At 43.6% G+C, this 144,179-nt stretch overlaps 1 protein-coding gene across 4 annotated transcripts; it reads right to left on the bottom strand.

The window, feature by feature from the left end:
* Nucleotides 1-38,268: 38,268 nt before the first annotated feature.
* Nucleotides 38,269-129,346, bottom strand: SLC1A3 (solute carrier family 1 member 3; the record flags this gene model as incomplete). 4 transcript variants are annotated; one of them, XM_080714013.1, is made up of 9 exons in its annotated part: nt 38,269-38,473; nt 41,556-41,690; nt 46,237-46,431; nt 47,167-47,400; nt 50,610-50,902; nt 53,652-53,694; nt 57,112-57,316; nt 102,078-102,215; nt 129,166-129,346. In XM_080714013.1, 9 exons carry the CDS (start codon nt 129,344-129,346, stop codon nt 38,269-38,271), a joined length of 1,629 nt encoding a protein of 542 aa, XP_080570139.1. The 4 variants fall into 4 exon arrangements, with proteins under 4 accessions (XP_080570139.1, XP_080570140.1, XP_080570141.1 ...); XM_080714014.1 differs by lacking the exon at nt 41,556-41,690; XM_080714015.1 differs by lacking the exon at nt 102,078-102,215.
* Nucleotides 129,347-144,179: the final 14,833 nt, after the last annotated feature.

Raw genomic sequence — 144,179 nt, 5'->3', positions numbered from 1 at the left:
GAAAAGAAAACTTCTCAATGGGCAGAACTTATCAGTGTTACCCGAAAATAAAAATGTTCAGAACCCATGCCAACACAGATTCATTGATAAAGGCTAATGGAAACAGATTAGCTGGATGGCCAGGGATTTGGAAGGATAAAAGATTGGAGGATTAGTGGTAAGAAGGAATGGGGAAAATGTATGAGAACAGAACTTGTAGGATGGGCACAAAATGTGAGCACAGGTGTGACCCACGTTTTTCACAATAGGGTGCATATTGAGAAGAAATTGCTGAAAAATTGGACACATGGACTTGTTTTGTACGTGTAAGTCTTTCCCTCCAGTCTGACAGATTGTTTCCTCACAATTAAATCCAGGGTATGCATTTTTGGCAAGAATGCCTCCCAACCAATGTTGTGTCTTTCTCAATGCAAAACACCAGGAGGCACATAGTATCAGTTTGTCCCCTTGGATTGGAATTTGAGATCGTCACTGAACGTTTTGAGCATCTTGGACCAATGAACCCAAAGGCAAAGAGGGGTCACTATGATGCCAGCCAAGGGATTAATCCCAATAATCAAGGGGGAAATAGAACTGCTGTTATATGACGGTCATAGCAGGGAGTACGTTTGGAACCCAAATTATCTTTTTTCTTTTTTGTGTGTGTGGTACTGAGGGCATTCTACTCCGATGCACCCTCAGCCCTTTTTTATTATTATTTAAGAGCAAGGTCTTACTAAATTACTGACAGCCTCACAAAGTTGCTAAGCGAGGCTGGCTTCAAACATGTGATTCTCCTGTCTCAGCCTCTCAAGTACTGGTATTACAAGTGTGCACCACCATACCCAACTCCCAAATAATTATTTGATAAAACTCAAAGTAATGTTATGCCCAGTTGTAAAAAATTACATTTTAAGCCGGGTGTGGTGGCGCACGCTTGTAATCCCCGCGCTTGGGAGGCTGAGACGGGAGGATCGCACAGGTTCAAAGCCAGCCTCAGCGCTTAGTGAGGCTCTCAGCAACTTAGTGAGACCCTGTTTCCAAATAAAAATATAAAAATAGGTCTGGGAGTATAGCCCAGAGGTAGAAGGCCTCTGGGTTCCACCCCCAGTACCACCAAAAAATTTACATTTTATTAGCATTATATATTTAATATGTATATGTAATTATTTATATATTTAGCATTAACTTTTAATGTTAAGACTGTAGAGAACTAGTATAACCAGGATTACCAAGATTTACTAGGAATGAAGATTTGGATAACTCCATTAACTAAAAACCTGGTCTAGCTATGATGCTGACTGAGGGTAAAAGTAATTTATAATGAGTTGTGGAGGAAAAAATTATAAATTCCAATGATAGTCTGTGAATGGAATGAGAGTATAACAACTACCAATATTTTCTTCCTTGTTCTGTTACATACATTAAAAAAATTTTCTCCCCTTTCTTCCCCTTCCCTCACAATTCTATGAATTGTCCACTGATGGTGGTAAGCTTTACAAGGTAATTTTTGTGTTATAGAATATCATGATGAGACTGTGTCTAAACTAGGAATGGAATGAGTGGCACCCAGACATAGATATAGAAACGTAGGGGACTTTGAGCCTATCCTTTTTTTTTTTTTTTGGTGGTACTGGGGTTCCTGGAAGTCCTTCTACCTCCGGGCTACACTCCCAGACCCATTTTATATTTTTATTTAGAAACAGGGTCTCCTAAGCCAGCGCGTGCGGCTGGCTTCGAACCTGCGCGATCCTCCTGTCTCCGCCTCCCAAGCGCGGGGATTACAAGCGTGCGCCACCACGCCCGGCCTGAGCCTATCCTTTTATTTGGGAGGTGAGTGCCTTTTTTTTTTCTTCAGGAACCGTTATATTAATAGTGCTTGGAAGTTTAAATATTGGGAGAAGGTAAGTTTGAATGTTAAGTAAATAGAGGAACAGTCAATGGAATTTATGGTGGATTGGTGCCCAATAGTCAAGTTTTCTTCTTGGAGAACTTCTCTCAACTGAAAAAGTTAAAAAGTAAAAAATTATTTTTTCCTGGACTCTCTTGCAGCTCAGATTATAGATGCCATGTAAGTTGAGCCAGTTAGACTCATGCTAGACCTGAAAAGCAGAAGTGAGTTAGAAGCACTATTTTTGCTGCTCTTGCTTTTTTTTTTTTTTTTTTTTTGCCAGAAAGTTTAGTTATGGAGGGATTTTTTTTTTTTTTTCTGTAACAGCATTCACATAGACACTTGGGCCTGGTCACTAAGTTGGTGGGTACTGAGAGGCTTCCCACAGGCATCCTTTCTGTAGGTATGCATCATGGCCAGTATGGTGCAACTTTCTGATGTGGCAGTTTCCTTACTCTAGCACCTTCCTGATATTGTTTTTTGTTTGTTTGTTTGTTTGTTTGTTTGTTTTTCTGTATGTGTGGTACTAGGGATTTACCCAGGAGCATTCTACCTCTGAGCTACACACCTAGCCCTATTTTATTTTGAAATGGGACCTCATTAGGTTGCAGATGGCCTTGCTAAGTTGCTGAGATGGTCTTTGAACTTCAGATCTTTGTGTCTCAGCCTCTCGAGTACTGGGATTACAGGAGTGTGCCTCCATGCCTGGCTGCCAGCTGCTTTTGATCACACAAGAGGCAGAAGCACTTCTGGTAACCATTTCTATATTGTGCCTTTTTGTTCCTGAAAGCTTGACTTGAGGGCCATTTCTCCAGTTCTCCAGTGATTCAGCAAGCTACTTAATATCCTGTAGTAAATGTTTTTCCTGCTCACACAAGGTATGTTAGATTCAACATACATTTTTTGTGAGCAAGCTTGCATTTAAATGTCAACTTCCATTTAGCTGATCAATGCAGGGATTTAGGAATCAACTTTCCTGCACCAATATTTTATATGAGGAATAAGCAAGATTTGGCTATGACTTCCGTATTAATCATGGTTACGCTGTCTATTCTTTTGGAGAGAAATCTGTCAAAAATTATGTGTCAGTTTATGTTTTTTATTTGTCTTTTTATTGACATTTCAGTCTGATAGGAAACAGTTATGAGTTGGACATTCTGAGTTGCTGAGGCTGGCCATGAACCTGCGATCCCCCTGTCTTGGCCTCCCAAGTACTCAGATTATAGGCAAGCACCACCACGCTGGGCTGGATTCTGTATTTTTAAAGACTCCCAAAGGATTTCAATTTGTAGTCAAGGTTGGGAATCACTGTCATCCAGGGGTGGAGGGAGAGAGAGAGAGAGAGAGAGAGAGAGAGAGAGAGAGAGAGAAAGAGAGAGAGAGAGGGGGAAGAGAGGAAGAGAAAGAGAGGTGATTTCTTAGTTATGGATGAGTTGGAATTGGGAAGAGATAATATACTAGTAAAGTAGTAAATTTATAATCTTAGTGAGAAATTTGAAATAAAGTCTCACTGGGCTAAAATGTCGGTGCTGGCAGGGCTGAGTTCCTGTCCTGGGACTGCTGGGGGAAATGTGTTTTCTTACCTTTTTCCAGCTTCCAGAGGGTGCCTGCATGCCTTGGTTCTTGGCCCCATTCCATCTTCAGAGCCAGCAAAGGCTGGTTGCTTCTCACAGTGCTGTCTCTTTCTTTCTCTTCTGCTTCTCCTTCCACGGTTCAGGACCCTTAGATCACATTGGCCCACTGGGATAAGCCCAAATAATCTTGTCAAAGCCATATATTTAGAATTAGCCTGCTGGGGGGACTTCTGGGAAGATGGCGACCGAGAAAAGCAGGGCTTAAAAGCCCCGCTAAGAACCACTCTCCATTACCACAAAATCAGCGCCTTTCATAGCCAGAAAACACCATCACCAGAGAAACAAAAAAATCACCAGGCTCCAGAGAGAAAGCGGACTGAGAACAGAGCTCAGAGCCACAGAGGAGATACACCGGCCTCACGCCCGAGGACACGACAGCAGCGCCATACTGCCGGCGGCAACGGTGAGTTCACCGGACAGCTACAGCAAGCCGAGGTGAGCCGCTGCGGAATAGCCAGGCGGGATTTTTCAGCGCAGGGAGCATCTAAAGCTCCCAGTGGCTGAGCTCAGCACACGCTGCAGGGACTCAGAGTGGAACTCAAAACCAAGAAGAAATACGCCAGCCTCACGGCCGAGGGCGTAACAGCGGCGCCATATTGCCACCGGCGGCAGCAGCAGAGCGAATTCACCGAGTCCAGTACAGCTACATCTGCGTACTCAAGAACAGTGAGTCAAATTGCGGGCCACAGAGGAGAAATCCCAGTATTGTACTCCCTGGGACTTGACCCAGTGGGGGAGTGGCGGTGGCAGAGATATCACACCATAGAAGAACGTGCAACCTTGCACCCCCCATAGTTTAAAGCAGCCTCTATCGACTCCCTGGGTCGGAGACTCTGTGATACAACCCAGTAAAGGAGTAGTGGGGTCTGAGATAATACAGACTCGAGATCCAGGCAACCTTAAGTGAAGTCATAGTGACCCAAGGGAAGAACCCAGAGAAGGCACAAACTTCCAAAATCATGGGAAAGAGGAATAACAATGGAGCAATGAATGCCCACAACCCCACAGCATCAGAACCCGATAAAACAGAAAATCAGAGATTTCTAGAAGATCAAATCAGAAAAATAACTGTAGAAATAATAGAGGTGCTTCGAAAAGAACTCAGAGAGAGCCAAAAAGAGATAAAGGATGCAATTAATGAAGTAAAGGCCTCAATTCAAAGCACAAACAACCGATTAGAACACATGGAGAACAGAATCTCGCTCTTAGAAGATGAGCAATCCAAAAATGAACGCATAGTTTCTAATCTAGAAAAAAATATCCGACAGCAGGAATCTGACATTGAAGAAATATGGGCCCATTTTAAGAGAGCTAACCTAAGAATAATTGGAATAGAGGAGGGAAAAGAAAGTGAAACCAAAGGGATCAACAATCTCTTCAAGGAAGTAATAGCAGAAAATTTTCCAAACATAGAGCAAGAAGTCGATACACAGGTCCAGGAAACTTATAGAACTCCCTTTAGACAGGATCGGAGAAGAGGATCCCCACGCCACATAATTGTCAAAATGACCAATGTGGAAGCCAAGCAGAGAATCTTAAAGGCAACAAAAGCAAAGGGCCAAGTGACATTCAGAGGCAAACCAATTAGAATCACTCCAGACTTCCCAAACCAAGTCATGAGAGCCAGAAGGGCTTGGAGTAACATATTCCAAACTCTGAAAGAAAACAACTTCCAGCCAAAAATTTCCTACCCAGCAAAGCTTTCTATCAAATTAGATGGGGAAATAAAAAGCTTCCATGACAAACAGAAACTGAAGGAATTTATGTCTTCAAAACCAGCGCTAGAGAAAATACTCAAAGAGAGTAACCACAAAGAAGAAATAGGTAACACACACCAGAACCAGAGAAACAAGAGTTTCCATCCAACAGTCAACTAAGATTGGTTATCTGTGGAGATTCATTATTTATGTTAGTCTTTTACCTATCTCTAAATGGTATTGTTTGCCTTTATTGTTGTTAATTTTTAGGATTTCTAGTTGGAATATTAATATACCTTCAGATATAGCATTTGGAAATATTTTATCCCATTCTATTAGTAACTTTTAACTCTGTTTACATTGTCTTTGGATATACAATATGTTTTTTATTTTTTAGGGAGTTTGTATACTTTTCTGTTGCCTGTGCCATTGAAATCATATCCAAGAAATCACTGCCAATTTCAGTGTTGTGAGGTTTTATGACCCAGATTTTCTTCTAAAAGTTTATAGTCTTAAGATTTATATTTAGGTCTTTTATCTATTTTGAGTTAATACTTGTATATGGGATTAGGTAAGGGTCCAATTTTATTCTTTTCCATGTAAGTATTATTTTTCAACAATATTTAGTTAAAAGATTATTATTTCCACCACCAAAGGTTCGTGGAAACCTTGTCAAAAATAACTTGATAACATAGGGAAGAATTTAGCTCTAGGCTTGTATTTAACTCCAGTGGTTTATATATCTGCCTTTAGAACAGTACTACACTGTTTCAACTATTGTAGCTTTATATGGTTTGAAATCAGAAAATATATATCTTCTAGCTTTGTTCTTTTTCAAGATCGTTTTGGGTATCTAGAATCCATATTCCATATTAGGATAGATTTTTTTCTGAAAAATAAATATATAAATATATGATAGTTTCACCTAAAAAATAGGAAAAAAAAATATTCTCTGGTAAGAAAGAAAGCAAAAAGAAATATTGAAATGTTATCTTTAAGTCATCAAAATCTTGGCATCAGACAAATGAAACTGTTATGTGAGATTATCATTTTTAATTTTGGATAAATTGCTATAATACTAGATGTCAACCACTATGCCAAGCATGGGAAGGAGGGATGGGGAGAGAATGGGGTGGGGATCGGGTGGGGGCTGACTGGGTGATGTGTGCATGTATGTCTACAAAAGTTTGTATCCCACTATGATGTATGAATACAGTGCACCAATAAAAAAATAAAAAATAAATAACCCTAAAAAAAAAAAGAATTAGCCTGCTGGACTCTGTTTAGACAATCCCGAGACCCCTGGAGAAACCAGGCCCAGTAAGACGCTGGGTTCTGGGCGGGGGTCGCGGGCGGGGCACGCCAGATGGGGCCCGGGTCGCGGGACTCTGGGCCCCTGCCGAACTGCGCGTAGCACGCCAGACCCCTGGAGAAACCAGGCCCAGTAAGACGCTGGGTTCTGGGCGGGGGTCGCGGGCGGGGCACGCCAGATGGGGCCTGGGTCGCGGGACTCTGGGCCCCGGCCGAACTGCGCGTAGCACGCCAGACCCCTGGAGAAACCGGACCCAGTAAGACGCTGGGTTCTGGGCGGGGGTCGCGGGCTGGGCACGTCAGATGGGGCCCGGGTCGCGGGACCCTGGGCCCCGGGCCGAACTGCGCGTAGCACGCCAGACCCCTGGAGAAACCAGACCCAGTAAGATGCTGGGTTCTGGGCGGGGGTCGAGCACAGGGCACGCCAGCTGGGGCCCGGATCGCGGGACTCTGGGTCCTGGCCGAACTGCGAGTAGCTCGCCAGACCCCTGGAGAAACCGGGCCCAGAACAGAAAAAGATAAAGAAAAATATCGGAGAGGTGGTAAGAAAGCCGTTATGGATGCCAGGACACTGGAGATGCAGACAAAACTTATCTAAATGCATTGGAACTTATGGAAAAATTTGCCGTGAAAGAGGACTGCTATTTCTCTATATTGTTAAGAATCTCAGACATCACATATAAGGAGAGAGTTTAGCGGAGACCAAGGAGAAATGCGGTGTTGAAAGAGTTCTTCGCGATGGTGGTGGAGACTTGTATTCAGGAGAAGCAGAAACTGGATCTTACCAACTTTATTTTTTTGGAGAAATTACACCAAATGTCAAATGCTACCATCACGCATGCTTAGGAAGACTGGACAACATTCAGAGTGGAAAAAGAGCCTGGGAAGGATTTGAAACGGTGGAGGCAGTGGCAATGCCAGTGGCCAATATTCGGGGGAGGAAGAGATCTGATACATTACAACTAGAACCTTTGAAATAATAACCACAGAGACAGTGATCGGAACCTGCTGAGGGGTTAGGCGGGCGCCGGGGCCAGTGGCCGACATCGGAGCTTGCTGTGAGGCAAGGCCACTACTGAGGCCTCCGTGGCCGGGATTGGAACCTGCAGAGGGGTTAGACCGATGCTGGGGCCAGCGAGGCCGGCATTGGAGCCTGCCATGATGCAAGGCTTGTGCTAGGGCCTCCGAGGTCGGGTCCGGAACTTGCTGAGGGGTTAGGCCGGTGCTGGGGTCAGCGAGGCCGGCATCGGAGCCTGCTGTGAGGCAAGGCCAGTGTTGGGGCCCCCGAGGACGGGACCGGAGCCTGCTGAGGGGTTAGGCCGGTGCTGGGGCCAGCGAGGCTGGCATCAGAGCCTGCCATGAGGCAAGGCTGGTACTTGGGCCTCCGAGGCCAGGATAAGAGCCTGCCGAGGGGTTAGGCCGGTGCTGGGGCCAGCAAGGTCAGCATCGGAGCCTGCCGTGAGGCAAGGCCGGTACTGGGGCCTCCGAGGCCAGGATAAGAGCCTGCTGAGGGGTTAGGCCAGTGCTGGGGCCAGCGAGGCCGGCATCGGAGCCTGCCTTGATGCATGACCAGTGCTGGGCCTCCAAATCCGGGATCGGAGCATGCCAAGGGGTTAGGCCGGTGCTGGGGCCAGCGAGGCCGGTATCGGAGCCTGCCTTGAGGCAAGGCCGGTACTGGGGCCTCTCAGGCCGGGATCGGAGCCTGCCCAGGGGTTAGGCCGCTGCTGGGGCCAGTGAGGCCGGCATCGGAGCCTGCCTTGAGGCAAGGCCGGTACTGGGGCCTCGAGGCCAGGATAAGAGCCTGCCGAGGGGTTAGGCCGGTGCTGGGGCCAGCGAGGCCGGCAGCGGAGCCTGCCGTGAGGCAAGGCCGGTACTGGGGCCTCCAAGGCCAGGATAAGAGCCTACCGAGGGGTTAGGCCGCTGCTGGGGCCAGCGAGGCCGGCATCGGAGCCTGCCTTGAGGCAAGGCCGGTACTGGGGCCTCTGAGGCCGGGATCGGAGCCTGCCGAGGGGTTAGGCCGCTGCTGGGGCCAGCGAGGCCGGCAGCGGAGCCTGCCGTGAGGCAAGGCCGGTACTGGGGCCTCCGAGGCCAGGATAAGAGCTTGCCGAGGGGTTAGGCCGGTGCTGGGGCCAGCTAGGCCGGCATCGGAGCCTGCCATGAGGCAAGGCCGGTACTGGGGCCTCCGAGGCCAGGATAAGAGCTTGCCGAGGGGTTAGGCCGGTGCTGGGGCCAACGAGGCCGGCAGCGGAGCCTGCCGTGAGGCATGACCAGTGCTGGGGCCTCCGAGGCCGGGATCGGAGCATGCCGAGGGGTTAGGCCGGTGCTGGGGCCAGCAAGGCCGGCATCGGAGCCTGCCATGAGGCAAGGCCTGTACTGGGGCCTCCGAGGCCAGGATAAGAGCCTGCCGAGGGGTTAGGCCGCTGCTGGGGCCAGCGAGGCCGGCATCGGAGCCTGCCTTGAGGCATGACCAGTGCTGGGGCCTCCGAGGCCAAGATCGGAGCCTGCCGAGGGGTTAGGCCGGTGCTGGGGCCAGCGAGGCCGGCATCGGAGCCTGCCGTGAGGCAAGGCCGGTACTGGGGCCTCCGAGGCCAGGATAAGAGCCTGCCGAGGGGTTAGGCCAGTGCTGGGGCCAGTGAGGCCGGCATCGGAGCCTGCCTTGAGGCAAGGCCGGTACTGGGGCCTCTAGGCCAGGATAAGAGCCTGTCGAGGGGTTAGGCCGGTGCTGGGGCCAGCTAGGCCGGCATCGGAGCCTGCCATGAGGCAAGGCCGGTACTGGGGCCTCCGAGGCCAGGATAAGAGCTTGCCGAGGGGTTAGGCCGGTGCTGGGGCCAACGAGGCCGGCAGCGGAGCCTGCCGTGAGGCATGACCAGTGCTGGGGCCTCCGAGGCCGGGATCGGAGCATGCCGAGGGGTTAGGCCGGTGCTGGGGCCAGCAAGGCCGGTTTCGGAGCCTGCCATGAGGCAAGGCCGGTACTGGGGCCTCCGAGGCCAGGATAAGAGCCTGCCGAGGGGTTAGGCCGGTGCTGTGGCCAGCGAGGCCGGCATCGGAGCCTGCCGTGAGGCATGACCAGTGCAGGGGCCTCCGAGGCCGGGATCGGAGCATGCTGAGGGGTTAGGCCGGTGCTGGGGTCAGCGAGGCCGGCATCGGAGCCTGCCGTGAGGCAAGGCTGGTACTGGGGCCTCCGAGGCCAGGATAAGAGGCTGCCGAGGGGTTAGGCCGGTGCTGGGGCCAGCGAGGCCGGCATCAGAGCCTGCCTTGAGGCATGACCAGTGCTGGGGCCTCCGAGGCCGGGATCGGAGCCTGCCGAGGGGTTAGGCCGGTGCTGGGGCCAGTGAGGCCGGCATCGGAGCCTGCCTTGAGGCAAGGCCGGTACTGGGGCCTCTGAGGCCAGGATAAGAGCCTGTCAAGGGGTTAGGCCGGTGCTGGGGCCAGTGAGCCTGGCATCGGAGCCTGCCGTGATGCATTACCAGTGTTGGGGCCTCCGAGGCCGGGATTGGAATCCTGCCAAGGGGTTAGACCGGTGCAGGGGCCAATGGCCAGCATCGGAGCCTGGCGTGAGGCAAGTTCACTCCTGCGGCCTCCAAGGTCGGGACCAAAGCCAGCTTAGGGGTTTGACTGGTTCAGGGGCCAGCGAGACCAGAACCGGGGCCTCCCATGAGGCAAGGCCGCTGCTTGAGCCAGCGAGGTCTGGATCAGTCCACTGAGTAGCCAGGCCACTACTGGGACCATCAAGAGTGGGATTGGTACTTGCAACGCAGCATGCACAGAGAAATATCGCAGAAAATATAAATCAGACGCTTCTCTTAATCAGCAATAACTAGGAGGAAAAGGGCAACAGGAAGAGGTTGAGCTATAGAAAGGGCCCTATAGTGAAGCAACTAATGTGACCAATCAGAGGGTATGTAATACTGGAGGACGGAGCCTCTTTAAAACGCAGGAGGTACATAAACAAATGTATCAAAGTAAATCACCAAAGAAGTGTGGGATGGAGGGAGGGGGAGGGAATGGGATGGGGGCTGGAGGAGGGCTAATTGGATGATGTGTGCTTGTATATCCTCTCAAGTCTTGTACTCCAATGTGATTGATATATGACTACAATGCACCAATTTAAAAAATAAATTAATTAAAAAAAAAAGACAATCCCAATTTTGTTGACAATATCCAAAGCATCACAGTCAGGAGCCAGTGGAACATATGCCTTCTTCTCTCCACCAGGCCTGATCAGAGCATTGACCTTGGCGACTTCAATGTCATAGACTTTCTTCACAGCCTGTTGGATCTGGTGCTTCTTGGCCTTAACAGCAAAATAAACACAAGAGTGTTGTTGTCTTCTATCTTCTTCATTCTGACTCAGGGGTGGGGGAACTTGATGATGGCACAGTGGTCAAGCTTGGTTCTCCTGGAGGCGCTCTCTCTGGGGTATTTGGGCTGTGTTTGGGGCTGCAGTGTCTTAGGCCACCAGAAGGTTGGTGATGTGTGGATCTTCTTTTTGTGGCCGTGGACACCTTTCAATACTGCCTTCTTGGCCTTCAAAGCCTTTGCCTTGGATCTGGCTTTGGCTGGGGCAGGAGCTTCCTTCTTGGTAAAAGCGGTGTCAAAAGCAATTGATTAAAGCAATTGATTATCTTAATTCTACCTTTAACCTTACTTCCCATTTGCCCCAGACCTGAGATATTCATAGATTCAAGGGATTAGGGTGTGGATACCTTGGGAAAGGCACTATTTTGCATACCATAAGGACTTAAGGGACAAGGGCATAAGGAAGAGACACATTCAGGATTCTTCCACGGTTTTTTTTGTATCAGAAGAGATAACCTGAAGGTTCTCAACTCTCAAATATCACTACGCTAAGCCGGGCGTGGTGGAGTACACTTGTAATCCCCAGCTATAGGTCTGGGAGTATAGCCCATGGGAGTGTATTCTGGAGGTAGAAGGGCTTCCAGGAACCCCAGTACCACACACACACACAAAAAATTACTATGCTCTTAATTCAGAGGTGATGGGAAGTCTGGTAGACCCATACTTCTGTAAAAAGCAGGTTTAGCCAGACTGGCTTGCTATGAAATTAGATCATAATATGGGATTATTTTCCCCACCACGTTCACCTGTTTGCAAAGTTATATTTCAGTGATTTGAAACTTCTTTGCAGTCACCTGGATGCTTGGCTATAGATGATAGGAGGATGGGAATGTGCAAACCTTCTAGTTTGCTCACCTACAGCTTCTTGTTAGGGATCAGGAAGGCCTCATCACACACAGGTCCTGCAGACTAACTAACTGATTTATTTTGTTTTTAAAGAGCCACTCAGTATTAACCATTCTGAAATGAAAATTATTCTGATGGCATATGTCCTCCAAAAGCTATTGCTTTGTATCCAGAACCTGCCTGCTGCAGGCAGACTCGCCTAGCACCCCTGGGACATCTTTTGCAGCTAATCCATCCAGGCAGGTTCATTGGCAAGCTCTTGCTCATGAGGATAGTTCTGAGATTTTTTTTTCTTAGACCTTACCAAATGACTGCTATTACCTGCTTTGAGTATTTTCTTTTTTTCTTTTTTGCATTTCTTTTTTATTGGTATACTATAGTTTCACATCATATTGTGGATCATATTGACAATGGCGTACATTCATACAGTACTTGGTGCCCTCCCCTCATCACTTTCCCCCTCCCAACAATGAGTGTCCAGGCTGACTATGCCACATTCACACTTATTCACATATTCGAATGTAGCTCCTCCATTAATCAACCTCAGTCTTCTTCCTCTCCTACCCTTCTTTTCTAGCTTTGCTGAGGTTTCCCCTCCATTATCTGGAGTCCCTCTGGTATCCCTAATGCTCCCTAGTTTGGGCATATTAGAGGAAACATATTTCCCTTCTCTTTCTGTGCTTGGCTGATCTCATTTAACATAACATTCTCCAGATCTTCCCATTTTCTTGCAAATGACATGATTTTGTTCTTCTTTATTGCTGAGTAGAATTCCATTGTGTGTATTTCCCATAATTTTCCAATCCATTCATCTGTTGATGGTGACCAGGTTGGTTCAATTTTTTGGCTATTACGAATTGTGCTGCTATGAACATAGGTTGCAAATATTACTATAGTTCTCTAATTTTAACCCCTTTAGAAAGATACCCAGGATGCTTTGAGTATTTTCCATGTCAGGATCCTCAGAGCTGTGATCCATGGCATAGAATGCTACAGCTTAGCACTTAATCATGGGCATGCTCTAGCAGACTCTCCAGTTTCTCCAGATTCTGTTTCTCCCCAACTTTGTCACCGGTCCCCTGCTGGTATTCACTCTGCTATTTGCTCACCTGATCTCAAAAGCCTCTGGAGCTACCCTTAAACAGCATCTCTGAATACCTGCTAACTGAGTCCTTGGCTGTCCTCTGTGTCCCCCTGCCCCCACAGGAGCCATGGTAATGGAGAATGGGGGTGAGGTTAGGCTGTAATGTCAGGAGCCACTGACTCACTGGCTGTCCCCATCTAGACTCTCAGGCCCTCAGCCTTATGTCCTGGTCCCTGCATCTTCCTAGTGATGCCAGCAGCTCCTCCCTTCTTTCCCTGCAGCCTGAGCTCCATCTCCTGGGCCCAGCTCCTAAGCTGCTGCTCTGGCTGCCTGGAAACTTCTCTCTCTGGCTAAATTTGAGGCACAATTATATCTCCTATAAGCTGTCAGGGATTTGTATATTATTTACTTTTTATTTACTTACTACATTACAAATATGTATAGACTATCAGCAATATAGTATATGTAATATAATTTATTTACGTATTATTTTCTTATTCCCTAAAGCTGTCAGGGGCTTTCCCCAGTCTCGACTTTCTATTTTTATTTATATTGTCTCCTCTGATGTCGATTCTTTATTCTGTTCTAACTCATATAATGCCATAATATTGTACATGTTGTTATTGAAAAGCTTTTCAAATCCTCCACGGGCCAATACAGGACACAAATAAGTAGAAGAATATTAATGGTTCATGCCCTGCTCCCCAGGGAAAGATTGGTGCTAAACGTGAGCTGTTTATTTCACTTCGGCACATCTAAAAGCAGGAGGGCGGCACAAATGTCCCCCATTTTACTCTGGCGATCAGGGGAGGTCTTTGGTTGCCTGGTTGGGAGAGGGAAGCTTTGCCTACTCAGGCACATGCTGCAGATATTCCAGATAGCTAAATGACCCGCGAAGCCATAACACCAGGGTTGAATCTCAGGGATGAAGAGCGGATGAAGAGCGGATGAAGAAATTCAACATCCAGATCTTTCAATTTTTCAAAGAAAATAAATAGAGTTAACTGCATTTCCACCCATGGGATGTGCTTTCTGGCATGACTGAAAGGGCGTGATGGTCTTAGCTCAATTGGCCGTACATCTAACAATTAGATAAACATGGGCATTTTGGATTGTGCATCTAGGAGGTAAGTTTATCCTGGGGAGAATGTGTAAAACTTGTCTGATCGTTGTTCTCTTTCTTTCTCTTCCCTTCTTCTGCTGCCCCGTCTCTTTCTGTGCAGTCCTCTTGGTTTATCCCCCTCCCTTTCCTAATCCTGGATGGAGTTTCCATGAGGGCCCCACTGTAGGGCTAATAATAGTGGCTGCTGCTATTTATCAAGCCCTAACCACTTGCCAGGCAGTGTGTGGAGCACCCTGGATACATGACCTCACTCATTCCTCCCCACAGCCCTCCAGGAGCTGGGCGGATTTGTGTAATGAGCCCCGTCTGACATGTTGCTTAATTGTGCCATTATATCCTTTGTTGGCACTCTAAATAATACAGTTATTGGTATTCTCAACCTTTTAGTGATTGATTTAAAATATATTGGTAAATATGATGCTGGCCACTAAGAGGGAAAACTAGCAGGCAGACTGTGGGGAACTGGAGTTACGCTTTTTTATTATCATTCTTTTAAAAAATCCCTTCCCTGAGCAGCAATTACTGGGGGCAAATGAAAGTTCTAGAAACCATTGTTTCACATGGAAATGTTACTGCTTCCTTCCCTGAGTAAACAGGTTCTGGTGAGATAGAGCCAGGATGAGTAAGAGAGTAAGCTGTAGGAAGGTGCTAAATTTGAACTCAACCTCTCCCGACAGGCTCGATACTAATCATCATTAGCAAAGCTTAGTCACATGAGAAAACAAAATACCAAATCTCTGCACCGTACACTCCCCAGGTGAGACCTTCCAGGCGGTCTCCGGAAGATCCAAACTTTTGAGTCGGAACAAATGAACCAGGAGAGAAAGGCAGGTAAGTGGAGGCTGCGATTTTAGATTTTTTTTTCTTCTCCACCTTGCCCACTGTCCTAGAAAACCCATCTGTGTGCAGAGATCTCCTGCTTCACAGGTAAAGCCCTGGCTGTCCAGGTGGCTTTCAAAGTCAGAGTCTCAGGTGCTCGGGGACTGGCGGATGTTCCACTGTCAGGCAACCCGACTGTCACCCGGGGCACAGGGCCAACCTGCTCAGGCACGAGGGTGCCGGGGGAGCAGAGCCTTGCATCAGATGCTGAAAGTCTTTCATCAGGCTGCTCTGATGAAGAGGCTGGAACGAGTGGAGTCCTAAACTGATAACTGATGCAACAGGGCAGAGGAGGCTGGTAGTGCTGGGAGTTACGTACCCTCACTGAAAGGAGATTAAAGATGGGAGGGAAGATTAAAGGCCATATCTTGAGGTCCCCACTTTAAATTGTAAACTGCAAGCTGGGCGTGGTGGCGCAGGCTTGTAATCCCAGCGCTTAGGAGGCAGAGACAGGAGGATCGCGCAGGTTCGAAGCCAGCCGCGCTGGCTTAAGAGACCCTGTTTCCAAAAATAAAAAAATAGGTCTGGGAGTGTAGCCTGGATATAGAAGGGCTCCAGGAACCCCAGTACCATCAAAAAATAAAAAATAAAAAAATAATAAATTACCAACTGCATGCTGCCTTAGGACATCCCACTTCTTTTAAGATGATCTAAAAGGGAATATAATTAAGTTATTTAGAGGAAAAGGGATGAGGGATGTTAGATAATACAAATTTATCAGAATATTAACCTTTCAGCTGGGAGTGGTGGCGCACGCCTGTAATGCCAGCATCCAGGAGGCTGAGACAGGAGGATCGCAGTTCTCGGACAGCCTCAGCTACTTAGTGAGGCCCTTTGCAACTTAGTGAGAACCTGTTTCAAAATAAGGAATTAAAAACTTGGGCTGGGGGTGGAGCTTGGCGGTAGAATGCCCCTGGACTCCATTCCCAGTATTGCAAAAAGTAAAAAGAAGAAAAAAAAAAGAATATTAACCTTTCTTGGTTTTATTAATGTTTGGACAGAAGTTTTATTGTTCCTGTTGTTATAAATTTGGAAATAAAAGCTTCAGTGTTTAAAAATAACAACTTCCATTGGGCGTGGTGGCTCACGCTTGTAATCCCAGTGCTTGGGAGGCTGAGACAGGAGGATGACGCAGGTTTGAAGCCAGCCTCGGCTACTTAGTGAGGCTCTCAGCAACTTAGTGAGATCCTGTTTCGAAATAAAATATAAAATAGGTCTGGGAGTATAGCCCAGAGGTAGAAAAGCCCCTGGGTTCCACCCCCAGTACCACACACACACACACACACACACACACACACACACACACAACTTCCTATGGTGCCACTGCCTCCTCCTTCTCCTTCTTCTTCATCACCCTATCTCCCCAAATACCAGGTTCTAACCCCTAAAACCTATAAATGTTACCATATACTGGGAAAGTATCCTTGCAGACATGACTAAGTAAAGGATCTAGAACTGGAGATATTACCCTGGATTACCCAGTGGGTCCTGAAAATGTAATCGCAATGTAATTCTTATAAGATGAAAACAGATTTGACACACATAGAAGAGAAGACAATGAGATTCATGGTGGCAGAGGTTGGAATGATGTGGTCACACACCAAGGACTGGCAGCAGCCACTAGAAGTGTAAGATACAAGGAGCAGATTCACCCCGAGAGCCTCTGGAGGGAGCATGGCCTTGTGGACACCTCGATTTTGGCCCAGTGATACCGATTCTGGACTTCTGGGCTCCAGCACAGTGAGAGAACATATGTCTGTTTTAAGCCACTCAGCTTCTGGTAACTTGTTACAGCAACCACAGGAAACTAATACATAACCTGAACCCAATGGGTTAGATTGCTTCAGGGAAACAGAAAATAGTTAACAGGGATTGTCAGTGGGTTTGGAAGTGTGATAAGGGTGTGAATGCAACTTCTGTGGTTTATTTATTTATTTATTTTGCAGAAGTGGGGACTGAACCCAGTTGCATTCTACCTCTGAGCTACACCCTCAGCCCCATTTTTTTCCTTCCTTCCTTCCTTCCTTCCTTCCTTCCTTCCTTCCTTCCTTCCTTCCTTCCTTCCTTCCTTTCTTTCTTTCTGTGGTACTGGGGGTGGAACCCAGAGGCTTTCTACCTCTGGGCTATACTCCCAGACCTATTTTATACTTTATTTGGAAACAGAGTCTCACTAAGTTGCTGAGAGCCTCACTAAGTAGCTGAGGCTGGCTTCGAACCTGTGTGATCCTTCTCTCTCAGCCTCCCAAGCGCGGGGATTACAGGCGTGCGGCACCACGCCTGGCTTATTCTTCATTCTGAAACAGGGTCTCACTGAGTTGCAAAGGGCCTCACTAAGTAGCTGGGGCTGGCTGTGAACCTAGATCCTCCTGTCTCAGTCTCCCAAATGCTGGGATTACAAGTGTGCACCACCACACCCGGCATGTGGTTTATTCTGTATATTTCCTTTTCATTTAAATATTTTACGAGAGGACAAATTTATGTACTATTTAAAAATATATGGGGAAAAATTTAATATGCATGTGTGAAGGAGGAGGGAGAAGTTACTGAGGATTGAACCCAGAGGCATTCTACCTTGGAGCTACACACCAGCTCTTTTTATTTTATTTTATTTTGAAACAGGGTTTTGCTAAGTTGCTGAGTCTTGCTGCTAAGTTGTTGCCAGCGCTGATCTTGAACCTGCAATCCTCCTGTCTCTGCCTCCCAAATACCGGGGTTACAGGAATGCACCACCATACTCAGCATAATATATGTCTTTAGAACATGCAGTGGCCAGAGAACTGTAAAGGATTTCCCTAGCATGTTTCCAGGATGTAGTCTTGATTCTTTGAGATCTGTAGGAAGAAAGACTGGGACTCCTTTATACACAGTCACAGTGTCATGACCAGACCTCAAGTGTTAGACTGTAAAGAACTATATAGGTCTTACCCAGTATGGCTGTTTTATTGTGACGTTCCTATTTGTTTCAGATTTCTAACACACACACAAGCTCCTCCCAGGACTACGTGGGATATAAACAACATTTACTCAGCTCTTGCTTTCAAGAAAATTACATATTGGCTTGGGAGATAAGATAAACGGAAAGAAAGCAGATGATCTGCTATAGGAGAGATAGCACCATAAGCCCAACACTATGTGATTAAGTTCTCAAAGAGCCCAGTGAGTGCTGGGAGGTGTCGCTGCGGATGCAGATTGCGGCGGAGCCGATTGTGCAAGTGTAAATCAAACAGGACTGCTTTACTCTCTCCACCCAATTCTGAATGGTTGCTTCTCTCTTGGTTCCCACCACTTTCCGATCGTTAACTATGAGATGCACTGGCAAACATTTATCCTGAGCATGAGACGTGTTAATGAAATCCTACCAGGCGCATTTACCCCGGTTCCCATTCCCACTGCAAACACTGGTGTGCTCAGCCTGAGCTGTAACATGTCCACACCCACCTGTCACTTGGGAATGCAATGTGCCCAACATCACGTCACCAGTGAGAGGCAGTCAGGAGCCTGCTCCCCAGGCCTGCTGGCTTAGCCCCTGCCTTGGGGAATGGCAGGGCAAACTAACAGTTGAGTATCTACTATAGGCCAGGCACCCTGAGTACTTTTGCATACATTATTGCATTTAATCCTCATGAAGATACTTATAAACAGCGATTACGATCCCTAGTTCTGTAGATGAGGAAGAACATGGAGGCTCAGAGAGGTTAGGTAAGTTGTCTAAGGTCACATAGCTGGTTCATAGCAATAGAGCTAAGACTCAAGCTCAAATCTTTCTGACTCCAAGTTTATATCTGTTCAATAATTTCAGGTAATAATAAGAATAAACTTCTCTCAAAATGTAGTGGTGTCTGACTTAAAAAGCGGTCCTCGGTGATCTTGGGAGACTGTACACTTTGCCTGCCTGGCTCCAAATTGGGCATTTCTGCTCTCACGGGTTCCCAGTCCTATCATTTCTCTTCTGGGGTCCTCTTCTACATCTTGGTCTCTTTTACTTTTATATTTCAGCCATTCAGTAACCTCGTCTTAATTTCCATCAAGAATTTTACAATCTCCATAGGCCTCTCCTGATAGGTTCCTTCTGGCACTGTAACTCATATTAAAGTTATTTTGTAGCCAGGAGTGATTACATCTATAATCCCAGTATTTGGGATTAAAAGTATTGCCATACTTGGAAGGCTGAAATAGGATGGTAGGTTTGAGGACAGCCTCAGCAATGTAGTGAGAATCTCATCAATCTAGTGAGACTCTGTTTGAAAACAAAAAAATAAAATAGGGTTGGGGATGTAGCTCAGAGGTAAAATGACCCAGGTTCAATCTTGGGTGTGCTTCTGTTTCTTTCATCCCTTTCTGAATTTCCTGAGAGTAGGAACCATATATCTTCTACCCATCTTTGTTTCTCTCATGGAGCAGGTGATCAACAATTATTGCTCCACTAGAAATCCTCCCCGGTTCTTCATAGAAGCCCCCCAGGACCTCTCCTCCCAGCTGTGACCCCATCTGTCACCGTATCCTCAGGTCTAACCCTTTTCTATCCACCTGCCATGTCCTGAGTTCAGAGGTAACTCGATATGTAAGACTTTCCGCTATGATGGCAATTTTCTATCCAGTGTCTATTCTACGTTCTACACGTTCTGTATAACGTTCTGTGCAATATTTTATGTAAGTCAACAGGGTCGCGCCTAGCTACATGTGGCTAATGAGCACTGGAAACATGGCTAGTGAGACTGAAAAATCAACTCTTAAATTTAATTTCTCTTTAAATGCAAGCTCAACATTATGGTGTGAGACAACAACGCATGGATAAAAGTATATTGAAAGTAAATTTAATTAATTAATATTTTGTGGTACTGTGGATTGAATTCAGGGATGTTCTACCTTTAAGCTACACCCTCAACCCTGTTTTATTTATTTATTTTTTACTTTGAAACAGGATCTGGCCAGGTTGCCGAGAGTCTCACTAAGTCGTTGAGGTTGGTCTTGAACCTGCAATCCTCTTGTCTAAGCCTCTCAAGAACTGGGATTGCAGGTAGAGTGTACGATTATGCCTGGCTTCAACGAATTAATTTAAACAATTGCTTTAAACAACTTATTTTAATTAACTTAAATTTAGACAGCTATGGTCATGTTGTATAATGCAGCTATCCACACACGGAATAAACACGCTCCTCAATTTGAAGCACAGGCTTGTGTGAAGATTCTGCAGGATTTCTGGTGGAGTTCACAGAAATGGAGTATGATGGAAAGCTGTACAATTCATTTCCAGGCAGGTCATGGCTCAGGGTTGTTCTCAAGTTGTCTCAAGCAAGTCATTATGCAATCCATCCATAGACTAACGTGTGGGCACCACCCATTGTCTGTGGGGCGGCAGCTCCATTAAAATAAGCTTCACATCTATAAGGGAACCAAGCGGTCTGTTATTGAATTGCTCTAAAATTCCTTCAAAGACATTGAAATGCTAACTGGAAAAGAAAAATCCTTCTCGTTTTCCTCCCTTTCCATTCTGTCAAATTTAATTTTCTTATTTTCTTTTCCTGAAACTGGAGTAGCTGTCAAGACGTATTGCTGGAAGCCAAATTTGTCATTTTATCTTTGGCAGTTGAAGAACTTTGATTTTTTTTTTTCTTTCTAGGAGTAATGCATCTCCACTTAGAGGGCAGCTAAGTGAAAAGGCACTCCTGCAGCAGGATTTGTTCTGCTGGCTTCTTTCAATACATCAAAAAGACAAAAATCCCAGCAGCCTCACTTAGTAATAATGCCCCGAAATTACTCAGAGTCATCTTCCACCTACTTTCTTTGTCTCTACTATCTAATATGTATGCGAGTGAAGAAGAAAATGAACACTTTTACAGTGTAATGTTCTGCTTATACATATATTGTCAAAGCTAATTGCTTAAGCAAGATGTTTTATTTTTTATTAACACAATCGAGTGCCGGTGAATATAAAGAAATGATGGTAGAACTTCACAAGTCTTTTGCATAACAGTCTCAGGCATAACCTTTTCACATGCTAACACGGATAATGGGAATACAAGGTTTGATGTAAGCAATGATTGTCCTTCAAAATAGAGATTGTCCTTCAAAATATGTCCTTCAAAGGGCATATTTGGTAAAGAAATTCCTTAGCTGGGCTAAGTGGCACACACTTGTAATCCCAGCATTCGGGAGGCTGAGACAGGAGGATCATGGTTTGTGGACAGCCTTGGCTACTTAGTGAGGCCCTTTGCAACTCAGTGAACCCTGTTTCAAAATAAAGAATAAAAAATAGGGCTGGGGGTGGAGCTTAGAGGTAGAATGCTCCTGGGTTTCATCCTCAATACCACACACACACACACACACACACACACACACACACACACACACACATATTCTCTGAGGTTCCTCTCTGCTCTATCAAGTTAGAAAAATAGGCATTAAAAAATCCCACTTGCAGAGAAGGAAACTGAGACCAATCATTTGAGGATTTTTACTTTCCCGACACAAGTGGGTATCAGCAATGTTGAATATTCAACACTCTGTTAACCATCTAACATCCGGCACCAGCCTCAAAGCACATGAGGTACCTCTTCAGGCCAGTCATCTGCTCCCAGCATGGACATGATCTTGAGCTTGTGCATTTGATGTTAGCAATGGGTAATGAGAAACCAGAAAAAGATTTTTTTATTACTACTATTTTCTGGTACTGGGAACTGAACCCAGAGGCATAGCCCTTTATTTTAATTTTTTAGTTCTTACTTTGAAACAGGGTCTTGCTAAGTTCCTGGGAGATTACAGGTGTGCACCACCACATCTGACAAGAAAAAGATTTTTATTGTCTTCCCAAAGTTGGCCAAGAAGCAAAGGGTGAATACTATATCATCCATGCTTTGGCAATGTAACCAGCATGTTTCTCTCTCCGGATTCTCTCTCCCTCTCCCCTCCCCTCCCCTCCCCTCCCCTCCCCTCTTCTCTCTCTCTCTCTCTCTCTCTCTCTCTCACACACACACACACACACACACACACACACACCCCTTCATCCCTCTCATGGGTGGACCCATCATGACAATGCTATTACCGGGCAGCTCCACTACACTGACACCTAAGCGGGCCTCTTGGAGCTTTTATATGACAGGTAACCGAGGAAACAAGAGTGTTAGAGATGGAATAAATGTTCCATGAACATTGTGAAGGCCCGATTCAAGGAAAGTCTCCTCTATCTGAATCAGAGCTGCCTTTAGCTATAGTGGTTCTTGACCTGGAGAAGGTCTTTCCCAGAAGGCATTTGAGAAGGTATAAGGGTGTTTGGGGTTGTCATAGCAATAGGAAAAAAAGAAAGAGAAGGTGGAAAATAGGAAGGGGAGGTGGAAGGGCAGAGACTTACTGGCATTAGTCTCCAGGGTTCAGGGATGCCAGATGCCTGCAGGTCTCAGGGCAACCCCACCTGATGTACTGTCTCACCCCAGATGGCATTACCACCTGAACTGAGAGGCACCCCAGAAATGCTACACTGGCCATGGACCGTACACAACTCATCACTTATCTGTATCTGTCTCTTTGAATGAGTTCTCTGCCAGGCACGGGGCGCCCCACTGAAGCAGAGCTGGTGGGGGACTGAGCACATTCTGCCACAATAACATCACCAGGGAGGCCACAGGGTATAACGGAGGCCCCAGCGAGACTTCCCGAGGGCCACATCACCTCCACTGAAGTGGAGCTGGAGTCAGCAAGGAGATGTGGGCAGAGTATTTGGAGGCCGGGGGACAGATGGGAGGGAGGTGAGGTTTCTGGGCAAGGAGCAGCATGTGTCACTAAGGAGTGGGGTCTTGAGGGCACAGTGTCACGGGGATAACCTAGGACATTCATCCGGCTGTCACTTCCAGTCTGATGTGGGCAAAGGTTGTGAATGAGGAGGCTCTCATCAGGATTAGACGAGAAAATCCATTATCAAGAGCCTAGCACTTCATAAGCATATAATAAGATGGGGTTATTATAACAGAAGTGAAGAGTCAGATTTAGACCAAAGGTGAGCAGCATGCTCTCTTGCTCAAAAGTTTTGTCCCAAGACTCATGGCTTTGGGCAGCCTATGTAATCTCACCCCAATAAAGTGGGGGAAGATGATAGTTTGTACTTAAGAGAGTTGAGAGATGGCAATATCTCAGAATGATATCTGGCCCAGAGTGAGTGCTCCATAAATATTTACTGTCATTTCAGTGGAACCCGTCAGGCAAGCAATGATGGGGAGAGAGTGAGGGCTCTAGATCTGGAGGGTGAGAGGGCGCCTTAAGTAAAATGACAGGAGGAGGAAGGGACCAATGTTTTGTGAATGCTTAATAAGTATCAGAACTTAACATTGAAGGAGTTGTTTTGAGGGTAAATGAAATAAGTCATTTAAATTCCCACTACAGTTTTGTGTGGTGAGCTGGGGATTGAACCAAGGGGCATTCTATCTTTAAGCTACATCCCCAGCCTTTTTAAAAATTTTATTTATTTATTTATTTGGTGGTACTGGGGTTCCTGGAAACCCTTCTACCTCCGGGCTACACTCCCAGACCTATTTTTTTTATATTTTTATTTGGAAACAGGGTCTCTTAAGCCAGCGCTGCTGGCTTCAAACCTGTGCGATCCTCCTGTCTCCGCCTCCCATGCTCAGGGATTACAAGCGTGTGCCACCACGCCCGGTGATACCTAAGGTTATTTTATTCTTTCATTGGAAAAAAAAAAATCTCGTTGGGAGGCACTAACCTGCTAACTCATAGTATGAAAAATGACAACTCAGGAAATTATCCCATGGTGTGTTTTAGATGGAATCCTGGGTGTGCATTGCTTGACCAGAGCTGGAGTAGACCAAGGTGGGGACACCTGCTCTGAACGCAGATGTGGACTCAAATCACAAACCCACCTTGAGTAAGTTACCAATCGATCCTCTAAACTTCAAGTTTCCGGTGTTGAAATGGGTGGAATAAGGCCTATTTTTAGGACTGTGTGAGGTGCCTGGCATATAACAGGCTTTCCATATCTGATTTCCCCTTCCATACTTGAAGTATTTTTTATTACATGTGCTGAGAGAACTTTAAAGTTTAAATAAATGAATACATTTTTGATGTGGAAGTGGGATGAGGTACTACACCCAGCCACCAGAAGCCATGTGCAGGAATCCTGCCTCTAGCTCAGGCTCAGGGAGGATCCCAGGCTGGGCTGGGCTAAGCGCTGCACAGAGGCCTGGAGAGGGAGACAGACCCAGTCTATCATGTTGCTGCCCCTAACCCTCCTCGTCCTCCTCACGGGAATGTTTTGCTCTTTTTTTTCCTCTGATAGATCTGGGCTTGGGTGGTAAGCCATAGGTGCCCCAAATGTTGACGAATCAATGTATAGTGATGAATAAGTCCACACCCAGAATTATGCCAAGGAGTCCTACGAGGGAGAGAGGAGCTGGAAGAACAGACTCCCTTGTTTTCAGGGTCATAAGTGCCAGTCACCAGGGAACTGGGATTTGCTTTGTAATGTGGCTTACACAAGCATTTATTTCCAGAGTGTGGGAGTCTCATAGCTCCCTGAGGAAGGGAGTAATTTCCTTGCTCTCCACTTCCTCTGAACTCCTAGTATGACAATCCACACCATCATGGGCATGGTTTCCTCCTTATATTTATACATAATCTTGTTCACTACAGCGCAAATTCCTTGGACCCGTCTTACGATAACAAAGCCTGTTGTTTTGTGACTCCCTGCTTATGCACTCATGGTCACCTACCCTCAGAGTCCTCGTGGAAGGTAGATATTGTTATACTCATCTTACAGGTGAGGTGACTACATCCCTACGGTCACGCCTTACTGAATAGCGGAACCAGGCCTCAGGCCTGCCTGCGGCTGACTCGCTGTGTACCAGCGGTGCTCATAGCCTCCCTCTCTTCTTGGACCTGCACAGCTGTGATCTCAGTGCTCAGCATGTCTGCAGAACTCAGTAAACACATGCTGATGGTTAGCTGGCTGATAGACCCAGGACTCTGCACCCTGGTTCCCTACAGACAGAGGAGCCTGAAATGCAGGGTCCAGGTTGGAACTGAGTGTTGCAGGATCCTGGGCCCATCCTGTGGGGGCACTGCTTAGCAGAGAGGCAGGGCAGCATGGTATATTAGCTGGAGGCGACCTGAATCCTCAGAGTGAGAGCTGGGTAGCCGAGGAGAGAGAGATGTGTGGAGGGGGACTTCATGAAGAGGATAGGGAATAGAAACCACCGGTGGAGAAATGTCCTGAGGCTCAGGAACAAAGCCCCTCTTTAAAGGACACCTGCAGATTCCTGCCTGGATGTGACAGAAATGGTAAGGATGCTCCTACTAGCTCCCACACCTGGTCAGCTTTATAACTCAGCCCACTGTGGACTGACTTCACTCCAAAGAAAGACATCATTTCCAGGGACTGATGAAACTTCAGAACCTAGAAGCACAATAGAGATGATTTGCTGCCATCCTGTGGCAAGAACACTCTCTCCAGCCATGTGAAACAAAGCGAAGACAAAAATAATAGTGGTGCTAGTAAGAGCAATAGCCAGGGGTGATGTAAAAGCCTTCCATCTGCTGACCAATCAGAAGCAACAAGGCAGTGAACAGCCAGCGTGGCTGTGCTAGTGCACTGATCTTCAGCCCGGAGAACAGCTATACTTTATTGAGCATGTTTATAGCTAGGCATGAGTTAAGTATGACCTGATTAAATCTCCATAAAACTCTTAGATTCCAATGCTATTTTCCATCTCCCAGCAGGGGATGCTGGTTTTAAAGAGGTGAAGTTAAAGCTGGGTGTGGTGGCGCGCACTGGCAACCCCAGTACTTGAAAGGTGGAGACAGGAGGACTGCAGGTTCTTGGCCAGCCTCGGCTACTTAGGCCCTCTGCAACTTCGCGAGACCCTGTTTCAAAATAAAAACAAAAAGTAGGGCTGGGGGTGTAGCTCGGAGTTAAAATGCTCCTGGGTTCAATCCCCAGTACTGCAAACAAATAAATAAGTGGAGTTATTATCTCAGGACACAGAATGCTTAAGAGGAGGGGTCTGATTTGGACAAGGAGCCTCTACCCACAGAGCCAGTGCACAGGTTCAGCTACCTGGGTCGGCTGGTGGGCTCAGAACTCACAGCAGGGACCATGGGGGGGGTGGCAAGAAAGCCTGTGGTCTGCACAGAGTCTGCGTAGCTGAGACAGGCGAATAAGAACATCTTTTCCTGCTGCTTAGATTTCTTCCTCCCCAGTGGTAATCAGAGAGGAACCATTGTTGCTATTCTGGTCCCAGCTTTCTATCTGGGCAGAAAAATGAGTAACTTCTTCCCTATGTCAAGGATTTCCTTGATCTTTCTGGGGAGGGATTGGAAAAATTCCCATTACTTTTACTTCAATCTCTGTCTCTGTCCCTGTCTCTCTTCCTCCCTCCCTCCCTCCCTCCCTTCCTCCCTCTTTGCACTATTAGGGATTGAACCCAAGGGCATTCTATCTCCAAGCTATATCCAGCCCTATTTTTATTCTTTATTTTGAAGCAGGGTCTCACTAAGTAGCTGAGGCTGTCCGCAAACTGCGATCCTCCGATCTCAGCCTCCCAAGTACTGGGATTACAAGCGTGCGCCACTATGTCCAGCTCCTCTTTTCTTTAATAGGACTCTTTCATGAAGAAATGATGTGACTTGATGTAGGCTTCACCTTCCAGGGGCCAGAAGGCCCGACCTGGGCTTCTGTAGCGTCTGAATGGGGCGACGCCTTCTCTCCCGCTCCAGTGTGGGCCTGTGGTCTGCGGTCTTTTCTCTCATGGAGCCTGTGGAGTACAATGAGGAGGTCCAGGGTGACCTGGCAATGTGACCCGGGTGAGTCCCGATCTCAAGGGAGGAAGAAATGGAAGAAATTATGGGAGAGAAACTAGGCCAGACATAAAAGGCCAAAGTAGTTTGGATTTCACAAATGAATTAATCTCAAAGAGAGAGAAACAGGAAGTAGAAAAATTAGCCTTTGAAAAATCTGTTGTATTAAAAAAAAAACCCAGTGAAGAGTCTCTGTGACAGACCTTATTCTTCTGTAATAACTACACAAGACTGGAGAGGGAGAGTTGATGTGATACTGTCTTTTTCTTATCATAATATGTTTTCTGTTAAGTCACCCAAGGCCACTCTTTTGCCTGAAAAAAGAAAGGGGGATCATTACAGTAAGAAGAAATTGAACACATTCAGATTCTGATTCTGAAAATAAGATTTTTGTTTTTGTTTCTTTTTTCTTTAGTGCTAGAAATAGGCCCCAAGGCCTTGCACATGTTAGGCAAGTCCTCTGCCACTGAGATCTACTCCAGTCCTCAAAATAAGGTCATGTTTCAAGGAAATACATTTGAGAGTAGGTATTATGGAGGGAGATTTCCTAAATTCTCCTATTTCTTCCTTTACTTATCAAGAGCTAGGCCTTGTGAGCCAGACTACGGGTTTTCACCTGGAGGTTCATACAGGAAGATAAGTGGGCTGCAGAAAATCCAACACTTCCAGTTCAGAGGTGGCTGGATAAAGAAGGGACCCCATGAAGGAAGTTTCTGGCCCTAAAGAGCAGGTGTTTAGAAGCTGAGGGGAGCTCTAATCCCGCTCGCAAGCAATGGTGTGGGATGCTGTATCTGAAATGCTGTCAAACTCACTCCTCTGAGGCAAGGCTGTCAGATTGAGGACCGGTATCTAATGGGGATCCTTCCACTGTGATCGCAAATTGTAGACCTAGATGAAGAATGTGGAGAAGAAAGAGGTAGTAGAAAGACGGCGGTGTACTGATAGATGCTGAACATTTGCATAGGAAGTGTCTGGGTGGCCCAGAGGAGACTGGTTAAGAAGGCAGAGACTGAAACTGTCAGTCTTTGCCAGAAAACAAGCAGTTGTGTGAGATATTGTCCAAGTCACTCTTGTGGTGCTGTAACAAAGTACCTGCTACTGGATAATTGATAAAGAACAGGAATTTATTTTCTCATAGTTCTGGAGGCTGGGAATTCCAAGATTAACATGTCAGCAGGTTCAGCAGGTTCAGCAGTCAGGTGAAGGCTGGATTGGGTTCTCCAGAGGAGAGGGGTGATTTGTCCTCGTGGTGGGTGGGTAAGGGCCCCAGTGCTGCATGAAGTGTCCTTTATAAGGGCCTCAACAAGGCCGCTACTGGGGCCTCCGAGGCTGGGATCAGAGCCTGCCGAGGGGTTAGGCCAGTGCTGGGGCCAGCGAGGCCGGGATCAGAGCCTGCCGTGAGGCTAGGCCAGTGCTGGGGCCTCCGAGGCCAGGATTGGGGCCTGCCGAGGGGTTAGGCCGGTGCCGGGGCCAATGGCCAGCATTGGAGCCTGCCATGAGGCAAGGCCGTTACTGGAGCCTCGCCGGGGTCGGAGCCAGCTGAGGGGTTAGGCTGGTGTTGGGGCCAGCGAGACCAGAATTGGGGCCTCCCATGAGGCAAGGCCGCTGCTTGAGCCAGAGAGGTCTGGATCAGTCTACCGGGTAGGCAGGCCACTATGGGGGCCGTCAAGAGTGGGATCGGTACTTGCAACACGGCATGCACAGAGAAATATCACAGAAAATAAAAATCAGATGCTTCCCCTAATCAGCAAAAACTAGGAGGAAAGGGGCAACAGGAAGAGGTTGAGCTATAGAAAAGGCCCTATAGTGAAGCAACTAAGGTGACCAATCAGGGGGTATGGAATAGGGGATAATGGAGCCTCTTTAAAACGCAGGAGGTACATAAACAAATGTATCAAAGTTAATCACCAAACAAGCATGGGATCGAGGGAGGGGGAGGGAATGGGATTGGGGCTGGATGAGGGCTAATTGGATGATGTGTGCTTACATATACTCTCAAGTCTTGTGTTCCAGTGTGATATATGATTACAATGCACCCATTAAAAATAAATAAATAAATGAATAAAATGTGAAAAAAAATAAGGGCCTCAATTCTGTTCATGAGCAAGAAGTCCTCAAGACCTACTGACGTGTGTGTGTGTGTGTGTGTGTGTGTGTGTGTGTGTGTTTGTTACAGGGGATTGAATCCAGGGGCATTCTATCTCCAAGCTATATCCCAGCCCTATTTTTTAAAATAGGGTCTCACTAAATTGCTGAGGCTGGTCTTGAACCTGTGATCTTCTCATTTCAGCCTCCCAAGTACTGGGATTACCAGGACAGTACCCCAGGGCCTAGCTCTTAATTACCTCTTAAAGGCCCACCTGTTAATACTATGACATTGTCAATATCTGGATGTTGGAGAAGATATTCAAATAAAAATAATGGACCTTTTGACTCTCAAACCTCCAAGCAGCAACCCACCACACCTAGAATGAAGTCCTCATCCGATGGGCATGGTGGTGCATAAGATAGAAGGATGGCAGGTTTCAAGCCAGTTTCATCAATTTATCGAGACCCTGTTTTAAAAATAAAAAGAGTTGGGAGGATGGTAGCTCAGAGGTTGACTGCCCCTGGGTTCAATACCCAGTATGAAAAAAAAGTCATCCTTCCTGTGGTCTGTAATCCCACTGGGTGGACACTGGGCCTCTGTGACTCTCTCCCTGCCTTGCAGTTGCTCTGGCCTCCTCCATGTACCGCCCCAAATCTCATACCTACCTGCATACTCAGGGGCTTTGCACCGGCTTTCTCTTCCCGGAGTCCACCGGCTTGGTGTCTCCCTTTGTTCAGGTCTCTCTGCACACAACATCTCCAGGAAGTCTTCCCTGACCATCCTCTTTAAATAGCACTCCAGTCCCTCTCCAGCCTCCCCTGGCTCTATTATTCTTCAGGGCAATGATTACACTGATCTGTGTCTTAGTCAACTTCCGGTGCCATAACAAAATACCACAGGCGGGTTGCCTTAAGCCAATAGAGATTTATTTCTCATAGAATGGGAGGCTGGAAGTCCAGGGTCAGCGTGGCAGGAATGAGCACATTGAGATGTGGGGAGGTTAAGTAACTTGCCCAAGGTCCAGAGCTCCCAGGCAAAGCCAGGATCCGGACTGGGTTCTATCAGCCTCAAAGTACATTTCTTTTTTGATTCTGGATCAGTGTTCTTCAACACTCGTGCACCTCAGAACCTCCTTGGGGAGGCTTATTAAAAACAGGTCGTAGGCCGGGTGTGGGCGCATGCTTGTAATCCTCGCGCTTGGGAGGCAGAGACAGGAGGGTCGCGCAGGTTCGAAGCCAGCCGTGCTGGCTTAAGAGACCCTGTTTCCAAATAAAAAAGTATAAAATAGGTCTGGGAGTGTAGCCCGGAGGTAGAAGAGTTTCCAGGAACCCCAGTACCACCACCAAAACCCAAAACAAAACAAAGCAAAAAACCAGGTCGCTGCAAAGCCAGCCTCAGCTACTTAGTGAGGCCCTCCACAATTTAGTGAGATCCTGTTTCAAACTAAAATATAGAAAGGCTGGGAGCTCAGCTCAGTGGTCGAATGCCCCGGGGCTCAATCCCCAGTGCCAAAATAAAAGTGGGTGTTGGAATTTTGAGGACCCAACCAGGAGGAGGCCCTCAGCAACTTAGTAAGAAAGGCCCTGTTTCAAAACAGAAAATAGGGCTGGGGTATAGCCTGGAGGTAGATCAATCATCCCTAGGTTCAATCCCCAGGGCCAGAAAAACAAAAAGCAAAACAAAGACATCAAAAGCAGTATCTGCTGTTCCTATGTCTCAGAGAGCCCCGCAATATAAATTCCTGGATTGCTGTAATGAATACAGTACTGTCAAGCTGGAGAATATGCTTTAATTTCTCCATGAAGAAAATAATTTTTGTTATCTCTCATCCAACAAAAACTAGATCTCTATGAACCATTAACAAAACAAAACAAAACAAACACAGATCTCAGGGCTCTGTCAGTTTCTGCTCGGGTCTCTCAAGTTGGAGCTGAGCTTTTGCGTTTCGAGAGAGTTCCCTCCTGCTCCAGGGGCCACACTTTGGGAATCGCTGTCAGGGACACAGATTGCTTCGGGTCCCTTTGCCCTTGGACCTTCGAAGGGATTTCTGGTTCTACCGCCTTGCATGAGCCCACAGCAATGGATTTCCTGGTGTCCGGTCTCCACGGTCGGCCTCGGCCACCGGGGGGCAGCAGCAGCCCGGGCAGGGCGCGGCTGGGCGGTGCGGGCGGCGGCGGGGAGGCCCTGCGCGGAGGGACAGCGCCGTTTCCCCGGAGACTCTGGAGAGGAAGCCGGGTGGCCTCAGAGCGTCGGATTGTGCCCGTCACAAAACCACCGCGCAGCGCGGGGCCGCTGCGAGAGCCAGGCTGCACAAAAGCCTGGGGGAGGCGGCGGGGAAGGCTGCGGGTCGGGGCCTGGCGGGGAGGGCCTCCCCGCGCACAGTGGGGCGCCCCCTCCCTCCCCAGCGCCCCGACCCGCCTGGCCTTCATCCCTTAATGAGTCGGCTTCCTTCTAGTATATTCACAATCTTCCCAAAGGCCAGGAACTAGGATATGTATGGTATATTAAAATCTATTTATAGCAATATAAGATCGTTTTAGCTGTCCATAGATTAAACAGTTTTATGTATAACTTATGTATGTTATCTATAACTATATATAATAAATCTTTATTTACCATCTATCTATCACTTTGTGTATGTGCTACTAGGGATTGAAGCTAGGGGCATTCTATCGCCAAACTGCACTCCCTGCCCTATTTTATTTTTATTTTAAAACAAGATCTCATGAGGTTGAGAGCCTCCTTGCTGAGGCTGTCCTCAAGCTTCTGATCCTCCTGTCTCAGCTTCCCAAGTACTGGAATTACAGGTGTGCGCTTCTGTACCCATCTTATATATAATTTATATAAACTACACTGAAGCTGGGCGTGGTGGCGCAGGCTTGTAATCCCAGCGCTTGGGAGGCTGAGACAGGAGGACCGCACAGGTTCAAAGCCAGCCTCAGCTACTTAGTGAGGCTCTCAGCAACTTAGACCCTGTTTCCAAATAAAGTATAAAATAGGTCTGGGAATGTAGCCCAGAGGTAGAAGGCCCCTGGGGTACTATTCTCAGTATCACAAACAAACAAACAAACAAACAAAAGCTACATTGAAGTTATATAACTTCATATATATGGGCAGACTTGCACACATATATTTTATTGGATTTTCATACCCATTTAAGAAGAGAAAGGTGAAGTTTAACCTATCATTCGCTAAATTTACTTGACTATTTAACTAAAGTCCACTTTAGCTGAAATTGTCTCCCACACATGGTATCTGACATGAAAGTTGGTTTGGAGCTGGGGAAGTTCATCCACCCCCTCTGAGACCAGATGGGGATACTGAGGTACAAGGCCATCACCATCCTGGGCCCCACCCCCTTTTTTAGCCTAGCCGTGCTAGTTTTCTCTTTCTCTCTTTCTTTCTTTCTTTCTTTCTTTCTTTCTTTCTTTCTTTCTCTTTCTTTCCTTCTTTCTTTTTTTCTCTTTCTTTCCTTCCTTCCTTCTCTTTCTTTCTTTCTTTCTTTCTTTCTTTCTTTCTTTCTTTCTTCTTTCTTTGCTGTACTGGGATGGAACCCAGGGGCATTGTACCTCTGAGCCCCCCCCCCGTATTTATTTTTTTTATTTCAAAACAGGGTCTCACTGAGTTGCAAAGAGCCTCACTAAGTAGCTGAGGCTGTCAGCAAACCGCGACCCTCCTGTCTCAGCCTCCCAGATGCAGGGATTACAAGTGTGCACCACCATGCCCAGCTGCTATGTTAGTTTTCTAACAGATGTGCTGACAAGTTTGTTTTCTACTTTTATGGTTAATAGATCCTCAGGGTTCAAAGAAAAGAGAGCACTACAGTTGCAAGGCCGTGGAGTTGGTGACAGTTTCTAGATTCGAGTCACTGACAATTTCTTTGTGGGCGAGGTCCTCCCCAGGACAGACCAGTGATTAGTTCAGTGTACTGGGTGGAGCTGAGTCCCTGGTGATCTGTATTTCCGCCTGTGGCAGCTGTCTCAAAGCTCCTGGCTGGCCACTTGCAGGACTTTTTGTGATCCCTTGAACCTAAGGCACTGGAAAAGAAATCCTGACGTTGTCAGTGGAGACCATCTTTGAGTAGATTTTCTGCTATCTTTACTGCGGCTGTGTCGATGTCGTTCTTGGGAAGGAGTTTATGATTTTATTTCCTTCTGTGGTACCAATTGGCACCCTGCTGCTCGTATCCTTTAGCCGTGGCTGACACGGGATTTTGTGGGAATGATTCCCATCCATGGAGTCTGGCGTTCCCTGAAGAACTTTGACAACTGCCCCCTTCTTAACTTTACAGTGATCATTTTTGAATAGCACCATATGAAAGAATTATGGGTGCTTTTCTAAAAGAGGCCCGCCCCCAAATGAAAAAAGTGTGTCTGTCCCTGGAAAGCAATCAGCCCCGTAATGGATTACAGAAAATATGTTATGTTGGGGTGAGGGGTGGGTGGGAATAAGGAGTGAGAAAAGAAAAGAAGAAAATAGGAAAGAAAAAACAGATGTGAACCAAAATATTCCAGGCATGGATAACTGAACATTGTTTAGTTTATGGAAGACAGTTCTGTGAAGTCTTAAGGGTGATTCATCAGGCTTTTAAACTGTGGCCATACAATTTACAAGCACATAATGACTGCTAATGTCCCCAGAACAAATAAATAGGAAATATCATAGTCGGAAATGCCAGGTCTGGAGTGTGAGTGTGAGTGAGTGTGAGTGTGTGTGCACTTCCAGAGAGAAAGAAAGAAAATTGGAATGATCATAATAATGAAAAGAACTTACGCTCAATATGCAAGCTTTCTCACTTATCCTATGCAATTTGAGGCAAACATTACTTTAGGTGTATTTCACTTTCACTTGTATATAGAGGCCTTATTCCCAAATAAAAAAATTTCAGTGTCCAATGCCATCTTTTGCATACTTAACAATAATACACCATTTGTTACCTAACACTTATGCTTAAAATTTATTTGCTACTTATCTGAAATTCAAATTTAACCGGTATCCTGTATTTTATTAGCCCATCCTACTTAGTGGTGTAGAATTCAGCAAAACGTGAATGTTTCAAAATTGGAGGTGAAGATCTTGTGGGCGGGATGAGGGGTGACCGCTGGAAATGTAACCATGCCACCTTCAGGGTACTGTCAGTGGCTGGGAAGCCTAAGTGACGTAATGGGAGACGAGATTCCTCCGGGACAGGATGCTGAAAGATGGCGGGAGAACACAGGAAAGGCACGGGAGGGAGAAGGGAGGCTGCCCAGAAAAAGGCGGGGCTCCTTTGGAGAGACTATTGCAGAAGCAGGGAGACGAGACGGAAATGGGCACTGAGGAGCTTTAAACTGCTTGCTGGTTTTCAGATTTACCCTCCCTGCCCTGCAGACCTGGGCATGCCTTGTTTCTCAGCGAGTTCTTTAAGAGGCATTTCAAGCCCCATCCTGGGGCGCGCTAAGAAATGGGCCCCGCGCGGGCCCCGGGCTCCCCCTGCTGGCTGCTCTGGGTGTCGCGCCCCCAGGCCGGCCTTGCTCAACCGGTCCACTTCGTAGCTCCCCTCTTAGGAAGGACACGACCCATCAGCTCCCTTCACTCTTCCTTCCTTCTTTTTCTGTCTGCTTATTCATTCGGAGTCTGCCCTAGACACGACACCTCTCAAATGCTCTGGCCCCAGGACGAAGCCACACAGAGCTGGGCATTGTTGCCCCAGTTCTGGGACCACCCGGGTGGGAGAAGGAAGCCGGATGACTGACAGGGACTCGGGTCAAGTGCCCAGCAGGCGGCCCGGAAGGAGGCTGAACTGCGAACCCCCAGGCAGGGTCCCCACAAGGCGCCCCCTCCAGCAGGAAGCCGGCACTTCCTCCAGGCTCGCCCAGACTCTCGCAATTCACAGCGCTACAATGTCTGTTTTCAACGTGCTGTGTATGAATAAAGGCTTGGGGAAGGGACTCCTGTTCGGGTTGGACAGTGGTGGTCACAGGATGAATCTGGGTAGGATGCAGACCCTATGAAGGGTCTAGGATCTCAACAATTTGTTGTGTATTTACTTTGGAAACATTAAAAAAAAAAGGCTGTTAACCTAAAAACTTTTCATGGTCCCATTTCTGAACGGATCTGTGGCTGCTACACCCAGGCATCCATGGCTGCTCTTCTGTTGCTTTGGTTACGCAGGAACCGAGCTGCCATGGTGTTTAGCCACAGCCGCCTTTGTGCCATCTTATCCAGGCGGAGGACCTGCTTCTCAAGTTTGCACCATGGAGGCCTGCAAACCCAGCCAGGCTGCAGAAGATTAGGACGCTGGTCACTGGAGGAGAAGTTTTCTAGCAGTGAATTGACTGATCTTCTGTGGCACTTCCCAGAATGCTTCTCGGGTATCCAGAATGTCCCACAGGTATATGGGTATCGAGCCCCTCAGGACAGTCAGATTTCATTCCCGCAGGCTGTCAGCCGCCTCCTCTTTCCCAGAGTGGCTATGCGAGTATCACGCATGCCTCGAAAAAAGTTAGGATGTATTGATCAAATACAGAGGCTTACAATTTTTTGGGGTCATAAGGTCCTGTAGAGAAACTGATGAAAATTAGGAATTTCATCCTTAGTAAGAGGCAATGGACAAAACTTTCTTCACAGTTTCAAGGGCTATAAACCCACAGTAGTCTTCATGTGTATGGCCCACCCCACTTAAGAACCTTTCCTCTCCCTACAGGTGGAGGCTCAGGCTAAAGGGTCTCCAGACGCAACTTCAATCAGGAGAGTTCATGACATTGCCTGTCAGCTCCTTATTAACCTATCTTGTCCCATCATCCCAGATGTGGAACAGCAATAAAAACTTACATATGGCATTTAATAGGTAATAATAGAAATATAATTATAATAAAAGTCATAAATAAAAGCTTTAGATTATGGTTTCCGACCTATTTAAATGCACCTATGTCAATTTCATTGAACTGCTCGCAGAACTGAAAACTTGGGACTTACTGGGTTAAAAACACGAGGGAAAGTGGTTGTGCACAAGTCATTCTGAATCAATAGAGCAGTTCACTAGCACCAGGGCTGTTTCTGAAATACCCCTTGCGACCTTAGTTCTCGCACATGGCAGCAGTAATGACAAACATGGATCTATATACTTTGGAAGTCAGACGGGAAGTCACTTTTGTTTTTGTTTTTGAGTGTCCTACTCTGATGGCATTACCCATTTCCATTCCCAATACAGCAATGACTCCATTTATCCGAGAAGCTGGAATCTGACCTGGACAAGTGAGTACAGGCTGTCACAGCAAAGTGGCTCCTGTTTCCACCTCCCATTTTAGGAGCCAAGCAGGAGAACATGCCTTTATTTATTTCCTTGTGGCCAATGTCCCAGCTGGTTCTGCCAGGATTTCCCCTGCTGCGTGGCATCCTTCCCCAGCATGCCCTGAGCTCATTGCAATACTTCCATGAATGAAAAATTCATTTTCCTTTGGGGGAAATGAATAAAAACAACAGGCAAAGATATTAATGTAAAACTATTTTTTCTTTATTGAAAATGCACCTACAAAGTAATGCTCCCCAGTCTGTCCGTACTGGGTGTGTGTGTATGCAGAGCCTGTATTGGACTGGGGAGAAGATCACCCTAGAGGACCTGCTTTTTTAAGAAATGGTTAGTATAAAAAACATCACACTGCGTAACAGAATTAATTTGACATGATTAATTTTTGCTCTACTAACCTCATGACAGCCACGTACATTAACTTTCGTAGTGTTTTTCTCAGATAGAGCCTTGACATTAAATGCTTTACTCCCTCGCAACCTAATGTTAACTTTTATATGCACGTAATGCTCGAGATCGATATGGAAAAAATCTCTAATTGTGTATCGGAGGGTGTGTGTCTAGATTTTCAGTTTGTTAGCATTATTAAGTCCATTCTTCACCATTTTGGGTCAGGAACTCAAAACACAGCTGGTATTGTCTGACAGCTCCCGCAGAGTCTTTGACTGGATGTTCCTTAGGGGGGAAAAATTAATCTCCTCTAAACCTGGGAGCCGCCTTGCCCCAAACCAGTGCTCCTGCTGCTTTTTCTTGCCACCAACCTCGCTGACATTGTCTTCCTACAGATTCATCTTCTACCATTTCTCTTGGGAACACAAATAAAACCAAAGCAGACCCCACTCCAGGGGAAAGTTTTGAAGGATTTGGCAAGTGGAATTCCAACACAAAGAATTATCTTGTTTCTCTCATTCTATGAGCTTCTGCTTAAAATACAAACACATTTCAAATTAAGAGACCACCTAGCTCATGGACCTGCAGGAGAGGGCTCATTCACTGGACTTTTTAGGTATGTGTAAGAAGTGGCCTTATATTTGGTATGCACACTTTTGGGGGGAATGCTTTAGAATTGAAGAGAACGAGTGTCTTTTTTTGAGGGTGGGGGTGGGGGAGGGACCGGAATGAATCTTTTCTTTTTCATTCTTCCTTAAAGAAGACCTAGACTCTTGGCATTTTAAAATCCTCTTGATGATGTTAGCCGTGCTGTCTTCCTTGCTTGTCAGTGTTTAGGGAGACCACAGGTGCATGCCTGCTAGCTGCTAGTCTTCTGTTTATTTCCTAAAAGCTTATTATCAGGGAGGAGTGGTGGGAAACCGTCTTCCCAGAATACTCCCTTCGGTGTGGGGAGAACAGACAGGAAGTGAATACTTCCCCTGCTGGACAGACCTGGGCAGGGGGCTTCATGAGTAACCCCCCTCTGGAAGTAGCCCTCCCACCTGGTGACTCACATCCCTGACATTTTGGACACTGGACCAGGGAAATCACTCGCCATCCTGCCCCTGGAGAGAAGTGCTCACTCTCCTTAAGTGGTCTTTCTGAAAGCCCCACTCTCCACGGAAGGGTACTTGGTACAGGATGTTCCAAAGGGAAACAGAGGTCAGGTGCTTTGATGACGTCCTGGGCAGCGTGGGTGAGAGGCTAGAAGGCACTGGGGATGTCACCCACTTTACAGAGGTGGACACTGTAGCCGAGGCATGAGACGTGACCTGTGCGAGGCCACACGGAAACTTCACTTTCTGCCCCTCTTCACAGCTGTGCTATGTGCGATGTGTTCTGTCCTGCTACTGCTGAAAGGACACAAGTCAGAAGAGAAAGGGAGAAAACCCTTCCCCTGTCCCACTGACAACTGATTGCCGTTCACCGAGTTGCTACGTATCGAGACTACAACTCAATTGAGTCTTGAAGGCCTTTTAAATTTTTTGAAAGTCAATTAAAAAGAATTTAGCCTACTCTCTGTCTGATTCTTAAACTTGTTAAAACAGTCACATTTACGGGATCAGGGGCCACACACACACAGGTAAGGTCTGATCAAGACTATTTTTGATCCCAGTACCTTATTAAGGAAGACTACTAGGAAATACTTTTAAAATTCCAAATGTGGGATGGAAACTCTCCATTTTGGCTGCTGGAAAACCTCCCGGGCGTTTGGATGAACACTTTCCAATCCTATCAGAGTAGGGAGGAAAAGGGAGGGGGGCTCACTGGAGAGAATGAGCCATGGCGAGATGGACACATTGCATCGTGGTCTCCAAACACCTGGCGCTCACGAAAGCATCTCCTCCTCTTGTTGGTCTACATCTTGCTTTCGCTGTCGGCAGGCTTCTCGGTTTCACTGTCCTGGGCAATCAGTTGGTATGGCTTCTTCATTTCATTCTCCTCAATCACCGAATTACCCATTTCAACATCCTGGTTCTTCAGTTCATGTCGTGACAAGTGCTCGACAATCCCGGCCCCAAGGGAGTCACCCAGCACGTTGGTGGTGGTTCGGAGGCGGTCCCTGGAAGGGCGGGGGTATAACAGAGGCTCCCGTGAGCATCATAAGATTTCTTTTCTTTTCTTTATTTTTTTGCAGTACTGGGGAAGGAACCCAGGGGCACTCTACCTCTGAGCTATACCCCCAGCCCTATTTTTTATTCTTTATTTTGAAACAGGCTCTTGCTGAATTGCAAAATACCTCCCTAAGTAGCTGAGGCAACCCTCCTGTCTCAGCCTCCTGAAGGCTGGGATTACAAGCGTGCCTGGTTATGAGATTTCAATATCTATGATGAACTGTCCTGTGAAGCCTTTAGAAGCATTTCTTACAATTCAGTTGGGCATATTTACCACCTGCATGGTTCCATGCTTCTGACAGTAGCTATTAAAAAGTTAGTGCTGGGTGTGGTGGCACATAACAGTAATCCCAATGCTTGAGAGACTAAGATAGGAAGATTACAGGTTCGAAAACAGCATCGGCAACTTAGTGAGACACTCAGGAACTTAGCAAGATCCTGTTTTCAAAATAAAAAAGAGTTAGAGGTATGGCGTAGAGGTGGCGCTCCCCTGGCTTCAATCCCCAGGACCATGTGCACACACAAAAGTTATAAGGATGCACACATGATCAGTTTTCACTTACTTGGTTGAGCTAGAGTCTTAGCAATGGGGAATGACTTTTCTCATTTAAAAATTCTCTTTTCTCCAACTCACGTTTTTTTTCTTTTTTCTTTTCTTTTCTTTTCTTTTCTTTCTTTCTTTCTTTTCTTTTTTCTTTCTTTTTTTTTTTTTTGGTGGTACTGGGGATGGAACCCTACTAACTCCGGGCTACACTTCCAGACCTATTTTATATTTTTATTTGGAAACAGGGTCTTTTAAGCCAGCAAGGCTGGCTTCGAACCTGTGCGATCCTCCTGTCTCCGCCTCCCAAGTGTGGAGATTACAAGCGTGCGCCACCACGCCCGACACTTTTGTTTTGTAATACTAGTGATTCTCAAAATATGGTCTAGTGCCAGGTTTGGGAGTATAGCCCGGAGGTAGAAAGCCTCTGGGTTCCACTCCCAGTACCACCCACCCCCCAAAAAATAATAATATGGTCTAGAGATCCCTCCCTGGAGGTTCCTGAGGTCAAAACTACTCTATGATAATAATAAAACCAAGCGCTATGGGCATGTATGCTCCTATGACACCATAGCTCATTATCATGTATAACTACAATGCACCAATAAAAGGATATCGACATATACTAAAGTGCCACTTGCCCCTTCTACTTCAGTCTTATGACTTTATAGTGGAGGTTTGCAAAGCCCACAGAATGTGGGATATCACCACACATTGGATACAGAGCACTCGGGATGACTCTGGTGGGCAGGATTAAGTCAGACTTACAAGGTGTGAAACAATGTCTTTCTTCTTACTAAATTTTTGATTTGGAAATGGTTACTTCTCACACACAAAAGAGTTCTTTATGTTAATGCATAATGAGTTTACTATTTTAACCTTTAATTTAAAAATTTGAAAGTTTTTTTTTTTTGTGTGTGGGTTTGGGGATGGAACCCAGAGGCATTTGACCTCTGAGCTACACCCCCTGCCCTATTTTTTATTCTTTATTTTGAAACAGGGTCTCACTAAGTTGCAGAGGGCCTCACTAAATAGCTGAGGCAGTCTGCAAACCGCGATCCTCCAGTCTCAGCCTCCTGAATGCTGGGATTACAAGTGTGCACCACCACGTCCAGCTGAAAGTTTTTTTTTTAAATGACAAATATTTATGGATATAACTCACATAGATTAAAAAAAAAGCTTTTATGGAACCCAGTAAGGTGTTAAGATAAAAAGACTTTGAACACACTAACTTTATGCAACTTAAGTGCTCATGTTGAACCAGTGGGCTGCGAATTTGCTGTGTGTTATAAAATGACAAATATTTATAGATATAACTCACATAGATAAAAAAAAAAAAGCTTTTATGGACCCCAGCAAGGTGGTAAGATAAAAAGACTTTGAAGATGCTAACTTTATGCAACTGAAGTGCTCATGTTGAACCAGTGGGCTGCGAATTTGCTGTGTGTTATTTCAATCCTCATCATCCTAGAAGGAGGTCGAGAGCATGAGCACCCCATTTTACAGAGGTGGAAAGTAGGGTGTCTGTGCAGGCTTTCCCATGTCACACAGGGCTAAGACGTGATCCTAGTGACTGAGAATCATGCTCTGCTCCTTGGGCTTGGTGCACACTAGTGGGCCTATGTGTGTGTGTGTGTGTGTGTGTGTGTGTGTGTGTGTGTGTGTGTGTGTGTTTGTGTGTGTGTGTGTGTTTGGGGATTGGAGCCAGGGCCTCCTGCATGCTAAGCAAGCCCTCCATCCCTGAGCTACATCCCAACCCTATAGGGCTCTTTCTGGTCACTAGTCTTGGTGAAGCTAGCATATGTTGACTTCAATACCCCAATGCATTCTAGGTGTTTGCTTTGGGCACCCAAAGGAGAAATTTTTTAAAAATGTAAAAGAAATTGTGAGACACCGGAGGCAGAAAATGTCCTCTAGAAGGTTGGGGGAAGAGGGTGCAGGGATGGTCCCTAGAGGTTAAGTTCAGATGGTGGGGAACTTTCCCTAGGGCCCCAAATCAATTCCATTCAATGCTATTAGCTCTTTTCCATTATCTGCAGGGCCACCTCTCGCCCTGTGGGGCTCAGATAGGAACACCTGCCCTGCATTATGCCACTGGAATGGGAAGCTCGAGGAGGAAGAGCCTGGGTGGGGTGCGGGGCCTGCAGTCCTGTTCCAGCTGCTCTGGAGATGTGTTGTGCAATTCAGAAAGGGCCTCGCTCATTTATTCTGGCTCTGCAGACAGCAGGTTGCCCAACTCTGAACGGCTTTATGGAGTGAGAAGTAGAGTGGCCAGATGTGCGCTGAGGCTGACAGGGGAGCGAGCACACATGGCATCCTGGGCTTCGTCTCCAGAGGAGAGCCAGGGCTCAGGCAGCGGGCACAACTCAATACAGGCCAAGCTGTCCTCTGCTCTGGGTTCTTTGGCAGGCATGCCAGGCTACCTGGTACCCTAGAAGGACAGAGGGGATCCCACACCACGAGCCAGAACTCCACACGTGTGTACTCACAGGAACCAGTCCACTGCGATGATGAGAGTGATGTCGTCAGTGGGCAGGCCCACGGATGTCAGCACGATGACCATGGTGACCAGGCCTGCCTGAGGGATCCCGGCCGCCCCGATGCTGGCTGCTGTGGCCGTGATGCTGTTGAAAGAGCATCCAAACAGGACACTTTTATCAATCTCCCCCAGTAGAGAGCACTCGGCCAAATACACAGTGCCAGTGCCTGGCTTCTCAGGTTAAGAGAAGGGAATGTGCTTTAGAAAAATGGAAATGAGCTTAAAAATATCACTGCGCTAATAATCATACTAACGGATGTGTATCACAGACTTACTGCATGCTGTCTGACGGGTTAAGCCTGGCCTATTTCATCTGATCCTTACACCACAGTCTTGTTTTTTCTTCGTCATACTGGGGATGGTACCCAGGGGCATTCTACACTCCTAGCCCTATTTTATTATATTTTTATTTTGAAACACGGTCTTGCTAAGTTGATGAGGCTCTTGCTAAGTTACTGAGGCTGGCTTTGAACTTGTGATCTTCCTGTTTCAGCCTTCTAAGCACTGGGATTTTAGGTGGGTGCTCCCAGGCCCAGTCATATTATAGCCATTCCCCCTCCCCCACAGTACTGGGGATGGAACCTAGGGGCATTCTACCTTCAAGCTACACCCCCAGCCCTAATTTTTATTCTTTATTTTATTTATACTTTTTGGTGGTACTGGGGGTGAAACCCAGAGGCTTTCTACCTCCAGGCTATATTCCCAGACCTATTTTATATTTTATTTGGAAACAGGGTCTCACTACGTTGCTGAGAGCCTCACTAAGTAGCTGAGGCTGGCTTTGATCCTCCTGTCTCAGCCTCCCAAGCTCGGGGATTACAAGGGTGCGCCACCATGCCCAGCTTATTCTTTATTTTAAAATGAGGTCTAGGCCGGGCGTGGTGGTGGCGCACGCTTGTAATCCCCGCGCTTGGGAGGCAGAGACAGGAGGATCGCACAGGTTCGAAGCCAGCCACGCACGCTGGCTTAGGAGACCCTGTTTCCAAATATAAAATGTAAAAAGAGGTCTGGGAGTGTAGCCCGGAGGTAGAAGGGCTTCCAGGAACCCCAGTACCACCAAAAAAAAAAAAAAAAATGAGGTCTAGCTGAGTTGCAGAGGCCTAAGTACCTGAGGCTGTCCACGAACCGTGATCCTCTTGTCTCAGCCTCCTAAATGCTGGGATTACAAGCGTGCGCCACCACGCCCAGCTTTCATATAGCCATTTTTAAATTAAAAAAGTGGTGGCTCTGTTCTTTCATGTCCTTCCAAGCATTTAGTAAAGTATGGAATGCCATAGAATTATAGTAATAATTTGTTTCTAATAATTGCCCTATCCAAGTGGAGGGGTGAAAAAAGACTCAACTTGAAAGATTAATGTGGCCAGAAAGAATTACATTTATTCATTCAAGGATAAAGTGGTATATATGCACAATGGAGTTTTACCTCCACCTTTAAGAAGAGTAAAGTTATGTCATTTGCAGAATAATGAATGGAACTGAGAATGTTATGCTAAGTGAGATCAGCCAGACTCAGAAAAAAGGCAAGAAAAGTGACCTCGTGAAAAAGAAGAGGGACCTGCACAGTAGTGGAAGAGGGTTGGGAGGGAGGAGGGAAGGGAAAGGAGGGGCCAGGGAATGAAACAGACCCCATTATGCTTTATGCACGTATGAAAAATAATATACCCCTGGGTGTTATTTATCACAATAAATCCTACTGTTAGGTCTAATTAAAAGGGACCAAGAAAACATAAAATAAAAATCCAGAGAAGAGAAAAACTGTTAATTCAAAAGGAAGATGACTGGTGAACAGAGTCTTGTAGTGCTATAATTTTTCTGTGTATGTGATCCATGTGGACCTGGTTTGTCAGTGCGCTCTCTGTCTAAGATTCAAATTGTCAAATATTTATTTGATGGAGTGACATGAGAATGTGAAAATGTTTTTTTCTTTGGAAATGTTTTATACATAGCTAAGTATTATCTAGAACAAAAGTGGTATTAATAAAGTAGTAAGCCTGTGGCAGAAAATGCTCATGGCTCTGCATGTTGTAACTGTTGTATGGTGCTAGAGTGTGTGTGTGTGTGTGTGTGTGTGTGTGTGTGTGTGTGTTGCTGGAGATTGAACCCAGGGACATTCTACCTGAGCTACACCCCTACCCTATTTTTTATTTTTTATTTTGACACAGGGTCTCACTAAGTTCTGGAGGGTTTCACTAAGTAGCTGAAGCAGGCCTCGAACCCGGATCATTCTGTCTCAGCCTCCTAAGTACTAGACCTGGATAGTGCTAGAGTTTTTAGCCATTGCATGGTCACCAGAATGAAGACTCTACTTCTCAGCCTCCCTTGGAGCTTAGACTTAGTGGAAGTGATGGATAAACTTGGAGGCTGAGCCATGTCCTCTTCTCCCACTGGTTAAAATTTGTTGGTCGTGAGGAGCCATCCTAGATTATCTGGAACTCTGGAACCATGCCTTGGTCCCTGACACTACAGAACACCTACCAGCCTTGAGGGCTTTGCAGAGCAGAGTGAAAAGAGCACTTCTTTTACCTTAAGTTACCAATATTGTTGACATTTAAACTCTGTCACATGCAACAGAACCTTTTTCCTAACTTAGGGCTTTTTATTAAAGGCATGCTCAAGAATAGGAGATGGGGTTTGAATCTGGAATGTTCCCCAAAGGTACAGGTGTTGGAGGCCTGGTCTCCATTGCAGCAGTGTTAAGAGGTGGAGCCTAGGGAAGGTCACTGGGTCATGAGCTCTGACCTCATCAGTAGGTTGATTCATTAATGGATTCAAAATTTGATGGTATCACTGCTAGGTGCTGGAAACTGTAGGAGAGAGGGTCTTGTTGGAAAATGTGGGTCACTGGGGGCGAGCATCTTGTGATGCATCTGGTCTCTGGTCCCTTCCCCCCACCCTCCTGCTTCCTGGCCATCACGAGGTGGGCAGCTTTGCTCTGCCAAGCCCTCCCCACCATGTTGCTGCCTCATCACAGGCCCCAAAACAATGGAGCCACAGACTGAGACCTTGGAAACCTTGAGCCAAGATAATCTTCCCTCCCTTAAGTTTCTTTCCTCAGGCATTTTGTCATAGTGATGGAAAGCTGACTAACATAACAGGATACAGGTGAGCCGAGAGACTGATCTACCAGCCTCTAGTCCCCTAGGTCAGTCAATGGCCTTTAGCCACTGTCAGATTCTTTTTTTTTTTTCCTCCAATGTATCCTCTAAACTACTACCCTTTTCTAATACCATACAACATATATACAGAGTCTAACATAACTTATTTTCAAATAAACATAACAAAAATGTGGGGTGATTGATAGAGGTTAAAAAAAGCCCACAGAATCAGATGCATGGCATAAATCGGGATTTGATCTTGGTCTTTAAGAAAAAGCGATAAAAGATATTTGGGGGAAGTTGGGGAAGTCAGAAGTATTCTGGAAGTACTTTTTAGACTAAATTCTTACTACCCTGGTTGTATAGAAGGATATCCTTATTCTTAGAAGATGTGTGCAGAATGACGTACAGGTAAAACGTCATGATGGTGGAAAAAGACAGTGGAAGAAGTAGAAATCCTAACAATTTTTAGATTTAGGTAGAGGATATTTGTTGTAGTAATGTTTCAACTTTCCTCGACTCAGGGCAACTTTCACAATAAAAAATTGCAAAAAGCAAAGCAAAACAAAACAAAAAATCGACTTATTTTGATCTCCAAAATATATTGTTAATAATAACTGAAACCAAACCCCAGAACAATGCAAAGCAGAGGCTGACCTGGATTATGAGGCTTAAAGTCCTCTGTTGCCATTAGATTTATTAGTCTCCTGTGCATAGTAACTTTCAGTTGGCAAAAGTTGGGGAAAGAGTTATATTTGCACGTACACATGGACATGTGTGGGCTGTCCTTGGAAGGATGTAAGAGAAATTGGCAAGTAATACTGGTTGCCTTTTTAGAAAGAAACTAACGTTTGGGGGAAGGTATGGAAAAAAAATTGACTTTCACTAAATAACTCAAATATAACAGTTAAAAACACTTTCCACAAAAATCAATTTTCAGTCTTACTCATCACTATGATCTGTCATCTAATGCAAACTAACCCCAGAGGAAAAAAGTTAATCCAGTTTTTCAAGTGTATTTTTCATCTTCGAATACTTTCTATAAAAGCTAACCTATCTTAATGCTTTAAGACTTCAAAAATATACCCATGCTATGTATTTTGCCGACATTAAAAAGAATAAGCTGGATAAATTTATAAGTGGTAGACTGATAGGCAAGACAATCAAGGTGCACATAGTCTGTATGGTAGGATTAATTACAAAAAAGAAGTGTATGCACGTCTATGCAGAGGAAAAGTCTTCCCGAACAAAACATAAATAATAGTCACAGAGAGACGCAGAGTGATATGTGGTTGGTATAAGTTTTATATTTTATATGGTTTGGCATAACTTTATATGCATCTATAGTATTTGTCTTTGTTATTAATGAGTGGGCTCACCTAATATAAGGATAATAAAAATATCTAAATCTAAAAACTACTCTCCTGCCCCTGTTTATGTGGGATCCCCTCTAGATGAGTTTCTTCTGTGGACCTTGATCACCCTCTCCTCTGGTAGAGCCCTTCTCAGGAAGCTGTGTAGCATCTTTCCTGGTACCTGATTGTGATAATCTGTCCGAAGTTCAGGTCCAAGTTGTTAACCTGAGCGATGAAGATGGCAGCCAGGGCCTCGTAGAGGGCGGTCCCGTCCATGTTGATGGTGGCGCCCACGGGGAGCACAAATCTGGTGATGCGTTTGTCCACACCATTGTTCTCCTCCAGGCACTTGAAGGTGATGGGCAGGGTGGCAGAACTGAGGACAGTGAAATGGTGTGTCAGCGGAGCGCTCTGGGGTTCCCAGTGTGACTGTGTTCAGGCTTATGAACAGACAGTTCCTTCCTCTCCCGTGTTCTAACTTAAAGGGAACTAAGTCAGCACTTGTGTAAACAGGGGAGCGGGGTTCGGAACAGTGCAGTCCCTCACGGGGTCATCTGACAACTCTCCTGCTTCTGGGTTCCTCTGGGACATCATTGTATGTATCCGCCCAGAGTCACTTGCAAGCCACTCTGCCATTTCTCTCTCAGGCAGAAGTCAAGAATGGGAGGCTATGGGCAGGGGAGGGGAGCACTTCCATTTTGTCTCCCTACCAAGGATATACAGGTAGACAGTCCCTAAATCCCAAATAGATATGAGCCATTATCAGAGGTGAAGAAGACATTTCATCCCGAAGTTAAAAAGCAACAACAAGATGCCTCCACCTCAGCATCAAGGTCAAATTTCCTCTTTCCTTCCTCCCTTTTCTCTTTTCTTTTTCTTCTTGTGATACTAGGGCTTGAATCCAAGGGACTCTACCACTAAGCTACAATCCCAGCCCTTGAAATATTTATTTTTATTTTGAAATAGAGCCTCACTAAGTTGCTGAGACTGGCCTGGAGCCTGTGATCCTTCTGTCTCAGCCTCCCAAGTACTGGGATTACAAGTGTGTGCCACCACGGCCAGTGAGTTTTAGACATTTTCTTAGAGGAATAAACCAAATGCACATACACACCTTGAAGAGGTCCCCAGAGCTGTGACGAGCGCTTGGAGCAACCCTCCAATGAAAACCCAAGGGTTCTTCCGGGTCACCAGGAAGTAGAGGAGGGGCAGGACAATGACTGCGTGAATGAGCAGGCCCACAATGACCGTCACCGTGTACATAGCCAGCTGCCCCCCAATCACGCCCATGTCTTCCATCTCAACGATTTTCCCCGCAATCAGGAAGAGGATGCCCAGCGGGGCGTACCTGTGGAGAGCAACAGGTATACAAGCTAGTCCTTGTAAATCACTAAGTAGGAGAGAGAGAGAGAGGAGAGAGAGAGAGAGAGAGAGAGAGAGAGAGAGAGAGCGAGAGAGAGAGAGAGAGAGAAGGGAGGGAGAGAGAGAGAGAGAGAGAGAGAGAGAGAGAGAGAGAGAGAGAGAAGGGAGGGAGAGAGAGAGAGAGGAGAGAGAGGGGAGAGAGAGAGAGAGAGAGAGAGAGAGAGAGAGAGAGAGAGAGAGAGAGAGAGAGAGGAAAGAAAGGGGATTTCCAAACTTCACCACCTGGGTACTAAAAATATAAATATTTTTTGAATATTGCTGAATCAGGCTTGCTTCTCACTCTGAATTGCTCTAAGATGCACCTTTTATTTTTTTCTTTCCCTCCTACACCTATGAAAGAAGGTGTCTACAGAAGGTCTCCTCCATACTAGATAATTCTTCTACTGCAGCTGGGTAACTTTTCCCATGCCCCCCCCACTCCCCTTTCCCCCTGACCCCTACTAAGTACCCAGAACTGCCACAGTCACCATATTTATATCCAGACTACTGGAAGCCTTTTCCATATCATGAGCTGCTTCCCATGTTAGCATTTCAGAATTACAGCCAGCTCTCCTATGGCAGGGCCACTTACTTCCTTTCTTTCACCTATGTATAGGTGGAAGAAAGTAATAAATACAGCATGACTTAATACAGTATGACTTAAATACAACTTAGCAGTTTTGTTCAAATTACTTTTTTTTTTTTTTTGAGGGTCTGGGGATGGAACCCAGGGGCATTCCATCCATCACTCCAGAGCTATACCCCTGTGTGATTTTTTATTCTTTATTTTAAAACAGGGTCTCACTAAGTTGCAGAGGGCCTCACTAAGTAGCTGAGGCTGTCCGCAAACCGCGATCCTCCTGTCTCAGCCTCCCGAATGCTGGGATTACAAGCGTGTGCCACCATGCCCGGCACAAATCGCCTTTTCAATTTAAGTAACTCTAAGAGGAAATTGTATGTTAGAGTGAAAATGAAAAACGAGTGCCACTTGCTATAAACAGGAGATAATAAAAATAAATTGAGAGCTATTAAATTCATAATGGGCATGTATGTACCACCATAATCAGGTTATAGGTGTTCTAATTAAGCAGCCCCAGGCTGCTACTGCCATTTAGGCTCTGCAGGAACAAACAACTGACCACAAAATGACTTGTACAGACTGAAAAAACTCTGGTGGCTCAAAGGCCCCAACACCCAGCTTTCAACTCCCTCTGTCTGGTGTGTGTTGTGAACTACAACCAAACTCACTACCAAACACAGGGAAGCCAGTCACCCTTCAGGAGAAGGGTCTGCCGGAGACTGCAGAGGGCTGGTTACGAACTGCAAAATACAATGCTTCTTTCAAATGTCCTTAAGAAATATAGGCCAGGAAGTCATAGGAGTACCTGTTCTCAGAAATGCAATAACTCAATGTTGAATGTATAGGCAAATATACAGCTAGGAAGGCTACATGTGAAGTTCATTCAGCGGCCTTGAATGTGCTTCTTTCATAAAAGAGGCAGAAGGTGGAGGCGTTTTAATAATATGAAGATAAATGTCCACTTTCAGCCCTGCCAGGATTTCAAAGGAGCCTTCCAATTGGAGGCTCCCGCGGAGACCACATTCTGACCCGTGTCTGTGCCCACGCTCATATCCATCTTTTGCAGACTCCTAAAAACTGGATTTCTTTGGGCTCTGATGGTACTGAAGACAAAGGACATTTTTAATCAGGTTGGTGAGTGAGCACTTTTCATAGCAATGGATGCCTTCCTACCTCAGGTGCCAAAGAGGAGTCTGGATATTAAAAATAAAGAATAAAAGAAAAGCAACCCCCATGTGAAGTCTCTATCCGGCACAGGGCTTTCTCCCTGCTGCGGAGAGCTGACTTTCCAAGGTCAATGTCCACTTTAGGGTTTGGTCTTTTCCTTTGTCTCCTGCTCCTCACGTAATTAAAGAAAGTTTTGTAATGAATTGTGACTAAGTGTTCCAGAATACTTCCCGAGTCCTTCTGTACATTGCAGCAGAACTGCCGTGCAGGTTTCATTTTTAGGGCTCAAATAGAGAGGAGACCTCAAATGTTCTGATGGTCTATGACCTCTACGTTTGTTTTTCCCTCTAACTGGGAATATTTTTCTGGTACTTTGTGTGATTGGCTTCTCTTGGTCATTAAGGTCTTAGCAAAGGTCACCTTGCAAGGCCTTTCTGCACCATTCAAGGCAGATTTCAAGCCTTCTCCTCAGTCACCTACTATTTTATTATTATTTTTTCACAGCACTGTGATGAAAGCATCTGGTTAATTTATTTGTTTGTTTTTATTTTTGTAGTACTAGGGATTAAATCAAAGGTCATTCTACCTTCAATTTACACCTTTAGCCCTATTTTATTATCGTTTTTAAAATCTTGCAACAGGGCCTCACTAGGTTGCTGAGATTCGCACTAAGTTGCTAAGGCTGGTCTTGAACCTGTGATCCTCCTGTCTGAGCCTCCCACGTACTGGGATTATAGGTGTGCACCACTATGCATGGCTTGTTTGTCCCTCTTAAAAATATGTAAGATCCAGGCCATCCTTGTATGTTCCCTTCACTGCTGTTTTCACAGTGCCTGGCACTCTACGCCTGTCATATAGTAGACACTCAGTAAATACGTCTAAATGAATAGCTTAATAAATGCACAGCAGAGGAATGAGGACTTGGATTCCATAGGCAATGGGGTAAAGGAGTTGCCATTTTTTAAAAACAAGGAAGTAAACTTATTAAGAGAGGCTTTGCAGAGCTGAGTGTGGTGGTGCACACCTGTAGTCCCAGCACTTGGAAAGCTGAGACAGGAGAATTACAGGTTCTAAACCAGTCTCAGCAACTTAGTGAGACTATCAGCAACCTAAGGAGACCTTGTTTCAATATTAAAAAATAAGTAAATAAAATTAAAAGGGCTGAGGGTACAGCTTAGAGGTAGAATGCCCCAAGTTCAATCCCCAGTGACCCTCCCACATACACACACACAGGAGGTTTGGAGCTAGGTCCAGGGCCTCTACAGGCCCTGGATTGGTCTTCTTGTGCTTACCAAAGTGACATCATTGCAAATGGCCCTTCGGCCTGGTGGCATCTTCCTTAGTACAGAATAAGTCTCAAAGGCAATAAGCATTATACACAAAACTATATAGCAAATGGGAATACATACCACATTATCACCGCTACCAATCTCATGATGGCTTCATTAAGACAATCAAAAAAGTCCCTCAGGGCTTGGCCCTGCTCCTTCATGTTTCCAATCACAAAACCGAAACACATGGAGAAGACAACTAGTCCCAGGGCATTGACGCCATTCACAGATCCTGAAACTGGGACCAGCTCCTCCTTGATCCGTGTGAGGGTTTCCATGGCCTCTGACACGTTGTTTACCACAGCACCCACGAGGGTCTCATTGGGCTGGATGGGTACTTTAAAGCTTCTCTTCTCATAGTTGGTTTTAAACTTAGAAATAAAAGGCACAACAGGAATTAAATAAAAGTGATCTTAAATTTTTCTTCATATTTTTCTGGTGTCCAAATTTTCTAGAATGGTGCACATTACTTTGTATTCAGAGCATAATGGTATAGGAATTATCTGTCTATCCTATAGTAAACTTATATTCCTTAACACAGACAGACACATTCACACACTCGATTGCATATAAGTCATAACACGCACATGCACTTGAAAATGGAATAAATCATAATAGGAAAGTGCTATCTGGTTAAAGGTATTGGACTAAACACATGTGTTTTTGCTCTTATCTGAAACACCAATAACATCATAATAATGGGTGTTTTTTTTCTTTTTGGTGGTACTGGGGTTCCTGGAAATCCTTCTACCTCCAGGCTACACTCCCAGATCTATTTTATATTTTTATTTGGAAACAGGGTCTCTTAAGCCAGCGAGGCTGGCTTCAAACCAGCGCGATCCTCCTGTATCCGCCTCCCAAGCGTGGGGATTACAAGCGTGGGCCACCACGCCTAGCTATGAGAACCTTTTTTAAACTTAATATACTCATGTTAACATTGGATAAATAATAGTAAAAAAAGCCATTCAGGGATTAGACTCAGTTGGGAAACATCAGTGGATAGTAAAAATGAAAAAAATCTAAAAACAACCTGCCTTCAAACCATTCCTGATATTACCAGTTCTCAAGAACAGGTGCCTGATGAAGAGCTGACGATGCCCACACACTTTGTTTAAATTCCTAGTGGCACTTCCCTTCTAACTCAGGAGACGGCCTTTCCCTATAGCTTCTGCATATTCGCCCCAGGCAGGAGATGCTGACAGCACTGCTGTGGCCACTTGAAACTATCAAGCCCATCCCTCTAGGATTTCAATGCGAGTAAAATTTCTGGTCCTGACAGTGATGGTTGCAAAGCATCAGTGAGAATAATAATGTATTGATGTTGACTGGACCTGGAGTCTAGGAAAAGAAAGAATGGCCAGACATGAAGAGTGTGGCCATTTCTTTGCCAGGAGTAAGTGGGAGACTTTCTGCTCCATTGGGAAACCATTATTCTCAAACAAGGACATGGCCAGCTGTCAATACCGTGGACACATCCCTGGACAATCAGTGGCACGGTTGGTAATTTCAAGCAACAAAGAAGGTTCTATTCCATTCAACTCTCAAATGTCTTTGCTCTGTCGGGTGCTTATGCATTTTGCAGATTGTCCATGGGAGACTTTCAATTCTGATCAGCCTTTTCAATGCCTCCAACTCTGTCTCCCTTAGACACAGTTTGGAGCCTACTTAGAAACTGCAACCTCATTGGCATTCTGGTCTAAGCCAAGTAGATCTGGGGAGATATATTTGCTTCCCCTTCAAAAATCCTGTAAATGCAATCCCAAACCAAATACAATAAATCTGCACAAGTCAGCACTTTTCTCATCTGAAAGATCTAGAAATCAGCGTTTTTGATACCACCCAGTACCAGCTGACTAACTGGAATAGTCAGCCCCGTGGTACTGGGCTTGGCTGGTAGGATTAAAAGGAGTTTGTTATTTATGGTTATTGTCAGTTTTGAACAAAGAAAGTTAGATTTTGGCCTCTTAGGCTTTTCTTTTTTAAAGAAAAGATTCTGCTTGAATTTTGCAATGTGTGCACGCATTACCCATTAAAAAATAATCTTAATAAAAATTTAAATGGAAAAGACAAAGGGGGGCTTGGATGTATAAAACCCCATTCTCCATGAGGTCAGGGTTTTGTTTTACAGATCCCGAGCCAAAAGGTTAGGGCATTACAACAGAGGTGAACTGACACCATCTGGAGATGTGTTTGGGAACTACAATTTAATCCAGAATGTCTGTTTCTCCTTCCATATTTTGGGCAACAAATTTTCATAGTCAAGTGAGGTTAGAATGAACTGAATTTTATCCTCCAATAGTAAAACATATCTGAACCCAGAACGCAGAGGGCTAAGAGTTGCTTAGATCCAAGGCAAAAAGTAACTGGACCTCACTGTGGCTTCCAGGTAGACATCTCATTGCCCTGCAGGTCACTTTCTAGGAAGTAGGATGGAATAGCAGGAAGACGACTGGTAGTGAACACACTGGATCTGAATTCTGCCATTGGCTGCTTGTGAGAACCCGTGCATATTACAGAACCCCCTGTTCTTATAAACAAGTGGGCTCTTGGGTGAAATGAAGACAGTGATGCCCATCGTATTTACTTGAGGACTAAATATAACAGTAGTTCTCGGCCACAGCAGACATTCTGCAAACGAGGATGCCATTCCTTTCTGATAGGGTTCTCCTTCAGAATCTCTAAGGCCCTTGGTAGACCTGTAATGAACAGTCCAACCGTTTTTAACCCAGAAATGGGAGTAGCCTCTCTAATCTTTTTAAAGTAAGCTGTTAATATATTTTATATTGAAACATGCTTTGCTTGCTGGGCTTTTGTATGGGGGAGATGGGGAACAGAGAGAGAGAGAAAGGGGTCTCCCGATTAGCCCTCTTAACAACAACAGGGACTCAGTGTGCTATTTGTTTGTAAGACACACTGCATCTGGCAACTAAGCCTTGGACACAAGGTAAGAACCATCTCCCCCTAAAGTTCCTAGGAAACCCTGGTTCTTCCCATGGATTGGTTGGCAAGAGAAGTGTTTCTTATTGCAGAAAAATAGGGTCAGGGGAGGAGAGGATCCCACTTGGTTTGGTGTGCCAAAGAGGGATCTCAAAGGTAAGTTAGTGGCTGTTGAGTATTTACCTGTTTAAAGCAGGCTTCCACCAGATTTGGAGGGAACATGTTCCTAAAAAGAAAATAGAAATCACTTGAAAACTTTCCCAAATAGTCAGTTTGCCCTTTAAATACCATTTCATTGTTGCTAAGGTAAAGATTGTACTGGGTCAAGTAGTAAAAGGAAAAAGAATACAGTTCTGGTGGGTTTTATGGCTTGAAAGAGAAAATATAATTATCGCTAGGTGTGGCCCCAACTCAACTTGACTGTCTTCTTGTTAGCCCATGGGATTCTTCATTCATCTCTTGTATCATCAAAACTCAGCTCAGCCTAGTAAGAATCAAAGTGAGAAGGGAAATGCCTTTTTTTATTTTTTTGCAGTACTAGGGATGGAACCCAGGGGCATTCTACCTTTGAGCTACACCTCTAGCCCTATATTCTTCATTTTGAAACAGGGTCTCACTGAGTTTGCAAAGGGCCTCACTAAGTAGTAGCTGAGGCTGTTCATGAACCGGGATCCTCCTGTCTCAGCCTCCCAAATGCTGGTATTACAAGCATGCGCCACCACACCTGGCTGGGAAATGCCTTTTATCATCAGTGCTGTGGCTCTTGAGGTATTATCCAATAGTGGGCATTCTGGTTATTGTGCCATGTGTCTAGGGACCAAATGCTTGAATCAGAAATCATGGTGGGCTATGGAATTCTGTTTCCCAATGTCTTCCCAAAGACCTTCTTGGGCATGGGACATTGGCACTGAATTGCTGGAGTCTCTTTAGTGGCCAGTGGAAGATGGCCCACACGGTTTAAAGTTGAGTCCCAGCTGGCAGAGTTTGTCACTTGCTCAGAGACTGTCAGAGCGGTTGTTTGAGTTTATTGTGTGGGGGGACAACATGACAACATTCTGGCTGGTTAAGTTATGAGTGACACTGGTCAAGTCATGGCATCCATTTATGTATGTCTCTGTTGACTCAGTGAAAGAGGAGACTGGATTAGATTTCACTGGGGCTCCAAGGTAGAAGGAGGAGGATAAATGACCCGGGCAGTTAGCTGCATACAGGATTCAGAAGTTGTATGTTATTGAACTCACACAGTAAGGCTATAAACTTGTCCCTTGCTTCCTACTATCCAGACTGTCCCGTTTCCTTTTCCTTCCCATCTATGCTCTATGGATTTGTTTCTAAAAACCTTGACTGTTTAGGACAGACCAGGATAAAGTTGAGGACTGGGTGGATCAGTAGAGTTCTACACTTGTCGCTGGGACAGAGTGAAGAACCAACCAGATGGGAGACAACAAGTTCCCAATTTGTCAAACAAGGGTAGAAATCACAGAAAAAGAGAACACGATGAAATCCTCCTAATTCAAACTAGCCAAGGGTAAAGTTCATGAAAACATGTTGCAAAGCTTTACTTTAACTGAATGAACCAAATAAAAACAATTACTGGGAGCCAACTTGGTATGAAATGATACCATAGGTGGTTTGCTACCTTCGGATCATTGTGATTACCTCCCTGAAATGGGCTTTCATGGAGAGGCACCCAGGGTTGGGTGATATAGACAGTGCAAAGTCACCCATGGTGGGATTGCGAGGCGCTCCTGAGGAGACCCTCTGCTTCCCAGCTCTCTGGAATTTAACTGCATAGACCCACTCCTTGAGATGGCATACAGAGTCAATCCCTTAAAAGAGCTTCCTTCAGAGGATCAATGGGGAATCCTTTAGAATGAGTATCGTGGATGGGCAACCCAATTGCTTTGTAGGTGATTTATGAGGAACGGAGAAAAAGGCTGTTTTGGGGGAGCACAGGCTGGTGGGCTTCATGGTGGGGGAAGACAAAGCAGACAGGGATGTCAGAGGTCTGTGCTCAGATATTTTCAATTTGCCCTTCTTGGTGCATTCTCTGTTCTTTTCTGTGCCCTGGAAGGTTGACTCCCATGGACCAGAACATAAACATTCTTTTGCCTGCTGACCGCCCATTGGGTTTGTCCAGTGGCTTGCACTGCCAGATCAGAGGGCAGAGAAAGAGAGTCCATATGTTCATTCTCCCATCTCTCTTTTCGATAGGTCTGGAGGCAGCTCCCTTCCTCCAATTAAAGCTTCAGTTCCTACCCTTATTCCCTTTCTCAAGGCTACAGCTCTTTCTGGATTCCAGTAACAGCTCTCTTCCCTTGTCCCTTTGTAGCCAGGGATGATTGCAAAATAGCTGCCTATGGTTAATCCTTTGGTGTCTCATCAGACCTTGGAGGCTCCCCTAAGTCTGCCTGCACCTTTGCAAACCTTCTGCAATGTTTCTTCTGAATATACAATATGCTTGCTAGACCCTGACTGATAGAGGACAGGTATGTAGAGAGAAGGCAGAAAAGTGTCAGAATCCAACTTTGGCTCACTTCACATCTCTGTGAAAGGACAGCTCTCACCAGATTCACTTCAAGTGTCAGATGAGACACATTTGTAGTCAGTATTTGGTTTGTACAGAAAACAAATGCTGAAGTCACCCTTTAATCTTTTACTATTGACGTACCAGATCATTTTTTCATAAGTGGTTCAAAAGGAAACGCTTGGGAAGGTATGACCATCTGGTCCCTAAAGTTTCTTCTGACACTAAGTTGTTTGGTATAATGAACACGATACTGATCATCAGTTCTAAATTAGGAGTCCAGTGATTAGGTTAAAAACTAATCTTATGTCAAGCATGGTGGCGCACACTTGTAAACCCAGTACTTTGGAGGCTGAGACAGGTGGATCACAGGTTTGTGGCCAGCCTCAGCTACTTACTGAGGTCCTCTACAACTGAGTGAGACTTTGTTTCAAAATAAAGAATAAAAAAAATAGGGCTGGGGGTTTAGCTTGGAGGTAGAATGCCCCTGAGTTCAATTCACAGTACCCAAAACAAAACTAAACAACCCCTAGCTTTAAAGGGTAAGACTGAGCTAGACATGGTGGTGCATGCTTATAATACCAGTACTTGGGAGGCTCAGATAGAAGGATTATAGGTTCAAAGTCAGCCTCAGCAACTTAGTGATGTCCTCTTAAACTTAATGAGACCCTATTTCAAAGTAAAAAGTAAAATAGGGCTGGGGGTATACCTGAGAGAGAGAATGCCCCTGTGTTCAATCCATAGTACCAAAACCAACCAACCAACCAACCAAGAGAGGGTGGGTAAGACTTGTGAAAGAGTATGTTAGAAATTATTAATATTCCAATATCCCAAAGAGAACTACATAGTAGAGGGAACTTGGTGTTGAGATTCTGAATCCTAAAAGCAGGGCTCTTAAAATCTACCTTCTCCCCTTGTTCTCACTTCTTGCGATAAGATCATAAAATAGCTCCTTACTTCAATTTCCGTTAGAAAAAAGTAAAGACAGGACCTTCAATTCAAACCTCCCAAGGCTGGTCAGTAAGATGCCTCTCCTAGGATTTGATTAATTTCCCTAAATACGGTGGGTTTGGCTAGTCAGAAGATACCCAAAGGGACGGGCTCGCGGGGACCTACCTGATCAGGTCCAGGAAGGCATCTGCAGCGGTCACTTGCACAATTTTGCCTTCCCTGTGCATGTTTTCCTTCGAGCCCTTCCCAGGATGGATGATGATGACAATGACTATGCCAATCATCACGGCAATGATGGTGGTCGTCATGTAATAGACCACGGCTCGCATTCCCATCTTCCCTGATGCCTTACTATCCAGGGCAGCCATTCCTGGTAAAGGCAAACAGAGGAGATTTCAGGAGGTCAGTCCAAGGTATTCTGCAGTGGGAGACAATGGAAGCAGCATTTCCTTTCACATCTCCCTACCTTCACCCCACCAGGCAATACATGTTACCAGAACTTGGCCCCAGATTTAACCAGGGGGGTCACAGAAGGTGAAAGGAAAAAGTCACAGGATGGCTGGGTAACCAGCTGGGCCTGCGAGCAGGTGGTCACCCGTTTCTTGCCCTTCACATGGTCAAATAAAACCTGTTCTCCAAAAGTTGGAAAGTACAATTAATATCTTTCCTTAGTTGTTCCTGGTTGGGGAACCTTCAAGTGTGAGTAGTGAGTAGTGTGTATGTGTACAGTGTATAAAGAAATAATTTTTTTTTTGTGGTATTGAGGGTGGAACCCAGGGGCTTTTCTACCTTCGGTATATGCTCTCAAACCTATTTTATACTTTATTTGGAAACAGTTGTCTCACTAAGTTGCTGAGAGCTTCACTAAGAAGCTGAGGCTGCCTTCAAACATGTGCGATCCTCCTGTCTCAGCCTCCTCAGCTTTGGGATTACAAGCGTGCGCCACCACGCCCGGCAAGAAATAATTTTTTAAAAATTCCAGCAGGATAATCTAACTTTACCTCAAATTCAAGTGCTGTGGTGATTACTATAGATTAACTGCCATTAATTTTTTTCCCAAAGAATTGCTATTTTCTGAATGTTTTATGGAGTCTTTTGTATGTATTTAATGTAAAATTCAAGTTATTATTCCTATCACCTGCTGATCTATCTTCAATTAGCACTTCAGGTAAACATTGAATTTTAAAGCCAAAGTTCTCAAATAGTTTCTCTGCTGTTTCATCTCATCAGACATATTTGGGTGGCATTCTGCTCATTTTTCCATCCTATCTTCCTTTCCCTTCTCCCATATGTCCAGGATACTTGGTCTTGTGTTAAAGTAGCTCTTTTCCTAATTCTCAAGACATCTTCAAAGTCTTGGTCATAGTTTTCAATGGAAAGTTTCATTCTAGGTTAAAAGGAAGCAATGACTTTGAAAGTGTCTCTGATGGCTCTAGGTAGTAGGACACATCTCAGTGCTTCTTGGGCTGGAAAACTATTGGAAAAGACACAAAATCCTCAAAAGACTAAGTTATCTATAACATAAGCTCTTCTGTTTCATTAGTTGTTTCTTGGTTTTCTTCTTCTTTATCCTCTCCAATCCCAGTTTAACACAAAAATCCAATCAGAGCATAATCCAATTAGAGTTAATCAGACTATTTGCTATTTAAAATTGTGTTTCATAAATGTATTAAGAGGTTATGCTTTCTCTTAATGATAGATATCAAATTCTAATGATGTTTTAATATTTAGGGAGTGACTATGTTTACATGTATATATTTAGTGTAAGGTAAAGTAAGGAAAAAATATTGTCCATGGTTGCCAAGTATCTGGTTGGGTATGTCCAAAAATGTTCCTAGAAAGCTAATTGAAGGTAGAAATTAAAATCATGACCTTCAATGTATAATTTCATTTATATTTGAATCATATAATTTATACTTTTCATAACAAACCATTTACTTAATATCTGATACGGTCTTATTTTTAACAATAACTTAAACAGCAGATTAAAAAACAATTAAGCAAAAGTCTCCAGTCTTATTTAAAAATACATCAAGTAGCATGGAGTGGAACTCAAACTCAGATCTCCGGTCACTAAGTTTACTTAACTTCCTGTCCCCGAGAAAACCAATGGCAGCTCCCACAAATTAGGAGGCCAATTTGGCATTAGTGCATGAACTCAATCTCTTTTCGTCTTGAAACCCAGGTTTAAGTATTTAGTTGTTGAGATGGTACCCCTTCCATACTCCAAATCCATCATAAATGGGCTAATCTATCTTCAGCCACAGTATCTCATTCCCCCATTTTCCTTGTCAGGTCTGAATCATATATCTTGACTTTCCTGTGCTTACAATGATATTTCTCAGAAGGGGCTCATTGCCTTTTCCTATGATTGCTCTAAGCTGGTCACTGCAGAAACCTGCAATTCTTCTGGCTCTTTCCCTGTTGATGTGGGGAGTGGTATAAGCACAGTGGACTGGATATCTCTGCTAGGAGGTACCAGGCAGCAGGGTTTTCCTCCTCTGCGATGCTTTCTTTCCCTCTTGCTTCCCACGCTGTGCTGCTGCTCCGTTCTCATGCCAGCTCTTCTCTGACGCTCCTGCCACTATTCCTGACCTACAGCTATTCAGAGGAATGGCTGTCAAGACAGATCTGGAAATCAAAATGGCGTACAAAGGAAGAGGGTTCCATCTCCCTCCCTGCACCCTGGAGAGAGGGAGGGGAAAAGTCATCCCAGTACCCACAGCTATAGGGCTATCCATGCTAGGAAATACAGTTTATAGGTTTAAAAAGGGTTTTTGAATAAAAACCCATGTAAAAGTACTTTCTCCATCCTTTTTATTTCTGAGGTAGCTAAAGACCACCATCAAAAGGCATCTGCTTAGTGGTGAGCACAGAAGGAGAATCGACAATCAAATGAGAGGCCTTACCCACCTCTGTGTATTGGCCCTTTTCCTCTGAAAGAATATTAATAAGACTGCAGTGGCTATTGTTTTATCAAAAAAAGGATCCGTGTAGGTTCTTCTCCTAAGGGGGCTCTGGTGTGCCTCATAAAACTACTTGCTCACCTCTGCTCCTGGGGCACTCCAGCTTGGGAAACTAAACAGACCACCAGGAACAAGGCCATGCATTGTCACCGAAGCAACAGCAGGACGGATGTGTACAATCTGGTGTGCACACAATGGCCTTGATACTGGTGGATCCAGGCAAGTAGAGGAGGAACTCTGGAAGACAAAACCCAAGTGAGCTCCTCTCCCTCACCTGAACCCTGTGACCATTCCCAGTCCCCAACCTAAAGAAATATAAGACTAAGCTTTATGACAGAGACTAAACACAAGAGTGTCTGGGGTGAGGTTATAATGCTAAATCACTCTGTAGAAAATGGAACTTTGGCAGGAATTTCTTAAATGTTTGGGAAGGGGAATGTTTGCATGGAGCCTTGTCACTCACTTTAAAATATATGAGAAAAGGGCAGTGGGGAAGTGGGGAGACAGGAAGTCACTTGGGCACAGAGATATTTGTGGGAGTGTGATACTACAAACGTGTGTTTAGCTAAGTGCATATTTGAGAAAGACATTCCAGGGAAAGCAGTAAAGATCATGATTTCGTTTTCTTCATTTGGTCTGGGCTCAACTAAACCAGCCTCATTCAACACATGCTGACATCTTTATTATGAAAACAAACGCCATCACAATCAAGAACCTCTTGAAACCCAAACCTACTGTACTAGTGCTACAAGTCCCATGATGACTTTTCCAGTTACAACACCATATTTTTGTGTTTGTATGTATGTATGTATATATAAATAAATATATATATATATATATCCAGAAAAGGATATAAAGATATGTATGTATAATATAATTTTCCTTTTTTGTACTGGAGATTGAACCTGGTGCATTCTACCTCTGAGCTCTAGCCTTAGGCCTTACCTATTTTTTATTTAGAAACAGGGTCTCGCTAAGTTGTTGAGGGTCTTGCTAAATTGCTAAGGCTGGCCTTGAATCTGTGACCCTCCTATCTCAGCCTGCCAAGTACTGGGATGTATGTTTTATATACTTTGAGTTAACTTTTATGCTGGTCCACTGACTCACTTGCCAAGTCCTACCTCTAAATGGTATATATTCATATAATTCCAAGACAATTATAGAATGCAGGTACTATTTACACCATTTTATAGGTGAGAAAACATGAGGCCAGATAAGTTAAGCAACTTGCCCAGTTAATACATGGCAGCGGCAGGATCCAAACCCTCAAATCCAAGAGTTTTCTTACCACTGTACTTCTCTTCTATGGACAAGCAAGAAGCCTCCCATAACGCACTTGCTTGTTACCAGTGTTGGTTTTCTCTTGCCTTCTTGCATTGAATTCAATGTTGAGATGAGCCACTGAGCTTGAGGAAAGGTCTATGGAGAGCTGTAATTGTGGAAAGTCTCTGTCCGGTTTTCCTGCATTCCCTAAACCTACCTGAAAGCCAAGCTGAGCAATGTCAGTCGGTCCTAGCTAGAGAGAGTCAATGTATCAGTGCAGATTCTTCACCATTTCTAGAAAAACAGCCCAGAGCATGCACATCCTAATGGAGGAAAGAGAGCCACCAATTCTTGCTGGGTCTGAATACTTGAGCCTTATTTTCCTTTCTGAAAAATCTACCCATCAATAACCAGTCATCAAACAAGTAACCATTCTGCAATGTTTGGTATGTTCACCAATGAGTTAAACACTGAGAGGAGACAGAACAGGATGCTTTCCAGAATGTAAAAGATCAAAACTTTGCTTCAAATATCTGGGTATTTTAGGCAACAATTACTTGGCAAAGAGAGGGAAAAAAGAGAATTTCTTGAAGCAATGATGTAACTGTGTTTTTATTTATGAAGACAGTCTTTTGGCAATCTGTTTAGCACAACAAATAAGCACCAAGTCTGTGAGATTTGGGGAGAGGGTGGGAAAGTGTTTCATGAATATGTATGTGAAATTCTGTAAGTCTGTATTGTAAATTAGATTTCTTTTGGTATAATATTTGGTATGACTTCTTGGATAAATAAATGATGCACTCAGCCAAGTATTAAAGGATAACACAAATAATGCCAAGTTACCAAGGTTCTGTCATTTGCATGGATTTCATTCCTCCATCTGCTGAAAAATTTATGTCTTATAATTTAACGTGTTTCAGTCTCCTTCCTCCCAACAGTTCCTGTCTCTGGTTTTGAAGCATGCAATCTAAAGAAGCAGCCTTCTGTTTTGAATTGTCTTTCCACTCGTCCTCTTGATGGTTCATTGTTCTTCCAAGGCCCCTGGACCAGGCCCAGAGAGAACAGACAAGGGTGATGGCAACTGCTGATGCAAGGAAATTGTTCTGCTTCAGTTTTTATTTTATTTTAGATGCACTCCTTCTCCCTCATACATTTCTCAAACACTCATCTAATGAAAGCCGCCTGTTCTCAGCCCTCCTAGAATTTCAAGATGGGCAAACTTACAACAAGAAAATCAAAGATGAGCTCTAATACGTACCGTATTCATGTGAATACAAGGTGATCAGGTTTTTAGAACAGGAAAATTAAATTCCAAATATACAATCTACTTCATATTTTACAGATTTAGAAGTGGGCCCTTATGCCCTAAGCAGCTATTTCCTGCTGGGTTCAGGGCACACTGTCACCCCAGAAAGTAGAGGAGGCCAGAGGAGAGGAGCACTAAGCAGGGAGCGAGTCCCAAGAAAATATCTTTAAATCTCTGTCTAAACTTTATGTAGTTTTTCTGAACTACAATATTTTCTTCTGGCCCCTTTATAGACTAGACTAGAAGAAACTGAAATTTCTATGATTATTTGGTTCTAGAACAGAAGGCAAATTTTTAAAAGCTAGGTTCCAAATTATTGGTAAAGAATGATAAGCCAGGCATGTTGGCACACACTTGTAATCCCAGAATTCAGGAGGCTGAGATGGGGATCGCAGTTCGTGGGCAGCCTTAGCTACTACTTAGTGAGGTCCTTTGCAACTCAGTGAGACCATGTTTCAAAATAAAAAAGAATAAAAATAGGACTGGGGGTGTAGCTCATAGGTAGAATGCCCCTGGGTTCCATTCCCAGTACTGCAAAAAAAAAAAAAAAAAAAAGAATGATAATATCCCAATTTTGAAACACAGTTAGTAGACAGGTGATAGCCTCAGAACTTAAAGACAATATTTCAAGGATTTCAGGACAACTCAGGTGTTTTCAAAAGATTCCTTTAAAAAGCTATTTGTGGCACAGTGACTAATTGTGCAGGGTGTGAAGTTAGAATACCTGGATTCCGCTTGTTGAGCTGGTACCATGTGGCTTCTCTGAGCCTGTTTCTTCATCTATATTATGGGTATGATGAACTTCATAGGTTTTTCACTGGCATTAAAGGGGCCTCCACAGGGTGCTTGACCCAAGGTGAGCATTCAGCAAATCTTAGCTGTCATTATTATTAATTAAACAGATAAATGGTAAGCAGGCTACTCATGAAGTGTTAACTCGCCTCGTTAAGCCTCCGTCCCTCAGCTAGGAGAGAAGCTAATAATACCTATACTGCAAGATTAGACAAACATAAGACTATACAAAGTAGGCTCCTGATGTTGGCAGTTACAATCAGTCTATGTCTCCCTCAACCAGAATTTTCGTGGCCAAGACATCAGGATCATCTGTTTTCTTCATTGCAGTTGCCTCAGTGAAAAAACCCAAAGACCCATTAGCACAGCGCCTCCACATGGGAGGTGCCAGTAACTATCTGTCTATTGGACAGTGTTGTTGTCTTACTGGGTAGAGGCTGAGCACATTTTTTTTTTTTTTTTTTGTTAACACTTCGACTAGGTTAGTATATGGGTTACAAACACTAAAGTTGCTTTAGCTTAAAATACTCTGAAATTCAGACTCTCCAATTCTGATTGATCTTCCCTCAATTAAATTAAAAAAAAATGAGGTTCATTTTGTCTGGAACAGAGACAGACCTTGTGGAAAAGAAGTGACAAGGCAAACGTGGCTTTAGCTGGAGCTTGACTTCTGGAGCCAGGGGGCCCCCGCAGGTCGGCAAGGCCAGGTGCTGGCAAGGACACTCCTCCCTCCTCGCCTTCCTTTGTCTCTCTCCCCTATTCCTATGTTACTTCCCTTCCTTTGATAACATATTTCATTCTTTCACATGAGACTACAGAAGTAGTTACTATTGTTCTATCTGTTCATATAAACAGAAGAAAAGAATGAAAGAATACACAAAAACAACAAATGCAGAGAAGGGGGATGGCCAGAAAGGAGGGAGGTCTATCTACAGGAGTGCTCACTATGCAGGTCAAAATATCAGCAGTTTTTTTTTTTTTTTTTTTTTTTTTTTTTTAAATCAGGTAGCGGGAGAGGATAGGCCAGTAAGTACCAGAATGCATCACATGTGGTAAAGGCATGGATTGCTTTGAGGACATTTTTTCAGCTCTCTGTGTGTACCAGGTCACAGTGTAAATGTTATTATTGTAGGTTCAGGTTTGCCAACACTGGTATATACCCCCATGCAGCTAATAGCTTGGGTTTGTTTTATTTATTTTTTGCAGTGTTAGGGATCAAACTTGGGGCTTTGCACATGCCAAGCAAGTGCTCTACCTCTGAGTTACACCCCCAGCCTCTAATAGCCTAGGTTTTAAAAAGGAGCCAAGACATCGGAGCCTGCCTTGAGGCATGACCAGTGCTGGGGCCTCCGAGGCCGGGATAGGAGCCTGCCGAGGGGTTAGGCCGGTGCTGGGGCCAGCGAGGCCGGCATCGGAGCCTGCCGTGAGGCAAGGCCGGTACTGGGGCCTCCGAGGCCAGGATAAGAGCCTGCCGAGGGGTTAGGCCAGTGCTGGGGCCAGTGAGGCCGGCATCGGAGCCTGCCTTGAGGCAAGGCCGGTACTGGGGCCTCTAGGCCAGGATAAGAGCCTGCCGAGGGGTTAGGCCGGTGCTGGGGCCAGCGAGGCCGGCAGCGGAGACTGCCGTGAGGCAAGGCCGGTACTGGGGCCTCCAAGGCCAGGATAAGAGCTTGCCAAGGGGTTAGGCCGGTGCTGGGGCCAATGAGGCCGGCAGCGGAGCCTGCCGTGAGGCATTACCAGTGCTGGGGCCTCCGAGGCCGGGATCGGAGCCTGCCGAGGGGTTAGGCCGGTGCTGGGGCCAGCGAGGCCGGCATCGGAGCCTGCCGTGAGGCAAGGCCGGTACTGGGGCCTCCGAGGCCAGGATAAGAGGCTGCCGAGGGGTTAGGCCGGTGCTGGGGCCAGGAAGGCCGGCAGCGGAGCCTGCCTTGAGGCATGACCAGTGCTGGGGCCTCCGAGGCCGGGATCGGAGCCTGCCAAGGGGTTAGGCCGGTGCTGGGGCCAGCGAGGCCGGCATCGGAGCCTGCCTTGAGGCAAGGCCGGTACTGGGGCCTCTGAGGCCAGGATAAGAGCCTGTCAAGGGGTTAGGCCGGTGCTGGGGCCAGTGAGGCCGGCATCGGAGCCTGCCGTGAGGCATTACCAGTGTTGGGGCCTCCGAGGCCGGGATTGGAATCCTGCCAAGGGGTTAGACCGGTGCAGGGGCCAATGGCCAGCATCGGAGCCTGGCGTGAGGCAAGTTCACTCCTGCGGCCTCCAAGGTCGGGACCAAAGCCAGCTTAGGGGTTTGACCGGTTCAGGGGCCAGCGAGACCAGAACTGGGTCCTCCCATGAGGCAAGGCTGCTGCTTGAGCCAGCGAGGTCTGTATCTGTCCACTGAGTAGCCAGGCCACTACTGGGACCATCAAGAGTGGGATTGGTACTTGCAACGCAGCATGCACAGAGAAATATCGCAGAAAATATAAATCAGATGCTTCTCTTAATCAGCAATAACTAGGAGGAAAAGGGCAATAGGAAGAGGTTGAGCTATAGAAAGGGCCCTATAGTGAAGCAACTAATGTGACCAATCAGAGGGTATGTAATACTGGAGGACGGAGCCTCTTTAAAATGCAGGAGGTACATAAACAAATGTATCAAAGTAAATCACCAAAGAAGTGTGGGATGGAGGGAGGGGGAGGGAATGGGACGGGGGCTGGAGGAGGGCTAATTGGAAGATGTGTGCTTGTATATCCTCTCAAGTCTTGTACTCCAATGTGATTGATATATGACTACAATGCACCAATTTAAAAAATAAATTAATTAAAAAAAAGTACAAAAAGAAAAAAAAATATATGATAGTTTCACCTAAAAAAATAGAAAAAAAGTATTCTCTGGTAAGAAAGAAAGTAAAAAGAAATATTGAAATGTTACCTTTAAGTCATCAAAAGCTTGGTATCAGACAAATGAAACTGTTATGTGAGATTATCATTTTCAATTTTGGATAAATTGCTATAATACTAGATGTCAACCACTAAGCCAAGCATGGGAGGGAGGGATGGGGAGAGAATGGGGTGGGGATCGGGTGGGGGCTGACTGGGCGATGTGTGCATGTATGTCTACAAAAGTTTGTATCCCAATATGATATGAATACAGTGCACCAATAAAATAAAAAAAAATGCTAAAAAAAAAAAAAAAGGAGCCAAGAGCCTTGGTCTTCTCTTCCTGTTATCTTTGTTTCCTGTGACCTTGGCTGCCCACTCTACCCAAGAACTTGCTTCATTTCCCTAGGGAAGGCCAAGGATCTTTGGTAACTGGTCAATTAATTCGAACAAAAATTTTATGATCCGGGCCTGGTGGCGCACGCTTGTAATCCCAGCATTGGGGAGGCTGAGACAGGAGAATCGTGGTTCGCGGACAGCCTCAGCTACTACTTAGTGAGGCCCTTTGCAACTCAGTGAGACGCTCTTTCAAAATAAAGAATAAAAAAATAGGGCTGAGGGTATAGCTCAGAGGTAGAATGCCCCTGGGTTCCATCCCCAGCACCACAACCACAACAACAACAACAAAAATGTTATGGACACTGTAACAAGAAGAAATGTTTTAGGAAAGGTTTACTTCATGGAATTTTGAGCAAAGAAGGTGATTTATTTTTATCAGTGATTCCTAGTAAAGAGTTAAACCCTCTTCACGAAGAGCTGAGAAAGATCTTGTAGCATTCACAGTCAATTAAATCACAAGTATTTTCACATGGGTTTTCACCCGGGCTAAAGTTTCCTTCCCATTATGGCTGCTCATAATATCACGAAACTTGCCATTTCATTAGCCTAGAACACTGCTTAGCTTCATGAGGTTAGACTGCATGAGAATCACTGGTGAAATTTGTCATAAACTTGCTGCCTACGATGACGGTGTATAATCTGTCAGGCAAACTCATTTTTTTTTTTTAAATTTGACCCTTAAAACTTGGCGCTGAGTCTTTTTCTTTGACCTCCAGTGCTCCCTAGGAAAATAAAGCGCAGAAAAGCAAAAGAGAAACATTCTCTTTTTGAAATATGGTTAAGTGGGAAAAAAAATCAGCGAAGCACACAATATTATTAGTGGCAGAAAAAGTCAAATAAATCACTTTTACCCTCAGTCTGGTAGGACTAAGTACATAATTCCTTTTCTCTGGAGACAGCTGCTATCCTTTGAGAATGAACTTGTGTGTCAGGAAGCAGTGAGGGGAAACTGAGGCCCAACTTCTGCTACTGTTATTTCTAATATTCAAGAGCTTCTGGCGCCCTTTGGTTTAATCTTCAAGGTAGAGGCTGCCTGTCTTACGGAGGCCTTGACCATTCAATAGACTCTCATTTCAGCCTGACGGCCCATTGATGATTCCGGTCAGACGGTGTGGCAGGGGGCCCACCGCGGGGACTTCCTCTCCCTCTCAGCGAGGTCTCCGGGAACTCTCAGAAGGGGCGACCCTATGAGTCTCCTCTTAGAGGCTCACAGCTGCCGGCGCGAGCCCCACTGCGAGGTGATTTAGATACCCATTTACCCTCACATTAGCCCATCCTTTGCTCACTGTATTGGAATGTGCCGCACAATATGCTTTTTTGAAGAGGAACCAGAGAGTAATTCATCTTCTTTATGTGTGCTAAGCAGAGCAAGAGGGAGAGGCGAGCGGGACCCACGACGGGCCGGGGAGTCGTGATTAGTAACAGCTGACAGCCTCAGACCAAGACCCTTTCTTTGGTTACTTCATTGTAACAGCCAAGCACACAAAGGAATGACTGTCCTCTTGCCAAGACTTCGAAACCCAGGACCACAGAAAATAGCAGCAAAGAGGAAAGCGGGTGCCGGGCAGCGGGGGCAATGGGCCGGCTGCAGGACGCTTGGTCATACCTGCAAAGCTGCCGTCGACAAGAAATCTCTATCCTGTGGGAAAACGGCCTCCGGCCACGGCCTGGGGTGGATCGGCCACCAGCACCATTAGCCAGGAGTGTTAGTGTTGGGGGGAAAGTAGGTGACTTCACTCTCAGAAAGAACCTGTAGGGAGGAGCAGATTGCTTTGCCTTAATGAGGGGAAGTCTGGGAGGGCCAGAGCCCCAGCCTCCTCTGCCTTTTCCTAAGAGAATCAGCCAACTACGGGGGAAGTTTGCAATGTCTAAAGTAGCCCTCTTTACTCTGGATTGTGTTTCCTGCTAAGGAAAAGACCATCCTGTATAAATTTCCTAGGAAGACGACCAGGACAGGGGTTTCCTAGTTGGTGGAAAGCTTAGTGGCCACCACCGAATTCCATAACTTGTCACAAGTTAACTGAAGGGCATCTCACGTTGCCTGCAGAGCATGTCAGACTGCAACGGGTGCCCTTTCTTCTCATAGAAGGCCTATCCCTCACAGAAGAAAAGGAACTGAAACAGGTTGAAAGTGACTCATGGATCTTGAAGCTCAATTGGACCTGGACCTGCTTCCCTAAAAGAACAGCTGAAGCTAGACATGGTGTTGCACGCGTGTAATCCCAGTTCTTAGGAGGCTGAGATAGGAGGATCAAAGTTTGAGGCTATCCTCAGCAACTGAAGGGGACTTCCAACAACCTAGTGAGACCATGTTTTAATAAAACAAAATAATGTAAAATAAAATAAAATAACAGGGTTGGATGTGTAGCTCAGAGGTAGAATGCCCCTGGACTCAATCCCCATACCAAACATAACAAAACAAATGTAGCCAGAGCAGGGGTGTGATTCCAGGTCCAGCACTGGAGCTGTGAGGCAGCAGATTCTTGGGGCCAGAGGCACCACACACCTGTCTGAACCAAATACCACCCACTGCCCACCCATATTCCTTGGCCTGGGAAGATTCTTGAACCAGAACTCAACCTAAGACTCTGAATTGGACTGAGGTTAAGTGTATGCTTTGAGTCTGAAACTAAGATTTTTCTAAATATGTGTTTTTTTGTTTGTTTGTTTTTGTTTTTGCAGATCTAGAGATGAAACCCAGGGGCATTCTCCCTCTGAGCTACACCCCCTGCCCTATATTTTATTCTTTATTTTGAAACAAGGTCTCACTAAGTTGTAGAGGGCCTCACTAAGTAGTTGAGGCTGTCTGCGAATCGCGATCCTCTGGTCTCAGCCTCCCAAATACTGGGATTACAAGCATGAGTCACCATGCCCGGCTCTAAATATGTGGTTTTTAATTTTTTTTTTTTTAAAGAAGAGCCAATTAGAGAATAAAACTCATTCACCTTATCTATTTTCTAAATTAAATCCAGAGATGTGGATCTTATCAACTCTACAAAAGAATACATTTTTAATAAAATGCAGGTCCACATTTTGGCCAGTTGGGAGCATGACTATGCCAAATTAAATCTTTGGGGACAGAGTTGGGAGGGTAAGGGAGTGGAGAGTATGACAGGAGGAGAAAAAACAGAGAAGGGAAGAACAGGAGGAGAAAAAACAGAGAAGGGAAGACTGGAAAGCAGAGGCGTAAGAATAAAGAAAAAATTGAGTAGGTGCTTTTACCTCTGCGTATTTTTTGGGCCAAGTCCAACAACACCACTTTTAGTTCTGATTAGTTTTCTCAGCATTTAAAAGCAAATCGGTTGTTCTTATCTAATCTATAAAGGAATAGTCACACCCAGGGAGTCAGCGATTATATTCTCCCAGCTACCTGAGCCAAGCAATAACACAGTATCACTTCATGGAGTGAAAAGAGTTGCTCCACAGTCTGGAGCTGGTCAGCTTCCTTCTTCCTCTGCCTCTGGGTAGTGAGAGAACATTCTCTCCTTGGGACAGGAAATGGAGCATTTGTGCCCCTAGACCCCAGGGCAACAATGGACTTGAATTGTTCCTGATATATACCACAAGTAGTGGCCAACACCTGTGCAACTTTCTTCCTTCCATAGAAAGGAGCCCTAGTTGAAAGGAGCTGTTTCTTTTCTTTTCTTTTTCTTTTTTTTTTTTTTTTTTTTTTTTTTTCAGGTCTGGGGATGGAACCCAGGGGCATTTGACCTCTGAGCTACACCCCCTGCCCTACCTATTTTTTTTTTTTTTTTGTGGTAATGGGGATGAAACCCAGGGGCTTTCTACCTTTGGGCTACACTTCCAGACCTACCTTATAATTTTATTTGGAAACAGGGTCTAAGTTGGTGAGAGCCTCACTAAGTAGCTGAGGCTGGCTTTGAACCTGTGTGATTCTCCTGTGTCAGCCTGCCAAGTACTGAGATTACAAGTGTGCGCCACCACGCCTGGCTCCCCTGCCCTATTTTTGATTCTTTATTTTGAAACAGGGTCCCACTAAGTTGCGGAGGGCCTCACTGAGTAGCTGAGCCAGCCTATTTATTTATTTATTTATTTATTTATTTATTTATTTATTTAAATATATTGTGGTGATGGGGGTGGAACCCAGGGGCTTTTCTACCTCCGGGCTATACTCCCAGACCTATCTTATGCTTTATTTGGAAACAGGGTCTCACTAAGTTGCTGAGAGCCGCTCTAAGTAGCTGAGGCCGGCTTCCAACCTGTGCGACCCTCCTGTCTCTGCCTCCCAAGCGCTGGGATTACAAGCGTGCGCCACCACGCCCGGCTCTACTTTGGTTTTTTAATACCAATACATATAATTTCTCTTTGATTCTCTGCTTCATAGTTTGATTTTTTTAAGGGGTATGGAGTAATTCCCAAAAATTCTCCGAAGAAAATGGTCGATAGCACCTTGTTCGCATATCCTGAATAGACTTCAGGAATCTGGAAGTATAAAGAAAAGAAGTGCAGTCTGGTTGACTTGAGACTGAGGTTGCATGGGATGGGCCAGTAAAATAATTATTTGACATAGAATTCAGGAATAGGCATTTGAAGTGAGCACAACTAGCCAATGGGTGCACTTGAGTAAAATCTAATCATGTGAAATTATTATTATTATTATTATTATTATTATTATTATTATTGGTGGTACTGGGGTTCCTGGAAGCCCTTCTACCTCTGGGCTACACTCCCAGACCTATTTTTACATTTTTATTTGGAAACAGGGTCTCCTAAGCCAGCGTGCGCGGCTGGTTTCGAACCTGCGCGATCCTCCTGTCTCTGCCTCCCAAGCGCGGGGATTACAAGCGTGCGCCACCACGCCCGGCATCATGTGACATTATTTTAAAAAGAGACAGACAGAACTAGGGATATGGTGTTAAAAGGATTAAGGACTAAAAGATTTATAAACGGGGTAAAGGGAAACTGGGCACAAAATGCTGATTTTTAAATCAGCAATTCAAAGGGTTATGACTGCCTCAGCACAAATAATGGAATGAGTTGGTTTCAAGTATTACATTTATATTAAGGATAACATCTTCTAAAAATGACAATTAATTGCTTCCACAAAGTTTTTTCATTTAATTCAGCATTTATAAAGCAACTCTGAATGGTCTGCCAAAGGACATGATAATTAAGCCCCCAATGTACAGTCAGTGCCCTGGGCAGATTGGTGCCAGGATCTCCTTGGATACAAATCTGCAGCTCTCTCTATAAAACAGCATAGTATTGGTATGTAACCTATGCACATCCTCCCCACATTTTCCTGTATACTTTCAATTACCTCTAGATAATTTATGCTACACATTCAATGTAATTAGTTATGATTTTATGGAATAATAATGAAAAGCCTGCCTTTGTTTAGTACAGACCGTATTTATTTTTCCCTGCATATTTTTGATCTGCAGTTGGTTGAATCTGAAGATACAGAGAGCTATTTATTACAATCAATCTGACCTAAAATATTATTACAAAACTTCCCTGAACAAATAAAATACATAAAATTAACTAGCTGAGTAATTTCAAATAAAACTAGGGGGGGAAAACTGAGAAATCTGTTGGTACGTCCTAGAAGGAAGTTGTAATCGCAGTGAACGCTAAAGCCTGCTTGGTTTGGACTCGGATTTCACTACTTATTAGCTTGTGACTGCTCAGGATGAATAACCTCTCGGTGTCTTGGTAAATGGGGTTGTTATGAGAATGAAAGACCTTGATGTGTGTGCAGCTTTAGAATAATAGTTGGCACATGATGTCAGGGATGTTTTATTTTTAAAAATATTTTTAGCTGTGAATGCTCCTTGGAATACCACTGTAAAATATGAGACTTTAGTAAAACTAGACCCTCTCCTGCCAGGCACTGGACTAAGTGCTTTCTCTCTTTTAACCCCCCCCCCCCCCATAAACCCTCTAAGGGCGGGACTAACCATGGTCAATTCTCATTTACAGACTTGGTGACGAGGAGATTTAATTCTTCACTCACAGATTAAGTGGGATTGCTGGCATCTGAACTCACATTTGTCCAATTCCAGAACACACCATTTAAATGATCACTATACTTAGTGCTTCACAGATTTTTTGCAAAATAAATTATTCACATTGGTTTTGTATCAAGTGTTGGTTTGCATTTGATCCTCCTAATGGGGAATTGTGACAAAAATCTGTTTAATTCATACTTGAAAGACGTCATATATTATAGTAAAGATAATGTGTATGTTTTAAAGAAGGCAGTGGTGACAAGTGGCCATGGTCACAGCATGGGGACCTCTGCGCCGGAGTCAGTCCTGATATCACAACATGGCAGCTTTATTTAGAAGATGATATACTAATGAATAGCCTAAATCAGCTAAGACAGAAAGCAAATTCAACCATGGATAATTACACATTGCAAAGGCCTTGGGAAATTCTTAGAACGTTCTGGCCACTTGGTAAAGCTACAGCACTCCCCCTCCCTCCAGTCTGTTTACAGAGTCAGTCACCCAACTTTCTCTGAGTCTACCCGTGATGATACTCGCAAGCCACTAGGGTAGCTTCTCATCATTGGCAGCTTTGCTTTAAATAAAATAAAAGCAGCTTAGAAAAAGATCCAAAATCAGTTTCCTTATAACCCATTTCTGCTGAGGACAATATTTGCTCTTGGGGGAACTCAAAGCAAGCCTGGTCCACATTTCCAGGAAGACTTTGGTCTTCTTTCCTTCAGACTGAATTCACATCCTTTCTCCAACTGGTCCTCATGGTTTATTACTTCCAGCTGCTCCCCCATCGGCGACGCCTCCCAGTCAATGGCCTCGTGCTCTGGCCCCAACCTTTTCTCGGCTTCATTTCCTACTCAGGCTTGCGCTGTTCTCCCAGGCAGCCGGGGCTGCTCAGTATTCCCTAGGTGTGCCTCCAGTTTTCCTGTCTCTCCATCTTTGCTTTCAAGGCTTCCTCTGCGCTCGTCCTCATTTCCTGTAGAAACCCTACTGCTGGTCCAGCCCCTAGATTCCCACAGCCCATTCTTTGTGCTTCTTGGCTTTAGAGTCCGCATTGTTTTACAGTCATGTGTGTACCTGTTAGCCTCTCCACTTAAAATTTCAACTCCTTGAGGCCAGAGACTGGCAATGTCTCTTAGCAACTTTATTGCCTGCCCCATACAGAGGCCAAATAAATGTAGCTTGGACTGGATTCAACACTCTTCCAGCAGCTACTCTACTTTGTCAGAGCCTCTCCTGAATGTGTTCAGAACCAAACAAATTATTACCATTACAGTGTGGCCAGCACAGAGTACTGTGAATTATTAATATTTCTACTAGGGAAGCATACGGCTATACTCATTCTTTCTTAGCTGCCACTTCCTACTCTTGGTTCATATGAAGCTTTCAGTCACATGAACTGCTGCCAAGCTCGGTCGCTCCCCATCCTGTAATTGCACAACTGGCTTTTGAATCTAAAAGCAGAAGTGTGCGCTTACTCCCTGCTCAACTTCACCTCTCGGGTTTCCGTCCAGCGCTGCTGCCTGGTGAAGCCCTTCCAACCCTGCTCACAGGCGTGTGTGGTCAAAGTCATCCTTTTTTGGACTCATGTCATCTCAACACACTGGTAGATGCTTTCTACACTGCTGAGTCATAGATAAAAATATGGAACACGACAGGGCTTTCAGAAGAGTACACCAGGGTACTCTGGCAGGTATCTTTTCAGGCCGACATGGAGCCTTAAATACTTTCTAGGTCTAAATGTTCAGCCAGATTCAAATCTACTCCACTGTTTTTCAGGCCCTATTTTTATTGTCAGAGGTACTAGGGAAGGCTCAAAAACATGTTCAGAATAACCAAAACAAATTATATCAGGAATCCTACAGCTAAAATGTTATTATAGGAAAGGCTACTTTTAAAATATAAAAAGACTCCTTGTAGTATACAGAGTTATTACAAGATGTTTTGTGAGAATATTAAATAAGACTGATTTTGTAACTTTAGGATATAGCTTTCTTTTTCTAAAATAATTAGTAATATAACATGTGTGTGTGGTCCATAACTGGTATGCCATTTATATTCCATAATTGCTAGCAATTATGGCAGGCAAAATTTAAAAATGTCACCAATCATAGAAAGAACCTGCAGTTAAGATGGTTATTTTACCCCTTTAAGGTGGAAGAGTACACATGATCTGAGCTGCGATTCCAGTATTCTGAAACATTTACAGCTTTGGATGTAAACCACATATTACTGTATTTAGCTAATTATCAAAGAGCTATCATGTACCAGGCTCCATTCCAGGCTGAGTAAACTGTGCAGCTTTGCTTCTAACTTGTGCTCATTTATTTTTATTTCTTGGTGCTAGGGCTTGAATCCAGGGCTTGGGTGTGCTGTACGAGCACTTTGTGACTGAGCTATAACCCCAGCCCTGCACTCGCCTTAACGTGATGGAAAGTTCAGTTGTAGAGACCATAGTCCCAAACACCCTTGGAAACCAAGTCTATCATCAAAAAGCCAAAATTAAATGCCTAAAACTTAGGTTAACCATGGCAGAGGCCCTCCTGGGTTGGTGAGCAGGGCCGAGGAACGCATGAGGCTCAGCCAATGGACGCGATGACACCCCTGGTTAGTGGTGGGGCTGGGACAGAACGAAGGCTTCCTGTCCTTTGGTGAATACAAAGCAGCTTAAAGCTCTGCCTTGGTCTTTGGTGGGCCAACTTGAAACTGGTAATGTTTATGACAAGCTTATGACAAAGGGAATTTCCCCAATCGTGCTCTTTCTTGGCAAAGTCTTTTTTTTTTTTAATTCGAATGTAGAACATCTAATGACTTCACTTGTTTACTCAGGGTCATTAGAAGTGGGTTCTTATTCAGAAACATCTAGGAGTTGCAGGGAACAGGACTCAGAAGACAGCAAGACAGCTGGAAGGGGTGGAGAACCACGCGCCGTTGGGAAACGAAATGTCAGGGAATGACAAGGCCACACGCCACCATCAGTAAGAGCTACCAGAGACCTCGCTCGGGTGTGATTAAAAAGATGGCCCTCAGTGGGTAGGTCCTAGATGCAAAAGTGAAAACAGGCCTTAAACCTGATGCTCCCCAGCAAGGAAACCAAAGGGGCTTCTGAAGCCGACATCTTTGGGAATGAAACGGAATCTGAGAGTAGCAGTGATTGCTGACATCAGTTCAGTCCCAGTGGATTAACAGAAGGCGCTCTCAGCGTCACAGTGTCCAGCGAGCCCATATAAAAGTGTGTGCGTGTGTGTGAATGTGTGGTACTGGGGACTGAATCCCAGAGACATTCTACCTCCAAGTTACACCTCAAGCCCTATCTTATTTTATTTTTTGTTTGGAAACAGGATCTTGCTAAGTCGCTGAGGCTGGCCTCCAACCCGCAATCCTCCTGCCACAGCCTCAGAGCTTTTTTTATTATTTTCACTACCATTATTTCTATCCGTCAATGAGCCCCGCAGGCCAAATGGACTTCTCCCCTCCCATAGCTGGTTAGGGCTGCAACTGGTATACAAACTTCTGGTAGCTCCTCAGTTTGTGTTCTTAAAAAAACTAAACAGGAGGTACCACAAGCGAGAGCAGCCAGGGAGCGGGAGTGTCCTCGGCACTCCTCAGCTGGCCCCGTTCAGCTTCTCAGATGGAAACATTCTGGGGCTGCAGGCTGTGTTGAAGGCCCTGTGACTTCCTTCGTCAGCACCCAGCGCAGCCAGCCAGGGGAGCTCAGCACTGAATGAATCAGCGACCTTCGTAGACAGCAGCTGTTGCAAGGAGGCTGGGCCAGGAATGCAGCTGGGACATGTGTGGCCAAGGCCTTCAGGACCACTTATGGCACATCCAGTGCAGGAGCAGAGCTGCACCAGGTTTGCCAGGGCAAATAAAGAGAATGAATGGTGCAGCCGTGCCTCTGAAGGGTTCTGTTCGATGGGTTCCTGCAAAACGCCCCCTGGATGCTTGTGGAAGAGCTTCCAAGAGAGCAGGAATGTAAAATATTTAAAACGAGTACACAAATGCGTAAAGAGGTGGGGCGAGGGGGCGAGTGTGAGCCAGCTCACACTGCACCCAAATCATTTCCCCAAACTCTCTGTGTATCTAAATGATCTTCAGTATGCTTCCTCACAGCCTGAGGGGGGCAGGAGCATCCCCTCAGAGGTGAATTCAGTGTCCTCTGACATTCAGCTGATGACAAAGAAGTATTATCACTTTCCTTATTTTTAGCCCGCCATCCTCAGTTCATTTGAGTTACACATATTGAGCACTTATTGTATGCCAGGAGTAGAGTGATAAAATTACAACCTAGTGTTTACTCTCAAAGCTCAGGAGCCCAGGGGAGCACAGCATTCCACCAGACAGAACAGTGTCTCAGGTTGAGAAAGAAGAGATCTAGGTGTGGCAGTAGAAAAAGGGGCCTGGAGCCGGGCGTGGTGGCGCAGACCTGTAATCCCAGCATTCGGGAGACAGGGACAGGAGGATCGCAGTTTACAGCCAGCCTCAGCTACTTAGCGAGGTCCTTTGCAACTCAGTGAGACCCTGTTTCAAAATAAAGAATAAAAAATAGGGCTGGGGGTATAGCTTGGAGGTAGCCTGCCCCTGGGTTTCATCCCCAGTACCTCAGAAAGAAAGAAAGAAAGAAAGAAAGAAAGAAAGAAAGAAAGAAAGAAAGAAAGAGAGAGAAAGAGAGAGAGAGAGAGAGAAAGAAAGAAAGAAAGAAAGAAAGAAAGAAAGAAAGAAAGAAAGAAGAAAAAGAAGGGCCCAGGACAAGAGGACTTGGAAAACTAACAAACTGTCAGTTGGGAGTCCTGGCAACACTGTTAGGGATAATGGGCAAAGCTCATTCAAAAAGAAGGAGCAAAGTCCTGGAACTGGGATGCACATCTATAAACCCAGTGCTCTAGGGGCTGAGACAAGAGAATCACAGGTTTGAGGCCAGTCTCAGCAACTTAGTAAGAGCCTGTTTCAAAATAAAATACAAAATCTGGGGGTATAGCACAGGAGTAGAACATCCCTGGGCTCAATTCCCAGTACCACACACTCACACACACACACACACACACACACACACACGGCAGGATGTTGGCGCCCACTCAGATCTGCTCCTACATGTTTACCCGATTCACCTTTGAGAGCCAAGAACTGAGTAGTGGTGTTGTCAGAACCAATAAGTAGGTTAGAAGAACTGGTGAGAGCTAAATGTGGAGCCAGAAGTTAAGTATTTATGTGAACACAGGAACACACTGGAAGCCTAAAGGCTGTTGAAATTCTAATTACGAGACACGGAATAACCCAGTTTTTGAAAACCAGTATCCCTCACCATACTGCCAAACACCTAGCATCTGCTCACATCCTCAGGGAGGGAATGTGAAGGAATTGCAAGCAGCTGCCGAGAAGCGTGCTAGCAGAGGCTGCTGCTTCTACGCTGCAGATTCACGTGCAGACGTATTCATTAATACCATCATCACGGATCACGCATGCCGCAAAATGGGCCAGGAATTCAATCTCAAAGCCAAAGTGAGGTCGGTGCTGCTCAGAGGTCGACGGGAGGAGTGCATCTCTGCAAATGTGTTCAAAAGGAAATCAGTGAGTAAATCGACTGGACACTTCACATGGAGTTTCCAGAATCCCTGTGCTGTCCAGTGGGAAATGTTCAGTTTTCTGAACCCTCACCCAGACATTTCACAGCCTACAATTCACAGGAGCCATGTTGGTTTCTCCAATTCAATGTTTAGAGGTATTAGCTCTATTCTGTGGTCTGGAAAAACGGGCACGTGTGAATGTCCTAAGAATTGTTCTTCTGCTGTGCATTTGTGTCCTAGAATCACTGTGGAAGAGCCACGTGATATGGCCGTGTTAGTAATACATAGCTAGATTGGGTTACTTTCTTTTTACGAAACATTTTAGGCCCAGTTCTTGCTCTGTGGGTAACTATGGGAATTCTCTGGGGGCCTGCGGAAGACGTGAATCTAGCTCTTTGTGTCTGTAATTGTACACCTGTTATTGAAGCAGAGGATGAAAAGAACACACCAAAAACACATTGTTCTATTTTAAGCTGCTGAACTCAATTCCAGGGGAGGGAAAGATGTCCTTTTCCCCCTTGAAAGTTACCTAGAGCCAACTATTCTGCTCTAGCATATACTTAATTTCCAAACTTTGAAAATGGATGATCCTAAGAACTGGGAGACGGTACGGGGTGTGCGTGCCTGTGTGTGTGTGTGTGCACGCGTGTGCTCACTCAGCCATGCCTGTTGCAGCAAGGGGTGTGGAGGTGCCAAAATAAATTTTTCCTCACATCCGGAAATGCCTGTCAGGGAAGCGAAGGAGCTGGCAAGCGCGGGCCCCCATGTAATGCTCACTGTCTTCAGCAGCAGGCACAGGCTCATGTCCTACGGCTGAATTTCATGCCCCGGCTTCAGCAAGCATCCCCCCAAATATTAACTGAAAGATTGAATCAGTGAATCTTTCCAGGAAAGGCACAGCAAGGCAAAGCTCTCTTTGCCTGTTTAAAAAGAAGGAGAAGGAGGGGAAATAAAACGCTAACCGTATAGATTGGCAGTGGGGCACAGTATTTCTCTAAATCGAGGGTTCAATTTTGTTTTCTGGCCTAATACTGCTTACGGGAGCAGAATAATAGTTTCAGACCTTGAAACTTTGATGCTTCCTCCCTCCCCCAATAACCTCTCCAAAAATTACTATGCCTGGTATATAACACTTTTTAAAAACCAAAGTAGAGACTTTCACAGCACTTTATAAAATGACTTGAGACTCTCTGGAATCTCAAAAAAATGAATGTTCAGTGGATGGAGCGCTGGCGAGAGGGTCCCTGCTTTCATGACTCAGTTGACTGGGGGCGGTGACTGCACGGCAGGGGCAGGAAAGGCGTCTGAAGGTGGTGAGTGCAAGGTTGAGCTGAGGGTACAGAGGTGTTTCAGGAGGAGTCCGAACACGGGGACAGGAGTGCGCTGGGTACCGGGAGCAGGAGAGAGAAATAAGATGCCAAAATGTAAACAAGAGCCATGCCAAACGTGCCCAGAAGTTGCCCTTTATTTTAAAAGCAAGATGGAGATTAAGAGTTGAGTTTTGGAAAGATCATACTGCCTTTGTGTAGCAAAAGGGCGGGGGGAGCGGTGGAGAGGCAAGAAAAGAGCAAGAGTCTGAGGAGTGGGTAAGGAGCAGGCAGGGAGACTAGAAAAGAAGTCATGGTAGAGCGGGTCCATATGGTATTGCCTGGCTGAGGCAGGGAATCGTGGGAAGTCAATGGAGTTAAGAAGGGGAAGAGTCAATAAGTCCAGGGGTGAGACAAGAGCTGAAGGAGGGGGCCACGTTTTCGGCTTAGCCCTAGTTTTTGTATTTTCTTTGATTTTTTTTATACAACCTTTTCAATAGTTTTCCAGTTCTTTCTTTCTTAATCTAAAATAGCTGATCTCTCCTCCATGTTTATATTCCTTTACCAGAATGTATTTATTATACAAGTATAAGAGTTCTATACCTTCTCTATCTGTGGTCTCACGACTATGAAACAGTGATGTGGGGGACAGAGGAAGATGTTAAACAACACCGGGGAGATACAGTCATTGAAATTCAGATTGTGGAAAATCAGTCTGACATGACAAACGGCCTGGTCTCTTCAACAAACAAACTGTACAAGATAAGGGGAGGGGAGTGTGTGTATGTGCGCACGCTAGCACCTATGGGCTAAGGCACTTTGTTAAACTGGGTGCAGTGGCATACACCTGGAATCCCAGTACTTGGGAGGCGGAGGCAGGAGGATTGCAGGTTTGAGACCAGCCTCAGCAATTTAGTGAGACCCTGTTTCAAAAAAGGGAGAGGGGTGCTGGAGGGGTGTAATTCAGAAGTAGAGTGCCCCTGGATTCAATCCTCCAGTAACACACACACACACACACACACACACACACACACACACACACACTAAAACAACAATAAAAACCTTTATCAAACAAATTCAATGTATGAATGTGGCTTGATTCAAACCAACAAACTATAAAAAGAAAAGAAATGGAGAATTTTGAAAAACTCTGTTGGCTGATAATAATAACAAACTTTTGTTAACGTTTAAACAAGTAATAATGGATATTAACGGGAAAAGAATTCTTCTTTAGAGGCAGATAAGTGATTCCAACAGAAACCAGCCTTTCTCCAGACCGTGGAAGTCCCTAAACTTGCATTCTCATTCCAATTATAGTTCGAGGTAGACAGTGAAAATACTCAACCAACAATTAACCTTGCTTCTCCACCGGCCTCTATCCTGAGAGAGGGATGACTCTCAAATAGTAAGGTAGAAAGATGTTCCTAATTCCAACTCTCAGAGCTGCTCAGCATAACACTCCTGAAGGTGAAACAAATGGGTCTAAAATGTGAAGTTAAATTTTAAATTCACTAGGTGGAGCATTTAAAAATTTGTTATTCTTGGAAACTCACATGGTGATTTTCAAATGGGAAGGCACATTTCACTCAAGTTTTGAGGAATGGAGGAAAAATGAATAAAAGTATTAGAATAGTCTTTCAGGCTTTTTTTTTTTAAAAACCATCCAAGTTGGCATAGTTCTGTCTGCTTCCTCTACATCAATAATAACAAAACAAGACTGACATTATTGATCACTTTGAAAAGTGATTGTGATTGTTGTTGTTGTTATTATTATTATTATTTGCAGTATTGAGGATTGAACCCAGGGGCATTCTACCTCTGAGTTACAATCCCAGTCCCATTTTATGCTCATTATTTTGAACCAGGCTCTCACTAAGTTGCAGAGGACCTCACTAAGTAGCTGAGACTGGCCGTGAACCTGCAATTCGCCTGTCTCTGCCTCCCAAGTGCTGGGATTACAAGCGTGCACCACCACACTTGGCTAAAAGTGATTATTTTTAATCCCTCAGATATGTTGGGAATTAAAAAAATTTTGAGGACCACTGATCTATATTTATCGTTAGCATACTTTCTTAAAGTGAACTCTATACTTTCAACACAGTCAGGGTTTGTTTTAGGGCAAATTTGTTAGAATGAAGCTCCTGAAAAGATGGAAATATCTTTTCTAACAGACAAAAAGCAAGTTGCAGAAAGTCCGCAGCCCTGTTCTTTGTGTCAGTTCTCCGTATTGGACTTGTCAACCAACAGAAGATAAGACTGTATTTTTCTTTGGGAAGCCTAAAAGTAGGAATTTATGCCAACTGTGATTTTTTTCTTTTTCCTCTGACTGTGTGGTAGAGATAATAAAATTCTCAGAGAATCTTTTACTGATGAGCCAATCAGATAAATTCATTCAGCTAGGACAAATTTGTGAGTTTTACAATTAAGGATATAAAAAAAGATACAGCAACTGCACTATACAGTGAGAAATATTCATTATTTGTAATATAAAAGTAATATACTTGTGGCAATTTTTTTGAGTATTTTCTGTTCTATTTTTTTCTTCTATTGAAACCTTAGTAGCTTTTGAATCAAGGTCATTAATACAACAAAGGTTAAGAGGGATCAAAGCCCTACACTTTCCCAGTGGTCTCTTTTCAATGTATGTGGGTTATCTCTAAAGACCAGTCACACCCTGGGCCTGCTCATGCCTCAAAAATCCTTTTCAAGTCTGACTCCCAATGAGGCTGCACTTTTTGAATGTAGATTTGGAGGATCTGTACACATGGAAATTGATATCAGCAGTTTACTGTCACAAGAAGGCCAGGGGTTATCCTCTAGCCCACCAAACCCACAAATACTTTCCAAGGGCAACCAAAAGTTGTAAAAGCTAAACCTATACTCCACACAGACACATGGGGAGGTTGTACTAATGTTTGACTAGTTACAGGGAAAATTGTAGATTTTGAAAATCTGAATTATGGACTGTGTTTCACATTATATTAATCGTTAGTAAAAAAAAAAAAAAAATTTTTTTTCTTGACACAAATCCTAAATTTCCTAGGAAAGTTCCCAAGTTGGAAATTTGGAACTTAAGTTTGTTCAAACTTAAGCTGCTTGAGCCTACCTATAGGTAAAATAACTGAATAGAGAAACATTTTTTTCCCCCATGTCAACATTGAGACAGTATATTAAAAAAAAAAAAGGATAAAAAGTTATTTAGAGAAAAAAAACACTATTTCTTGCACATCTATATTCTTGGTTCTAAAAAAAATGAGAAACAAATACAAACCAAATGATGAGCTTAGTTTTAATTAATGCTTTAAAGGAAATATCACAGGGCATTTCTAACTTTAATTTTATGTGAAATAATGGTTGACTCAAAAAGTTTGACTCCAAAATGTCTACCACAAACTTGCAGCTGATTTTATCCTCCTCCAATTAAATTCTGGGATAAATTAAAAACAAGAAACAAAAAAATCTATGAGATGACAATAAATTATGATAAAACCAACTGGTCTAGAGTCTAATAGTTGAGGCTACTATTATCTTTTTTCAAAAGCTGTTTTTATTTGTAAAATAAAGTGAACCACACAGTCTGGATTTTTGTTAATGAAATGTCCTTCAGTCAAAATTTGACCACAAAATCTGCCTTCTTGAGCCAGGCATGGTGGCGCAATCTTGTAATCCCTGCGCTTGGGAGACAGAGACAGGAGGACCGTGAAGGTTCGAAGCCAGCCGCATGCGCTGGCTTAGGAGACCCTGTTTCCAAATAAAAATGTAAATATAGGTCTGGGAGTGTAGCCCGGAGGTATAAGGGCTTCCAGGAACCCTAGTACCACCAAAAAAAAAAAAAAAAAAAAAAAAAAATTCTGTCTTCTTCCGGTGTTGACAAAATCTTCATCCACAGAAGAATCACTGATGCTACCTTAATTTTTTCAAGTGCTCTGCAGTGTAATGAGACTGACAGATGGAATGGCAGAAGTAAAGTACCAAAGTAAAACATTGAATTTACATTGATACATTTGGTCTTTCTTTCTCCTCTCTCTTCTGAGCAATACTTGTAGACATTTTAAATGCCAAAGGAAATACTGTCCTCAACAACAACAGCAACAACAAAATACATACATATATACATACATACACACATATAATTTGAATTTAAGTGTAGCTTGATTGAAAGTCAAAAGTAAAAACACTTATTTGGAAGGATCAACGATGCTTTCCTCTCCAGAAATTCATGGCAGCTAAGTTAGCCTTTTGTACATTGAGAATAGTTAAATTATTTCACTCAACTCCATGTAAAAGGTTGCATTGTGAATGGTATGTGGCTGAAAATAGAAATTGGTCAACAGTGAGTGTTTGTTGACAACTCGCAGGGCTCAAAGGGTATTTTAAGAGGAAAATGATCAAATTAGATTCTTACTTGAAACTACAGAGGCAAAACAAAACAAAGTCCAAACACACCACACATTTCCAGTAAGGTAATTAAAGAAAAACAAATGAAAATGTAATTTTATAATGTGGTGTCACGTGAAACTGATATTTTATTAAAATAATAGATGCAACTTGGCTAGTAATATTAGGTCTTTGGACTAGAGATGGCTTTTAAAAATTTTTATATATTTTATTTATACGTGGAACATACTGAAAATGGCATACATTTAGACAGTGCTTGGTCCCCTCCTCTCCTTCTCCTTCCCCCCTCCCAACAATGAGTGTCCAGGTTAACCATGCTATATTCATACTTTTACACATATTTTGATGTAGCTCCTCCATTAATCAACCTCAGACTTCTTCCTCTCCTATCCTTCCATTCTAGCTTTGCTGAGATTTCCCCTTCATTATCTGAGTCCCTCTGGTATCCCCAATACTCCCTAGTTTGGGTATATTAGAGAAAACATATGTCCCTTCTCTTTCTATGCTTGGCTGATCTCACTTAACATAATGTTCTCCTGGTCTTTCCATCTTCTTGCAAATGACATTTTGTTCTTTATAGCTTAGTAGAATTCTATTGTGTGTATTTCCTATAATTTTGCAATTCATTCACCTGTTGATGGAGATCTAGGTTGGTTCCATATTTTGGCTATTTGAATTGTGCTGCTATGAACATGGGTATGCCTATGTTACTGTAGTTCTCTGATTTCAACCCCTTTGGCCAAATACCCAGGAGTGGTATAGCTGGATCATATGGTGGATCTATTCCCAGTTATCTTTCTAAGCAATCTCCACACTGATCTTCATAGTGGCTGAACTAGTTTGCACTCCCACCAACAGTGTAAAAGAGTTCCTCTTTACCCACATTCTCACCAGCATTTGTTGTTATTATACTACAGAGCAATAGTAGAAAAAAACAGCATGTTATTGGCACAACAACAGGCATACTGATCAGTGGAACAGAATAGAAGATACAGAAAAAAATCCACACACCTATAGTCAATTAATCTTTGACAAAGGGGCCAATCTCATAGGCTAGACAGAAGACAGCCTTGTCAACAAATGGTGCTGAAAGAACTGGCCATCTATTTGTAGAAAGATGGAACTAAATCTTTGCCTCTCACTGTGCACAGGAATCAACTTGAGATGAATCAAAGACTTAGAAATTAGACCAAAGACTGTGAAGTTATTAGAAGAGGGCATAGGCTCAACTCTCCAACATATAGGCACAGTCAGTAACTTTCTCAACAAGACCTCCAAAGCACAGGAAATTAAAGCAAGAATTAACAAGTGGGATGGCATCAAACTAAAAAGTTTCCTACAGAATGGGAGAAGATTTTTACCAGCCACCACTCTGATAGAGGGCTAAGATCCAGAATATACAAAGAGCTTAAAAGACTCTACACTAGCAAAACAAATAACCCAATCAAGAAATGGGCAACTGAACCGAACAGACACTTCACAAAAGAAGAGATACAAATGGCCAATAGATACATGAAAAAATGTTCAACATCATTAGCCATCAGGGAGATGCAAATCAAAACTATGCTGAGATTCCATCTAACCCCAATCAGAGCGGCAAGCATAAAGAAATGGAATAGAGATGGTTTTTATCAGAAACATCTAAAGAAAACAACTTTATCTCTGACCTCTATACTTCAATAGCATGTTAATTGTGCTATTGAGGTATGTAGCATACTTTTAAATTCCTACTGGTAGTTCACATCACACTTTATATTTCACAGAGGAAGGAATGACTGATACCTGTGAAATTTCAAGTTATCTTGTTCTTAGAAATTCTCTTTTGACATTACCTGTGGGAAATATTAGAAGTATTACTAATAGGATATTAGTAATATCAGTAACATTATTACTAATAGTACTACTATTAGTTTCCAAGCACTTAAGAACTCCACAGTAGAACTTTCTTCTTTGAGAGACCACACATATGACACTACAAAGTGTTTTTTGGGGAACAATGCCATCTCCCACTAATAGGGTAAATCATCTTCATCAACATGAACAAAGGCTTATAGTGCCTCCCTGTCTGCCGCTGTGGAGGAACTTGCCCCAAAGCTTTCAGAGCTGGGCTCTCTGCCTTCATGCCGCTTACACTTGGAGAGGAGATTCTGATACTGAGTCGTCATAGCAAATCACAGGTTGGAAGAACAGAGCTGCCACACACAGCAGAGTGTGGTTTTGTCCAGCACAGTGGGCAGACAGTACTGAGCAATGCCTAACACTTAGATTTCCAAACGTTTGGAGTACTTTGTGTACTTTTATTTTGTATTTTTTTTTTTTTGGTGGTACTGGGGTTCCTGGACCTCCAGGCTACACTCCCAGACCTATTTTTACATTTTTATTTGGAAACAGGGTCTCCTAAGCCAGCGCGCGTGGCTGGCTTCGAACCTGCGCGATCCTCCTGTCTCTGCCTCCCAAGCGCGGGGATTACAAGCGTGCGCCACCACGCCCGGCTTTATTTTGTATTTTATTATGCCCCTTATGTGGATTTTAGCATAGAAAAGATAAACTAAAAAAGCAAAATATACAGAGGAGACCACTTGTTAGTGAAAAGGGACCAGCTCTTGTTATGAAGGACAGCCAATGTGACACTCTATCAGTGTCCCTTAACATTCCGACCAGTAATGCACCCTGTCTCTGGCAATTGGAGATTTTGTCTCTATGACATTAACTTCAAAAGACTTAACTAGCTGGGCATGGTGGCACAGGCTGGTAATCCCAGTACTTGGGAGGCTGAGACAAGAGGATTGTTCAGGTTGGAAGCCAGCCTCGGCTACTTAGTGAGGCTCTTAGCAACTTAGTGAGACCCTGTTTCTAAATAAAACAGAAAATAGGTCTGGGAGTGTAGCCCGACAGGAGAGAGAGAGGAGAGAGGAGAGAGGAGAGAGGAGAGAGAGAGAGAGAGAGAGAGAGAGAGAGAGAAGAGAGGGGGAGAGAGAGAGAGAGAGAGAGAGAGAGAGAGAGAGAGAGAGAGAGAGAGAGAGAGAGAGACTCTTAACTAAAAGCCAGGCATGCTTGTAATCCCAGCAATTGGGAGGTTGAGGCATGAGGATCGATGTTTGCGGACAGCCTCAGCTACTTAGAGAGGCCCTTTGCAACTCACTGAGACCCTGTTTCAAAATAAAAAGATAAAAAGTAGGGCTGGGAGTGTAGCTTGGAGGTAGAATGCCACTGGGTTCCATCCCCTGTACTGCAAAAAAAAAAAAAAAAAAAAAAAAAAATTAACCAATCTTTAGTTTTCTTTCATCAAGAGTTTTGTTGCTTGAAAGATTACTCAGTAGTATAAATTTAGTTTTCACCAGACTCTTTTGAGAGTTTGTCTTGATGAACATAAAGGAATGACCTGTGATCAGCACATATATTATAGTCAGGCCTATGTGTCTGCAGCTTCTGCATCCATGGATTGAACCAATTATAGACAGAACACACTCTGAAAAAAGATTTCATTTGTATGGAACATGGTCAAAATTTTTGGGCATCATTATTCCTTAAACAATACAGTATGACAACAATTTACAGAGCACTTACATTGTATTAGGTATTTTAAGTAATCTAGAAATAATTAAAGCATTGGGAGAATATGTGTAGGTTATGTGCAAATATTACACTGTTTTGTATATAAGGCACTTGAGCATCTGTGCATTTTGGCACTGAAGGGGATCCTGGGATGAAATGGATGTGAACATAAGAAGTTGCTTGGGCTATAGTTCTACTCAAGAATAAAATTCAGGAATACTCTATACCATAAAAAAGTAGCTTATCTCATAGAAGCTGAATAAAATAAATAAAACCAAAATTGCTGAGAACGGTCATCTTAGAAAGTCTGTATGGTCAGCTTCACTTTGGCCTTTCCTTACTGATGGTCAAAGGCAGTGGAAGTCACTGTTTAAAGATAGAGCTTAAGACTTGGGTTTGAAAGCTTTCAAATAAGGCAGATCCTGAAAGAACACACCAATAGGACTGTCCTTGCCGACACAAGCACAGGTCGCTATGGAAAACAATTATTTAACTTTCTTTCTAAATTGAAAGTAACTGACTTCTGACTTGGAATTATTGCATAATACAAAAACCATGATAATGAAATGAATATATCATTCAGTGCTATTATAAAAGACCTAAACAGAGCTCTTAGTAACAGGGCCATTCTGTCAATTGAGCTGTACCAGGAGGCCAGGCAGCTCGTAAAATCCACTTCATATCAGTGAGGTTGGTATCAGCAGTCCAGTCTTAGCACCCGCATATCTTGGAGGGAACTCAGGTATGTAATCCAGAGGTCCTCCAGCTTCAGTCTGTCTTCCCTGCCCCTACCCTGAGCATCTATCACTTCTTTAGGGGACACCACAGGGGTGGCTGAGGAATATCTCAACTCAGCTATCTGATCACTGTCTCCAGGAGCTTACATTCTGGATAGCCCAACTCTATGAATCTAGAATTGGGACTGAGCTCTCTAACTCAAAAAAGTGATTGTGCTTTAGAAACTTTATGGAAAACCTCTGACTGCCATAGGTTAAACTGATAAATAACCATGTAGAATGCCCCCTTTAAAAGACTTGGCACTAGAAGATTACAATGGCCTTATTTTTAAATTTGAATTGTGGTTAAAAAATAAGAAAAATGGTCACTTTAACCATTTTTAAGTCTATAGTTCAGTGAAGTTAAATTTATTCAAATTGTTGTGTTATTTAACTTATTTTAAAATTAACCTTATTTTTTCACTATACCTGAAGAAATTAAGACATACTATAAAAAGTTATCATTGATGAATTTGGCATCTACATTTGAGAAGATTTCAACAAATATTCTAGCATAGTCAAAGATGTAACACTTGAATTTTACCATTTTTGAAGTTTAAAATGTACTATTATAGTACCTAGACTACTTATCTTATGACTTCTGAGTTTTAACAAAAACAAAAATCTCTACAGATTGAAGCAAGAATCTGTTTATGGCTAAAACAAACAACAATTTCAGTTTTCAATGTACTAGGAATTGAATCCAGGAGCACTCTACTACTGAACGCTATAGCTTTTATTTTGAACTGGCCTCAAACTTGTAGTTCTCCTGCTTTAGTCTCCTGAGTTGCTGGGATTACAGGCATGTGCCACTGCACCCAACTACAAAATGAATTTTTAATGAAGTGCTGCATGGGGCAATACTGTTCAATTATTTTCTTTTTTTTTTTTAGGAAGGGAAGAAGTTTTACTTCATAGTACATATTAGCATAGAACTAGTAATTTTCACCAGTGTATTTTGATTGCATTATATGTTGTAAAAAGCATTTAAGAGTGCTTATTTATAGTGATTACTACAGTAAGGAGTCTACCCCCATCTTTTATTTTTCAGTACTGGGAATTGAACCCAGATACATTAAACCACTGAGCTACACACCTTCAGCACCCTCTTTTTTGTGGTACTGGGGATGGAACTCAGGGGCATTCTACCTCCGAGCTACACCCTCAGCCCTATTTTTTATTCTTTATTTTGAAATAAGGTCTCACTGAGTCCCAAAGCGTCTCACTAAGTAGTATCTGAGGCTGTCCTTGAACCTTGATTCTCTTATCCCAGCCTCCCAAATGCTGGGATTACAAGCGTGCGCCACCACACCTGGATCCTTCAGCCCTTTTTATTTGAAACCGAGTCTCACTAAATTACTGCATGTTGGCCTTGAACCTGTGATCCTCCTGTCTTCACCTCCAGAGTCCTGGGATTATAAGCATGTGCCACCATGCCCCGCTAGAGTTTTTCTTATGACTTATGACAAGCTATAGAGTAATCATTATGGGATCTAGTGTCCAGAGTTTTTAAAAGGTGCAATTTAATAAAGGAATATTACAATTCAACAATAAAACAACCACCCAACTAAAAATGGATAAAGGATCTGAAAAGACATTTCTCTAGGGAAAATATAAAAGCGACAAGAAAGCACATACTCAACATCATTAGACATCAAAAGAATGCAAGTTAAACCACAACTGGATAGCACCTCACACTCTGACAAAGTTATATATACTAACAAAGTGACAGGTAATTATAAGTATCAGCAGAAAGTGGAGAGATTAGGATCTTCTTAAGATGCTGGCAGGCATGTAAAATAGTGTAGCTACTCTGAAAAACACTGGCAATTCTTTAAAAGGCTAAGCAGAGTTACTATATGGCCCAGGAATTCTATTCCTGAATATGTACACAGGAGAAGTGAAAACATATGTCTATAAATGTTCATAGCAGTATTATAATAGCAAAAAAGCATGAGAATGAGTCAAAGTGTGTGCCAGTTAATGAAAGAACTAATAAAATGTGGTATGTTCATACAATAGAATATTACGTAGGCATGAAGGGAATAGAATACTGATATGTGCAACAACATGGATGAAACCTGAAAATGTTATGCTAAATGAAAGAAGCCAGCCATAAGAGACCATATATTGTATGAAGCTATTTATATGACATATCCACAATAGGTAGATCCGTAGAGAAAGAAAATAAATTAGTATAGGGTTAGGGCAGGGAGAATGAAGGAATTGGGGGTTGATGGCTAAGGAATGTAAAGTTCCTTTTAAGGATGATGAAAATTTAAATTGTGATTATGGCTGTACAATTCTATAAACATACTAAAAGCTAATAAATTGTATACTTCAAATGAATGAACTGCATGTATGTGAATGATTTTTCAATATGCCTGCTAAGAAATAAATGCAATCTTGAGATAAACCTAGGTCCACTAACACCAAGAAATCAACTCCATCTCCAACTTCATATAAATAATGGAGCCTTTCTTTCAGTTGTAAAACAAGTTTCTACTTCTAAGGAACAGGGGGGAAGTTAGGGGTATGTAGCAAATTATCAAATATGTTTCTAGCAACAGTAAGTCTGATCTGCATTGGTACAAACCCATCTTTCCCATAAGGGAAATGTGCTTCCATGGTGGACATGGCACTTCTTAGGCACTTGATCTCACTTGGGAAGAGTCCAGCTAAAGTTCAGATGTATATGTAATGGGAAATTACATAGTGACTTCAAGTCATGCTCTCAATGTTTTCTGGTAAAATCAAATAATTATGCCTGTGTCCAATCCAGAGGGGGGAAACACACACACACGATTAAACCTAATAGATTTTAAGATTTTTCACTATAAATTTGTCTTCAGTCTTTCTTGTCCTCTAGTTGTCTGAATGTTGACAAAAATGGGCTTTTAAAGCTATGATGTAGGAGCCGGGCGTGGTGACGCATGCTTGTAATCCCAGCACTTGGAAGGCTGAGACCGGAGAATCACAATTTGCAGACAGCCTCAGCTACTTAGTGTGGCCCTTTGCAACTCAATGAGATCCTGTTTCAAAATAAAGAATAAAAAATAGGACTGGGGGTGTAGCTTGGAGGTAGAATGCTGCTGCATTCCATCCCCAGTACCCCCCCTACACACACACACACACACACACACACACACACACACACAAACACAAGCTATGATGTACTACACCTAAGTGATATTAAAAAAGTCTGAAATTTCACTCATGCCTAGATTTGATAGCTTGTATTATTTATGCAAATATGCTTATATATTCTTTCTATACTGTATTAGAGTCATATTTTCTCATAATAAATATGCCTACTTCATATAGAATTTAATATGTAAACATTTCTAATTGGGCTAGTAAGGGTGCTATAAATTTTTAGTTTGTTTGAGAACCGCTACATCGATGTCTGGCTCTCTGGGGTCCATGCCAAAGGAATGTTTTCAGATATGTCAAGCACAGGCTCCCAAGATAACACTACAATTCTACTCCTGAGTGGGGGAAAAATTAGTAAGATTCCAGTGTAGAAGATGAATGTTTCAATTTTTTACCTTAAGTATTCAATGTGTAATTTGGAAATGCTGGTATTAAGTTTTTTTTTTTTTTTGGAATGGACCTTTGTATTTCAATTTGGGAAAATCTTGTGATTTACTTTCGGGAAGTTAGCTCAAAGATAATGAAACTTCAGCTCTTGCACAAACTCTCGAGAGCAGAGCATTCTGATTATAGCTCAACTAGAAATAGTCTAAGGTTATTAAATATTCTATTTAGAGCCTAGTTGATACGCTAGTAATTCTGCTTTTAGTGATCAACCATTCAGAAGTAGAAGACAAAGATACACACACATGCACACACACACACACACACACACACACACACAGAAACACACTGTAGATTTTTTAAAAGTGTAAAATATTGGAGAAAATCTAACATTCAGTGATAAAGTACATCTGCATATACTAATAGAAGAGAGTATCTATAAAATATTGTTGACCAATGGAAGCATATTGTAAAATACATATGATTCTGTATTTGTTAACAAAATGATATATTTGTACATGAGCTTTTTAAAGAGGGTGTAAAAGATTAACAGCTCTCTTTTTCTAGTAGCTGCTGAGTGTGAGGCAGTGTTCCCAATGCTGTATGGGTATTACTTGAATTTTCATAATAATCCAGTGAGGTAGGTATGACCGCTATCCACATTTTGTAGAGAAGGAAATAGGCAGAGCGAGATCAAAGTAGCTTGTCCAAGGTCACCACGCTGTAACCTGGCCACTCTGGTTCTGAACTCAGGCTAGCCTGAATGCTTACCCAGGGCCACACGCTGCTGTTCCAGGTCTCAAACTCTGGAAGGTGGCACCTCCGTGCAGTGGCATTTCACTCTCTACTTTATGCACACCAATATTTATGAGCATCATTTAAAAATACATGGTGTATGGCTTTTGTAATTAAAAATAACCATGAAAGCAGCATGCTGCCAGGCAGGGTGAACTAAGCTGTGATATATAAACATAGTCCTAGTGGGACCTGAATGTAGTTTGGAGGGCTAGACTTTGGCAGCGTGTGCTGGTGACGCACAGGTAACAGCATTGGCTGTACCACGGAGGGGATCCTTACTTTTGGGTGGAGCCAGCCGGAACAATTATATGGAAGGACTGGAAGCTAAACTGGAGCTTGAAGGAGTTCAGGGACTTTGACGGAGCTGGGGAGAGGTTGTTTCCAGGGGGAAACACAGCAGAGAGAAGAATAAAGTAAAGAGAGTATTAGGATGTTGAAAGACGGAGCTGTCAGGGCAGCAGCAAGACTGAGCTGGTCAAGTGGCCTGGGAGCTGCCGAGGGTCTTATTTGCTCTGCCAGGAATTCATATCAATCTGTTCTCTAGGCGATACAAAGAATATGCCAGGTAAAGACACTGTGCCCTCCTGAAGGCTTTTTAAGGACAACGGGTGCATTAACAGTGAACCTCACTGTGGTGCAGAATGAGGAGCTGGAAACGAGGCCAGTGCAGAGCCACCGAAGGCTTCTTGGAAGAGGGGGAGCCTCAGCTAACTAAGGCCTGAGCAAAATGCTGAACTGGGGTCTGCGATACTAGAAAGCAAAGAAGAGTTCTCAAAAAATTATAAAGTGGTTCTCGACTCTGGGTGCACAAAAGAACTACTCAGAGACCTCTAATAAAACACCATTCCCCTCCCCCACTTCATATCAATTACTTGAAGAGCTCTGGGGCAGGGGTGATTTGGAGTGCTTCCTCAGGTACTGTGAGTAACCGAAATGAGAATTTCGAAATGACAATTGCATTCTAGGAGTGAACTCTAGAAGCCAGAAGCACAGAAAACAGTATCTCACTTCAGAAACATCCTGGACCCCCACCCATCACCTCTAGTCCTCTACCAGAACCTCCAGGTGGGAACGCAGAGGTAACTCACTTTCCTGGAAACTGTCATCCTATTAACAGCAGAAAGCCAGCTGTTCCCAATACCTCCCACAGACTGGGGTTCCACAGTGGTCTGAGGGATATTATCATATTGATAATTAAGGGAGGCTATTATTTTTCTTAGAGATAAAGGAAGCTTGTAAGCTTTCTTCCTTTTCTTTTCTTTTTTTCTTTTTTTCTTTTTGGCACTGGGGATTGAACCCAGGGGCATTCTACCTCTGAACTACACCCCCCCTACCCCCCAGTCCTTTTATTTTTTATTTTGAAATAAGGTCTCATAAAGTGACCTACACTGTCCTCTAACCTGTGATCCTCCTGTCTCAGCCTTCCAAGTACTGGAATTACAGGTTGTGCCACTGCGTCCAGCATTTTTCTTTTTATTAAAAGAAAAAAAAATAGCTTTCAAAAACTTCTTCTAAACCAAGTACTGACCCAAACCATCGGCTAACTTGAAAGTGCTGAAATTCACAGGTAAGAGTTTCCAGCTTGGCCAAGCCTTTTGGAAAGCATTATATCATACCAAGCTCCAGCCTGTGGCTCTGGTCTTTCAATGGAAGAACTGTCCAACTTTTACCACCCAAATCTTCCTACATACATACAACTTGCTGGTTTGCTGCAATTGGTACCAGTCTGTGTTAAGGAGGATCAGGTCCGGATCGCTGTCCCAACCCAGTCAGTCACACGGCAGCCGGAGCACCAGGGTCCTCTTCATTACTCCACGTGGCACAATTAAGGCCAACAGGTAGACCTCACTGAAGACAAGCCTCAGCTCAGCCATTCAAATCATCCCAAATGGAAAGATCAGGCAGGGCTGCCTGGCTGCCTTCCGGGATGCTGGAGAGGGGAGTCTGTTCTGTAAGACCACACGATATCACCTCCACACTCCCTCTAGTTTGAGCCTGGAGCTTGCTGGTTCCCTGCCGAAGGGATGCTTTCTGTGGCTGAAACCCTGTCAAGCGGCTCTTCTCCATGACTTTCCATTACTGAGGCCACGCTCTCCATGGTGGCTTTTGCTGGGAACTTGACAGGGCTCCAACTCTGGCTCTTATTGCATTTAATGGTGACTCAGGTATCAGGACAAAGAAAAAAAGAAAAGAAAAATGTTCTCCTTTCCCAAGTCAATCTCCATGAAGCAGACAGGCAGGTCTTGCAGGAGAGGAACCTTGCCTTCCTCAGCTGGTGCCCTTGGGTTCTACATGTAGCTGGCACAGACAAAGCCTTCATAAACGCTCACTCAATGAAGCTACATGTAATGGAAAAATGGGCTTTTCCTAGGAGACCCAGATATTGAAGGTATAGAAACTGTGTCTCTATTTCACCCAAACTCAAACCCATGGAGAAAAAAATAAAGCATTGAATTGCCCAGATTTTCTTCCTCCGTGATGCAAAAGAGCTAGGGGGAACCAGGCGTGATGATGCATGCCTGTCATCCTAGTACTTGGAAGGTTGAGACAGGAGGAGTGCAGGTTTGAGGCCAGCCTTGGCAACTTAGTGAGATTTTGTTTCCAAATAAAAATTAAATAGGGCTGAGGGTGTGGCTCAGAGGTAGAATGCCCGAGTACGATTCCCAGTTTAAAAGAAAAAAAAAAAAGGGCTAGGGGTTTACTTTATCTCACAGATAGTCCCTCCCACTCTATCCTACACCACTCTCTCTCTAGATAGGTTTTGCATAGCTTCTGTTCCTATTGTCTGTGAACAGCCTCAGAGACCCCTCATGCAGGTCCAGCCTGTGGGCTTCCAAGGAACTGGAACACCTGCAGCTGGCTTGCATCCAGAGCACCTCGAGGTGCGTTTGAGACTTCATTTGTGGGAAGGCTCCACTCACAGCGTGTGAACAGCATGTGGAATTCACTGCCCCATGGAAGCCAGGGTGCCACATGCCGGGGCCAAGCTTCTCAGGGAAGATCTGGCAGTTGTATAACCAATGATAATATTTAGAATTATGCAGCTGAAGCCCATGCTGCAGGGCAGAAACCAATCCCCTCCAGTGGCGAGGGAGGAATTCTCGCCGGCTCCCATGCTGTTATTGGATTCTCTTTATGGTTTCTTTAATTCAGCTTAATAGGGCAGTGGTTGCTGTGAGGATCATAGACAAATGAGACTTGTGGAATCTGAAGCCTTAATTATGTGCCCTGAACTCAAGTTCCTTCTCCTTGCTCTTGAGTTTTCATTTGTACAGTGAGAACTGCCAGAGACAGCTCGCGCCGCCAAGGGCTGTTGCTACATAAGCCCTCACACCAGACCTACGACACAGTACCATGATCGCCTCCACTCCTCAGAAAATAAAGGGATACCCACACAAACTCTTCTCCACCCAAGACAGATACCTTTTATTTCAGCACAGTGTGTGTGTGTGTGTGTGTGTGTGTGTGTGTGTGTGTGCGCGCACGTGTGTGTGTGTGTCTGGGGGAAGCCTATGGCCTCTTTCTTGTCTCTAGTGCCCAGAGTGCTCAAACTGGCCTTAGCTACACCACTAAAGCCTTGGCAATAAATAGTTTAAAATATTAAATTTCTCCTAAGTGATGTTGGCTCTTGTTTTTGCAAGCCCTTACAAAACCCCTACAAGCCCAACAATTAAGAATTGCCTCGCTCATTTTATGGCCTCTTGTGATAAATAGAATGACAAACTTTCAGTTGCTCTTATTACAACTGTCATCTCTCTGAAGTCAGGGGCCGTCTTTTTATTTTTTTTGGTGGTACTGGGGTTCCCGGAAGCCCTTCTACCTTCGGGCTACACTCCCAGACCTATTTTTACACTTTTTTATTTGGAAACAGGGTCTCCTAAGCCAGCGCGCGCGGCTGGCTTCGAACCTGCGCGATCCTCCTGTCTCCGCCTCCTAAGCGCAGGGATTACAAGCGTGCGCCACCACGCCCGGCTGGGGCCCTCTTTTAAGGAGACTGTGTATGTTATCTCCTCCGGTAAGAGGGCCCTTTGCTGGTGATTCCAGCTTGTTGACTTCCATTATATTCAAGTCACACTTAGCTGACTGGTCTATAGATTTGAAAGGTTGTTGCATTAATAGTAGCCTAAATGGTATCTGACAAATCACAGAGCCTGTCGTATGGAGAGGAGATTGCAGGCAAGCAGGTATGATGTTTTTCTGCTTTTTCTTCTTAAATGTTTGTTTTATTTTGGATACAAATAAATTTTGTTAGTTTGGTTTCCCAAATCTCTTTTTCTTGGAAATTTTCAGGCAGAAGCTGGACAACATTTGAAGGAAAACTGCAGAGAAGGTTGGGTTAAATCGGTGTTTTTCAAAGTGAAGGAATATACCCTCCCTTAATTAAAATTAAATCATATGGCAAGAAAGTTCTTTTAATTTCCTTTTCTGTTCCTTGGATTATAAGAAAGACAAAGTCTTATTTGGGGGATGACATGTTCTTAACATCCTGTGAGCATTCACCATGACTCCCTCTTTTGAAAAAAATTATGAAAGCTGGGGTCTCACTCTCTCAGAGCCAACTACTAATTCAGAATTTCTTAACATTGCAATTTACTTTCTATGTCACAAAACAAGGAATAGGAGGTTTCCATTTTGGGTAATGATCTGAAGCACTGTAAAAACTATAAGTTAACTTAATAAAATTTAATATAGCTGGGCGTGGTGGCGCACGCTTGTAATCTCCTTGGTTGGGAGGTAGAGACAGGAGGATCGTGCAGGTTCGAAGCCAGCCTCACTGGCTTAAGAGACCTGTTTCCAAATAAAATATAAAATAGGTCTGGGAGTGTAGCCCAGAGGTAGAAGGGTTCCATTCCCAGTACCACCTAAAAAAAAAAAAAAAAAAAAAAAAAAAAAATATATATATATATATATATATATATATATATATATATATATATATATATATATCTGGGTACAGTGGTGTGTTTAGCAGTACTTGGGAGGCTGAAACAGGATGATTTCAGGTTCCAAGCCTCAGTAACTTAGCAAGACCCCGTTTCAAAAACAAAAACAAAAAGGTCATAGGATGCAGCTCAGAGTGAAATGCCCCTGAGTTCAATCCCCAGTACAAGAGAAAGAAAGAACGAAAAAGAAAAAGAGAAAGGAAGGAAGGAGGAAGGAAGGAAAAAAAGAAGGAAAATTTTGATAAATGAGAATACAGATGGTACCAAGTTAGAAAATTCTGGACTGGTTGGGTTTTGGGATGGAAATGCCATGACTCTGTAAAAATCAGATTTGGGATCATATTCTTAAAAATCAAGTTGTCTCTTTCTTATGAGAAGTTTAGAGAACCAGTGGAAATGGATTGGCAATATGCTTACATGTGTTGCATGAGTTGGGGGGTTGGGGAGGCTCCCTCCTTCATGCCAATAGTACATCTTCTTCAGGGCTATCTTTGTATTCTGGTACCCCTCGTACCTCAGCACTGCTTATGCTTTTCTTGCTGCTGTTCCTCTTTTACCTCTTTCCACTTAACATATGCCCTGCTCCACAGAGGTGGTCTGCCTATGGCTCCCCACTTCCAGAAAACCGGGGTGACATCAACGCTTCCTTTTGCAGTAAGTGATTGAAGACAAATATACACTTAGAACAAGAAGAAAGCACTTGATTTTTTTAAAAAAATTCAGAATTAAGGGGGAGGTGATAGCTGTGTCTATATAGTACAACCAGATATGGCCTTTAATTATTTTCCAGTAGATTTATATTTGGCCTACCTAGCCAAACCAACTCATATTTCTGGCATGAAATAATCTAGTTTGGCTGCTTCTCCTGACCAAATCAATAGGAATTAGTGCCAAATCCTTGTTTTATTGTGTGGTGTGTTGGCACAGACATATACAAACATATTCTTCTTGTTCAAAAAAAATAGGTACTTGAATACAAATGTAGCCATTAGGCTTTCGCCCAGTTTCTCCTGGCAGCTTCTGGAATGCTTATACACACCAGGGATGTTTGGAATTTCAATTTGGACAAGGAGAACACGGCTTGCAGGAGCTTGAGAGCTACATCTCACAAACACAACATTTCCAGTACAAAATATAACTTAGATTTCACTGAGTTTAGATTTGATTTTAAGGGCAAGGGATGTACCTCAGTTGTAGAGTGCTTTCTTAGTATGCATGAGGTTCTGAGTTTGATTTTCAGCAGCTTATGCACAAGGCTCTGGGTTTGATTCTTAGCACTGCATTACTAAACTTTCATAAAATTAAATGTATAGCATGTTCCCAAGACTATTCTAAAACAAAATGCCTACTGCAATAAATGCAATAATGATTTATGTAATTTTATTTCCATCTGCACAGACTCTGAAGCTTTTGAATGTAGGAGCACTAAGTCTATGAAGCATTTACCACTGAGAGATACTTTCTATGGGAGTATGACTACTGAGTACTTACTATGATGCTCTTGTCTGGTGCAGAAAAAACTGGAGTAGCTACCACACAACATGGTCATACCCAGAAGAGTGAGGAGAGCCTTTGCAATGGCTACTTGTTTAGCCAGTAATGAATGTGATGGTCAGTATCTCATTCCATCTTTTAGTTAAGCATCCAGACGAGACTGCCATTGGTCGAGTCAGGCAATATATGAAAACCCAGCAACAGCCTGAAGGGTGTGCACATTTAGCAGTACATTTCTCATCATTTGTAGGGACATCCAGACCTGAGTTCTGACATTGTTTGCCCAAGGGTTAGACTGAACTGGTAGATTGCTTAGCGTGGCTTACAATATTTTGTTTTGTGGATTGTATCAACATTTAAAAATGGGCCAACATTTAAAAGGATCTAAAAATCTGGATAAGTAGATTCTTGAAAAATTGGGAAGATCTGGCTCTGCTGACACATGCCAACAATTGGCTGGAGTCGATTATCTTGCACTTCTTGGGTCCCACTGGTCTCCTTGTCTCCCTTTTGTCCACATTACTCTGCAGTACAATCACTCCTCATTCATCATCACACTTGTCCCTGAGCCTTCTTCTGTTGAGGAGAAATATTTCTCTGTATCCATGCCTCTATCAAAGTAGGAAGACAAAGAGTAGCCTGAAAGGGAAGCTTCATATATATATACATTACCCATTTGACGGCTGGGAGGATTTGAGCTGGCTCTTCCATTCTAGAATAATGGAGCCTTACTTTGTTCCCTTCCTAGGCAACACATACCCAGGGACACACACAGGGCTTCTCGGAGGGATGTGTAATTTTCAAACGATCACCCCCTTGCCATTCCCACTAGGTCATACCCTTTGGCTTAGAATCACTGTATTCAAAACCACGAAGAAAATTCCTATTGAATCAATCATTCATTCTAATTGATCATAAGCATCTAAATTACTGTGGATCTGGGAAATTATTCTTTTGATACCAGCACCTGAAAAAGCTTTTTGGTAAAGCTAAATTACATCCCTCAGGTTCCTTGTCTTAACACAGTCCTGGATAAGATATAAGGCTCTCTTAATAGTCCCCGGTGGCAGGACTCCTGATTTGTAATTAAGTTACATTATACAAATCCATTTTATATTGGTTGTTTGCAGCTTATAATTGATTCACTTTTAGAACACTATTGTAAATGTTGGTAATTTCTCCAAAGTTTGACCAAAAATTTGTTTTTTCCCTGCAAAATTACTCAACCAGACTCCTTCAATAAAGTTGATTATTAAGCATTAAAAACACCAGGAATTCCACAACAAGGTAAATGTCAATTGGGACTACTACTAAGGGGGAAGTAATACTTTTTCTTTTTTTTTTTTTTTGGTGGTACTGGGGTTCCTGGAAGCCCTTCTACCTCCGGGATACACTCCCACAGGCTACACTCCCAGACCTATTTTATATTTTTTTATTTGGAAATAGGGTCTCTTAAGCCAGCACGGCTGGCTCCGAACCAGCGCGATCCTCCTGTCTCCGCCTCCCAAGCACGGGGATTACAAGCGTGTGCCACCACGCCCGGCTTGTAATACTTTTTCTAACAGCATCATTTAAAGGCTTTTCTCTTTTAAAGAGTAACACTGGATTCTCAGAACAATTAAGAGAAAGTAGAAACCTCTAAACACTGATTCCACCCTAGAAGGGACGGATATAAAGGAATCCAGAATCCCTCAGTTTGTGTCCATGAAAACTGCAGGTTCTCAGTACATATGTCTTTGCCAGTAGGAATGGTGAAGGAGGATTCATTGTAGTATTAAATAAAATAATGGATGTGGGTTCTGACCTTAAATTCTTCCTGCAAAGAATTGGTTTCCCTAGAAAAATGGATAACAAACTAAAAACGTGCCCACTGGTCAGCATTAATACAACTTCTGTGATAAGAATTGTAGCCAGCTATGACTGTCCCTCATCAGTAAGGAAGCTGCCCAGCTTCACAAGCAAATACCTCGTGGGGCTATGGGACTGTTTCATGGGTAATTCATCCTCCAATATGAGCTTGTGCACTTGCAATTACTTGTTTAAGGGCCTAAAGAAGTGAACGCCAACAGAAATGTACAAAGCACTGAGAAAGTCTAACACAGTCCTATCTGAGTATGGCCAGGTTTGAGTTGCACTATGAAGTTCTCATTACACACAGATCTTGAAAGGAGATTATAAATATCTTTGAGAATTCCCTGGGAAGAGCGGGAAAGATGCTCAAGAGACAGCTTACATAGAGGTGAAGCAGTCTGCTTAAAGGGGAGTTATGAGCCACGGGTAGAAGAGAAAACAGGGTCAGTAATACCTGAGTTCTGGGCTTTAGCTACAAACCCAGAAACCATCCTGCCAGGGCAGTGTCTATTGACATTCCTTCTCCAAGTCAGAGATGTGCTGTGGGGAAAGAGAAGAGTAGGCAGGAAGGGATGTAGGGTAAAGGTTTTCTGCAACTTCTTGGCTCAGTCTGCACTTGTCAATCACATATGCAAATGGCTAACCATTTCCCATGTGGAAGTTAACTGCTGTCTCCCTGTCAGGGAAAGATGGATCCTATTCTTCAGAGCTTCCACTGATTAAAAATCCAAGGGTCGACTAACAAAATATTTGACAGAGAAATCTCCCACCCCTCACCATTCTCCCCCCAGCATAAAAGGTAATGGGGTGGGGGGCAACTGGAGAAGGAAATGGAGTCATGCGGGTACACCAGGAAAAGATAAAGTGTCGGTGGCAGCAGAGTTGGTGAGTGTGTCGTGGGCATTACCTCTTGATGAGGCTTCCAAGAAGGCTCCCGCTCAAGTCCTGGTGGCTCTGAGAACAAGCATTCTGGCATCAATAGCTAATAGGCTGTCCAACCAGATGTTATCTGGGTGGGATAAGAGGGTGAGAAAACAGACCTGTTGTACGCTGTTGTCAACTACATCACTGTGGTCAGAGAAGGCTGGTCGTGTGGTGTTTAGCAGAGCACCTCTTTCATGGTGAGGCAGACCAGATTACGTGGCTGTTTAAATCCATTTCCTCTTGTGATTGGTAAAATATGAGAGTTATAATCATTCATGCATTACTAAAGCCTTCTTTCCATCATTCTGAAGGGACTTTTTTTCTAGAACAGAGCATGCATCCAACAGAAACCTAAAGCATTTGCTTTTCTAAGTGATCTTTGCCAATAAGCACACTTTAAGGGAAGAAAAAAAAAAAAACATAGCAAAATCCGCATAAGGTACCTGTGACAAGACTGGAGACGATGAGTGGTAAGACCAACATCTGTAACATCCTCATCAGAAGCTCCCCAGGAAAGGAGAAATACTTGATTTCCCGGTAGGTCATTTTGTATGGTCGGACGGTAAATCCAAGAATTGTACCTGGAGGGAAAAAAAAATTGAGTCTTAAAATTAAAGTAACAATCCTAGAAAAAGGATCAAGTATCTGGCTCATGGTTATCATTATTTGACAAGAGTAAATTTATTCAGTCAGCACAACTTTTTACAACATTGGAAGTGAGGGGTACATCCATCTTTGTGGCCATTATCTGGATCAGTTTGGCTAGACCCAGAGCTTCAAGTAGAACTTACAGAAAAAAAATGCTTCTGGTGAGCAAATGAAAAAAAATATTTAAAAAAAAATCTAACTTGAATGCAGTTGAACCCATTTTGACATGGCTCAGTACAAAGGTACAAAGATTAGGGTATAAATTGTAAACAAATCATGCTCTCACGAACACGGTAATGTTGGGGGAGGATAAGGGCTCATTATAATGAAGTTCCTTCGCAATGACATGTTAGAGTTGTTAGCATGACCACTTGAAAGGGTAATGTGATTTTATTTTATTTTTACATTGGGGAAAAAACCCCCTCCTGCTCACATCATTAATCTGCATTTATCATCCCCTGTCTGCACACCACATTTTCTCCCTCTGTCTACAATGGTCTCGACATTACCTTGGAAACCGTATTGTACTGACTTGTTAGTTGCTGGCAAAAGAAGACTCCAAATGAGGAGAGACTTTTCCCAAAAACCTCCCTGAAAACTTGCGGTCAAATACAGAAAAGAGAAAGCAATTTCCTCTTTAGTTTTCCTTCTCCTCTTGCAACCTTGAACTATATTCTTAAGATGAAAACTGTATATATATATATATATTATATATATATATATACAAATCAAATGATGCACGATAGCTATTGACATGTTCAGAAATGAATGAAAGCAGTGGGTAAATTTATTCTCTCTCCCTTTTCCCTAATTTATTTTTCTTGCCCAAGAAAACTGAGTTATTCCAAAATTGTAAATATTTTCAAAAATTTCCCCTGCTACTAAAACATGGGATTTCTGATGGGCGTGGTGATGCATGCTTGTAATTCCAGTACTTGAAAGACAGAGACAGGAGGATTTCAGGTTTGAGACCAGTCTCAGCAATTTAGCCAGATCCTGTTTGAAAATGAAAAATAAAATCGTGCTGGGGGTAGCATGCCCCTCGATTCCATTCCCCAGTACCAAACAAAACAAAACAAATAAAAGACATGTGATTTCTTTCTTTTCTTTTTCTTTCTTTTTTTCATTTCTTTTCAGTACTGGGAATTGAACCCAGGGGCATTCTACTTCCAAGCTACACTCCCAGCTCTATTTTTTATTCTTCATTTTGAGACAGGGTCTCACTAAGTTGCAGAGGGCTTCGCTATGCAGCTGAGGCTGTCCATTTACTGAGGCTGGTCTCAAACCAGTGATCTTTCTGTCCCAGCCTCCTAAGTACTGGAATTATAAGTGTGTGCCACCACACCTGGCTGATTTCATTTTTTTTAAGTTTATGTAATTTATAGAAGAAAGAAAGAAAGGAAGGAAGGAAGGAAGGAAGGAAGGAAGGAAGGAAGAACCCATAGTACTGAGTTACTTAGAATCTGTAGGTTGGGTGTGGTGCTGGAGGAAGAGAAAAGAAAGCTGGGAAGACACAAGTATATCCAAAAGATGTACACCTGTAATCCCAGTTCTTGGGAGGCTGAGACAGGAGGATCACAAGTTTGAGACCAAGCTTAGTAACTTATTAGTAAGACCCTCAGCAACCTAGTGAGATCCTGCTTCAAACTAAAAAATATAATTGGGCTGGGGTGTAGCTCAGAGGTAGAATGTCATTTTTTCTTTTTCTTTTTCAGTACCCCCCCAAAAAAAAAGCAAGAAAAAAAAAAAAGCTGTAAGCAGTCCTTTACAGAAACTGAACTTTCCTTACTTGTTATGAAAAGGGCTTTTCTCATGAAATGGGACACAGTTCGTTCCAAATGTCATTACAAACTCCAATTTTAATTCTTAGGTCTCAACAACCATGAAGTTATCAATTCTACAACTATTAACTGTGATATTCTAATAAACTCCTGAATGTGTGTGACCAGAAAATCTAGGCTGATCCGGTTCTCTGGCGTTCAGTGAAATACTTATCAGTTTTCCACCCGTTTTAACAGTGATATGCTCAAAAGGGAAAAAAGTGGGGGGCAAAAGTTGGCCCAAATGAGCTCTTAGTATAATGCCAGACAGCACTGTCAGGGCTTTCCTGTGCTCGCCGGTTAGTCCTCAGGACAACTCCAGGAGCTAGGCACTATTTTACCACTAATTTACTGATGGAGAAACTAGCACAGTGAACTTTAAACTTGCTCAGAGTCAAATATGCTCCAGTGGCAGTGCTAGGATTCAGACCCAGGCAGTTTCCACGCGGTGCTCCATTCTTAACCACCTTGAAGACTTTTTGATTCTCTTGGAGAGCAACGTCAACCACTGCTAGTGCTTCAGAGTTTCTTTCTAGAATGTTCTAGAACGTAGACGAATATATGGAAATCACACAGACTACACTTTCCCACATGCAGTCACCATAGACATCACTTTTAGGTCTCATGATCTCAGATCCAATGAGTGTATCAGGACTTTCCTAATCCTTCCTCTGTCACTGAACACTTTGGTGATTAAGCATTTTTCTCTTCTATGAAGAACATCATGATGAGTATGTGAAGGCTGCTTTACATCTAGGAATATGTGTTTGGTGTAGCCTTAGAGAAAGGGGATCAGTTTCTTAAAGGGTATGACTGCTTCAATCCATGTTATCAAATTACTTTTCCAGCAGTTTAAAGTTCCTCTAGTCAATGGGGCTTTCTTTTCTATACATGTGCTTTGAACTTTTATAAAATAACGTCTGCACACCTTTTTATTTTATTTTTTCTCTTTTTGGTTCTATCCCCAACACTTTTTTTTTTTTTTTTCCAGTACTGGGGATTGAACCCAGGGGCATTTTACCTCTGAGCTACACCTCCAGTCTTATTTTTTATTCTTTATTTTGAAACAGGGTCTCACTAGGTTGCAGAGGGTCTAACTAAGTAGCTGAGGCAGACTGCAAAACTGTGATCCTCCTGTCTCAGCCTCCCAAGTACTGGGTTTACAAGTGTGTGCCACCACGCCCGGCTTATCCCCAATACTTTTAACTTTTATTTCTAATCAGAGTCTTGCTAAGTTGCTGAGTTTGGTTTTGAAACTGCAATCTTCCTGTCTCAACATCTCAAGAAAATCCAGCTGACTCAGTTCTCAGGACCTTCCTGGAAATATTTTTTGTTTAAAATTATTCAATTAACCTTTATATCCAATTAATCTTTAATTGTCCTGGAACTCAATTTGGTAAAGGCATTTAATTCTAATTTTCAATGTAAATTATTCAACTGAGCAGCATCACAGCATCTATAGCACATGGGGGTATCTTTGATTTACATCAAATATAGTTAGATTTGATTCTTTCCTGCTTATTCACATAAAGGTGAAAAGCTAATTGCTTCATCTTATTATAAACATACAAATATTTTGCTTTACTTCCAATCAAATGTAATTTTACTGGAATTATACATCTTCTGCTCTTTAAGAATATCCAAACATCTGTCATTCAATGACAACAAAAATGTGCACAATAAACACAAGGAACTCATTTTGGTCACTTGGAATTTGAACATATCAAGCTATTAGGAAGTTTAGATTTCTCTCAAATGCCAATTTAAGGTCAGGCTTGCTTTTACAAATTCATGTTTAAGTTGGTTGTTATTAGAAATGCATTTACTCATACATGACAATATTTCCAGGGGCAGGAAGGATCCTGGTTAATCCAGAAAAACCATTTGATTTATAATTTATGAGTAATTAATAGAAATAGATGCTCTTCTGAGGTTATACATTCTAGGTACAAGAGATAAAGCAGTGTCGATAAAGAAAGCAATCATTCTTTCTAAATACTGGCTACACCTGATCTCATCTTCCAAGTTTAACTTGTGGCAGCACAGACTCCATTTCCTTCTAGTAGACCAGCTGTCAGCCCCTTTCTCTCCTTTGGTGTTCCACTACCTTCTGTCCTCTCCCCCCACCAAACCCGCATTTACTTAATGCAAACAAGTCTCCTTCCCATGTTAGGATTAAAGTAAGCCAGCTCAGTGAATGAATTCTGGGTAATGTGTGAGTGACAGGCCTTTAATTCTCCAACTTGCCAAACAGACATCCAACAGAGAGAAAGCAAGATGGTCAGGAATGCAAAGTCTCAAGAGCTTGGTGATAGATTTTTGTGTCTCCTTACAGTCAACAAGCTAGTCTTGCTTGGAAGTGCAATCCTGCCATCCACCACTCTGTGATGTGTCTCAGTTTCTTGATTTTCAATACAGAATGCACATTTTCTGTGTGTGTGTGTGTGTGTGTGTGTGTGTGTGTGTGTGTGTGTGTTACTGGGGATTAAACCCAGGGGCATTCTACTTCTGAGCTACTCTCTCAGCCCTATTTATTTTTCATTTGAAGTAGGATCGCATTAGGTTGATGAGAGTCTCACTACTTGCCGAGGCTCTCCTCAAACCTGTGATCCTGCTGTCCCAGCCTCCCAAATACTGGGTTTATAAGCATGCACCACCACGCCTGGCTGAGAATGCACATTTTCTAAAAGCCCTTCTTTGAAGCAAGAACAGCAGAGAGGTGGCATCATTTATTTATAAGGCGCAGTTTTAGGTCCAATTTTTGAAGGGTGAAGTTACTTGGAGTAACAGCAGATTGCAGATATGTTTTGAATCAGTTTTGTTCCTGACTATGCTTTGGTTGGTTTACTACCTCTGAGTTTGCCAAATGAGTCATTTATACTCTTGGGAAAGAGGAGATTATGTTGGGGAAAGGGAATATTTAGTGAGCCTTTACTCTGTATTAATGGTGGTGGTTAGCACTCATCGAAACTTTATGAGGTACACTAGCATGTCTATATTAAAGATGAATAGACTGATGCTCAGAAGTTAGTTACTTTGCTCATGTTTACAAAGCTAATAAGTGGCCGACCCAGGGAGATTCTAAATAAAGCCTAGTGCTCTTTCTACTACACTTTTAATGCCTTTCAAACACACAAAATATTTCTTGTAGTCTGGGCCTGCGGTTAGTTTTCCAAAAAGCCTGAGCCCTGGGTCTTCAGCATCTTTAACTCCTACATTGTATGTGCTCTTGGGTGATAATCTTGGGTCCCCTAGACATGCCACAGAGGCACTCAGCACATCCTGGAACACTTTACAAGTCTCCTAACCCATGGAGGAGCTGCACCAAATCCCTCTTTTAATGGAATGACTTAACTAAGCTTATATAAAGTTTGTTAACTAAAACAGCCCACCTTTCCCTCACTGCACACATTTTAATCACTGGAAATTATCAGTGATAGAGGTAGAGAGAGCATCACATAAAAACATATTTCAGGGTTTGCATTTCTGTATTTTTTTTTTAATTTGCTTTTGGTATCAGGTTTAAACTCAGGGGCATTTTACCTTGAAACTAAACCCCCAGGCCTTTTTATTTTGAAACAGGGTCTTGCTAAGTTGCTGAGGGTCTCACTAAATTACTGAGACTGGCTGGCCTCTCTCTGGTCTCAAACCTTCGACCCCCATCTCAGCCTCCCAAGTACTGGGATGACAGGCTTGCACCATCGCGCCCAGGTCGGGTTGCACTCTTAACAACAGTGCATCAACACCAGGCCACAGCAGGAGCATAGGCCTCACTGCACGTTGTCTCAGACATATGGTTGAGACCAGGACTATTAGGATCCACACTTCACAAAGAACCAGAGCTACTCAGAGGGCAAGCGAAGGCCCAACCCACAGGTAGAGAGGAGCCTCGCAAGGTGCGCAGGGGTCCGGCTGCTCGCCCAGGCTGCAGCGAGCAGCAGAAGAGGACTCAACACCAGGGTTGCCCAGCTCCACAGCCGGGGCTTGTCACACTCTATTCACAGCTTTTCTATAGCATGCCGCTAACACAAGGAGACCAAGTACACAGTATTTTACCTCCTTTTAAATATATATTTACTTACTTATTTTTGCAGTACTGGGGATGGAACCCAGAGGCATTCTACCTCCAAGTAATAACCCCAACCCTATTTTTATTCTTTTATTTTGAAACAGGGTTTCACTGAGTTGCAGAGGGCCTCACTAAGCAGCTGAGGCTGTCTGCGAACCACGATCCTCCTGTCTCAAGCCTCCCGATTGCTGGGAGTACAAGCGTGCACCACCATGCCCGGCTGCCTCCTTTTTTATTCTACTTCAATTTGGTCACCTAAATCTAGAGCTTATTTAGTTAATTTGACTTACCAAAGTGGACATCTGGCTTTTTTTCAACTCAATTGTTAAACAAATAAACGAAAGACATTTTTTTTTTTTTTCAGCTCTCTGCTCCAGAACAGCGGTAGGGTCAGCCAGCTATCAGCGCCAAATCAAGAAGAAATGCTCCCGAACGCAAAGACTGCTCATTTGGACAAGCAGTTCAGGTTTCTGATTATAGTCTAGCTCAAGCAATGCCAAAACCAGAAATAGGCTCGTATAGCACAATTCACAGACTTCTGAGAGCTGTCTTCACTTTGCCCTTCCCTCCAGGGAGAGGCAGCTCAGTGGGGCACAGGACAAGATCTTAAAAGTTCTGCATCTCCACGGCAAAGCAACTCAATCTTAACAGCCAAGCCCCACCAGTGGGCACTTATGTGGAACACATCTATTGACCATCCCAGAATGCATAGAAAACTCTGCAGCCACCAGATCCTCAGTGCAAAAGATCTTCACTATCAATTCCTCTGCAAAAATAACAATAGAAATCAGAATAACTCCCTAGCAGGATTTGTTAGAGCTGAAACAAACTTTGCCAAATTTGCATCTTATGACATTTTATAAAAATGGATGTCATAAGCAGTATTCAGATTTTTACTCTTGGTCCACAGTCCTATACCATTCTTACTTAACTATTTTTTCCAAGAACTTTATTAACATTTTTTATTGTTGTTGATATATTATAATTACATATTATAGTGGGATTGGCTGTTACATATTTATAAAGGCACATAACATAATTTGGTCAATTTAATTCCCCAGTGCCTTCTTTTTCCCTCCTTCTTCCTCCCCCTGGTCTCCTTCCTTTATTCTACTGTTGCTCAAGTATTTTTAACAAAATTTTTAGAACCTAGGAAGTATCTCAACTGGATGTTTAAGGTAATCAAAGCTCACTGTGTTAGTTGAATTCCATGAATAAAGATGCATTTTTTTTTGTTTAAATACTTTCTCCTATGAAAAGCTCCAGAAGGAATTCCATCATGGGTTCAGTGCTTCCCCTGTGGTGTCTATAAAACAAATACTTCTTTGGAAGATTAAATATCATCTTACTTTCTAAACGAAGACACTGTGTTCAGAAGAACCTTGCTATTTTTGTGTTGTATTGGGGATTGAACCCAAGGGCATTTGACCTCCCAGTTCTGCCTTCAGCCCTATTTCACTTTTTATTTGGAAACAGGATCTTGGTATGTTGCTGAGTGCCTCACCAAATTACTGAGGCTGACTTTGAACCTGTGATCCTCCAGTCTCAGCCTCCCAAGTGCTGGGATTATAGGCATGTGCCACCAATCCCAGGAGAGCCTTGGTTTTTTTTTTTTTTTGGTGGTGGTACTGGGGTTCCTGGAAACCCTTCTACCTTCAGGTTACACTCCCAGACCTATTTTATATATTTTTTTTACATTTGGAAACAGGGTCTCTTAAGCCAGCGCGGCTGACTTTGAACCTGCGTGATCCTCCTGTCTCTGCCTCCCAAGCGCGGGGATTACAAGCATGCCACCATGCCCAGCCTGAGCCTTGTTTTTTAAAGCCAAACACATATAAGCTATAAGATCTTAAAGATCTATTTTTAAGAATTTAGTTTATATTTCATCCTATAAAACTATTGAGGATATTAAGATGCCAGGAAATATTTGAGAGTAAAAGTATAGGACACAATTTGAAGTAAAACTTAGATAAAATCACCTAACTTAACTTTTGGAAGTGTTAGGGTTTGCAATAGTATAATTGTGCAAAAGTTCTTCCTCCATCCACAAACTCTGTCCAGGATAGATTGGCAGACCAGAGTCTTCTACAGTTATTACTCAATGCAAAATGAATACATTAAAAAAAAAATAATAATGAAAGAAGAGAGTGCCCCAAAGGAGCTCAGATGCCAAAGGGCAGTCTGCTTTGCCATATTCTGTTGTTTGGAGGCAAGTCTCAAGTCTCAGTTATAAGTTACACATTATCAGCAGTTAGTGGTCTACTTAACTTGCAAAAGCCTCTGAACCTCTCACTAAACTACTAGTGTGGTATAGAGGCACTCTTAGAGAGGATGCTCGGCCAATGAATGGTATTGGGACTCTAGACCTAGCCCTGCCTTTAACTCTCTCTCCCTCTCTCTCCCTCCCCCTCCCCCGCCCTCGTGACCCTGTATAAGTCTTTGGCTTACTATGCCTCCATTTTTAAAAAATTTTATTTTTTGATACTAGGGATTGAACCTCTTGGGAGATACATCCCCCAGTCCTACTTTATTTTTTATTTTGAAACAGGGTCTCTCTAAATTGCTGAGGATTTTACTAATCTGTTAAGCCTGACCTTGAAACTTCAATCTTCCTGTCATAGCTTCCCAAGTACTGGGATTACAGGTGTATGCTACTAAACCTGGTGAATTTTTTTTTCTAATTTATAAGTGAAGGCTCCAGGATTTAAAGATCATCCTCTTTAGTTGGGTGTGGTGACACAAGCCTGTAATCTCAGTAAAGGGGAAGCTGAGACAGGAGGATGGCAGGTTAGTGATCAGCCTCAGCAATCTAGTGAGACCTTGTTTCAAAAAATAAAAACAAACAAACAGTGGGGGTATAGCATAGCTCAAAAGCAGAATGCCCCTGGGTTTAGTCCCCAGTATCACACACACACACACACACACACACACACACACACACACACACACACACACTCTCTTCCTTGTCTGAACTACTGGTTTCCCTGCTTCTACTTCACCAGTCTACAGCCTATTCAATGACACTCTTCTGCTCCCTCCACTGGCTTCCCATCTCGGATGGTAGGAAAACTTATGGGCAGGACAGCTGCCTCCCTGAGGACCCCACCACTGCAAGGAATCCATCTACCATTCCTCTGCACCTCACCTCTGTTTCCACATTTGCCTCCTTGTCCTTCCTCCATCACCACAGACACGCTCTGCTGTGTGCTCCCTGCCCTGGCTCTGCCTCTGCCTCTGGCTAACTTCCTTTGAGGCTCAGTTCATACATCATCTTCTTAAGTTGCTTCTCCCTTTATTTGATTAAAACATTTTTATTACCTTCCATACTATTAACATGACATCCTCATTTATTATGTTTGTTGTTTATTATTGTCTCTGCCTGAGAGATACAAGCCCCTTGAGAGGAGCTTTTTATTTTTTTCAGTTTTGTTCACTGGTGTATTTTAAGTCCCTAAAACAGTTCTTGGCACATAGTAGGTACTTAAAGCATTGTTCAATGAATGAACAAATAGGATGACTTTGTGTGTGTGCGTGTGTGTGTGTGTGTTACTGGGGATGGAAACCAGGGGCTTTCTACCTCAGGGTTATACTCCCAGACATATTTTTATATTCTATTTGGAAACAAGGTCTCATTCAGAAGCTGGGGCTGGCTTCGAACCTGCCCAATCCTCCTCTTTCAGCCTCCCAAGTACTGAAATCACAAGTGTGCGCCCCACACCCGGCCCTTTATGACTTACTCTCTTTTAGATGACTGGTATCTGTCTAGTGTCAGGCCCTCAGTTGACATGGAGCACACTTCCCGAATGCAGTCGCCTTTGCTCTGTGCTCCCAAATAAATCTGATTTCCTGTTGTCCTTCATGAGCATACTAGCTTACCCAAGGAACATCTCCTTTTTTTAGAACCGTGTGATTTTTCTCTCATTATCTGTGTAACTGGATATTATTTTGAAAGAGAGTCTCACCTAGTTGTAGAGGATCTTGGGAAGTTCTGAGGCTGGCCTGGAACCTGCTCTATTGTTTCAATCTCCCAAGTACTAGGTTTACAGGCATGCACACCATGCCCAGATGAACCTGGATCTTGAGTGAACTATATTCAAGATTCTGGATTCACAAATGACGAGTGATTGCTCCTGACCCCTAATTCTCTCATAAGATAGGTTGTTTTTTTTTTTTTTTTTTTTTTGTTGTTGTTTTGCAGGTCTGGGAATGGAACCCAGGTGTGTTTGACCTCCAAGCCACACCCGCCCTATTTTTATTCTTTATTTGGAAACAGGGTCTCACTAAGTTGCGGAGGACCTCACTAAGTAGCTGAGGCTGCCCGCGAACTGCGATCCTCTGGTTTCAGCCTCTCGAATGCTGGGATGACAAGCGTGCACCACACTGCACCTGGCTGTAAGGTAGGATATATTTGAGTAGTAGGGAAAGCAAGCAAAATGCTGTTGAAAGATTGTGAACTGGGAGGTTCACGTGAACAGAGATGAGGATTCTGGGTCTGATTCTGCCAGTGCATAAGGCTGGTAGATACTTTATGTAAATAATTTAATCTTCATGTCAAATTTAATTTAGGATCTAGTATCACTACTTCACTGATGAAGAAATGAAACCACTGTTATGGTTTTGGGGAAACTGTCCCTGGGGACCCCTGTTAGGGTCCCGGACACAATTTCCCTCAAACCACAATAAAACCCCAAAAAACAGAAAAACCGCAGGTTCTTGTCCTGAGCTACGTATAAAGACACATAGCTCGGACACTCGCTGAAGACTTAAAGAAGTTTATTAAAAAGGTAGAAATACAGAAGATAGTTACAGCCCCATGCAAATGGCATGGGGTGAGTGGTTTGAGACAATTCACCACCCCCAAGACACAGCACGTGGACTTTTTATACCCATGACCTCCATCTTGTTTACGTAATTCTGACTAGTAAACATCCCAGTAAGGTTCCTCCTCCAGCAAGGTGTGGCAAGGTGTCTCCTTTCAGGAAGGTTGACCCCTCCTCTCATCCTAGCTAGCTTATCTAATCATGTAGATCTGTCTTTAGACAGAGAAAGGCCTAGTTCCCCTCTCCTATTGACTTGCTAATTAACTTAATAGTTGCCTGCTTTTAGGCAGAAACCAAGTCCTTTCACAGATTTGCCCCTCACCCAATTTTTTAAAAATATATTAAGAATTATAGCTTTCTCAAATCTTCCTAGGCCATTCCCAATACTGGTACAATGTGACAGATTATGTTTTCAAATGTAGATGTGTTTTTTATATCTTCAAACCTTCCTCTCTCTTTCTTTCTTTTCTTCTTTCATCAGAAACATGGGATGGATATTGGAACAGGGAGTGTCTAAGATCCTTGTGAGTTTGCCTAAGCATGTTCAAGGACCTGGATTCCAAACCCAGGGTGTGTGTGCTTGGAGGGTGGGGGATAAGACTCTCTTGAACTTTAATATTATTAGCTAAATGTTCTCAACTTAAAAGAATCAAATGCATTAATGACCTTAGCTGCTTTATATGAATCTGGTTTCTTCCAATGAATTCTAAACTCCTTGGTAATGCATATGAAAAACACTTTATTGGTTTGGCCATTACAGTTATCACAGCAAGTATGCAACAACTAATTATATGAGCAATCCAATGAAAGTTCCTATTTCAGGATTTGGCCCAATTTGAGAAGTCATAAGCCTGTCTTGCGCTAACCTGATGAGCCTGGTAGACATAAAGTTCCACTAGCTTATTCTTACAAATAAGGCGAATGCATAATGCAAATTTACCTGGGTGAGAGCTCTGCTGCTCCCCAGTCTTTTGTTTTAGTCTGAACTTTCAGGCATTTCCTGGTGTGAAGCTACTGGAGTTGGAGGCCACCTCTCTACCCTCCCCCACCCTCTGTTCCCACATCCTTCAGAGATTTGGCCCTGGCCTGGCTCATTCTTTTGTCCTTTGGTATTTCCTGTTGCTGGAGGTAGAAAATACCTGCTCCATCCTTGATCCACCAGTAGTACCCAGAGAACCCATTCATGTGACTGATGGCCAGGCAGGCTGCAGACACAGTCCTCTCTGAGAGACAAATGACCGAGAGTGACCATCAAGTGACTTTGAGAGACAATAGTAGCAGAAGAACCTTGGAGTTCTGAGAAGAGTCTGGTGCTCTTTTCTTAAAACTGCACTAAAAAAATACTATGAGCCCGGCGTGGTGGTGCACGCTTATAATCCCAGCATTTGGGAGACTGAGACAGGAGGATGGTGGTTCGCGGACCACCTCAGCTACTTAGTGAGGCCCTTTGCAACTCAGTGAGACCTGGTTTCAAAATAAAGAATAAGAAATAGGCTGGGAGTATAGCTTGGAGGTAGAATGCCCTTGGGTTTTATTCCTAGTACCACAAAAATAAAAAAGAAAGAAAGAAAGAAAGAGAAAAAGAAAGACTGTATGGTGCAAAGTGGGGATGTGTATAAAGCATATGGTTAGCGTGTGCAAGGCCCTGGATTCAAACCCCAGAATCAAACAAACAACAAACAAGAAGAGCTATGTGAAATGGTAGTTTAATTTACAAATAATCTTCCAACTCTTTTATGTGTCCAATCCATTGTTACTTAAAAAAAGAAAAACTTCTGTAAATAGCAACTAATGTTATCAAAACCTGTTGCCTTTCTTTTCTGGAAAAAAAATACTGTTATGAGTGAGTAGAAACTGGAAATAAAATGTATTTTGGAATTTCCAAGTTCCTTGCTGTGCCTTTCGATCCTGTGTCCTGTGCTGTCAACAGCAGGCTGCCCCATTTCCATCTGTCCCTTCTTCTGATCTTTCAGAGACAGCCCTGTCCTGCTCACCTAGGTCTCTGTGCAGTGTAAAGAGCGAAACTTACTCCTATTTCCTGATGTTATCTTCTGCCCTGGCATCCAGTGGACATCCTTCTGGGCTCAGGCCTTTGGGTTATCAGCATGAGTATTCTGGGGAATTGTTTGTGGTGGGGAAACATCCTCCAAGGCTGTGCCTGAAAGAACCAGGGCTGGCTGGGGAGTGGAGCGCCTAGCGTCAGGAGTCTGGTTTCCAGCAATCTCTTATTTCTAAGTACCCTTGAGAAGCTACTCAGGGTTTCAGTTTCTAAACTTCTGTTAAGTTAGTATTGGGGGGAGGGTCAGAAAACACTGAAAGCCAGTGTGTGTGTATGTCTCTCTCTCAATCTCTCTGTCTCTCTCTGCCTGTCTCTGTCTGTCTCTCTCTCTCTCTCTCTCTCTCTCTCTCTCTCTCACACACACACACACACACACACACACACACACACACAAGATTGAACCCAGGGGCATTTATATCCAGGCTACACATTTTGCCCTTTTTATTTATTTATTTTTGTTTTGAGAAAGGGTCTTGCTAGGTTGTTGAAGGTCTGGCTAAGTTGCCAAGGCTGTCCTTGAGCCTGCAATCCCCCTGCCTCAGCCTCCCAAGTACCGGGATTGCACCGCCATACCCGGCCTGTTCCATCTCTGAGTTGGTGTAAGGATAGTAGCTGGTAAGATCAATGGAAGTGCTTTGAATATTGAATGCTTCGTACAATAAAAGCTTTTGTTATCTCTTCTGAGTTAAACTTAGGCTTTGGAAGCAGACAGCTAGAATACCTGCAGCTGCCTAATTCCACCCTGAACTTGCATTTTTTTTTTTTTTCATTATACAGATTACCTTAGTCTATCTATCTGCCCTGCATGAACCACAATGTAACTTACCCGTAAGTCTGGCAGCAGCAAGGCTCTTTTCTTTTTTTCTTTTCGGGTTTGAGGTTGGAAACCAGAGGCATTTGACCTCCGAGCTACATCCTCTGCCTTATGTTTTTATTCTTTATTTTTGAAACAGGGTCTCACTAAGTTGCAGAGGGCCTCACTAAGTAGCTGAGGCTGTCCACGAACTGCGACCCTCCAGTCTCAGCCTCCTTAATGCTGGGATTACAAGCATGCACCACCATGCCAGGCTAGCAAGGCTCTTTTTATTTTTTATTTTTGGTGGTACTAGGGGTGGAACCCAGAGGCTTTCTACTTCCAGGCTATACTTCCAGACCTTTTTTATATTTTATTTGGAAACAGGGTCTCATTAAGTTGCTGAGAGCCTCACTAAGTAGCTGAGGCTGGCTTCGAACCTCCTGTCTCAGCCTCCCAAGCGCGGGGATTACAAGCGTGCGTCACCACGCCCGGCTGCAAGGCTCTTTTTAAATCCAACAATTTAGGGAAGCAAGTTACTACAACTTCTATTGGATACAAAGGAAGAATATTTACGAAACTTAAAAATGGGATACAAATTAGCAATATTTCTGAAAATTACAAATGCCAACAATATCACATCTAGGGATATATCCTACAGAGATATTTTACCTGGGTTAGTTAACTTTTGTAGAAGATTATTCATTACACCATTCTTTTACAGTAATATCTAAAGGTTAAAAACAACTTAAGCATCCTGTGCCGGTATTGGGAAATGGTTTGGGTACTAATTTCAAAATATACTGGAAAATTCAAATCCCAAAATGTAAAAAAAAGTAGTCAGGGCCTGGCTGCTGCCAGGCACTCAGGCCATTTATTGTAATGCAGAGTTCCCTCACTAAAAGTGATTAGCAAGTATACAGAAGAGTTGGGGCCTAGGGCCTTCATATTTTAAAGACAGGTTTACATAATAAATAACTTCTAGCTAAAATTCCCCAAGGATGAGGGTGTAGGCCCAGGTCTTTGTTGAAGGGGGCAGATACCACAGTGACCCCTGACTTTCTTAATTAAGTAACACATTCCAATCTTAACAAAGACCTGGGCCTACACCTGCATTAAGGCAGGAAGAAGGTTTTTGGTCAAGGAAAAAATCCCCATAGTCATAAAAAAAGGGGCCTGCATGGAGTTAATGGGTGGGCTTACACCTAGGTTGGGCAAGATCAAGGATAATGAATCTCTATAAAAACTGTTCTATTTTCAAAACCTCACTGTCTTACCTTCAAGACACTCCACTGCATTTTATCTCTCTAATGCAGTGCTTTGTAATTTCTGTCCCTTCTTTCTGTCTTTGTAATAAAAATTGCTTAAACTTACTGCAAATAGTTCTGGCTATTCCTTTCTTTCTTTCTTTCTTTCTTTCTTTCTTTCTTTCTTTCTTTCTTTCTTTTTTTTTTTGGTGGTACTGGGAGTGGAACCCAGAGGCTTTCTACCTCCAGGCTATATTCCCAGACCTATTTTATATTTTATTTGGAAACAGGGTCTCACTAAATTGTTGAGAGCCTCACTGAGTAGCTGAGGTTGGCTTCAAACCTGTGCCATCCTCTTGTCTTAGCCTCCCAAGCGCGGGGATTACAAGCGTAAGCCACCATGCCTGGCCTGGCTATTCTTTTCTAAAATTAGCTAGGAACAAGAACCCACAGTTACATCTCACACAGTTACAATTTTGGTGCCCAACGGGGGCACTGTTACAGTTTTGGTGTGGCACTGTAACATGTTCATCAATGGGGAATTGCTTAAATAAATCTTGGCAGTCCCAAGAAATAATGAGGAACATCATGCTAATAAGAAATAATATCCAAGAAATATTGTACAGAGAAAAAAAGCAAGGTAGAAAGCCAACTTTGCTTACTGTGCTATCATTTGTAAACAAAAGGACCAAAAAATATATACTTACTTTTATGCTGCTCATAAAATTAAAGGCACACAAGAAATGGATACTACAATAAACCAGAACTCTGGGGGACAGGAGTGGATGGGATGGTTTCTTTTTATGTCCTTTTGCACGTTTTGACTTTGGACTATGTAAATTTACTTAGTGTGTAAGTAAAAAAAAAAAATCATAAGCAAAAAACTAATTTCTTACTTTCTTTTTATCTTATTGAAATGTATTCATCCTATTCATTAAGTCACTTCAGCTGGGTTGGTTTCTTCTCAATCCTGTTTAATTTCCCTCAATGGCGCCGGCGCCTTTACTGAGTTTGGTCCATGGAGAGAAAAGTCCCCAAATAAGGGTGAGTAGATCATTCCAGCAGTTCTCTTGTTCTGGAGACAAGGATGTGAACCCCCAAAATCTTTTAACTCAGTTGTTACAGGTGTGTGTGCTACTTCAACCAGGCAGCCCTTGAATTGCAACTACTGTATTCCCAAACTGAACACACATTATGAACCATCAGGCAGAGGTGATGCCCTCTTTTATCACCCACCGCCCTGTGTAAAGCACCACAATGCCAGGACCTGCAAAGACGTGGGAGGTCCACTGGCTTTCAGCTTTGCTTACATGACTACTCGCTTGCCTTAAAAAAAGCAAATCTAAGAAAGCAAGATAAGTAAGTACAAACAATGGTCACTGTGGTCATACTTGTTTGAATGACAGCATTACAGGACATGCAGTGTATCTAAGAGCAGGAGCCGTCTTTTCAGGAGGAGCTGTCCGTCTACTCTCATTAGGGATAGAGGACCCTCAACCTTTAGGAGCCTCGTTGGGGATAAAGAAGCACCACAAGGGGCTCTCACTAACAGCCCGCTGTCTTCTCTGTGGGAGGCAGCAGTAGTTGGTGGCCTGGACTCCTTGGAGAACTGGAGAAGGCTCTTTGAGGACAAGAAGAATGGAGATGGAACTCAGTCTTGAAATTCAAAACTTGATTGTGCCTTTCAATTGGCTGCTTCTTTTTTACCTGTGAATCTGTGGTGTGATACACAGGGGAGAAAGGCGAATGCCTCCCTCGATCCCTGTCTTACTTCATCCAGGGCACATCTCCCTTTATCTCAACCTCATTAAGGCTTTTATCATTCTCTTTCTGGTTTCAAAACATCTTGAGCACATCTCTCTGTCTTTTTATTTTTATTTTATTTATTTATTTATTTATTTATTTATTTATTTATTTATTTATTTATTTATTTTGTGGGCCTGGGGGTGGAATCCAGGGGCACTTGACTTCCGAGCTACACCCTCTGCCCTATTTTTTATTCTTTATTTTGAAAGAGGGTCTCACTGAGTTGCAAAGGACCTAAGTAGCTGAGTCCGTGAACCGTGATCCTCCGGTCTCAGCCTCCCAAACACTGTGATTACAAGCGTGCACCTAGCTGGGCGTGGTAGCACACACTTATAATCCCAGCATTCGGGAGGCTGAGACAGGAGGATCTGGGTTTGTGGCCAGCTTCAGCTACTTAAGTGAGGCCCTCTGCAACTCAGTGAGACCCTGTTTCAAAATAAAGAATACAAAATCAGGCTGGGGGTGTAGCTCGGAGGTAGAATGCCCCTGGGTTCAATCCCTGGAGCACCACACACACACAAAAAACAAAACAAACATCCTCAATTCTTATACTCGGTGAATATAATAGCTAAACCTGGTGCCCAAAATGCCCTGTTTCCTCATCTCATGGGAATGACACCCGCTGCCAGAACAAATCCCTGACAACACAGTGCTCCATAAATATGGCGTACCCTAACACCTGGGCTGTGCTCTGTGGAACAGATGGAGCTTAATCTCTGGTTGCTTCTTCCCTGTGGCATAGGCTCTCCACAATCTTGTTTGTAGGAGCATAAAAACAACAGCTCACAATGTTCTTTCTCCAATTAGGGAAAGATAGGCAGAGGTGGTTTCTGCAGAGGAGCATTCCTCCTGTGTCCCTAAACACCAGCCAGGCAATACTGATCATCAGACCCAAAGCCAGGGACATGAAGTCAATAGAATCAAGGGAGAGGAGGCAGCTGCTTGTCAGATTGGAGAAACTGTCTCCCACAAGCGGGAAGATCACTGGTTCCAGAAAAAGGTTCTTGCATATAGTGTCATGGATTGGAAAGAAAACACTGTCTCTTATTCCATGTATTCTGATGCTTCAGAGGAAGGGAAATGAGACATAAAGTAACATAATTTTGGAGCTGGAAGCAGATAGGAGTTTAAACTTACTTTACTGATGAGGGAATATGAGGCCCAGAGAGTTACCTTAAGTCACTGATGGGAGAGCCAGGCCTGTCTGTAACCAGCGCCTTTAGGCTCCAGTGCTTTTCAGTTGCTTTCCAGATGTCTGTAGATATGAACCAGATACGAAGTTGGTTGGGTGGTCACAGACTACGCTGCTGGAGAGAGCACAACTGGGAAAACTCTTTGCAAACTGTAACCCCACAAAAATGGAAGGTATGATTATTGTGGGCAGCTATTCTGCACACATCTACTTATCTGATTGCCTACTTGAAAGAGAAATTTGAAATGCTTTAGTTTTCTCAGTATCTGAATTTATTAGAAAGAAAAATAATAGAGCCAAATAAAATCCAGAGATTATCTTAGAACAACATCAAGCCTTCTACTTCCTGCTTCAAAATAACTTTGTCCAAGCCAGGCATGGTGGCACATACTTATAATCCCAGTACTTGGTAGGCTAAGACTGGAAGATTGTTTCAGGTTCAAGGTCAGCCTCAGCTAGTGAGGCCCTCTACAACTTAGTAAGACCGTGTTTCAAAATAAAGAATAAAATATAGGGCTGGGGGTATAGCTCAGAGATAGAATGCCCCTGGGTTCAATCCCCAGTACTGCAAAATAAATAAATAAAAATTAAAAAATAACAAAGAAGAAACTTGACCAACTCTCTTGGAAAGCTCAACCTTTCCCCCAATGTTCAGAGCCCCTCCTCTAGCCAGCACCCTCCTCTGATCAGCAGTTGACACAAAAATGCTAGAGGGAAGGAGGAACAGGGGAGGAGGTGAACTCTTTGATGCCCTTTGATAGATGAACAAAAATGAATCCAAGGATATTACAGCATTTATTAAAGCCATTTTCCCAGCACCTCCCTCTTTTTCTGAGAGGCATCCACTGCCAGGCTCTCCCTTCACAGAAGAGTCTGTGCTGTGATAAGGGCCGCCTGGGGATTACTTTCTGGTTCTGCTTAAGAGGCCGTGGAGGGAAGGGACGGATAATGACAGTATCACTTACTCCAAGGCTTTCACCTCTGCCTCTTGAAGCCCTTTACAACCATTAAATCTCTTCTGACAACTCTCTTGGCTTTCTTCTCCAGCCAAGGAAACACAAGCCACTCCTCCTAAACCCAAACTAGGTAACTATCTCCTCCCATCTGTGTTCACATTCTCCCAACTCTCAGGGTCTTGTACTTCTCTAGAAGATCAGCATCACAAAACCAGTGTCTTATAGATCACTGTCACAGCAAAGATGTCAGCAAAGGGGAAGGGACTGGCATTTCCTAAGGACACTTGACCTGTTGAGTATTTAAGAAAATCACTTAAGACTATGCAGCTTGTACTTGGCAGAATTGGGATATAATTTGGCAGGTTATTGTGTGTGTGTGTGTGTGTGTGTTACTGGGGATTGAACCCAGGGGCATTCTGCCTCTGAGCTACACCCTAGCCCTATTTTATTTATTTATTTATTTATTTATTTATTTATTTATTTATTTATTGGTGGTACTGGGGATGGAACCCAGGGGCATTCTACCTCCAAGCTACACCCCCAGTCCTATTTTTTATTATTTTGAAACAGGGTCTCACTGAGTTGCAAAGGACCTCACTAAGTAGCTGAGGCTGCCGACAAACCATGATTCTCCTGTCTCAGCTTCCCAAATACTGGAATTACAAGTGTGCACCACCATGCCTGGCTCCCTCGACCTATTTTTATCCTTTATTTTGAAATAGGATCTCACTAAGTTGCAGAGGGTCTTACTAAGTAGCTGAGGCTGGCTGTGAACCTGTGATCCTCCTATCTCAGCCTCCCAAGTACTGAGATTCCAAGTGTGTGCCAGCATGCCTGGCTTTTATTGCTTTTATTTTATTTTGAAACAGGTTCTCACTGTGTTGCAGAGGGCCTTGATAAGTTGCTGAGGTTGGCTGCACACTTGTGATCCTGTGAGCCTCTCAAGTACTAGGATTACAGGCATGTGCTACCATGCCTGGCTAGAGATTTTATAATTATTCTTTTATAAGTGAGGACACAGGCTTAGTTCCAGAACTGGGACATGACAGTAGGTTGCCTGAATCCAGAACCCAGGGCTGTATCCCAACTGTCCCTCACTGGACTATACCCCCACTATAGGAGATGGCACTAGCAATGCTGTGAGAGAGAGTGGAGGGAGGGCCAGGTTCCGTGTGTGCTGTAGGCACACGTGTTTGACATGGCCAGCCCTGACAACTTCTCTGAATTTCTTTCTTTTTTCCTTCCTCCCTCCCTCCCTCCCTCCCTCCTTCCTTTCTTTCTTTCTTTCTTTCCTTCCTTCCTTCCTTCCTTCCTTCCTTCCTTCCTTCCTTCCTTCCTTCGGTACCCAGAGGCTTTCTACCTCTGGGCTATACTCCCAGTCCTATTTCATATTTTATTTGGAAACAGGGTCTCACTAAGTTGCTGAGAGCCTCACTAAGTAGCTGAGGCTGGCTTCGAACCTGTGTGATCCTCGTGTCTCAGCCTCCTAAGTGCGGGGATTAACAAGCGTGTGCCACCACGCCTGGCAACTTCTCTGAATTTCTTGGGGAAGAAGCAGCAGAGATAAACCACACTCTAGTCCTTACTCTATCCCCAAGTTGCTTCTCCAGAGCAAGCACAGCAGCTCCACAGTTCTCTTCCCTCCTAGTCCTCCATCCCAGCACAGCTGGGCTTGCCTCGGGACGGCCCCCTGTCCTCCGGCTTCTCCAAGCTTCTCTTCCTTCTCATCTCCCAGATGTGTTGAAGATACAATTAATCTGAATTTGAACATCTGTGCACCATTTTGGGGATGCTTGTTGTTGATGTGGAGGTGACCGGCTGGTGGGCACTTTGGGAAGTAGGGTCAATGTAAGCAAGGTACTCAACTATGCCTCTGGTGCCCGCTTCAGCAGGTGGCCAGCATGGTCTCATTGCCAGCCCATCCAGCCTGAACGCTCACAGTAAATCACACAGTTTAATTACTTTGGCTGAACACACTCAGCTAGATAAGGTGTAAGTGTCCAGCATGAAGGACAGAGGAGCTTATGCAGTTGGATAATCTGACTCGTTGATTCATTGATTAGTAGTCCCTTAACATCACCATCCTTGTTCAGTCTGCAGGTGAGGCGGCAAGGAGACCTTCCAAGTCCCTCTGTGTGGCGAGTCTCCTCCCCTGTACACCCACTGCAGTAGCACCGCTGCCCAAGCTCAACAGGTCCCTGAGAGAACTCACGATCCATGTGTGCGCCCATCCCATCTCCCGGATCTTCCTTCTGTCCTCTACTTTCACAGGTGGCACCCAACCACTTGGTCACCCAAGCCCAAAGTCAGGCCATCAGCCTATAGCCGTCGACCCTCTCTCACTGAATTGCCCAATGTCATGGGAGACCTTGCCATCTTTCCTGCTAAGGATTCCGTGCAGATCTGTAGCTAATTGTTGTAATAAAACTAGGTGAGCTCTCAGACCAGCACCCAGAACAGTGCGGTGGGTAAGAATAGGAAGCTGGAGCCAGAAGGGTGGATTTGAATCTCATGCGGTAGGCATTGACTCTGGGATAAGTGTTTGAGCTCAATTCTCTCAACTGTAAAATGGGAGAAATAAAAATGCCTCCCTCCCTGGGTTGTTGCAAGGTTTAAATAAAGTTGAAGCACAGCAGTGCCTGGCACACAGTGTGAGTGTCTGCTGTTACTGCTAGCAGTAGGTGTTAATAGCCGTGATGACAGATGAGAAACTTTGGCTCAGAGGGGTTCTACTTTAGAATCACACAGCTACAACACAGAAGACCCAGTAGACGAATCCAGATCCATCCTTCTGCAAAAGCCACTCTTTTTCCTTTTCTTTAATATGGCACATCAAGGGTTCCAAATGTTCATGAGAAAATAGTACCTCTAAAGTACCAACACAGAAAGACGTTAGACATTATATAGAAGAATATGTGTTATATGAGCTCATTAAAAGAAGTTCAGTTAATTACAGATTCCTCTATCACCACCTCTAATCCTTGTACATTCCTTTCTCATCATGCTTTTCATCCATCTCTCCCACAAAACTACCTGAGAGCAGGGAATCTCCACTGCACCGCACAGGGCCAGATACACAACATGCAATATTGGTTAGGTTGGTGAACTGTACTGAATTTTAAAAAAATGAACAATTCAACATATTTATTTAGTATGGAGTAGATAACAGTAGATAATATATGAATGAAGTAAAAAAACAAAAAAACAAAAAAACATTCAGATGGCTGGTGTGGTGGCACATGCTTGTAGTCCCAGAATTTGGGAGGCTGAGATAGGAGGATCACAGGTTTGAGGACAGATTCAGCTACTTAGGCCCTCAGCAATTTAGTAATATCCTGTTTCAGAATAGATAATAAAAAATAGAACTGGGGATGTATCTTGGAGGTGGAATGTTTTTGGATTCAATCTCCAGTCTCTCTCTCACACACACACACACACACACACACACACACACACCATTCAAACTATATAAAAACTTACTCGAAGGTAAGTAATATTTCATCCACCCCATTACCCGTATACCCAGGTCCCATTTTTCTTTTTTTTCTTTTGCGGTACTGGGGATTGAAACCAGGGGCATGCTACCTCTGAGCTACACCCCCAGCTGAATTTTTTTATTCTTTATTTTGAAACAGAGTCTCTGTGAGTTACAAAGGGCCTAAGTAGCTGAGGCTGTCCATGAAATGTGATCCTGTTTTAGTCTCCCAAATGCTAGGATTACAAGTGTGCACCACCACGCCCAGCTCCCAGGTCCCATTCTAAGAAGCATCCATGGTATATTATCTTGAGATAATATAGAATTGCACTGAATTTTAATGTGATTTAAATTTACTGCCAAAGAAAATTAGAGAATGGGGGAAATGTCTTATAAAAACTTAATCAAAGCAGGCATGGTGGCACATGTTTGTCATCCCAGTATTTGGGAGGCCGAGACAGGAGGGTCACGGGTTTAAGGCTGGCCTCAACAACTTAGAGAGACTCTGTTTCTAAATAAAAAATAAAAAGGAGAACTAGGTGTGGTGGTACACACCTGCAATCCCAATACTTGGGAGGCTGAGACAGAAGGATCGCAGGTTCAAAGACAGCCTCAGCAAGTAGTGAGACTCTTATCAACCTAGCAAGACCCTGTTTCAAAATAAAAATAACATTATGGCGTGGGGGTAGCTTAGAGGTAGAATGCCCCTGGGTTTAATCCCCTGTACCAAAAAGAAAAAAAAAAATTAATCAGTATGTCTTCTTTCCTACGAAGTCACAAATTTCTCTCAAATTCATATAAAAGACAATGCAAATGTAAACTGTGTGTGTGTGCATGTGTGTGTGTGTGTGCGCGCGCGCGCGTGTGTGTGTGTGTGTGTGTGTGTGTGTGTATAGTCAGCAAGACCAACAGCAGAAAATGATGCTAGTTACTGTGTCCACGAGCTCTGTCAAGCAAAACTACTACCTGATTGTATACAATTGCATTTCCTGATTCTCACCCTGTGGCTGATCTCTGCCCCACTTCTTCAGACTTCTTTGGCCTGCGAGTTTATTTGTATTATGCAATCCACTCCCTAGACATGGAAGAGCTGGTGCTCCCTGACTCAACATGATAAAGGACTTTCCTTTTCAGCAAGATGCTTGAGGTGGCTAGAACACGACCCGCCTCGCTGTGAAACCAGAAAGTACTTTCTGGGGGGAAAAAAAGAGCGATGACCACTCTTCCCAGTGTGTTTTTCCGTCAGATGTCTGCAGCAGCCCTGGAAGACACATTATCGAGTGCTTTCCTGACAAGCCCTCTTCCAGGGCTTGGGCAGTCCCTTCTCCAAGGGTTCCAACCTGCTCTTGTTACACGGGCTTTTGTCATAGTATGGCACATTCAGACGGACACTAAATGCAGTGTCATTGTGCAACTACATCAAATGGCACAAGCAGTTCTATGATACTGAAATATTTACAGTTCTCTGCTTTATTCTGAATATACCGTTTCACATGTCTTTATGCCTCCTCCATCATAATTTTTCTATTTCTGTTTCTACACATTAAATGTATGTTCATTTTATTTCAAAATACAAAACTGATTAAACAAACAGAGAAGTTCCCCTAACACGTAGGATTTCCCAGGACTTTTTTTTTTTTTTTTACTAAATGTTGTCAAAGCTTAAGGATTTGGAAATCAAATTAATGGCCATATTGCTTTTCATAGTATATTTTGGAAAAATAACTATTTCCTTCTTCCTTGCTAGCATCTTTCCTGATCCCTCCCCCCTTCCATGCTGTGGTAAATAAATTAAAGAGTTGGTGTCCAGGGTGGGAGTGTAGCTCAGTGGTAAAGCACTTGCTTAGCATGCAGAAGACCGTGGTTTCAAGGGTCTTGAGAAAAAAGGTCCCTGGCACCACAAAAACAAGCAAGCAAGCAAACAAACAAACAAAAAAGAGTTGGTGTCCAGACATATTCTTTCCCTCTTATTTTGTTTAGGGCTGGTGTAGACATGGAAGCCAGTGACCAGCTAAATGGAGCCTTTGTTTCCAAGGGGCCCTCAATGGAAGACACACCAACAGATAAATTAAGGGCCCTTCCTTCTCTCCTAAAACTGTTTGCTGCTAAGTATCTATTTGCTATTCCAAGTCTTGGGTGTAGTCCTGGTGGTCTCCCTGACTGTCAATGAGCTCTTTTTATGTGTTTCTTTGTGAGTGCCTTCTTCTCGTAGCTTCTAACTCCTTGGTTTCCATTAGTAAAGCCAACCCTGAGGGCATCCAGCCAACTTATCTGCCCCGGCTCAGCCAGGCCTTACTGCAGTTCTCACAAATCCAAGGAAAGGCCGCGTTGGGCTAGAAAGCAGCCCCACAACTCCAGAAGAAATGGCTCCTTAGTCCCGGCATTTTCCCTTTTGTAGTAGGGGTGCCGCTTATTCATATTTAGTAATAAATCTATCAGTCTACCTTCCATATTCAGGTTTTATGATTCTTCATCCCTCTCTTCTTTAATGGAACTATTTCTGTCTTAGAAACTGAATTCTTTGGGTGTTTAGAATGCCATTTTCGAATAGGTGTTTCTGCATCTTTTCCAAACATATTTTAATATCACCGAATTCTATTATTATACACATAGGATTAAAAACAAGTGGGTATTTGTTAAATGTGCAAGAAGGATGTGACTTAATTGTCTGCAGGAGAACTCTAAGATTTTGGCTGAGTTTAACTGAGTCAACTGAGGCTCGAAGAATTCACCCGGCACTGCTTGCGAATTGGCTTCCACCCATACCCGGCAGCATTTTTCTTCCTGGGGTCTCTCACAAGATGTCAGTCAGCAGAGAAGACTGGCAGGATGGCAGAGCGGCTTTGAGAACGGCCGCTGGCGCTAGACCCAGTTTGACTTCCTGCTGCAGCATTTACTGGCCTTGTGACTTCGGGTGAGTTGTGTTCTCTCTCCAGGATCAATTTCCTTATACAATAAGGAAGACCCTAGTAATCATACCTATCACTCCACAAGCTTGCCTGAGGATTAAGTGAGCTCATATATGCCAGACACTTAACAAGTTGAGGGAATAATAACATATAAATGCTTGTTATGAATAGTATGCAGCCGTTGCTATGATTGATGATGATTGTAATTCAGAGTGAAAAATAGGGTAGGCTACTGCACTTCCAGGACAAGGACATGGTACTGAAATACTGTTTCCAACAATATATTCAGGCCTGGGAACCGACTAACGAAAGCCATTACTTTTCTGGGTGAATCAGAATACATTCTATTTGAACATCTCTACAATTAACAGAACACTCATTAACAAATAATTACTGAAAGAAACCAAATGTGTTAAGATGGGATGTATCTAACATTTGTCTGTGACAAACTGTACTCTCCTGCTTTATTTTTATTTATCTGCATTTTATAAATCCAATGTTCTTAGACAAAGTTAAACAATTTACATGCTACAGAATTTTCTTAAAATTTATTGTCATTACTTTTTTATAGTTGATAGAAAACTTTGCAGACGCCAAGGTAGACATAAAAACTGTCCATCAATGCCTTTTCTCAGGGGGTGGAAAACTGGTAAAAATTTAAGTTAGAGCACTTTTTATAACCTGGGATGGGCTTATACATTTGCCAACCTAATGATTCTTATGTTGATTTGGTCAAAAATTTCAAATGAGTATTTTTTTAAAGCTATACTTTAAGGTAAGATCAATGTGACCCATAAACAGTAAATTAAAATGTCATACACCAAAGAAAGCGAGGTTTTATCAGTATAGACCGCTGACAACCATGTTCAGCTCATAAGGGACAGAAATGTTTAAAAAATGATATAGCTACTGATGGCAGGCTCTTGGAGGCCGTGGATGAGTGTCAATTTGCCTTTTCCAGTTCCTGGGTAAGAGAGTGCAAACACATAAAAGACTGAGTGTTTATGTTTAAGCACTGACACCCAGCTTCAAGTCAATGCCAAGTTAGAATATAATGACTAGTAGGGACCTGTATCTCATTTGGGGTGAACTAATTGTATAACTTAATTTTAAGTAAAAGTGGTGTTATGTAATGAATACATTTTGGCCAAATCTAGCATGCTTGCATGTTTTTGCTATTATTTGACTGCCTATGCCTAATGGTTAAACTATCATTTTTTAAAAATTTTTTGTGTGGTACTGGAGATGGAACTCAGGGGCATTTTACTTCTGAGCTACACCCCAGCCCTATTTTTATTCTTTATTTTGAAAAAGGGTCTCACTGAATTGCAAAGGGCCTCACTATGTAGATGAGGCTGTCTGTGAGCCGAGATCCTCCTGTCTCAGCCTCTCAAATGCTGGGATTACAAGCATATGCCACCATGCCTGGCTCATTCCTTAATTCCTACAGGAAATGGGAAAGCATGTGAATTTTTTTCTCCTTGGCCCACAGTTGATTTGCATACTTCCTTAGGATGCTTCTTTCGGGTTCCCAGGTATCGGTGGGCCATCTATTACTCTAAACACGTCAACAAACCAATGCTTATGAAAAAAAAAAAGTCTTCAAGTTCAGGGGAGAGCCTGAGCTATCACTTTGAATACCTACAATCCATCCATCTGATAATGTTCCCAGGTAGCCAGATGCCCCATAGAAACAAGATCCAGGTTTTTGTTTTTTTTCTTTATCAAGTGACTCACCCACAATGACCGCGGTGACCGTGAGCAGCACAAAAGCATTCCGGAACAGGTAACTTTTAACATCCTCCCTTGTGATGCTTTGCACTTTCTTCTTGGCCAAAAGGGTGCGTTTCCGGACTCCTTGCTGGAACCTCTCCATCCTGCCCCCTCTCCGGGGCTCTTCCCCAGTGCTCTTCGTCATGTCTTACTTTTCTAGGAGGGTCTCTTCTTCGCGCTTCAGTGTCTTGGAATTGCCCCCCAGAAAGCCAAGCCTCTTTGGTGTCAGAGAGCACAACTACAAGGAGAGAAAGACCAGAGTTACAGCCTCTAGGACTGAGGAATCTGTGCACACACCACCGCAGGCAGGCTGCGGGCAAATTGCATAATCTCAGTGGAATCAAAGACTGGAAAGCCACAATAGCAGGCTTCCGGCTAGCATGTGCCTATCTTACTGGACCACGTGTGAGGAATGGGCATAAATTCAGAATGCATGAGCAGAAGCTTGTGTTCTATTTTTCAGAGTTGGTCCTTCCCCTCCAAAGAGGCCAAGAAAGGGTTCCTCAGAAGTGGGTGGGACCGCCCTCCCCCTCAGAGCCCAGCCAAGTGCCTTGCACAACTTATACACACTCAATAAATGTCCAATTGGACGGAACTCTCAAGAAGGATCCACTAAATATTTGATAACTCTCGTCAGATACATGGTTGAAGGCAGTTGTGTCTATCTGTTACTTGTAAGAAAATATCTGGCTATTTTCTTCATTTAAAAAAAAAACTCATAAGAATATTTACTAGCAAATATGGTCATAAAGAGAACACCAGTGCCCAGAAAACATGAAAAATACATTTGACTGTTTTGCAGGACATTGTTTGAAATTTTTTTTCCATGAAATGAGCAAACTGCTCCAGGCACATCTATAAATTATCTGAAATCATAATTCATTTTCATTTTATTACAAGTAGAAGTACAAAGTAGCATTTGTCTTTAGGGCAAACACACTGGAATCTTCTGAGGAAACTCACGTTGGCTTGTAAGTGTTTTAGAATTAAGGGTTTCTAGAACAGATGAGGAAATGAACCTGATTTTCGTTCCAAACATTACAGCGTGAGGTTTCTGGTTTCTTCACAGCGTTTTTAGGTTATTCAAATACAATTAAGTGAACCTTTTTCCTTGCTGGAAATCAGCTGTTCTGAAAGAACCAGGGGATGAGCCCTGCTGCTTTACAAGCACTCTAAACCCTGGTCTTCCCCGCGATCGATCCGGCGCCGCAGACCGGCGTATCTGGCAGCTGCAGCCGCCAGCGTGTGCGTCTGTGGGGGAGGAACTGGAAACCCTGGGACGCCCAGCGAGCTCCTGGCAAACCCAAGGGTGGAAGACGGGCTTGTCCTAACAGTTTGCCTTGTAAATAAAATTGCAGGTTGCGGTCATTGATAGTAACACCTACAACTTGTTTAAGACTGCACACCAGATTAAGAGCTCTGGGAAAAGTGCAGAAGGGGCGAGGAGAGAGTCCAGATTTTTTACTAATAGCTCTGATCCCCTTCCCCAAAGCACTCAATTGGAAGCAGACGGGCTCAACTTGACCCTAGAGCGAGCCCCCCCACCCCTCTCACGCAATTTACTCTCGCAATCCACTCAGGATGATTCAAGGCCAAAGGAGAGGATCCGGCTTACCTGGTGCACGCTCACGACGTTCAGGAGCTAACACGAATTTATCTACCAACAACATGGCTAGCTTTTTTTTTTTTTTTTTTTTTTCACTCTCGCTACTCCTGTGCCTAAAGGGAACGAAAAGCACTGGCCGAGGGCCTCCAGCCAGCAGGACACGACACTCACCTCTCCCGGTTTTGTAACGGGTGCAGATACCCGGGCAATGGCCAGGGGTCTCTCCGGCAGGTACTGGGCAGAGGGCACGCGCGGCGGGCGAGCCGGAGGCTGCGCGTGTGTCCTGCCTGCAACTTACTACCCGGCCACTTAAGGAAAGGGGCGGCGCCTGCGCCGGCGGGACGCGCCGCCAAGGGGTGGGCGAGCCCCGCGGCTTCTGGAATATTGATTAATCCTGGCACACCAGAAGCATGCTCGCTGGCTTTGTTTTGCTCCTTAGCCTGCTTTCACGCTTTGTCAGTTCACTGTCGTTAGAAATGCAAAATCGGGATCAGGAAATATTGGAAATAAAACGAGCGAGCGAGCACGCAGGCAAGCACACACCGGGGGAAGCTGGAATTTTTTTTTTTTTTTTTTTTGAGGGTCTGGAGATGAAACCCAGGAGCAGTCGACCTCCGAGCTACACCCCCTGCCCTATTTTTTATTCTTTAATTTGAAACAGGGTCTCAGTGAGTTGCAAAGGGCCTCACTAAGAAGCTGAGGCTGTCCACGAACTGCGATCCTCCAGGCTCAGCCTCCCCAGGGCTGGGATTACATGTGCGCCACCACGCCGGCTTTGGAAGTCTTCATTAGAACGCTTTATTCAAGGACCTTTTTTTTCTCTCTCAAGGCTACATTTAATTACCTCCCATGATTGCAGGTTTCCTCCCCTTAAGGGAACGCGGGAGCGTGCTATTTGGGCTGGTTGTAGAACTGTTAGGAAAAAGTGCCCCCTGGTTAGAATTGGGAATGTAATGAACTTTTCTTGGGAAGAGCCGGAAAGCAATCAAATGTAGAGAAAAACATGTAAAGAACTACAGTTCTCTGAACTTGTCCAGAGTTACTCAGAATCCAAAATGAGACATGCCTCTAATTCAGCAGTTTTAACTCGGTCATAACAAATCTAAGTGAGCCCAGACTACCTTGCTCTGCAAAGACTCCAAACGTAAGAGAGACAAAGGTAGGTAAAAGGCATTGTAAAACCACCAGTGCAAATGCACACTTGAAGTTCAGCGATCCCAAAAGATAAACCGCTACTCAGATGCCTCAATGTAAAGGATGCCAAACAGACCACACCCCCAATACACCCCCAACACACACATCAATTTTTTTTTTTTTTTTTTTTTTTGTGATGGTACTGGGGTTCCTGGAAACCCTTCTACCTCTGGGCTACACTCCCAGACCTATTTTATATTTTTATTTGGAAATAGGGTCTCTTAAGCCAGCATGGCTGGCTTTGAACCTGCACGATCCTCCTGTCTCCGCCTCCCAAGCGAGGGGATTACAAGCGTGCGCCACCACGGCCGGATACGCACATCATTTTTAGGAGCTAGGAAACTGCCATCACACGTCTGGTCCATTTTTCTTAAAAGGAAAAAAAAGTAACAAAAATGGGTTATCAAAAAACGAAAGACTCTTTTTTGAGTCTGACTCATTCTCCAAACTGAAAACTTGTTTAGAAGGAGGAAAATAGTTCATTAGAAACCAAAAACTCATACCAAAAATCACAGCCAGAATTTCGTGTTCTTGTTCACTAAATTCCCCATGCAAAACCTCCTCCCTTCTTGCGTCTGTTATCCAGTATGAGAGTCTGTGTTTTGGTTCCTCATTAGCAAATCCAGGCAGTTATAAAAAAAATATCTCCCGCCAGCCTCAACTGTTCATGTATGTGGTTTTGAACAGCTAGCTACTGGTTGGAAAGGAATGGCGAATCATGTAAATGCCTTAAAATAACAAATTAGCAGCAATTATAAAGCTTTCTAGTTTGGCATCACTTTAAGAGTTGGAAATATATTTTCTTGACAGTCTCAGCACTCAGCGGTCTTCCCTTTCCTCTTAGGTCTTTACCACGTTGTTCGTGACTTAATTATTCTGTGTCTTGTATTGCGTCTTCTTTTTAAGAATCATGTCAAGTTTTGGCTTCTCAACTAAATTTTAAGTTCTTTGAGGACACTCACGAATCTGTTTTATGCTGGATACATAGTAAACAGTAAGCAATTCTTATGAATGGCTGGCATAATACAAGGGTGGGATGTGAAACAAAGTACTTTTTGACCTTCTGTGTTAAAACTGTTGTTTTTATGTTGGTATTTCTGGCTCACATGTATGGAGTAGATCCCAATTCTCAGTACCATGACTACTTTGTGGGAAAAGGGGAGGATTAAACCCAGGGACATTCTACCTCTGTTACAACTCTGGCCCTTTCTTAAATTTTTTATTTTGAAACAGAGTCTCACTAAGTTGCTGACAGTCTCACTAAATCAATGAGGTTGGCTTTGTTTTTGTTTTTTGTTTTTTGTTTTTGTTTTGGTGGTACTGGGGTTCCTGGAAGCCCTTCTACTTCCGGGCTATACTCCCAGACCTATTTTTATATTTTTATTTGGAAATAGGGTCTCCTAAGCCAGCACGTGGCTGGCTTTGAACCTGCGCGATCCTCCTGTCTCTGCCTCCCATGCGCGAGGATTACAAGCGTGGGCCACCATGCCCAGAGATGAGGTTGGCTTTGAACCTGCGATCCTCCTCTCTCAGCCTCCCAAGTACCGGGATTATGGGTGTGTACCAGCACCCCTGACCTCATGACTACTTTTAATTTTTTAGGTTTTTTTTGCAGTACTGGGGATAGAATCCAGGGGAATTCTACCTCCGAGGTACACCCTCAGCCCTATTTTTTATTTCTTATTTTGAAACAGGGGCTCACTAAGTTGCAGAGGGCCTCACTAAGTAGCTGAGGCTGTCTTGCAACTGCGATCTCCTTTCTCACTTTCTCAGTCTCCCAAGTACTGGAATTACAAGCATGTGTCACCACACCCGGCCCACCACTACTTCTTTTTTTTTTTTTTTGCGGGTCTGGGGATGGAACCCAGGGGCATTCAAACTCTGAGCTACACCCCTTGCCCTATATTTTATTCTTTATTTTGAAACCGGATCTCACTGAATTGCAGAGGGCCTCACTAAGTAGCTGAGGCTGTTCGCAAACCGCAAACCGCAATCCTCCCGTCTCAGCCTCCCGAAAGCTGGGATTACAAGTGTGCGCCACCACGCTCGGAGCACCACAACTATTTTTAAAAGTATTTTCTTGATCATATCAAGTCCTACTTTAATAGCAAATTTAGGACCAATTTGATCACATTTTGTATGAAAATGATTTGTATTGCAAGGGAACTTAAAAGAAAAATCTGATTATTTTAAGTGGGGTTTCAAGCCCAATAGAATTGTGTTTTTTATTCTTTCTTTCATAGGCTGGAAAATCACACTTTGATTAGCCCAGAGATGAGAAGACACTGATTTCTCTTCTTTTTTCCTCTAATCTCCAAAGCTTGGTTAAAAACCATTTCATTATTTCAGTTGTGCAGACATTATGGGAGTCTGGTGTTCATTGAGAAAGGAAGTAATTCAGCACTGGAAGTTTTGTTGGCTATAATAAAACCTAATGAGAAAAGGAGATGTAAAGGGTCTCAGTTCAGAGTTCATCTGAACTGCCAGGTTTTCATCTAGGGGGAATATTAGGAATTGCTTTTTTTAAGGACCACTTTTTTTTTTTTTCTTCTAACTACAGCAATAATGTCCTGGAAGCAACCTGAACCGACGCAACATATTCCTCCTCCCTGCCTGCTCCTACTTTATATGTAGGACTCTTGAGCTTTAAAACAGTTTCTTTTCTTCACAGACACACTAAATAAAGGAAAGATAAGAAATTGTGAACAAACCTCTGTATGCTATATTTATTCAAAGATACTTGGGGTGGAGTACCCAGAGCCAGGGAATCATTCATGTCTGGATTCCCAAATCAGAATGAAAACGAAACACCCACAAATACATGCAGCAAATGCCGTACCTTTGGGAAAATCTGCAAGATTTTTCTTTGAGCATTCTATGTAGGTAAATTCTCTCTCTGGGCAGAGGGAGTGCCAGTGTAACAGGAACCATATCCAACCCATCCTGAACTAGCATCCCCATTAGCTGGTTTGAAGTATGAGAGGTCATGATAATAAGCAAGTGCTGATCTCGTAGTACAGTCAGACTTCAATTGCAGCACTCAAAATTAAGGATTTCAGGTAAATTGGAATTTTTTTCAGCAAAAAGATGGCCTAACCTTTTTATTTTTAATTTTAATTTATTTTTTTTATTGGTGCACTGTATTCATACATCATAATGGGATAAAAAACTTGTGTAGGCATACATGCACACATCGCCCAGTTAGCCCCTGCCCCACACCATTCCCTTTCCCTCCCTTCTTCCCATGCTTGGCTTAGTGGTTGACATCTAATATTATAGCAATTTATCCAATTATTTTTAATTTTAGAAGAGATTTTTATCATCCCTTTTTCAAATAGCTTGCATTTTAGGACCACCCATAAAGAATGCTGTTACTCTAACAATATGGAATTCTTAGAATCTTGAGATAATGAACAGGACCTGACCTGGCCCCAGGCTGTTAAAGTGGACAGGCCAGTGAGGAAAGCAGAAAAAGTAGTACTGGTGGTGCTTGGTCTTTCATTTTATCTTAATTTTTTTATTTCTTAAATATGAATTTAACAGACACACACCCCAACCAGAAAACCTGTGTTGAATGTTGAATTGTTGAATTCTGGTTAACTGGTATATGTGTGTGTGTGTGTGTGTGTGTGTGTGTGTGTGTGTGTGTGTGTTACTGGGGCTTGAACCTAGGGACATTCTACCACTGCGCTATACCCCTATCTGTCTGTCTGTCTGTCTGTCTGTCTATCTATCTGTCTATCTATCATCTATCTATTATCTATCTATCTATCTATCTATCTATCTATCTATCTGTCATCTATCTATTTTACTTTGAAACAGGGCCTCAAACTAAGTTGCGAGGGCCTTGAACCTTTGATTCTCCTGTTTCACCTTCTAAGTACTGGGGTTACAGGCATGCACCACCACACCTAGCTTAACTGATTTTTAACTGACTGTATTTTCTTTTAAAATCACGTGAAAACGAAAAAATCCAACTCCAGAGATTAACTAAATATAACTAATCTTTATCGTATTCATTTATTCAATTTATTCATTTATTTCTTTTGCTCAACAAACCAGGGGCACTCATTGTTCCAAAAATCAATTCCTTCCCAAATGCACATCCATAATTCTTTTTCTTTTTTTTTTTTTTTTTTTTTTTTTTTTTTTTTTGCGGTACCAGACCCAGGGACATTTTACTTCCAAGCTACACTCCCAACCCTAATTTTAGTCTTTTTTAAAATTGTTGAAATGGGGTCTCACTGAGTTGCAAGGGCCTCGCTAAGTAGCTGAGGCTGTCCGCGAACTGCGATCCTCCAGTCTCTGCCTCCTGAATGCTGGGATTGCAAGCGTGTGCCACCACACCCGGCCGCACATCCATTATTCTTATGCAGCTGACCAAAGGAGAACCCCACAGGGAATTATGGGAACTTTGTGTGCTGAGACCAGTAAGCCTGGGCGCCAGCTGAGGGAAGAAGCCTTGCCCAGCTCTGCACAGTGTGTTCCTGGTCCAGCATGGTTCCTGCACAGAGCAGACAACAGTGCAATGAGGAGGAAGGGGTAAGGGTTTAGACTGGAGAACAGGTGAGGAGGGCCTCAAATACCAAAGTAAACACCTTGAACTGTGGTCTTGGGCAGTGGGGAGGCACTGGATATAAGCACGGGTATGATTTTGATTTGGGGTAGAATGAAAAGCCCTTAAGCAAGTAAAGCTTGAGTTAGGAAGCCAAGGGGGCCGAGAAGCATCACCAAACTGGGACTGCTCATACTCATATTAAAGGCCTGGAGAAACAGGCACAATCTCACAGCGCTGAGTCAAGTGCCAAACTCAGATGGACTGTGCGCTCTCCGTGCTCTCCCTCCAAGCCCTGGGGCCTGCCCACTTCATTCTTCATTACCAGCATGTGCTTCTAGCACCTTCTGATGTTTTGACCTCTGTGGAGGTGTAAGTGGAGGTCAGAGCAAGGACAGAGGGCTAGGGAACCCCCATCAAAGGGAACAGCAAGAAGACTCTTCTTAGAAACTCAAATGGTGAGAAGTTATACCCACCACTTTTAGCACAAGTTATGCATAATGGCGCCTCCTTAAGAAACACTGAGCAGATTTTCTTTTTACTGAAATGAAAGAGTCTGCTTTTTAATAAAGACTTCACAATTGTTATTAGTGAGTATTTGTGTTGTAAAGTAATATTTCTCCCAATTGCCTAACATGAGCCAAACCTCTGTAGGACGCAAACCTCAGTGTCACTGGGAAAGGTCATGTCAAGTTGACTGGATCAAGGCTTTCAGCGGAGCACTAGCAACAACAGGCAACATTTTTATAGGGCTTTATAGTTTTATTAGTACTTTCACACGTATCATCTAACTTAATGTTTGTGATAATGCCTTGAGGTACTTTCTATTATAGCTAGTCCTGTATAACCACATGCTGAAATGGAGGGTCATATTAAGCAGTTTGCCCAAGATCACAGTCCAACAGTAGAATTCTGTTTAACAGTCCTCAGAATTTTGATTTCCCATCTTTTTCCAAAATAAATGGCCAATAGCTTTTTATTAAAGACAGATAGAAAATAGGAATGACCTCCTTTTTTTTTTTTTTTTTTTTTTTTTTTGCGGGTCTGGGGATGGAACCCAGGGGCATTTGACCTCTGAGCTACACCCCCTGCCCTATTTTTTATTCTTTATTTTGAAACCGGGTCTCACTGAGTTGCAGAGGGCCTCACTACGTAGCTGAGGCTGTCCGCGAACCGTGATCCTCCAGGTATCAGCCTCCTGAATGCTGGGATTACAAGCGTGTACCACCACGCCCGGCTATGGAATGAACTCCCTTAAAGGAAGACCTACCAACTGTTATTTTTTTTTCCTGGGAAGTCCACTCTAAATTCTACTTTAATCCGACAGGATTCCAGTTCCCAAGACCCCTGGGTGTAAATTCCCAATGTCATTACCACTCTGTAGTTCTTCCTCTCAGTCCATCTGTGATTCCAAGGCTTGAGCCAAGGGCATAGGTAAAATCAAATTTAAAAACAAAAACAATGAGTTTATTTTTTTCAATCATTCAATATAAGATAGATCCAAGTGGGGCTGCTCTAACTGAATGGGTGGCGGTTGGGACCTCCCTCGGTGTCCCCTTCTTTTCCCTCCAGGTAGGATCTTGAGTCTGTGATTCTACGCATCCTTAGTCTGTGATTCTACGAGTCAGTTGGAAGGGCGGGTGAGGACGTCAAGTCAGCTTGTGCTGTGATTCCTTAGTGCCGAGTTTAGAACTCTGTTCCCTTGACTTCTGGTCCCATCCTGTTTGTAGCCACTAAACCACATACTCCTCCTACCAATTCTCAATGTCACCCATTAAATTAGGATAGACAATTATTTTTCTCAAGTCCCCTCCCCAACTCTGAATCATGTCATACATTCAATAATGGGCTTGCCATATCCTCTTTGGTCTATTTAGTTAAGGACACAAATTTTTATATACGCTCAATGATTAATATTTTCTCATTAGGTTTCCCTGCCACAGATTAAACACAAACATAATACAGTCACCAAAAGAAGCCTTTTGAAAGGCATGGGTTTTATGAAGCACAGCGATGACATGGGTCTTTTATAACTGTTTGCTGGTATAGAATCATAATTACGGCAATCAAGACAGATACACATCTTTTGTAAGGAAAAAAAAAGTAATTATAATTTAAAAGCACACAGCTCAAAATTGCCATCACAAAAACGACTATTATAGCAACTATTTCGCATTTGGACATTTTTTTGGCAGGAGGTCTGGGCATTGTTTATTGTGAGTCAGAAACAGGCACTGAGAAAATATGCAAATTTTTAAGCAACAGAAAATGCAGCTTTGAGTTGAGAAAACAGGGGTAATGGTAGAAACTGTCTGGGCCTTGATCACAAATCCCGGCTGAAATAAGTTTTGGTCATCAAATACTCTTATAGCAATCTGGAGGCAAGGTTAGAATAAAGTTAGCTTATGTGTTAAAACATACATTTAAGGTTATGCTGTGCATCTGTGTCCAAGGCCATCTTTGGCCATGCCTGTGGATTGATTTTAAGGTTAGAGCCCAGGGGAGAAAGTTCCCAGGGTGCTTGACAATCGTTTTCCCTGGCCAGGCAGGGGAATTGTTACTGCCTCCAGGGGCAGGTCACTTCCAGGTTACGGAAGAGGCAAAGGCGAGCCTTCTTCCTCATGTGGCCACCTTCCCACCAAGGAAGGATCACACTTGTTGGAATAGAATTAACACAGGTGGCCAGTTACTCACACCAACAGGACCTGGTTGTAAGAAAGAATCTATTTCATGGGAGTTAAGCTTAAGTCTAGTTAGCGCTTCAAGAATCTATTAACATGAACAGGTACGACCAGAAAACATGATGTGGCATTAAAGAAAAATGCACTGAGATGAGGTTTCAGGAGACCCAGGTTGTATAAACCTGGGAGGGCCTCCCCTCCAACGGAAAGGGAGAGGTGAGCTCTGAATTTCACGTATTTTTTAATCCTTTGTTCAAATGAAATCTCATGATGAAACAAACAATATTGCACATCAGTTATAAGCCAGAGGTGGGGATGGGGAGCCAGGCACCACTGGAGTTGCCCTTCTTCCTTTTTCTCCACTACCAAAATCTGGACCCTGTGTGCAGTCCAAGTACCAGGGCCAGGTGTGGGAATGATTGGATCAGGAATTCAAAGTACTCAAATTCGAAGAATAAGGTTCCTGGCCAGATGTGGTGACATGTGCCAGTAACCTCAGTACTTGGGAGGCTGAGACAGGAGGATCATAGGTTCAAGGACAGTCTCAGCAAGTACTGAGACTCTCATCAACCTATTGAGATCCTGTTTCCAAATAAAAATAAAATAGGGTTGGAGTTGTAGTTCTGAGTTAGAATGCACCTGAGTCCAGTGCCAGAATATGCCACAATAAGGTTCCCTTAAGCTGAGGTAACTTCTGAGGAATAGACAAAGGCTTGGAGTAAACATTAAGCACCTCACACTACTAGTGTTACCTTCACTGATACATCCTGTAGGGACACGACTGTTTTAAAAATGGGATGTTGTTTTTTCAGGTCTCGAGCTTCAGCCTGGAGGGGTGGTGGGGATGAAACGGACTGGATGGAGAGGCTGGTCCTAGGTCCTATGGCTCTGTGATCTCGCTCAGCCCCGGAACCAAGCTGGGAAGGGAAATAACATATGGTTTGCATGGAGTCGTCCAAATTAGTGACTGTCAAGACCAGAACCTGGTGGTGCTTTCTCAGCTTTAACATTTTCAGAGAAACACATTGTCTTATAATACCAAATGCATTCAGTGGAAGCCTGGTATGATAGGATTCATTTCCAAGTCAGATATTTTTAAATTCTGTGCTATACAGCTTGCACTACCCCTTAGGGTGGCCGCTAGCCACATATTGCTACGGAGCCCTTGCGTTTGGCTAGGGGGATTGAGATGTGCTGCTTTAGGTGTAAAATAGCCATTGGGTTTCTAAAAGTAAGTTTCTTCTAAATGGAAAATATTTCATTAATAATTATTTATACTGATTACATGTTGTAACAGTTTGAAGATATTGAATAAATAAAATATAAAAATTAATTTTGCCTGCTTCTTCTTGCTTCTTTTGATGTCACTTACAGAAAAATTTAAGTTCCATATGGACTTGCATTGTATTTCTATTGGACAGCACTTTTATAAAGTGATTACTCTTTATAGAGGAGTGTTTGGAAAAGGGTAGAATTGGCAGGGCTAAAGAAATTCCCTCCTCAGCCCAATCTCTTCCAATTTACTTAAATAGATAAACACATGGTAAGAATATTTTGGTGTCTGCAGAGAGATTTAATGTTAATGGCAATAGCAATAACAGTAAGAAGCTCCTATTTATTAAGTCTTCCTGTTGTGTCAGGCACCATGCCAAGGACTTGGTATTTGCCTCATTTGCCTGTCACAACAATCCTATTGTTAACAAAATTTTATTATTCCCCACTTTACCAGTGAAGGAATTGAGTTCCTGAGAGAATTAGCAACTGCTAGGGTCAGAAGCTGGTTAAGTGGTTGGGCGCAGATGCACCCCAAGCCTCTTGCATTCAAAGTTTAGACCCTTAAGGGCCACAGAATTTTGTTTTGCTGGGTCTAACACTTCCCATGAAAATCCTGCCCTCAGAATTCTACAGGTTCTCACTGTGTTTGAAAGCGCAAGAGGGCAGAGTGATTGTCCTTAAGAACCTTACAATATAGCAGGGAAATGTGCGTGGTAAAGTATGACAGAGTAAAGCCTGAAGAGAAATTAACAAATAAATTCCCCTAGTGTGTTACTGCACAGTAGAGTGACTATAGAAAAATGTGTCATACATTTCAAAAAGTCAAAAGGGAGCTGGATGTGGTGGCGCACGCTTGTAATCCCAGTACTTGGAGGCTGCGGCAGGAGGATCGGAGGTTCATGGCCAGCCTCAGCAATTTAGTGAGACCCTCTGCAACTTAGTGAGACCCTGTTTAGAAAAAATTAATAAATAAATAACCAGTAGTACTTGGGAGGCTGAGACAAGACGGTCTCGAGTTCATGGCCAGCCTCAGCTACTTAGTAAGGCCCTCTGCAACTTAGCAAGATCTTGTTTCAAAATAAAGAATAAAAATAGGGCTAGGGATACATCTTGCAGATAGAATGTCCCTGAGTTCAATTCCCAACACTGTAAAGTAAAATTTTTAAAAATAAATAAAATAAATTAAAAAATTTAGAAGAAAGGCTTTTAGAAGAAGCTTCAGCATAAAGAAAAGTGAGATTAGTCAATCACAAAAAATAAGAAATCAAATGTTCTCCTAATATGTGGAAGCTAGGGAGAAATGCGTCATAGGAGGAACTCTAGACAAAGAAAGAGATTCTGTAGGTGAGCAAATAAGGTGACCCAGCTGAAAAGATGGAAGGGGGGGGGGGAGAGAGAGGGAAATTCTCTAATGCACATGATGTACTTGAACAAACATCAATGTCAATCAGTAAACCAAACATGAGAAGGAGGAAGGGGGAGGGAATGGGCTGGAATTGGGTAAGGGTATGTGTGTGTATGTCTTTACCATCTTGGATCCCATGAAGATCCAATAAAAAAATAACAAAAGAAATCCTTAAATGTTTGAGGAGATAAATTTCATTAACCTAACTTAAGCACTACATGGTATATGCACGCATTGGAACATTACATGGCACCCCATTAAAAAGCGCAATGTATGTTTCTATGTATCAATTTTAGCAAAATTCTCTTGGCAGGCGGGAGGGAGAGTATTCATTCCAGGCATGGGGAAAGGGAGGGCTCCGTGGGAGAGGCAGCATGTCAGAGGGAGCTTGAAAGACAAGGAAGGAGTAAGTAGAGACTTTGGTTCCATATGGGAAAACCAAAATGGCAGGAACAAAGAACTATGAAAGGAGGAGCTGGAGGAGCCCAGGCTGGGTTCACACCCAGGGAGAGGGGAGGAAAAGAAGAGGAGAGGGACAGAGAGGAGCAGGATACCACATTGGGGGCAGTTACAGGAGCAAGAAGCAAGAAAGTAGAAACAAGCATACCCTGCAATCGTGGGTTTTTTTCCTTCTCTTTTTAAAAATTTTATTTATTTATTTATTTATTTATTTATTTATTTATTTATTTATTTATTTATTTTTGCTGTGCTGGGATTGAACTCAGGGGTCATTCTACTCCTCCAGCCCTATTTTTCTTCTACTACTCCTCCAGCCCTATTTTTAAAATTTTGCCAAGGGCCTCACTATATTGCTGAGGCTGGCCCCAAATCTGTGATCCTCCTGTCTCAGCCTCCCAAGTACTGAGATTTACAGGAGTGAGTCACCACCATACCCAGCTCAATCAGAGCATTACTTTGTTTTTTTTTTTTTTTAAATCTTCAGATGTGACTTGGAAAAACAAAGGCAAGCTGTACTAATGCACTTTGTAGAATGCTAAAAGTCTTTTCTTGTTATTTGGCAGAACAAGCAATAACACCAATCACAACAAAAGCAGTTCAAAGACCTAAGAACCATCCATCCTTCATGAGCCCAAAGGGATATATCCAAATGTGATAGATGGGGATGTCTCTTCCATATTCCAGGATATCTATCAGCAGAACCAGGATGCCCCTGGAATCCCCATCCACACTTCCTCACAACCCAACTTTTTTTTTCTATTACATGAGAGGAAAACTAGTCTTACCAGGGCAACTGATTTGCCAAGGGATAATAACTGCTAATGTTTACAAGGCAGGCAGAAAAGACTAGGAAGAGCACCTTTCCCCAGATGTAGAACAGAACAAGTTATTTTATTATATAATAGATCAGCATTCCTTTGTAGATGTCAGCTATGTTTTTCCGATGTAATATGTAATTTAAGACAGAATTCAGCCCTCAAGCTGTGGGTATGGGAGCTCCTTTCTAGAGGGCTGCTTCTTCTTGCATTTTTCTCCTACCAAATCTTAAGGACTCAAGACCTAGTTCTGTCTTCAGATTTTATCTGGGGTCTGTCAGACGATCAGATGAGGTCTATTGTCATGGAGACAATCTAGTGATTAAAATGCAGTCCCAATTGACTTCCAGCCTGGTTGGTCTTTGGATAAAACTCATCAGATGGGCATGGTGGCACAGGCTTGGTTTGCAATCCCAGCATACAGGAGGCTGAGACTGGAGGATCAAGTTCATGGATGCCCTCAACTACTACTTAGTGAGATTCTGTTTCAAAATAAAGAATACAAAATAGGGCAGGGGGTGTAGCTTGGAGGTCAAATGCCTCCAGGTTCCATCCCTAGACCCACAAAAAAAAAAAAAAAAAAAAAAAAAAAAAGAAAAAAGAAAAGAAAAAAGAAACCCGAGGAGATCACTCAGGGGCACGTTTTCTTCTGGGGTAACTCCCCTTTGAGCCAGTCTTTTGTAGCAACTGCGTCATGTTACCTGGTACAGGCAAATCCCACTCCTTCTGGAACAGGCCTTATCATGAAGGCATTTACTGTCAATCCTGCAGTTGCCTCTAGCATTTCATTTACCCACTAGGAATGTCTGGTCTTCCCAAGTCCTAATTACAGACTTAAAAAAACAACCACAAATCCGCAAATCCTCAGAGCTCGGAGCTCTGGCTAAGCAGAACGCATCGCTTCCGTGTTGGCCATTTTGAACTGTGCTCTTGGATGCTCCAATCTTTGTTTTGAGATGTTGAGGCTTTATGGAAGAAGGCCCTTCCT

This window comes from Muscardinus avellanarius (assembly GCF_963383645.1).
Source record: "Muscardinus avellanarius genome assembly, chromosome: 1".
NCBI lineage: Eukaryota > Metazoa > Chordata > Mammalia > Rodentia > Gliridae > Muscardinus > Muscardinus avellanarius.
This window is presented reverse-complemented; position numbering and strand designations above follow the sequence as displayed.